The 129,261-nt window shown below is 35.9% G+C and overlaps 3 protein-coding genes across 5 annotated transcripts; 1 reads left to right on the forward strand and 2 right to left on the reverse strand.

The window, feature by feature from the left end:
* Positions 1–25,989: 25,989 nt before the first annotated feature.
* Positions 25,990–101,216, reverse strand: LOC117333233 (ATPase MORC2-like). The gene is given in 30 exon segments (XM_033892424.1): positions 25,990–29,129; positions 36,762–36,878; positions 37,421–37,553; positions 40,964–41,115; positions 41,509–41,542; positions 50,335–50,424; positions 55,881–55,923; positions 68,104–68,203; positions 70,048–70,299; positions 70,519–70,731; positions 70,994–71,170; positions 72,759–72,797; positions 79,718–79,811; positions 80,399–80,504; positions 82,470–82,573; positions 83,123–83,147; positions 83,842–83,996; positions 84,334–84,474; positions 86,426–86,511; positions 87,072–87,117; positions 88,209–88,454; positions 89,121–89,245; positions 89,247–89,339; positions 90,053–90,115; positions 90,384–90,492; positions 90,952–91,042; positions 91,316–91,384; positions 93,061–93,095; positions 95,811–95,864; positions 100,947–101,216. Coding segments are annotated over 30 exon segments (3,147 nt in total). The 5' UTR covers positions 101,012–101,216; the 3' UTR covers positions 25,990–29,039.
* Positions 101,217–104,544: 3,328 nt separating this feature from the next.
* On the reverse strand, positions 104,545–113,679 carry LOC117333234. Of its 2 annotated transcripts, XM_033892427.1 has the most exons (3): positions 113,571–113,679; positions 109,912–112,709; positions 104,545–109,026 (listed from the first exon to the last, which is right to left on the reverse strand). In XM_033892427.1, the coding sequence occupies exon 2, from the start codon at positions 112,563–112,565 to the stop codon at positions 109,959–109,961; it is 2,607 nt and encodes an 868-aa protein (XP_033748318.1). In that variant the 5' UTR covers positions 112,566–112,709; positions 113,571–113,679; the 3' UTR covers positions 104,545–109,026; positions 109,912–109,958. The 2 variants fall into 2 exon arrangements, with proteins under 2 accessions (XP_033748318.1, XP_033748317.1); XM_033892426.1 differs by having other exon boundaries at positions 104,545–112,709.
* Positions 113,680–113,719: 40 nt separating this feature from the next.
* On the forward strand, positions 113,720–121,675 carry LOC117333235 (protein CUSTOS-like). 2 transcript variants are annotated; one of them, XM_033892429.1, is made up of 6 exons: positions 113,720–113,886; positions 115,227–115,281; positions 115,731–115,829; positions 116,995–117,056; positions 120,765–120,882; positions 121,415–121,675. In XM_033892429.1, the coding sequence occupies exons 1-6, from the start codon at positions 113,763–113,765 to the stop codon at positions 121,668–121,670; spliced, it is 714 nt and encodes a 237-aa protein (XP_033748320.1). In that variant the 5' UTR covers positions 113,720–113,762; the 3' UTR covers positions 121,671–121,675. The 2 variants fall into 2 exon arrangements, with proteins under 2 accessions (XP_033748320.1, XP_033748319.1); XM_033892428.1 differs by lacking the exon at positions 113,720–113,886 and adding an exon at positions 113,939–115,039.
* The last annotated feature ends 7,586 nt before the right edge of the window (positions 121,676–129,261 follow it).

Genomic DNA, 129,261 nt, shown 5'->3' on the forward strand with positions numbered 1-129,261 from the left:
ATATATATTGTGTTAGAAAACATCGTAATTATAATATATTAAGTTCTAGCAGGGTCGACTATAATGCATAAAATTATTCATAAAAGTGACAGAAAAATTATACAAATCTAAAGCACCACGTCGAAGTTGATCGCTAATAAACGTTAATTATGATAATATATTGGATTGCATCATCTCAAGTTTGTTTTCGAAATTTGAGTAGCATTAACTCTGCTACTAAAATTAGTCAATTGAAACATATAAGAATGAATATTGCGTGTTAGAATTATAATTGACACCAACAGCTGTTTACAGTTACTCCTTGTCTAGTTTTATATTGTTTACTAAGCTATGAATGCATTAGATAGAAACTTGTGAAATAATATGTAAAAAAACAACTAAACAACATTCAATTTAAAAAGCAATAATGATGATAAAAACCAATCGCTGAAGCAAAAATTTCTGTACACCGTATCGCAACTTGAGAGCATTTCGGAAACAAGACGTGTTTATGAAATATACTCCAAACAACGTTAGGGTATCTGAAGTGGACAAGGTGACATAAAGCATAACTACAATACAGCAGACGCGAATACAAGTTTAGCATTAACAATATATATTTAGAGCGTGATATTTATGCTGACCACGAATCTAGATATTGTTTGCGACACACACGTATTTGGTGGCATACAGACATATGATATGAAATACAGAATAACGCTGGTATACACTATTACTTAATACTGATGATACTGTAAGGACACTTTGTCTAATAATAATTATTCATGATAAAAAGCATCATTCTATAACTTAACAAAATCTACTACTTCTTGGAATACATGTATACTGTACCATTTGACACCGTTTTGTGTTCTATACTAAAACTATCTTACGTTGCTGTACAATTGATCCATATTCTTTTTATTTGTTACGAGTTTAGTCGCCTCCTATACTCCCTTTAGCCCCTTAGCATCACTAACGAGTCCTAGAAGAACAGAACATCTGTATGATGATGTCTACTTCAGTTTTTGCTCTACCATAGCGAATTCTCAATTTGTGTTGAGAGGCACTAATCTCTTGTATGCCTTTTGTTTGTACAATCCCTTTGTGGTGTATGGATTTTTACTATTAGAGGACCGTGAAACACAAATATTTCTCATATAAGAATAAAAATTAAGGTAACGACCATTACAATGTATTTTTGTGAGACAACCGTCACAAAGATCTCTCATATCAAAGTACAATTTATGTAACGACCATTACAATGTATTTTTGTGAGACAACCGTCACAAATATCTCTTATATCAAAGTACAATTTATGTAACGACCATTACAATACAAGCTTGTGAAACGACAGTCAAAGATTATTAGAACAAAAATGTTTAGCAAGGAAGAGTAAAAGCTGCAGCACGTAGAATAAAACGAACCCATCTCTTACATTCTTCCAGTCTCCGTATCCAGCGTTTGATGGGGAGCTGTTCTCTCCTCAGTGATCCCTATATAAACGCTAGGTTGTGTGTATTTTTCACTTCAGTTTTGTTGCTCATAATAAGGTTACGTATTATAGATTAATAAAGCCTGTCAGATGTTGAAAATGATATATCGAATTGATAAAAGGAAACATTTTCCATCATAGAAATTCATTTGAATTTAAATATAGTGTAGTAATTGCATGTGTCTGCCAGGTTCCATAAAATTATACAAAACTATTTGATGTATTTAGACATACATGTATTATCAGATATGCCAAGCTTACAATTTATTTATCATAAAGAATATAAGTTATATTTATATACATATAAATTTTTTATCATAACATAGTGTATACGTTTGGACTATATATCGGAAGGCATGGAATATCTCTCATAACATAATTACAATATTTGGTCTCTAAGAATCACCTATCATATATCAGGTACAGGGAGAGAGAAACATCCCAAAGGAATCCAAAGAGAAAAATGTGTCATATTTAAATGAAAAATATGAATCGAATTCCATTTCGATTTATTCATTATAAAAGTAATTTAAATATCGCATAGTATTTCCCATATATAATAACACACCAAGTCAATTATAATTTCACTCTGCCAAACAGTAGACAGGAATAAGAACAGTGTGTATGGTATGAGACTTGTTAATTTAAATCCAAAGGATTGATCTTTGTTTTCTTTCTAAAGAAATTTTCAGATGTTCACACTTTACAGTAATTCAACGTCAGACAATGCTTGGGCTGCTTGAAAAATCAAGAACAAATTCAAAGCTGATATTATTTTGATAACTTAACACAGTTGCTGTATAAATGGAGTCCTATTCGTTACGGACATGACACCCGCTATAGGCCTGTATGATAGGCCTCCGATCGATATTAGCGTTTCACTACAGCCTATCGCAGCATACACTGTATAGCTATAGGGTGTAACAGTCGATCAGGCTGTAATCACCAGACGATGTACACATACTATCACATATAAGTGATCATCTATAATCATTCACATAATATCTAACATTTCGTAAACTCTGAATTATTAATGACGAATAATGACAGCCAAACCTTGATAATACAATTTGTCTTTGGCGGCCCCACGTCATCATTCATCTACATTTGATTTATAAAAAAATGTTTTGTTTTTAAAATAATGCTGCTGACTTGTAGGCTTGTGGAACAGATTTTTTCAGAGCAAGCCACATAGTTTGATGATGGCCCGATTGTAAATTTACATAAACTAGAAAACGTCAACATCAAACTGCAGAAAAATTCAGTAAAAATATCAATACATCATATTGTTTTTTAACAGTGATAACATGATTATTACCACATTGATTTTAACAATGATAATATAATTATTGTCACATTGTTTTTGATCAATTATAACCGATTCTTATCAAGTTGTTTTATAATAATGATAAAATTATTATGATCACGTTTTTTTAGCAATGATAACACATGCTTCTTATGACATGTTTTAAACTACCCTTATGATAAAATGATTATTACCATATTGTTTCATACCAATGAAAGCATCATCCGAAATGGTAAGACCTTTAACAATATAACAACCAAGTTATTATCAAGTGGCAAACTTCAAACGTGTACAAATGAGTCCATGTAGTCTGTTTTAACATGTTTGTCTCGGAATTCTGATTTGTTATGGCCATCATGATACTGTTATCAGCGGTTTTCGTAGCTAATTCGAAAGGTAACGCATACATACATATATCTTAACTACGGTTCATTGTGGAAGAACACAGGTTTTTGTGTGCGATAAGCTGTTGCTAACTTGTAGCAATGTTTAGAAGTATACAGCAAATCTTTCCACTGGTACAAATTCGTAATGTAACGAGTAGTAATCTATGCATATGTTTTTATTTTGTATATCGGCAAAAACTCTTTTCTTCTCTTCTATCCTTTTTTCACTATTCTTTCTCTATTTCAATCTCCTATTCCAATGACTGAAATCATATTGGTTTTATTTTGTTAAATCATTTTCCTTTGTTATCCATCGTAATTTCAGCTAGGGATACAAATTGATATAAGTTTAACAACTGGGTCCCTTTTTTCATTGTTTAATATCTTAATATGGTATCGGGCAAATACAAACGAGAACGTTTTGACTTGAAGCTGGCAATCACAAACAAAGCACACGAGAATCACAGCCTCTCCTCAAATGGCCTTGACACCTTAACATGCAATTTTAATGTTTTTCAGCACTTGGCATAGCAAATGTGATTATCAACGAGGTTTTTAAAATCGTGGCAAAGCCCGTGTTTAGGACAGGAAGGCAGCAGACATACCATGTCAATTAAGTGAAGGGTAGACAATGGTAAGGAAACGACCTATATCAATAAACCACTAGAGACAAATACACAAGTTACTGCTGCGATTTTGTTTTTGTCAGCGCAGTCTGTCAGTCACTATCAATATCTGCTTTTTTTCTGCTATCTTTCGTACTGACATAAAACTCGATTAAATGACTATATCGACATATGTTGTTATCGTTCCTGTAAGGAATCAATACAAATTTAATCGGTATAAATTGGTATATTATGGTGTCGGCAATTTTATTTTTGTTTTATTTTAGTATGTCTAAATTGGCGTTTCGTCAAACCTGTGTCGAATTCTGGCGTTTCCCGATCCATGGACTTAAAAGTATTATCATTTGAATTTTTGACCTTTTCCATTACTAAGAGACAATTAAACAGTTGCGTACAAATGACGTCATTGATGAAATTATAAGACCACAGTGCCAATATGAAATGACTCAAAATATTCGAAGTAACCAACATACCACGGTATTTCAGTAAAAAAAACAATATGGAATACGACTTAAAATAGCTTTATTCTCACGCAAAATATTAACAAAAAACTGGGAACAGCATTAGGAGAAAAAGACCAGACGTTCCAGAAGAGTTGGCGTATTCTGCCATACAAATCTTGGTCAAATCTGGGTTACGTCATGTCCTCAAAATGAGAAGTATAGTAGTGACTATGGCACCAATAGCCATTGCAACAGGTATCAGGTACGTCTGAGTCGTCATATCGCACAAAGAACAAAAATATTTCCAAATGGTATCATGATTTCGATCATTAAATGAGTTTAGGCTGTGGATGGTGAATACACCATCGACCGCACACGTCATTTAAAGTATATCTGTACTAAAGTACACGCAAGAGTATAGTAATTCTGGGTCATGTGACAAAGAAATTTAAAATATTAAGATTAAACATTGAAATTCCTAGAAATTACTATCGTGTTTACATAAAAACCAAGGCCACCACTTATCTGCTCTCAATGTTCTTCGAACAACTAAATACGGTGGGTATATTAAAATGGGAATTGAATTATTTTGAATTATCGGACAAGAACGTAGAATATCATAAAATAATCATCTTGAAATTGAATAACATTTTGATGTCCAATTGTATATGTATCTTTTACGACACAAACGTGTCTCTGTTCATCCTTTTAAGTTCAAAAAGTCAATGGTCCCTAAACAGTCGTCGGTAGACTGGTGTTGAAAGTCTAACCTCTGACATTACGGACGAAGCTGTTAGGTCTGTCTGTAGACTCTATCACGGCAACAAAGTATCTACCCGCGGTGATAAAACTGGGTTATTGTTATCATAAACACCTACTAATTTTAGATTTTTATATTGATGAGCAAATTCAGATAGAGTAACGTTAACGGAGTATAAGAGTTATAAGAAGGCTGTCTTTCCTCTTGTTACTCTGTCATAGCTACAATGGTATAGTAAATGAGTTTGTTTCTTTTATCATAATGCGATTCATTTATTTTTTTATGCAGTTGATTTGTATAAACGGGTAATGCATACATTCCATTTGTTTATAAGGTTATGGATGTAATTCGTTTGTATAGACCAGGCTAACAATGCAATTGATCTGTATGTATAAATACATTTCTAAATGTAATTGATTTGTATGTACAAATACATTTCTAAATGCAATTTATTTGTATAAATAGGTCATTCATGCATTTCATCTGTATTAATATTTTTTAGGCATTAGATCTGTATACATAAAATAAATCAGGTAATGAATGTGATTCATTTGTTTGATTAATGTTCTGATTGCATCATTTGTATGAATATCATCCTGAAATAGTTTGGACTTCAGAATAATACTTCTAAATAAATTACCTTTGTATAAGTATTTTTATGAATAACAAACTCCCAACGTAATTCCTAATAAATACATTCCCAGAAGCATTTTATTATTTTTTTTATATCGCTCTACATCCTTGAGTATTCATCTTCATAATCATAAAAATATTCCATTTGAAATGATATTGGAATTAAGACTATCCTGCATGCATTCATTTTTTATCCTTTATTTTCCCAAATGCATTTTATCATTAGTTAATAAGTAATAAAGAAACTTATCTTATACATTTTCCATAATGTATTTTTATTTAATTGAACCCTGATTATTTTTTTGTTCAAGTCTAATAATACAGTTCCGAATAATTACATTTGTAATAATCGAGTTCAGATTGCATTTGCTTATCAATATACACCAACATTGCTATAAGTTATGTTGATTTGAAAGGGTACTACATTCGTTTCGTAAGTTTTAAATCAATGTGTCTTATTTTTATTCTGAATCCATTTCATTCTCTTTTTTTTCGTTACGAAATTAACGTATTTATTCAGCTCGTTAAATATTCAATAAGTCTATAAGTGCGAACTATATATAGAGACTTCTCTCAGTTGATTAGTACATTTCATTCTAATTGATGTAATTATGAACTAATTTATGAATATACTTTTGAATGGATTTCTATTTATTTTAGGATAATCACAAATGCATTTCATTATCATTAGGTAAATCTTGAATTAATTTCATTTTCATTTTTATTTTAGCCTGAGTTTCCTACATTACCGAATGCTTTATTTATTAATATAGCTATAGTTATTCTAACATATTTCTGTTTATCTTTATGACGTTTTCTCTTCCAGTTTCAGAACCTTTATAAATTTGCCTTTTAAAAGACGCAAAACATCATTCATTCAGTCATATTTATCTGCATTGTTTTTCGTTTATACTTAAGCATACAATAAACCACAGTTCACTTTTTTGAGTTGGTTTCAACGTACGTGACGCCTATTTCATAAGAAGGAAACACTAGAAAGATAGTACAATAAAATAAAAAAAATATCGTATACAACTGTATTTAAAAACTAAATAATAACTAAATTACTAATGAATCGAACAGAAATCATTGAATCAGGGTAAATTAAGAGAACAATACGTTTCTATATCAACATATATATACAGTGTATGTATGCCTAAATCAAATCTGTATAATAAACACTATGTGATCCATCTTATTCCTACCTACGGAGGGTCTTAGTCTTTGAATTGACATTTATTGCATTGCAAACATCCACGTAATCCTTTTCGGCGAGGAAAATTACAAATGAGGACGTCTTTTAAAGCTCGTGTATCTCTATTCATCTGGAATCAAATATCATTTGAAACAGTATTACAAGGCGACTGTGTCTGGTTCAAGTAGCGCTGCATCACATTTCACTGGGAACGAACGGAGCAGACGACACCGAGGACTTAACTAGCAGACGAGCGTTCCGTAATCCTAAGACAGCAATGCTCTGCCACGTAACCTGTCCTATAAGACAGGAATTAAAGCATTTGTTTGGCCAAAAACTAACGCCGTCATCTAATTTCAAGGTTAAACAATTGTCTTTTCTATAGCTTCCTAATTTAGTTTTGTCATTCGTTCAGTTTCGTAAGGATAGTGCTAAGTTAACTAATCACTAGGGGACAGAACCGGGTAGTTAACTTAGAAGTGTTTCGGAGAAAGACAGGTAGTGAGCAATGGTTCAGTAGGGCTGCCCACTCAACCATGTAATTAAAATGAAATATTTCACACAATTCTTCTTATTTCAGTGGTGACTGTTAACTAGTGAAGACCACACACAACTCCCTACGATTTTATGTCGTCATCCAGGGTGACAAATGTAACACGATAGGTGCTTTCTCCTTTTGATGATAATACTTAGCCCCTGATTAAGTAATTACGGTCTCTCTTAAAAATGTAGAAGATGAAAACAAACGTCAGATTTCGGCTAAGGTATAAACACGGGGCACACGGATGACAATTTCCCTGCTGTGGTTATGTTTCAAAGTATAAAGGCCAGTCACATTACACAAGCATATGGTTAGCATGACTCGCCTGCGATCCGGTCCGCTGCCCATTCCTGAATTTACATCATCATCATCATCATCGTCCACCGATAGTGTGACAGCGCGCTGGGACCTACAAGTAAAGTACGTGGAACTAATGGTAGTGTAAAGAGATACAGGACTACTAACGGCTGAAAACGAGTATCGATCAATATACCACTATCACGTATATGATCACTGGAAACCTACATCAAATTTCTGAACTAATAGACAAGATGATATCCACAATACACATTGAATATTCTAGAAATCAAAGTAAAATCTGATTTCTTCTATGTAAAGAATCTCCAAAATTAGACAGATCGTAGTAACTCTACGAAAATGATATTTTGTTTGATTTTTTTTTTGAAATGTTGTCACATCATAGCTACACTAAAGTCGCTCTTTAGTCATGTTAACATTTGAAGAATGAGGATAATATTTTTCGATCTTCATTAATGCGACAAAAAGTTAAAAAGTAAAGAAACCACAAGAATATATGAGCCGGTTTATTTTGTTATTTTAAGCAAATTTAAGTATTTTTCAATACTTTATGAAAAGCAGCAAATGCTTTTAAACATTTAGGTTTCGTTCAAAAGTTGAAAATGAATTAAATATTTGTGTTGTGATTTTTGAGTATGAAAAAGGAAAAAGAAAAAAGATGTACCGGTATATGTATTTATCTCAGTCAGGCCATTAACATGAATGCGATATAATAAATTATGCTCTCTTCTTTTATGCGATGCAATTTACGTATGTTCTGTGCGTGAATGACATTCATTTGTTTAAATAAGGTTATGAATGCAATTAGTTTGTTTAAGTATGGTTATGAATGCAATTCATTTGTTTAAATTAGGTTATGAATGCAATTCATTTGTTTAAATAAAGTTACGAATACCTTTTTTTTGTATAAATATTATCCTGAATAAATTTTGATTTTTGAAACAAACTTCCAGATAAAATTCAGTTGCATAAATATATTTATTCATACAAAACTCTTGATGCAATTTTTAATAGAACCCAAGATACCTTTTATTGTTTAAACATAGATCCGAAAGCAGTTTTGTTTTACAAATATCGCCCTAAATGCTTTAGTATTCGTCTTCATGTTTATATGTAGAAGTAATATAAATGATCAGACTCTGTATTATCTACATACATTATATCTCAAAGCTTTCCCCCTTTTTATTTTCTTCCTTATGTATGAAATGTCCGTCACTTTTAAAATACTATTTAATCAGCCGTCTACAAACTGCCCTATACAGGATGGACAATCGATCTTTACAATATCAAACTCCATCGGTACACAGGCTACATCTCGAAAAAAAAGTGAAGAAAACAAACGTTTCAAAGATAAATATTTTGCAAATAATTTGGGCCGCATGTTAGATTTTTTATATACATGATATCAGTATATCAATGGTGCCATCACATACAATAAATACGCGCGGAAATATTAGATTAGCTCGATACTGGGATACCGTGTCACCCACATTAAGGTCGGAATTATATAGGTAAACAACAGGTGAGTGTTCAATACGTAGTGACCTGATACGTCATAAATATAGTACAGGGAATACCAAATGATAACAAAAAATAGCGGAAAGACACAGGAAGGATAAGTAAATTTTATGATTTACTGATGAACACGACACACAAGCATATACTTTTTTCATAATTGTAAGGACATTTTGAGATTAACTGATCATTAAGATAGACAAACATATACTTTTTGTTATACAATGTAGTTGTAAAGACATTTTGAGATTTATTGATCAACAAGATAGACACCCATATGTTTTTATAGTTGTAAGGACATTTTGAGATCTATTGATCAACAAGATAGACACCCATATGTTTTTATAGTTGTAAGGACATTTTGAGATTTATAGATTAACAAGACACACAAGCATACACTTTTTTTAAAGTTGTAAAGACATTTTGAGATTAACTGATAAATAAGATAGACACCCAGATTTTTGTTATAGTTGTAAGGACATTTTATGATTTACTGATCAACAAGACAAACAAACATATATATTGTTTGTGTTTATGTCAGATACAGAAAGTACATTGTTTCCATGAATTTGGAAATTGTTATCTACTTACGAACACGCATAAATGCTACTTAACATTTCTAAACCGCAATAAAGCAAATCAAAATCACTCACTTCTAAACAAAGGCCCAGATAATCAATATTTCTTAAATAAACATGACGATATACAGCGAAAAAATACCATTGATAGCTGAAGTCGGTTAGCTGGTCATCAATATTTGATTTGACCAGAAAATCAAAACGTATATGTGCGTCATCATACTGTTCGCCTTGTAAATAGTAACCTTTGGTGTTTGACACATTGAAACAGGCCATACTGTAACAATTGTCAAAAGTGGTCAACGTCCAACTAGAATTGTTCCGTACACCCAATACACAGATAACTGAATAACAGGGTCGACTTTGTAGTCCAACATGGCATGTTGTGTTAACAAAGACTAGCTGGCTTCTTAATAAACAGGCAACTGGTCAGGGAAACATGCGGGACCTTCGCAGTGTAAGTGGGCAGGCATGACCAGTCTTATTAAGATTAAAATAAATTTAAAAAAAAGAACATTCGTAAGCAAAAGATATAAACAAAAACAATTTTTAAACGCCGTCAACTTTTCGTCATGATGCGTCAAACATTAATGTATTTTAAAATATATAATAGTTATATATATAATACTCTACGCTTAGTGATACGATAGGACAATAATGCCAGCAAAAATAAACAACGTCAGAGAGAATATGACTTTACCAGGAGAGAAAAAATCCATTTAGTTCATAAGTGTGATGTTGTCTTTGTATATCAACATTTTGTTTAGACATATTTTCATCACCTCGCTTTCTTCCTACATTTTGACACTATTAGCCTCATGTATGACGGACGAGACTTTGAATGATGGAACAACTGAATAGCGAAGTATTACCATTAGGTATGTACTGTATCTAGTACGAGATTAACAATTAAAGGCCCTATACACAATGATATCTTTTAAATAATCCTTTGTCATTATATGTCATTAAAATACACCAAAATTAATTATGACATACTGTAAGACAAGTAGACTGATGTCTATACTTATATATATATATATAAAACGAAATAACAGCAGGTATGAATTGGTCGAAACCTCGTTTTTATAGTTAGATCTTATTTATCTGCACTTTTTAGGTAATGCTAGCTATTTAGCAATATTGATACTTATAAATAGGAGTTTATATTATTTTTATTTCTTATTCCACCCCCACTTACAGCTTTCGTCCTTTATTACGACGGAAAGCTGATATTTATTCTGACTGATTTGATATTACATGAAACTCCTAAGGTTTGACGCAAGTATTATAGGCAATGCGAATGTTATACAATTTTGTCTTAAATTTTCGCTCGCTGGACACAATAGTATCTGTGTAACAGTCTACTTTGAAAGCATCTTTAAATACATATTTTGGATTCATCAACATCATAATGACGCCATACGGAAATAATACTTTTGTTTCGATTTGAGATGAGATACAGTGATTGGTTTTTGAACCGGTGGTATACGTTTCAATAAATCAAGTAATGATTTCATTTAAGTTATCTTCGTGAATGTTGAAGTTTCATTAAGAATTTGTGTGATCCTTGTACAGAATTTCACTAGAACAGAGCAAAACCGGTAATATAACATACAAGGTAATTAAAGAGAATTTCGTTCCTTAAATGTTAATAAATTTATGTGCTGGTAATTAACTAATAGTTACAATACGACTAAAATATATTGTAATAATTTATGCTTTCGTATATATAACTACTGTCAAGTTAATATTGCTTTGTAATGCACTAGTGAACGTGAGTAAGAAAAAAAACGCCCGAAAAAAGGCTTCATGATAGAGTGTCCATACTCCACAATAACAATAGCAAACCAATAATAATAATGGTATTGGACCAAGTAGGACAAGATGATCAAACTACCTAAACTGATTAAATGTCTAGAAAGCAATTTTCGAAATGGTTTATAAAGAGATAGAGAAAACCTGAGAATCTGTACCTGTAGATTTAGTAAATCTTCGTGATGCTCGTTTGTTTTGCTGTTTGCTCTTGCTTTGCTGTTTGCTCACTGCTATTGTGCTTTCTTTATTCAATTTTTATTTCTATTTTTTTTCAATCACTAGCGCTATGATAGTTATTTATATAACTTCCATCTGAATATATATTAAGGCAATCGAAAAGAAACAAGAAGTGGATCTCCACGCTAACCCTTCCGGAACGTTTATCACTGTTTCTTCACACCATTCAATCTTTCTTTTGATTATATTTTGCTCTCGTTTCATCGTTCCGTTATTGTTTGCACGTCGTTGTGTGGCCTTGTTGTTATGACAATAACAATGATTTGTTTTACATGCCGCTATATCACAGCAACATAGCCGTCTCAAAGCGGCCCACAAAATTATTATCCGTTGTTATTGGGCCTTTACCAACCAGTCCATGTCTTTATCTTTGTCATTTAGGCGCCCACAGCTTACAGATGATGTTTCTTGGACTGCCCTACCAAGTACTCATTTACAGCTGAGTCGACTGGAACGCAACGGAGTAAAGACTATTGTTCAAGGATACAACACAGCACCCGTGCCAGGACTCGAACTAACGATCCTTCGGTCACATAGTCCTGGATCATATCACTAGACCACCGTGTCTCCCGACGATGATTTGAAGGTATTAGTTTTATTTCTTATTGTTTGCTTAACAAGAAATACATATAAAAGGAAAAGAGGGTAAAATGTGATAAAGATATAGATTTAATCCTTTACTGGAGACCTTTAAAAAGTATAAAAAAAAAAGTATGAAAGGTAAATGTCTTATATTAAGAGACGATATTATGTAAATCCATGTCGAATCCAGGTAATGCCGGGGTGGTGACAACAAAACAACCAGACATACCAATAAACATTCAACATCTGCAATTACTAGGATTGGGTTGTTTAGTTAGCGGTTTGTTATGACATGCATCTATTCTCCCACGAGACGAAAAAAGGAACACATATCAATTAGTCTTAATATTTTTATCGTTGATTGAAATTAACTACCATAAAAACAACTTACACAGATATCGAACGCGAAGTGTGTCCTGAAGATTTAGAGAATGGTATTGTTACATGTTTCTGATATTTATGATGACGTGTGTCTGGTATAACTGGATGGATAGGGTAAGACTTGCGCTCAGAACATAGACTAGACTATTGATTATGGTCGGGCATACTATCAGTGTTTTAGGTAACAAGGATGTTTGTTTGTAATGGTTAACTGTCTTTTTATCCGATAATGCAATGTCACAGATCAGCAATTGTTTACAAAAAATATCTTATTTCAATCAACGAAATGGGCAAAAAATCAGATCATAATAATTCAAAACGAAGCAGAATTTAAACATCTGAGATTGCAATATTTTCTAAAATACAAGATAATGTACGACAGGGTAAGAAAATCCAATGATTAATAACACAGTTTTGTGATCATAGCAAATCACTCTCAATAAAGTTAACCTGAACAAATCATTGCTTTCCCTAAAGTTAAGAAAGTCCTGTCGTACCACCTCAATGGCTATAAGGTTTAAATCTTATCACTTCAATAATTTCACAAACAATATTTATACACAAAGAGGATGGAAAAAATACAAATGTAACGACGTTAAATACACGTGCTTTACATGAACTTATTTCTAAAAATGTGTAACGAGCACAAGGTGAATGCAATTCTCTCCAAAGTAAAATTGTTACATAAATTGCCACGTCCTTCTATTTAATCATCCCCCCGGAAGTTCTTGGTTTTACTTCCGCCATTTCAATATCAGCATAATTAAGTAAAATTGCACCATAGTATCAACGGTTTCATAACAAATATTGAAAAAATACTGTTCGCTTACTTCTAATTTATGACATTAACATTCCCGAACAACAAAGCAAATTCATATATTACTTATAGTCAGTTTAATTATCACAAACAACGTTTTACCATTTATATTGTGAGGTTTGTACATCAACACTGTTTAGTAATACATACATATTTTTTGAAGTCGAATTTTGACATTTTTGCATATTCATCGTACATTTCCCCTAAAAGTAAATAAGCACTTTCAAATACCCGAATGAAGTCTTTCGACTGTTTTATTAAATATTCTAATATCAAAAACAACAATGAATACCGACATAACATCGAAACCATAATTACAAGACAAAACAATATTTGCATTTAGACCCTTTCAAAAGAACAAGGAGAATAAGACAAGGTGTTCCGGAATGGAAAGCGTCTGTTGCTTCATCAACAACCGCGATACAAATCTATAGACATCTATACTTATATGCACACCATGATAAACAAAGGACAGGTAATGACAATCAAACACCTGAGTTATAGACACACCATGATAAACAAAGGACAGGTAATGACAATCAAACACCTGAGTTATAGACACCATGATAAACAAAGGACAGGTAATGACAATCAAACACCTGAGTTATAGACACACCATGATATATTCTACCAATTTTAATATATTTGCGAATGCTACGTTTTAATTACGAGAAAGAGCTACTTTCCTACAAATATATCAGGATGAGAAGTTCGCCGGTACCTGTTCTTGACTTCGATGATCTGGTGTATCACTATAGTATTCATAGCCTGGCACCCTCTGTTTATTGTGTGGCCAAAGTCGTGGCCCTCCAATGAAACTCACAGTTATGTAATCACTTATTCATGTACCGCCACATCAAAAGAATAGCTTCACTTTGATAAAAAGTACATCTTAATCATGGAAAACTCGAAACGTATAATCCACTTTGTTAAAAACTCTACTGTATCGGTTAGAACCGTCGGTAGAGAATATACACAAGTAAAATTGATGTTATTTTGTCTAATCATACCAATGTTTACTTGATTAATTAAATTATACCAATGTTTAGTTGATTAATTAAATTATACCAATTTTTACTTGATAAATTAAATTATACAAATGTTTCCTTGATAAATTAAATTATGCCAATTTTTACTTGATCAATCTAATACCAATGTTTACTTGATAAATTGAATTATACAAATGTTTAGTTGATAAATTAAATAATACCAATGTTTACTTGATAAATCTAATAATACCAATGTTTACTTGATAAATTAAATTATACAAATGTTTAGTCGATAAATTAAATAATACCAATGTTTACTTGATATATTCAATTATACCAATGCTTACTTGATAAATTAAATAATGCCACTGCTTACTTGATCAATTAAATTATATCAATGTTTACTTGATAAATCAAATTAATGAATAAATACTGTACATCTATCTATTAACAAACTTCCCTTCCCTTCCCTTTGTCTCGTTTAGGCACTAAAGTCACTTTAGAACATGCAGTTTGAGTCATTATTTGACAACATGTAATGCATGTGTTGCCTTGTCCATATCAAATTGTATTTCGTCTGTATATTACATCATGAATTGTGATTACTGCTTGGTTTATTGTCAGGAAGCTGAGAAACGGTCCGGTCTGTGCACTCGTGGTTATGTCCTTGGGCAAGACACTTTATCCTAATTGCCCAGAATGGCATGCGACGGGCATCTCGTATGTTGTTCAGTGAGGTAGTCACCAACTACTACAAGGAGATCACGTCTAAAATGACCCTGGCTGTTCACGGGCAACCCAGCAAACACACCGGTCGGTCTGTGCTATTCAACTTAAATATTACCACTCCGAGTCCTGATTTTGTTCTTGCATTGAAACTGATAGCATTTTTGACTTCCGCTCTGAAAGATTAATAAGTATCATTAATAGTATTATTAAATATGAACTAATTCTTGATGTTTAAGCAGATGATATAAATGAAAACTGCGTGCAACTTTTGGTAGTCAAAGTCGATCTATTATTATTTTATCCCGAGTACATATTACCGCCAACGTTCCACATTTTCATGATTATTTTCTTCATTCATCCTAGAATCATAATGCATTCAATGGCCGAGTTATTGATGAAAACGCTGTATGATAACTCGCTTAGAAATAATCTAAATCAACAGTATCATTTTGTAATTTGTTCTACTAAATTAGCAGTTCATATTAATGTGAATTTAGATTTGATAGTACAATTTGTATACACTAAGGTTAGAAATCACTGATGATCGTACTGTAACGCACTTTGTTCAAAAACAAATTTTGGCCGATATTTTCCAGCTTGGGAAAACATTAACAACATACAAAATGCGTATCAAACGGTTAATGGCAAAATATGAATAAATCTGTATTAAAATGTCGTGGGAAAAAGATAGTTGAAATTCAAAATCTTCACTTTAGTGTGGCGTCGCTAAGCGTAATGTTTAGTTGAAGCCGTAGATGACTGTAGTCAGCAACTGCTCGCTAACAAGCCATGGGTTATAGTAATTGATTTAATGATTGGTAGTTTGACGTGTTGGAAGGCATATCGAGTAAACATGTTCACTTTGATCTGTACCGATCAACTCTAAACATAAACGTTTTCATTTTATAGGGAATTTAAATGAAAAGGACTTTTAAGTAATGGCAACTGGTATTTGAGTAAAACCACTCGAAGGAAGACGAAACCAAGTATTTTAAGTGACATTTTTTACTTAAGACATTTCAAATTTTGATAAAGACTTTCTATAATTAGCGATTGTTTTTCATTTGATAAAAAGAAAAAATGTTCAGAGAACATACCTCATATGGTGCATTTTAATGTAGATTCCTAACAAAAAACAACCCTGATCTTTTTAATATGTAAACGAAGAATGCGCCCTCGTGACCTTATACAGAGACCAGTGGTCGCTCCATTAGTCACTGAGCTACCCGAATACAGTAAACCAATTTCAATTTCCCGACCAGTAACGTTTTCAGTGTTACTTCTTCACATTTTGATTTCGTTGTCACTTCGTAACTGCTTACATTGAAACGAAAAATAAAATTTTGGTTTGACATTTCGATGAATTAGAAGACGATTATCTGATTCACCCCTTCGCTTATCACATCGACCTCTAATTGCAAGTTTGTTTTCATCTACCTTTTTTTGTTGAATGAATGGCGTTTCTCTCTCTCCACGTTTAATGAAAAAATATAATATCAAAAACGTTATCTTTGTTACGGGTCATCGAATCGAGCTCTTCTGTTTGGCTTAGAAGCCTTTTGGTTGTCTTCTCTATTCATTTCTAGTTCTGCATTACAGCGTGTTTGGCAAGGTTTGTTTTCACGTATACTACAACCAATTGCTCAAAAAGGATAAATGGTATTTTAAAGTTATATTCTATTCTGCAAAATCCGGTTTAAATTAGATGTTCCCGGCAGCGAAAATTGTGCAGTTTGAATGAAGTTCGATACTTGTTGACATAACCTGGAATTTGCGTTGTCTCTGGTATTCAAATTGAGACATAACCTGGGGTCCATCAAGATGAATTGCTGGTGCCACAGGAATAAGACGCTTGCCTTCTGTAACACACGGTCCACAGGCTAGTAGGGTTCGTTTAAACGCCGGTATTTTTACTTGTTTATATTAGTACCCTCGACGAGTCCTAAACGACACAGACTGTCTTTACATCTGCCCATTGCACCACTTAATTTATAGAATCCAGACGGAATCGGAGCTCAGAACAATGCATGGTTATATTCTTCGCTATCCTGTGTCAATTCAAATATAAAGGTGATTTATTTTAACTTCCTGTGTAACATTGTTGCTGTATGATTTCCCTAAATTACTCAGGGGTCTATAAAAATAAAAGTACGGTAATATTACCTAGTTGTTTGAGAAACAAAAGCAAAGAAAGAATGCGGGGGCTAAGGATTTCTGGTTTCTGTTCGGAGACCGAGAAACAATACGAACCAAAGTCGACAAATTGGTAATTATCGCTCTCCGCTTGACATTTGCCGTTATATTTGCGGTAAAAGGTCGTCAGTATGTGACCAGGTGGATTGCTATGCTACCATGAACAGATAGGACATTTCTGTGTAATGCCACTATAAAAAGAGATGTCCCATCACCACGGGACACAGTCATCACATGACCTCATTACAAGGACTAATACTACAATTTGGTTTGTTTGGTTTGTTTTTGTTTAACGTCCTATTAACAGCCAGGGTCATTTAAGAACGTGCCAGGTTTTGAAGGTGGAGGAATGCCGGAGTACCCGGAGAAAAACCTCCGACCTACGGTCAGTACCTGGCAACTGCCCCACCTAGGTTTTCGAACTGGCAATCCAGAAGGTGGAGGGCTAGTGTTAAAGTGTCGAGACACCTTAACCACTCGGCCACCGCGGCCCCGCTACACATCTTAATGGTAATGTACCTTATAGTAATATCGTCATCAATTGTGGACGTTGTGTTATGCTTTTAAAGTATAAATATTTATTTTAGCTGGAACATTTTGCAAAATACATGAAAGAAATTTAAACGAGTGATTAAGTGGATTTTCACATGTGTCATAATCATCTAGGTATTGATTTCTATGCACTATTTATATAACAATACTTACGCGTCTGAGCCGTTATCTTCCTTTCTTGACCCCAAGCATCACTGGCTGGTCATAAACTTCCAAAATCCCGAATTATACAAAATAATCAAATGACAGCTTTCTCATTTTGACAATGTAACCGAACCCAATTTTACTTAGATTTACATGACGGGCGTCGTCGATGAAGCAAAAGACGCTTACTCTCCAGGAACACATATTCTTCACATTTATCCTTGTAGTTTTCAAAGGACCCTAATGAAAATATATTTAAGTTCCCATTCTGCCCGCTTATGTTGGTTTTTGATTTCCCCAATTCTCGCGACTTTCACACTTTTGTTCAATAGCAACTCACTAACGAGTCCTCGGGAAGAAATAATGCAATTACAAAATGTATATATATATTATATATATTATGTTCAGTATTTACTCGGCTACTTAATTAATATTTAAATGTGATATTCACCTAGAATTTGTGTCTATTGCAGAATAAACAAGAGATCCCAGAGGGATCTTGGCGCCCACCATTGAATGATCTTCATAAGTTCCATGTCAGATTGATCTTTTCTCTACTTTTCCCTTCATTTTACTAATCTGTGCAAATTGAGACATCCCTCCAGTACTTTTCAAACAAGGGAATCCTAGCTATATAAGAAATTTGAGATTTAACGATAATGGCTGTTTGTTTGCCAGGTTGTTTTCAGGACAGACTGGTCCAAAAATGCAATACAAGGGACCAGGGGGAACCTACTTATGAAATTTGAGCAAGATCCATTCAGTACTTTGAGAAATAGAGATAACAAACTTCAATTGTCAAAATCCAAGATGGCGGTCTGTCGGCCATATTGTTTTCCAATTGATCTCAAAATGCAATAAGCATAAAGAGGCACCAAGGGGAACCTCCATATGAAATTTGAGAAAGATCCATGCAGTACTTTCTCAGAAATAGCGATAACAAACTTCAATTGTCAGATCCAAGATGGCTGCCTGTCGGCCATGTTATTTTCAGATTGATCTCAAAATGCAATAAGCATAAAGAGGCACCAAGGGGAACCTCCATATGAAATTTGAGAAAGATCCCTTCAGTACTTTCTGAGAAATAGCGATAACAAACTTCAATTGTCAAAATCCAAGATGGCTGCCTGTCGGCCATGTTATTTTCAGATTGGTCTCAAAACGCAATATGCATAACTAGGCCCCAAGGGAAACTTACATATGAAATTTCAGAAAGATCCATTCAGTACTTTCTCAGAAATAGTGATAACAAACTTCAATTGTCAAAATCCAAGATGGCTGCCTGTTGGCCATGTTGTTTTCTGATTGGTCTCAAAACGCAAAATGCATAACTAGGCACCAAGGGAAACCTACATATGAAATTTGAGAAAGATCCATTCAGTACTTTCTTAGAAATAGTGATAACAAACTTCAATTGTCAAAATCAAAGATGGCTGCCTGTCGGCCATGTTGTTTTCCAATTGGTCTCAAATCGCAATATGCATAACTAGGCACCAAGGGGAACCTACATATGAAATTTGAGCAAGATTCCTTCAGTACTTTCTCAGAAATAGCGATAACAAACTTCAATTGTCAAAATCCAAGATGGCTGTCTGTCGGCCATGTTGTTTTCCGATTGGTCTCAAAACGCAATATGCATAAATAGGCACCAAGGGAAACTTACATATAAAATTTGAGAAAGATCCCTTCAGTACTTTCTCAGAAATAGCGATAACAAACTTCAATTGTCAAAATCCAAGATGGCAGCCTGACGGACGGAGGGACGGACGGACGGACGGACGGACGACGGACCACGGACGCAGGGCGATTTGAAAAGCCCACCATCTGATGATGGTGGGCTAAAAATATGATGGGTTTTTGTATTCAAACATCAGATTAAATGTATATTAATGTGATGTTGTTTGAATTCTGCCATATTGAGGATTGTCATCATAGGACTGTTGCCGGATGACAAACGCGAGAACATGTTTAGCTTAACTGAGTGAAAAACAACACGATCTCCTGACTTAGAGTTTAATAGACATACAAGTTACAAACACAAAAACGGATCTTCAAAAATGAATTGTTTTATGATAAAAATGATATACACAATGTTTCCATATAATAAAGGTAATTGCTATGATAATGATTTGGACGATTATCAATGTTTAACGAGATACAGTAAGATTCATCGCATCAGATACATAGCCCGTCATTACGAGATAGAAACGACAACTACCTACGCACGGAATTAATACACTAGATAGTGTACGGATTGTTAATCAATCTACAAACAAGAGAAAATAGTCCCCGTGAGAATCTACAGACTGGAGAAAATAATTTCCCGTACGAATATACAGACATAATATATCCAACAGTATACAACGTATCAGTCAGAATATTCATTCGTGAGAACATAGTCCCCGCCAGAATCTAGACAGGAGAAAACAGTCCCTGTTAGGATCTACTGACTGGAGAAAACAGCCCCGCTGAAATCTCTAGATAGAGGATATATTCCGTTAGAATCAATCTACTCACAGGAGAAAATAGCCCTGCTAGAATCTTTACATGAAAAAATCGTCCCTATGACAATCTACAGACAGGAGAAAGCATTCCCCTTTAGAATTTACAGGCAGGAAAAAGAAGTTCTCGTTAGAATCTACAGACGGGAAAAATGTAGTCCCCGTCAGAATCTACAGACGGGAAAAATGTAGTCCCCGTCAGAATCTAGAGACGGTAAAAATAGTCCCCGTTAGAATCTACAGACGGGAAAAATAGTCCCCGTTAGACTCTACAGACGGGAAAAATAGTCCCCGTTAGAATCTACAGACGGGGATATTAGTTCCCGTCAGAATTTACAGACAGAAAAAGAAGTCCTCGTTAGAATCTACGGACGGGGGAAAGTAGTTCCATTAGAATCTACAGACGGGACAAATAGTCCCCGTTAGGATTTACAGACGGGAAAAAGTAGTTCCCGTTAGAATGTACAGTCGGGAAAAATAGTCCCCGTTAGAATCTACAGACGGAGAAATTAGTTCCCGTCAGAATTTACAGACAGAAAAAGAAGTCCTCGTTAGAATCTACGGACGGGGGAAAGTAGTTCCGTTAGAATCAACAGACGGGAAAAATGTAGTCCCCGTCAGAATCTAGAGACGGTAAAAATAGTCCCCGTTAGAATCTACAGACAGGAAAAATTAGTCCCTGTTAGAATCTAGACAGAAGGAAATTGTCCCCATCACAATCTATAGACAAAAGGGAAAAAATGCCTATTAGAATGTAAAGTAAAGAGAAGAGTCAGATGATACAAAACAGGTCTGTCAAACAGTCTATACATACGACATGTAAAAAAAATCCTGCTAAATAATGCAGGCATTAAAAACATTTCAAAGTAGCGTACGTAGGTAGTAGTTGAACACTACTTAGGATAGGTTCTGAACTGCTTTTGAAGCAATGATAGATGATTTAGACTCGCAAGACGTCAAGCTGATAAGGAAACTTAAAAGATAACTGTGTTCACTCAATTTGCTACAAGGTGATAATACCATCTGAAATACTGGTTGGTAATTTGAATGTTCAAAATCTTAAAACAAATAAATCCAAACCTGATAAACGGTATGAAAAGCAAATAAATAAGTAATGATTATAAAATTATTCTGACAGTTTTGCAATTAGCTTTGCGATAAAGAAAAGTAAGAATCTGAATTTGTTATCTACAATTAACATTAGTACACAAGCCATTTTTACCTCCAGGCCTCAACAACTCAACAAAACCACTTTCCAATGAAACATTTGAATTTTCAAAATTACCAATTGTTGTGGATGTATTCGTTCAACGAACTGCAGAGGAACAAAACATTACAGCTTCGTTACAAAGGGCAAACATACCGTGAGATAAAACAATACATTTTTTGTTTAAATAGTTATTTGTTAAAATTTGCTAAATTCTTTAAAATACAGGTAATTAAAACTTAACATTAATATGTTAAAATTTAAAAAGTTGTTCCAGTTTTCTCAAATGCTCATAAAATATTATCATCATGTAAGGTTTGCAAAGAAAAAAAAATCATCAGATATGTAAATTTAGACGCAGATTGTCTTATAGTGATCTGTTTAAAAAAACTGTGGTTCAATATCAAGAAATCAATCAATATAAAACATTCTAAAAGTAACTTTTTTGCAGTTTCCAAGACAAACTTAAACAATCTTGCACTAATGTGTTTGTTTCATAACAATACAATGCTCCTGGGAAGTGCATGAAAACAATCATGAAAAAAAAAGTTTCAGATGATCAGGATCACCCCATGGAAGTGATCAAACAGTTTTTTCTTCGCCAATATGATCATGCATTTCATTATTATCTATGGTTAAGGCAGCTAATTACTGGTACTCATAACTGCTTCTACCTTGGCACGCAAGTGGTCTGGAACAAAATCCTGTCAAAATGGAACATAAGAATTCAAAATTATCTACTGTGAATTAAAAAAAGTTATTCATACAGCAAGACAAAGGTATTGATAAAATTAATGCAATACACAAGTTTGAACTTTAAAAGTTCAAAAAATAATCTTAACAATCTGGATACATGATCATCATGCATATGGCGAAATAAAAAAAAGTCACCAGATATGAGTTTATATTGTTTTTCTAGTTTTAGTAAAATCTTTAATTTTGTAGGGCTTTTATTTTCGTTGATTTTGTGGGTACTTTCAGGTAGAGTTAGTTTTAGGTGTTATAGAACGGACATGAAAGAAATTCCCAAACTTGTTGTACATAAGTTTGAACATTGGTATTGTACGTAGTAAGGTATTTAACCAGTAATTTATAAATCGTCCCACAGCAGGAAAACTGATGTTAACCATGTTATTCCTATACACCCAGAGAACAGAGAAATCATGTACCCAAGATATGATCATTTTTTTCATACACAAATTTGACCCCTACTTTAATGTACTTTACAGCATTAAATAGCAAAATTAAACAGTACAGAAGATATCAGAAGTAGAACTTTAATGACTAACAAAAATAGAAGAATCTTCGGAAATCATGTCAAAGCAAGAACATTTCTCAATGAATACTTAGTTTGACTTTATTTCCTACTTAGATGAAAATAACTGTGAACAGTCTAGTAGTCATGGTAACCAGTATTGTATAATAATATAACAATAGTGAATCATGGTTCATACAGACTTTAAAGAACCTTTAAACTCTAGGAATTTTCCACACAGACTTTAGGTGAGGCAGTTATACATGTAACACAAAGTTGATATACAGCCATATCTCCTGTCAAATTAACATTGAATGTATTGCAGATTCGTTTTTGTAAATACTTTAGGAAAACAAATTATTATCTTTTAACAAATTCAAGGACTTTTTCAAGACAATTATGCCAAATTCCAAGACTGTCATGGCATGTTACTAAATTCCAAGACTTTTCCAGACCAGGACTGAAATTCAAGGACTTTTCATATCCGTATGAACCATGTGAACATGTCATGAACTGAACAAACTATACTTTCCATTAAGTCATGATAAACTAATCAATGATTTGGTAAAAATAAATTGAAACAGGATGTATACATAAACAAGAGGCCCATGGGCCTTAACAGTCACCCGAGACTTAAACATATAACCATCTTCTATGTACTTATAATGTATTTCTAAACATTTCTTAAATAAATAGTAGTACAGTTTTGCCCTCATAATTCTAAAAATTTTGAATCATTCCATTAAAATGTGACTTCCCTGCATAAAATATAGTATAGTTTAGCACCTCTTCAGGGAGAAACATGAAACCTATGGCCCATGAAATTTTGATAAATCACCTTAAGACCTTTCCATCCATGAAGAGTATTTGACCTAAAACATGGGATTATAACCATCAAGGAAATGATCTAAGATATGTTATTGATTGGTCGCATTCAAATGCTACAATGTATACCTTAACCAGTCATTTGATTACTGTAACCTCGAACTTTGTTGGTCAAGGTCAACTATTTGCATAACTATTGCAGCCAGCAACTTGTGCTGTGCTAATTATCAAGTGTATATGTTTCACAGTTATGAAAAAAAAAAATATTTATTTGAATTGCATTTAAGGATAATTTTGAAGCGAAAACTTTCAGTGCCATATCTGCGATATTGTTGATTACTTGATCTTGAAACATTGCACACACCTTCATAAGAACAGCTTCTTTAAAATGTGACCCAAATAAATAATTTTAAAAGAATTTTTATTTTTTTTTATTTTTTCATTATTTGACCCCTATGACCTTGAATGAAGGTCAAGGTCAAAAATAAGAATAACATTTGTAGCCAGCCATACATGCTATCAAACATTTGTAGCCAGCCATACATGCTATCAATGTGCCAAACATCAAGCCTTCAAGGTATAGATAAAGAGCAGAAACCTTTTATCTGCAATTTTGTATGATTTTTTAATTTTGGCGGGAAAAAATTGCTTTAATTTTTTCACAGTGTCATATCTCTGTCATTTTTCATCTGATGATCATAAAACTTACACATTCTGTTTCAGTGGATCATGTTCTTTCATATGAGATGAAAACAATTACCAAATTTGAGATTTTCATTTTGACCTCCTTTTGACCCCCATAACAAGGCCTTGACCTTGACATTCTCTGATAACATGTCACTGAGAAAAGTAAGCCCTGACCAAATGCTAACTGATTTCCAATGAGTACATTCATGCTAAAATATGTGAGTTTCCTATATAAACTATAATCAAATTTACCCCCTCCCCAGGGGGAATGTGACACCCAGGGGCCATGAAATTTACAATTTTGATCAATCACCTTAAGAACCTTCTATCCATGAGAGTATACGATGCTTCCATATCTGGGTCTTAAGAAGATTTTTGAAATATCAGACAATTTGACCACTTTTGGCTCTGCCCCTCAGGCCCCTAGGGGTAGGGATCATATAATTTACACTTTTGGTAAACCTTTAGATTTCATCAAAAATAGTTCAGGAGTTTTTGAGAAGTCGAAAATGTGAAATGTTAACTAACGATGGACGACGGACGAGGACCGGTGGACGACGCACGACGACAGACGAAAGGGATTGGAAAAGGTCACTGAGCTTTGCTCAGGTGACCTAAAAATCATAGCATAAATAGAGAGCACAAAAACAGTGAAATGGACGACATGTTGGAGTAGGTCAGAAGTAAGCTTCGTACTTAGGTGACATACATACACAGGAGTCTATCCTCAGTCAAAATACAAGAGGCCCATGGGCCTTAACGGTTACCCGAGATTTGAAATATTTCAGTTGATTTAATTGACCATTTTTGGCCCCACCATTCAGTCCCTAAGGGTCAGTCAGGGCCAACATGTGCATACCATTAAGCTGTCATCCCAAGCTAATAATGTTAACAAAGTTAGAATTAATTCCAATAGAAATCAAACAAATAAAAGTCAAAAATGTGATTTCCCTCTATAAACTATAGTAAAGTTTACCCCCTCCCCAGGGGCAAGTGTGAGACCCTAGGGTCACGAAATTCTCAATTTGGTAAAGCACCTTAAGACCCTTCCATCTATGAAGAGTGTTTGATTCCACCATATCTGAGAGTAGAGAAGAAGATTTTTGAAATTTCAGTCAATTTGACCCTTTTTAGCCCCGCCCCTTAGGCCCCTTGGGGGTGAGGACCATATAATTCAAAATATTGGTTGACATTTAGCAATAGAAGCTTCCTACCAACTTTCATTGAATTTGGTTAAGGGGTTTTGGAGAAGAAGTCGAATGTAAATTGTTTACGGACGGACGACGACGGACAAAAGGCGATTAGAATAGGTCACTTGAGACTTTGTCTCAGCTGATGACCTAAAATTTTATTATCAAATCTGAATAACAAATCATAAACATTTTAGAATTCTAACAGCGTTACATGATGCGACATATTTTTGGCTTATAAATAACTCTCATCTTTAAAATGTATTAAAACCAAAAGCTTGACACAAGTGGACATAGAGAGATAGTCATATTAAAACTCTAAACAGGCTAGATTATTATTATTATTGTTATGTAGATAAACAGCTGTCCTGTGCTATTTACAGTGAAATGTTAGGAACTCCCTGCAACATGACTCTTCACACGATACTTTGGTACATGTCGATGTGTGGTTTAATTACTGTACACTATACTTCTGATACAGATCTTGTTGTAAATGTCTCCTAACCTGTGAATAAACTTCTTTCTTTTTAAATGGATTTGTTAAAAACCTGCATTTGTGACAACAAAATATTTTTAGGAAACTGCGAGACATAAATGATCTACAAATTTAAATACAAAATATATTCAACTGAAGTCTTTGATATCAAATAATTTGACCACAGTAATGTACTTGTTCACATCATTCTGTATCAAACTCACGAAATGAAAAGTTTTTAAAATACATTTGAAGTGGAAATGTGACATTTAACTTGTATTAACAAAGCATTAAAGGATATGAGAACACACTAATCACTAATACAACACAAGAATATCTCTACATGGTGAAATGCTGATGAACAACAACACAGCACGCTATGCTGCCTAATACACTCAATATGAGGAGAGAAATAATAAAGATGTCCTCTCCCACTTACAACACATCAAATATAGAGAGAAAATAAAAAATAAAAATGTTCACTCATGTATACACAGTCGTATTAGCATTCAACCTATTTAGAATGACATTATCATGAACTAAGTAATGTCAAACAACATTATTTATGTTGTATACATGTATATGGTTTTGGTCTTTGACTTGATTACTAATGAGATGGGTAAGGCATCAAATATGCCTTTTACAATTTCTCACCAGACCTATTTTGCTGATAAGACATGGAAATTCAAATAATACTTTCGTCATGTTTTATATAAAAGCAAAATGAACACATTTTTAAAATTTTATTCAACAATTTAACAGTTCTGAGAAAGAAAGAAAGAAAGGTGTATCTTTTAGGGTTTGATTACTCTCGATATAAAATTCTTTTTATTCTACTTGCACAATAATTCTGGTGTATTGTTCTGTTCTAAAAGTTTCGTCTACTGTTGAAGAAATGTCAGTTTCCCCCCATTATCATCATATACAAGTTTCCTGTGGTGGTAGTGATTTTTTTAATTGGGTAAAAGTTTCGACCTTTCACAATCCGATATATGTGTTTTATAGATACCAGCAATGCACCAACAAGTGTAAATATTCCACAGGAAGTCTCTTATTATTATGCACATAACAATTTTCCTTGTCAAAGTAAGTGACAAATGTTCATATATATATTTCTGCAAATATCTGCTTTCCAAGCTTTTACATGTTTAACAAACCAGTGTAAAACAAGATAGCATTCATCAGAATTAAAAAAACATACAACCACAATTTAGGTTTTACTGACGGTAAACATATGTACTTTACTTTAAGGAGCTAAAGAGAAGCGCTGTAAGTTTGAGAAAACAGTTAAAATGATTGTATGTTTGATATATAATAATGATATATATGGTTTATGTAGTATATACAACAGCCTAAGTATGTACACGCAATATTTACATATGTACAATCTCTTGGTCAGGTGATCTAATGATATGATGAGGCTATATGACATCAGAGGTTTTGTCACCTGGAAGTGTTGGTTGTGTCCGCTTTCTTACATATATGACTTCTCCATAGCAAACACATTTCTGTCATATTTACACAAGTGCTCTATGATTTTAAATAAACTAAATGTTAATTATGTTGGAAGTTGAGGACAAAATGTTTTTTAGAACAGTATATTCCTTAAGGTAACAGTTAAAGAAGGGTTTAAAGTCCCTATTAGCGACAATATGTACAGAGAAGTATAGGTTGGTAGTGCTAATAATAAGTATCCACTGCTATCCACCTGTACATAACCATTCTAAATCTGTTTACATAGACAAACTATGTGGTGGGACATTTCTTTCTCTTACCCTGGACCATTGTATCCACACTGTTGGAATTCCCTTATAAAGTTATGGTTGAGTTATAAAGGTATGGTTGAGACTAAGGGATTCCTCATTCAGGACAATCACAAGATGACAACAACAAATCATGTCTCATCAACAATATTTTGCAGGTATGTGACAGCTTATATAATTACGTTCTTAGTTTTATGCTTCGATACTGTCATTTTCTGTACAGAAGTTTAGAAAGCATGAAATAGTGAGAGCATGAATGATTCGCAATTACTTAATGATCAAAGTAATAAATTATGGCAAATAACCAACAGTTAAACTTGTAGTTCAACTTCACATGGGTCACGTGAAGATGTTGCTTTGAAGAAAATGTTTAAAATATACATGTTCATATGATGCTGAAAATTATAATTACACCATCACAATACTCCTGGCCAGTTATCATATCAACACAGCTCAAGTTGAAACTAATGTTACTGCTGTAGTTTTCGGTCCAATTGCATTTGAAATATCTTTACAGCTCACAACACCTGTTTCACTTTCAATACAAAATGGAAGAATCCAAGTCAAGTGGAGTTCAATACAGAAAGTTTGGGAGAACAGGTTAATTCTATTACGCAAACTTCTGCTTTGTACAGATCTTTACAATCAATTCTAAACCCTATGTACCATCACTTTTATTCATATATTGTCTTGAAAATCAAAGTCTTCAGGTACAGAATCTAGATCCCCTCTTCAGTCCATAAGCTCCATTTATTGGCTTATATTTTTTTCCCAAGATCATATCAGATCAATGGTCTAATTCCCAATCCAGGAAAATATTGTCAATTAAACTAAATCTGGAATTTTAAACTTTAAAACATCTGAGAGACTTGGAGTTTGATGTCCAAAGCCTCTGTGTGATCCAGATCCAGATTCCAAAATCTCAGGGCTGTGATTGCACAGCCTGTTTCACACATGCTGCCAAGAGTTCATCCACCTGTTCACCGTCAGCTTCTGGATCAATATCGAATTCCTGAAATATCAAAACAAAAACATTTCAAACGAATTACACATATATGCTGCTTCACTATAAAATCATGTGTGTACAATTTTCATGGTAAACATATTTTGCCAAAAATAAAAGAACATAGGCCTTAGACATAATTTATCTAAACCAAAATCTCTCAATTATAAACTGCTCCTTAGAGCCATTAATTTTTACTTTATTTGATAAACTTCATGTAAATCACTGACATTTTGTGTAAACTTACAAAGTGTCTCATCATTATAAAATATCATCTACTTCTACCTAATTGTTCCAATAAATCAAATATCAAAACAATGTGTATATTTCCTCTGACACCTGTGCTAATGATAAATCTCAATATACAGTGAAATGGCAGCGCTTCCACTGTCTCCTGACTCACAGACTTTGTTACTTTTTCTCATTGTGTTGATTAATTATGATACCTTCACACCAATATTTTTTTATTCTATGATAATAAATTATATGTTTAATGAAACTTCTCCCCTCTTTTATCTTTTACGAACACAATTCCATCATAAATAACACTTGATGGTGCCTATAGAGTTTGCTTATAACCTTTTTATTAATTGCTTTGTTATTCTTTATAATGTACTTTAATCGAGATCAATAAATCACCCATTGTTTTTGTTGTGTGTGTGAGTTATTATGTAAGACGGTAGCGAGGTGGCCCCAAGCCTCCTACTGTTTTCTCCTCATTATCTACCTGCTGACTACCATCTCCAAAGGCTCATTCCTGTAATTATAGCCCGACCATTAAAGCGGGGATCACTTTAGTGTTTGACAGTGGAGGTATAACAGGGTCAGAGCTGATAAACCTACCTACGGGCATGCACAGGTAAACCATTAATTAAATGTTTGGGTGGCCCCCTAAACTTTCTGCAAAGTGGCAAACATTGCTTTCGCTCATCAGTGACAAAAAAGTTTTCTTCCGAAAGTCAAATTTAAATAATCACCTCAAACAAGTCATTCATTTTTTTCACAATTCCTTGTTGCACCATGAAATTTCTTTCATGTTACGATAGGCTGTGGTTCTATACAGTTTTATGACTTTTAAAACTTGAGAAAAATACTAAATTTCGTTTTATAGCAAGTAAGATTTCACAAATATGACTTGAATCTTCCTCACAGCACGGTGTCCACTGTCTGCGACAGAGATGGAGGAATTCACACCCCAAGTCACAGCTATTCAAAAAATCTATTTAAAGTCAATGAAAAAGCTAGAGCTACATGATAGAAGGGTACCTTAGCCCTTACACACAAGCGTATTAAACTCACTACAAATGTAGCCTCTCTAATCTGCAATTCAATGTTTATGTTTTATGAGGGAGATGATCCATAAATTGGACACATGATAAGACTGAGTGTTGTGTCCATGGCGTAGTGATACAAGACTGATAGAGATGTGATTACACACAACCAACCACAAATGAACAGCTGTCTGTCCAATCTGGCCGTTTGATCTTGCCACCCCGACAGGACAATCTCGCACCTATTACTGGGCTTCGGGTACTTTAGAGTCAGAAGCTACATCCCAACCTGTCACTCAAGTCTGGACAGCATTGTTTAAGTCTTATTCAAGCTATATAGCTTCATATTCACACATACATAAAACTAAGTCTGGTCATCAATTAAACCTTGCTGGAATTTATTACCTGCTAGTGACAGCATATTTATACACACAAATGGAAATGTCAAGTCTATTAAGAACTAGGACAACTCATTTTTTTTTTAATAAATATCATTGATTTTCAGTTGAGACTTACAAGTCTGTTGTGTTTATCATCAAACCCTATGCTGCAACACATCAAAAATTGCAGAGGGCAGATAAACAAGAGTTATCTAAGAAAATCAGAGGGCAGATAAACAAGAGTTATCTAAGAAAATCAGAGGGCAGATAAACAAGAGCTATCTAAGAAAATCAGAGGGCAGATAAACAAGAGTTATCTAAGAAAATCAGAGGGCAGATAAACAAGAGCTATCTAAGAAAATCAGAGGGCAGATAAACAAGAGCTATCTAAGAAAATCAGAGGACAGATAAGCAAGAGTTATCTAAGAAAATCAGAGGACAGATAAGCAAGATAGCATATATTCTTTAAGGAAATACTTTTAAAAAGAACTATGAGGATTATTGGAAAATACGAATGGGAGAGAAAAAAGACCAAGGTGACCATCCTGAGATGGAGACATGACTGGGACCAACAAAAGACCAAGGTGACTAACACCAGGTGTAGATGTGACAAAGACTGACGAAAGAACCAGGTGACTAATGCCAGATATAGATGTGACACGGACTGACAAAAGAACCAGGTGACTACCACCAGATGTAAATGTGACAAGGACTTACGAAAGATCCAGGTGACTAACGCCAGATGTAGATGTGACACAGATTTACGAAAGACCCAGGTGACTAATGCCAGGTATAGATGTGACACGGACTGACAAAAGATCCTGGTGACTAACGCCAGATGTAAATGTGACAAGGACTTACGAAAGATCCAGGTGACTAACGCCAGATGTAGATGTGACACAGATTTACGAAAGACCCAGGTGACTTGTGCCAGATATAGATGTGACACGGACTGACAAAAGACCCAGGTGACAATTGTGAGATGTGACTAGAAGAGACAAAAGGCCGTGGTGACAATTGTGAGATGTGACTAGAAGAGACAAAAGGCCGAGGTGACAATTGTGAGATGTGACTAGAAGGGACAAAAGGCTGAGGTGACAATTGTGAGATGTGACTAGAATGGACAAAAGGCCGAGGTGACAATTGTGAGATGTGACTAGAAGTGACAAAAGGCCGAGGTGACAATTGTGAGATGTCACCAAGACATACAAAAGACAGGTGACAATTATGAGATGTAACTTAAGAGAAACAGAAGATCAAGGTGACCAGTGTGGAAGAGTTGATGAAGTCAAAAGACTGAGTGAGAGAAAGTTGTGACCGAGTGAGAGAAAAGAGGTTACCCACAATTTGATATGACTGAGAGAAAAGATGTTACCCACCATGAGAGATGTGAATGCATGAGTGAGAGGTTACCCATTATGAGAGATATAACTGAATGAGAGAAAAGAGATTACCCAACATGAGAGATATGACTGAGTGAGAGAAAAGAGGTTACCCACAATGAGATATGACTGAGTGAGAGAAAGAGGTTACCCATCATGAGAGATATGACTGAGTGAGAGAAAAGAGGTTACCACAATGAGATATGACTGAGTGAGAGAAAAGCGGTTACCCATCATGAGATGTAACTGAATGAGAGAAAAGAGGTTACCCCTCATGAGAGATGTGACTGAGTGAGAGAAAAAAGGTTACCCATCATGAGAGATGTGGCTGATTGAGAGAAGAGGTTACCCATCATGAGATTTAACTGAATGAGAGAAAAGAGGTTAGCCATCATGATATGTGACTACAAGTGAGAGAAAAGGTTTCTTAGCGCAACAGATGAGACTATGAGTGAGTGAAAAGGTTTCCTAGTGTGAGAGATGAGATTACGAGTGAGAAAAAAAGAGGTTCCCTAGCATGAGATGTGACTAAGAGAATTAGAACTGGTGTGATCTTTACAAGAGATGCAGCATCATTTATCCAGGATGGCCATTACTCCCCACCAGGAAATTCTTCATTCTGTCCGGTCCGTTATCAGCTGTAGGAGAGGTGTGAACATTTGTCAACACTTAGCCATATGTATGCCAATTAATTCCTGGAGGCCGAGATCGATGCAAATACTGGGCATTTCCTTATCGGTCGTGACGTCCCATAATGAATATTGATGACAAGATGTATGGCTTGCTTTCAGAGATGCCACTCAGCCTCTGATACCACACACTATCTGATGAGGACACAATTGTTTTTGTATGTACTGTGACGTTTTATCGTGTGCCCCTATTAATGATGTGCCCTTTGATTTACTCCGATGCTTTGCCAGTCCCATCATAGATACCATGCTGGCTTTGGTCTCTGCAGATGTGTGTAGTCTAAAAAAGTTATGAGTAGGATAATGTTCCTTCCAATACAAGCTTTAGACAATAAACCAATAACGCTATCCTGTATTGAACTCTACTAGATTTAAACCAAGTTCTAAAACAACAAAGCTAACTTGGAAAATCATTTCGAGTAGTACACTAGTAATCAACCTTTTAAATACAGAATGATATATAAAGATAATGTTTCACTGCCATCCTTATACTACACGAAAGCAATTGATTTTACCAGATTTAAGTTTCAATTCTTCAAAAAGCTTATTTCAGATTCCATTTTAAATCCATCACAGGTGCTAAAGTTATCTATTTCTGAAATTTATTTCCTGTCAAATATATTAATCAATGAAAATTTCTACTTCCTCTTTTATGAGAAATTAGCAATAAATTGCAGCATATGTGTTAATAATCCTTGGTGAGATGGTCAGCAGGACTTAGTCAATGGGTGTTAGTAGGCCTTGGTCAATGGGTGTCAGTAGGCCTTGGTCAATGGGTGTCAGCAGGACTAAGTCAATGGGTGTCAGTAAGCCTTAGTCAATGGGTGTTAGTAGGCCTTGGTCAATGGGTGTCAGTAAGCCTTGGTCAATTGGTGTCAGTAGGCCTTGGTCAATGGGTGTCAGTAGGCCTTGGTCAATGGGTGTCAGTAGGCCTTGGTCAATGGGTGTCAGCAGGACTAAGTCAATGGGTGTCAGTAGGCCTTGGTCAATGGGTGTCAGTAAGCCTTGGTCAATGGGTGTTAGTAGGCCTTGGTCAATGGGTGTCAGTAGGCCTTGGTCTATGGGTGTCAGTAGGCCTTGGTCAATGGGTGTCAGTAGGCCTTGGTCAATGGGTGTCAGTAGGCCTTGGTCAATGGGTGTCAGTAGGCCTTGGTCAATGGGTGTCAGCAGGACTGAGTCAATGGGTGTCAGTAGGCCTTGGTCAAGGGGTGTCAGTAGGCCTTGGTCAATGGGTGTCAGTAGGCCTTGGTCAATGGGTGTCAGTAAGCCTTGGTCAATGGGTGTCGGTAAGCTTGGGATTGTAGGTGTTCATGGACCTGGGTTGGTAAGGTTAATAGGCCTCAGTAGGTGGGTGTTCATGGCCTGGGAGTTTAGGGTTAATAGGCCTCTGTAGGTGGGTGTTCATGGACCTGGGTTTGTAAGGTTAATATGCCTCAGTAGGTGGGTGTTCATGGACCTGGGATTTTAGGGTTAATAGGCCTTAGTAGGTGGGTGTTCATGGACCTGGGTTTGTAAGGTTAATAGGCCTCTGTAGGTGGGTGTTCATGGACCTGGGTTTGTAAGGTTAATAGGCCTTAGTAGGTGGGTGTTCATGGACCTGGGTTTGTAAGGTTAATAGGCCTCAGTAGGTGGGTGTTCATGGACCTGGGTTTGTAAGGTTAATAGGCCTCTGTAGGTGGGTGTTCATGGACCTGGGTTTGTAAGGTTAATAGGCCTCTGTAGGTGGATGTTCATGGACCTGGGTTTGTAAGGTTAATAGGCCTCTGTAGGTGGGTGTTCATGGACCTGGGTTTGTAAGGTTAATAGGCCTCTGTAGGTGGGTGTTCATGGACCTGGGTTTGTAAGGTTAATAGGCCTCTGTAGGTGGATGTTCATGGACCTGGGTTTGTAAGGTTAATAGGCCTCTGTAGGTGGGTGTTCATGGACCTGGGTTTGTAAGGTTAATAGGCCTCTGTAGGTGGGTGTTCATGGAGTGTTCGTGGAGTTGATCCTGGGTAAGAGGGTGAGACCAGTTAAGGTGTTATTAGGCCTAAGTCTGGGTGTCAGTAGGCAAGGGTCATAGGTATGGCGGGTCTTACCAGACTTTGTTAAAGGGTCTAATAGTGTTGTGTCACTGGGTGTTAGTCGTCTAATAGTGTTGTGTCACTGGGTGTTAGTCGTCTAATAGTGTTGTGTCACTGGGTGTTAGTCATCTGTGCAAGTAAGAGGTTAAGGAATGGTAGGTGGGTGTCAGTAGGCCTAGATTACAGATTCCTTAGCCTCGTGTCTAGGTATGGGCTGTTGCAGTATATGTCTTTGATATACAATGATAGCGAGCACTGTGTATTTATAATTTACAAAATGAAGTCATTGAGCTGAAGACTACTACAGTGTATATCTGGTATGTAGTACCATTGACAACAGATAATGCACACAATTCTCCACATTAGGAGGAGAAATAAGAAACATGCTTTCAACTTTCACAAGACCTGTACATGGTTTACTAGTGATGTGGTGGACCAATACCATCACAGAACACACTAGTGATGTGGTGGACCAATACCATCACAGAACACTAATCTGTATGTACCAGTTATACGCCCTCTGTTGCTAATCAGCAAATTTACTTTTAAATCTTGATAAATTTTCCAATCTTTTCCATTTAAATCAGTTCTGTGTACAAGTCTGTGTAGTCTAGACCGCATTCTCTTTGTGTGTTCCCCCAAATGTGCTGCTTCTGTAAGCATACTGCATCAAAAGCCAAAAATATTGACTTAAATATTTGTGGCAACGGTTGCTAATGAGTGTTCGTCAGAGCACGGCCACTCACTGATGCAACTTTCATTAAAGCTGGCGGTAAAGAGATGGAATCTGGATCCAAAATGTTACACAAAAATTATCAACTGCGTGTAACAAAGGTGCCAGCCTACTTTTAAACCAAGTAAATTCACATCAAAGTCATATGCACAAATTCAAGCCTCTTCAACTTCTGCTTTTACAGTCATATAGCTTTTATCTTGTCGCCACACAATATACATGGTTTGTCCTTCATTAGATTTCTGACGGTCTTCGTCTTGGTTACCGGACTCCGAGAATTTTATTTCAATTAGACCTCTAGCCATTTCCATTAATAATGTCTTCTTTTAATACGATTATATATACATCTGTATCAACTTGGCATAAAGCAAAGTCATTAGTCAATGTTTAGCTAATACATCGCTAATATAGGTCCATTAAGTTCCACAGAATAGTAGTCGGAGATTTAAAGTTTAATTTTGTCAGTGATTTCTTTCCAAATTGATATCCATGATACAGCCATGTTCACTAATGAAAAGAATCAAGTCAGTAACTCTTAATTTCATTTTCGAGCCAAAATCATTTTGAAAACACTTTTATCGAGACAATTTCCAGAAAGCCAATCAAATCACATGTTAGCATTAACATATCATTAAAGCAAAACTGATTTTTCTCCAAGGTGAAGAATCTCAAAGCTAAGACTTTACTAAGATTGTCTGCTAATAAGCCAAATTTTCTCAAACATTTAAGTAGAACTGAACATTATATGGGAATTCGAGAATATGTTTTTTTTTTGTTTTTTTTAATCAAAGACAGGTTTTAATGTCTCAATATTTCATATATACAATCATATATTCACCATTTATCATATCTTAGTCCATTCTCATTAAATCTGATGTGCTAAATTATGACGATCACAACATAAAACAATAATACATTTCTGTGCATCACAGAAAGCTGAAGCACTAAATCATATAACTCAAAAATTGTCACTGACAAATGGAGGATTGTAGCGATGTAAGCATGTAATAACCACGCTTACAAGGAGAATGAGATTTTCCTTTTGGAAACTTCTGCAGTCTGAAACTAAACACTTGCCCCACATTCCCACCTGACTGCTGACTCACATACTGTCACGACTTACCTCATTGATAGACTTGAGAAGTTTAGCAATAAGTTTGCGAACAGCAGAAAGTTTCGCCATGGATGCTTCACATTCCTGTTTTCGTTGTGTTGCCTCTGTTTGGAAATTTCCAACCAACTGCAACAAATGAAATTAAACCTGTTAGTGACAGACTAACACTACCAATTGAACATACAAACAGGACAGAAAGATGACGAAGTTTCATGAAGCTATGTGAAACTAAATGTATATATCACAATTAAATTCAGGTACCAAAACAAAATAAAATGATGGTAATGTGCATTCATTAGACTATCTTTGATATTTTTTGTTTATATAGAATTAGATATTGACGGGAATATCTTGTGTTTTTAGATTGGTATTGTTATGTACAATATATCTAGACCTTTTAGAATCATGCGATTGCTTGTAATGTCATTAAAAAATTATTGAATGACTTGTCAAGTATTGCCATTGACACAATAAACAATCACCATCAAGTCCTCAGGACAAATCTGCAGACATTATATCACAGTTAAAAAATTCACAAATTATTTTGACTAAAAAATACTGTTTTCCAAAACAAATCAATTACAATACATACTTATTATTCATTACACCTGTGATTTGTGATACTATTTTCTTTGCCAAGCATACTGATGGAAGTTCCAAAAGCTTACCTTCCGGAGTCCTTTTTCATAATGGTCGAAGAAGTCATCAAGAGGGAAGGCAGCCAGCTCTTCTAGAGACATGGTTGATATGGCATCTTTGTCCATCACCCACTGAGGCGGTAAAAAGTACCGAAGACTTGTCCTGTACATAAACATGATTAAAATATTTACTTTGTCCATCACCCACTGAGGCGGTAAAAAGTACCGAAGACTTGTCCTGTACATAAACATGATTAAAATATTTACAAGTATATATTTATATTTGTCTGGCATTGTCACTATATAGTCTGTTTGAGAGCACAGGCATTGATGTTCGTTTAAATGCCATCCATCATGCGCTACACTTATCAGCGTATTAATACAACACAAACCGGAACTACAATATCCAGGATAATTAAGTTTAACGACTAATTAATTTGTCTACATTATTTGTTATAAAAAATATGCCATTTGCGCATTACGTTGATAATAAAATGATTAACAAAATTGAGCTTTTTTTTTTTTGATTTTCAATATACTATTTTGTTTGCCAAAAAGCATGCGACCATGTTCCGGTTGTTCAAACAACTGACAAAAAAATCTGCTGACTGTCGGTAAGGCGGGAATTATGAATTTTAAATATGAATTATAGCATTTAAAAAATAAAACAAGCAAAAGGAATGTATATATAAGCGTTGAACTGTTTTTGTATGGTATTAGATAAAAAAAATACCATACATGTAAGTATAAACATACTGGTAGCAATATGGAAACCACAATGGAGCATTTTTCATTGGCGGCACCATTTTTTATTGGCTGCACCATTTTTTTATTGGCTGCACCATTTTTTCATTGGCTGTACCATTTTTTTATTGGCTGCACCATTTTTTCATTGGCTGCACCATTTTTTCATTGGCTGTACCATTTTTTCATTGGCTGCACCATTTTTTTTATTGGCTGCACCATTTTTTCATTGGTTGCACCATTTTCATTGGCTGTACCATTTTTTCATTGGCTGTACCATTTGTTCATTGGCTGCACCATTTTTTCATTGGCTGTACCATTTTTTCATTGGTTGCACCATTTTCATTGGCTGTACCATTTTTTCATTGGCTGTACCATTTTTTCATTGGCTGCACCATTTTTTTATTGGCTGCACCATTTTTATTGGCTGCACCATTTTTTATTGACTGCACCATTTTTTTATTGGCTGCACCATTTCTTCATTGGCTGCACCATTTTTTCATTGGCTGTACCATTTCTTCATTGGCTGCACTATTTCTTCATTGGGTGCACCATTTTTTATTGGCTGCACCATTTTTTTTATTGGCTGCACCTTTTTTTCATTGGCTGCACCATTTATTCATTGGCTGCACCATTTTTTATTGGCTGCACCATTTTTTTTATTGGCTGCTCCATTTTTTCATTGGCTGCACCATTTTTTTTTTTATTGGCTGCACCATTTTTTCATTGGCCGCACCATTTTTTTTATTGGCTGTACCATTTTTATTGGCTGCACCAGTTTTTATTGGCTGCACCATTTTTTTTATTGGCTGCTCCATTTTTTCATTGGCTGCACCATTTTTTTTTTATTGGCTGCACCATTTTTTCATTGGCCGCACCATTTTTTCATTGGCTGCACCATTTGTTATTGGCTGCACCATTTTCATTGGCTGTACCATGTTTTCATTGACTGCACCATTTTTTCATTGGCTGCACCATTTTTTCATTGGCTGCACTATTTTTTATTGGCTGTACCATTGTTTTATTGGCTGCACCATTTTTTCATTGGCTGCACCATTAAACGATTGGTAAGATAATTTAATATAAGTAACAATATAAACATACTAGAAAAGATTGCTAAGATAGTTTAATGTAAGTAACAATATAAACATACTAGAAACGATTGCCAAGATAATTTAATATAAGTAACAATATAAACATACTAGAAACGATTGCTAAGATAGTTTAATGTAAGTAACAATATAAACATACTAGAAACGATTGCCAAGATAATTTAATATAAGTAACAATATAAACATACTAGAAAAGATTGCCAAGATAGTTTAATGTAAGTAATTATAACTATATAAACATACTAGAAAAGATTACTAAGATAGTTTAATGTAAGTAACAATATAAACATACTAGAAACGATTGCCAAGATAATTTAATATAAGTAACAATATAAACATACTAGAAACGATTGCTAAGATAGTTTAATGTAAGTAACAATATAAACATACTAGAAACGATCGCTAAGATAATTTAATGTCAGTAACTATATAAACATACTAGAAACGATCGCTAAGATAGTTTAATGTAAGTAACTTATATAAACATACTAGAAAAGATTACTAAGATAGTTCAATGAAGATTTAAGCCTTTTTTTTAAGAACACTCCACCTATACACTTTGAATTGTTTTAACCTCAAAAGACCCGAGATCAAAAGGACAGGCCGGACAGACAGAGGGTTGATTGTACTTTAAGTCATTCTGTTTGTCAGGGACGTCATTAGATATATGTATGATGGATGATTATGTAGACTTGCTTACAGAATAGCAGGGATTACTGTGTAGAAATTACCGACCACTAATCACTGCCGTTCCTGTCTAATTAGCAATCTTCTTTACCTGAAATTGAAAGTCACACCTGTAGGTGACAAATAAACACATTTGGTTCGACCCATGTCTATTCCAGGTGTAGTAATCAGGTTTGGCTCTGCTATAACACAGAATCCACTATCATCTACTGCACTAACTAAACACACTGTTCTTTATTGATGTGAAAATACAAGGGATCATCATCCTTCCCTGATTACAGGCAAACGTAATCGGAGACACTCCGACTGCTTTTATGATTTGTATGCTGAATGTTAATTTCATCACGCAAGTGATTTCTTCTCACTTTCTTCAATTTTCATTATACCAGTACATTACTTAGAAGTGTTGTTGCAAGTGAGATATGTACTTTCCACAATGTCATTCACTTCAAAATACAATCAAAGTTTTATTATTTTCACAAATATCAAAAAACAAATTATCAAATGGAACAAACACCATGGTTCTGTATCTCTGTTACTTTTAGCTGTATTTCATTTCTTAGAGGAGGTTTCTACCGATTCGCTAGGGAATGCAATTAACTTTTAATACGTTCTCCAAATATGTGTGTACAAAAGGAATATAGTCTCATCGTTTGGAAGGTCTCTGTAACTTATGATGATTTCTTTATCAAATCTTTCTAGGGAGAGATCTCAAGATAAAATCTCACCCCAGAACTTTCTGTACCTGGTAACAAAGTAGTTTTCTCTTTGTCTTACCTTTGGTCTGTAACTTTTGACAATTGTATTATCAAATCTATTTAGGGCTATCTTTGAGACAAAATCTCACACAAGAACTTTCTACAGCTGTTAACTCAAGGTAGTAGGTGGTAGAGTTGCAGTGGATAAAAACATTACCAAGAGGGCCAGGATTTGATTCCCAGGCGAGACACAAACACGAGTGGGGTTATCATATGGGTTTTATTTTTTGTAAACTTGTTTTTAAAACCCTCTTAAAATGAAAAAGTCGCACCTGTAACCGTTAGCGATCTCTTCAGTGATCTGGCTGGAGGGGGCAGTTCCAGTGGTGGTAGTTGTGGTGGAGGAGGATGGTGCCTCAGCTGCGGTATCCTGAGAGGAGGCTGGGGATGATGGGGGCTGGGACTCCGGAATTGGTTGGCCACTCTGATACATAAAAACAAACATTTTCGTCAGGTTGTATGTGAACAGATTTTCATACATCTATAAATATAACTTCCAGGTTGTGACATAGATAATAATCTATTCACAAATCAACATTTTCCAAATCTTCCGATTTTTTAAAATTAATTTACCTAAATTAATTTATTTGTTTTTAAATTGCAATTCAATAAGGAATACATATAAAAGATAAATGGAAAAGTTCTATAAATAACCAGAGTTAAATCCAAATGACAAGTAACTTACTGTAAGAAATCTGCATATTTGTACTAAACAATGTAACATGTACGGTATATTTAAAATGTTTGCAAACTTCTTTCAAAACAAATTAAAGATGAATAAAACCCTGATATTTTACAGTTGAGCTTGTATACTGACCTTCAGTCTGATATCAGAGCTGCTCTTATCAAACCTGAAATTAGGCAAAACGTTACGTTGTTATTATATTTTGGCAGTGAAATTTCATTTTTCTCACATATATATACACTGTATATACGATTCATATCAGCAGTTAAGTTCTAGAATCTGGAATAATATACATTTTAATTCTGGATTATTAAACTTAATTACTTTTTCAAACAAGGTTCAACAGAATGTTTTGGTTACCAATTTAATTAATGCTTATTTATCAAAATCAAGGTAAAATTTCAATTCTTTTTTTTTTCTTCCAATATTTTGATTTTAACTACAGAATTCAATAATGTATCTAGATTCAGTAAAATCAAAATATTCCACCCATTAGTGTTTAAAAATTATGGCATTCAGATCAGATTGTATGTTGCCATTTGAAATCTGGTCTAATTGAGTGATAATTTAGCAAGAGGAGAACGTATGTAACATCAGTGTTGTTTGACTCCTACGCGTGTGGCCGCGTGCCAAGACTTCAATCAGCAGATCAACCACTATTTTTCCCTTTGTCATTCTAAACTCAAAATAGAATCCCAAATTTGTCATCATTTATCTGTAAGCATAGTTACAAAATAGCTGATGGGATTTTGATAACACTGCCAACATTACAGGTTCTATGAAGAGTTTGATCCCTGGACTGAACATTCACATTTAAAGGGAAACATAACAGAGATTTTGCCTCCCAATATGCTTGGGGTTTATCCCGAGTTAATTTGCAGCAATTAATGGTGGTGGCCGTGTGCCTCACCGCTGGACGTACGTTGGGTAATGATAGACCAGGTATTGTTATCATTGGGTGTTGTATATGGGGCATCACCACAAGTAGGGAGCTCCCTTTCAGGGACTGTGAATGACTTCCCTATAGGGACTCCACGGCACACGCCATCATGTCAACACTCGACATAATTAAGGATCATTAAACTGGTTTAGCATAGTGTTTGTTAAAAGTTTAAACCCCATTCAATTTGATGAGATGATACAAGTGTTACAACTATTTACAACAACAGACCATCTTGTTTTTCATGTCAAGTGTCAGTGCCCACTGTTTCCACACAGCAACCTGGGACTCGTATTCTGCCGCAGACCATGATTTGTGGCCGTTTCTACTGGTCAGACAAGTGAATCATGCTGGACATACGCAAGACTTAGTGGAAAATTTCTCACCAAATACAGCTGGTGCCAGACTGACCACAAGCCTCCCCAGGCACACGCCCAAAGATGGACATTTTACCAAATTACCTGACCACTGCTGTGCCATACTTCATTCAATCAGCCTGAGTCGAATGACCACCAAGAACTGTAAATGCCTGATGTATTGATAGCACCTTTTATAGTCTACTGATACATTCAACAATGCTCAAAATAGCCTATATCCTGTATGTTTTATACCTTACAATTCAAACTAAAGGCTAATCCTAGCTCCTTATAGACTTTCACTAGTAAAACTTACTTCTTATAATTTAGTAAATCTTTAAAAAAAAATGTAGAAACAAATAAAATAATCAAAACTTCTGATGTGAAATACCAACATTTTTACCACGGATATATTAAATCAGTTATGGTATTTTCACTGCATTTTAGTTCAACATCTCCAAACAAAACCAAAAAAAAAAAGAAAAAAAAATATAAAAATTTGATTAACATATTAAGTAAATAATTGAACCATCAATCTTTTTTTTTTTTTTTTTTTTAATTTTCCACAATGTAATGCTGATCATTATTTCTAATAACAACCCTTCCATTAAGCAGTAAATGGAAAATATTCAGCGAAATCATGATTAATTTTCTTGAGAAATGCTTATTTATGTAATTTTGTAATTCACTATTTGTAGGCGATCCATTGACTACTTTGTAATGTTTATTTCTGCATTAAATCACTTAACAAATGCCATTCTCATAGCTGTAACATACACCCTATCAAATGTTCCATCCAAAGATGTGTTTAGATTTATTACAGACAACAAGAAGTTGAGGAGTTGAACCGTCAAAGGAACTTGCTTTACTGATGTCGAAATCTGTTGCCAATTAAGAATAGTTCCTAATTGATCTTTATTTTGCCATTGTTTGAAGGACCATATATAAAACACTGTCTCTCCTAAACTACAGTGTCTCTTTAATTTTCCAATTCCATTTGTACAATAATCATGGATAATGCGGAGTCAAGTCGTCATAAAACATATCTGCTCCACCCCCTAGTGAGAAGGTGGGGCAGTCTCTATTATAAACGAGAGTCTCCTTCTGTCCACCATAATTCCCTCTATGACCCCCACTCACAAAAGCCCAAAGAAATCAGAGAGATCGCGACTTGAAAAGTGCATGGGAGCATTCCTCCCATTCATGTATAATTCAATCAAGACTTAATTTGTAGTTCCACCTTTCCTGATAAAATTATCACCTTATGTGTGCATTCTGATGAGTTTACACAGAAAATTAGATTATCTTATCAACTAACATAACCTAATGTTCATTTTTTCTAAAGTTGAAATTTTTATGAGACAGTACGAAATTTATTTCACTTCCACAGTTCACCTAGTTCGACTCCACTGGTAACAATTTATGGTAGCCTTTGGGAAGTACAATTGACTTCACACATTCAAAGCTTTGCTACTCTTTTCTACATGTTTCAATAATGCAATGGTGACATTTCCATTGCTGTTGAAAGTCAATAAACAGTTGAAATAGGAGTAAAATATATCAGGTAATATGCCGGAAATTTTGACATGAGTTTATAGCAATTATACTGATTGTATCAGATATTTAAAAAGAAAAAAAATTTACATCTTTTGTTTTTATTTTTTATTTTTCATTTCCTTTCTTGCCTAACAATTCAATGAGTTTATAATCAATTTGTTTTTATTCCAAAATGATTTTTTTTCATCTCTTGTCTGATTGTTCCCACTTTCATTGTTTCTTCCCCCCCCACCCCCCCACCATCTATATATACCTAAAACAATGTAATACAATGTTTTCAAAAGGAAACATTAAAATTTTCTTTTGCTCTACTAAATCTTGAATTGGTCATTTTTAAATGAAATAATTTTTTCCTATTTAAAGGATTATTGAAAATCAGTTGTACCAGTTTATATTATAATAGACCATAATTCAGAGATGGAAACAAAAAAATATTGTCCTGGCTATCAGGTTGTATATGATAGCGGCAGAAATACATGTGCCATTTTATGTCACACCCTCACAAAAAGCTTTTGTGTAAGGAATATTACACAGCAGATATGACTGTGTGGTTGTCAATAAGAGTACTATCTGTAGGGGGCTGCCCGAGAAGAATGTATCCAAGGGACACACAAGCATACTAATTAAAATTTCATCAGTGTCAATGGCGCATATAATTTCCTTTGACAAATGGATAAGTGGTCCAGCCCCCAAGTCAAGCGATACTCCCTAAGGTTTCCCTTTAATTTGCTTCTTAAATACTTGAAGGGCTAAGCAATTATGACCATTAGATTTAAATACTCTCATTGTGTAAATAAAAGCTTGCTTTCCATTAGGTGGCAAAGAAGACTGTCTTCAGAGACCTGACTTATGCACTGAAGCATAAATTAATCTAAGTTCTTCTACACATTATAAGTGTCTTGGCCTGTCTTCTTGCACATTTACAGTTGGGGAAGAGGTCGCAAGGGTGGGTCTGAGTACAATGCTCTGTCTTCACCACTTCCCGTGAGGTTGCCCGAAGTATATTTCAGCTATTATTGGTCGAGCACCATATACAAGTCACATGACTGGGCACAATATCTGGCAGAGAAACCTTCTCCTTAATACATACAATAAGATGTAGAAGGACTTAAAACAACGGATTCCGAACACGAACTGGAAGTAGTGGTGTCAAAAGGCAATATCTGTATTTCTCCTCCTGTTTATGGGTATTTTATATACAGTGTCCATGTAACACAAAACAATGCAATTCCTATTGTTTTTTCTTACCCCTATAAACAAGGTCATTAACAGTGTAATAAAGCAACTTGGATATAAACCTTCTAACCTCGTTGTACTTTGTACTAAATAGAAATATTAACGATTCACCCTAAATCACAGAGTATACCAATATCTATTTTTTTCACTTGTGGTTTTCACTTCAAAAAAATAGAAGCATATTTTGCTTACAAGAAAAATTGTCTATTTCTTGTACATAAATTGTAAATTTTTTCCTCTTCATTTTTTGACGATTCTTAATCATTGAGATATACATATTTTCTACAATGATTTCTTCAGGACATATATCTTTTCAAATATTTTCTTCCTTCAAAACATACTCTATATTTTTTTTTATTTCTTTGAGAAACCTTTTACAGAATCTCTATTTCTTGAGACAAATTTTCCATAATTTTTTTATTTTGTTACACACTTCCAATCTTCCACACTTCGATTCCTGATACCTTATTTTTTGTGCCTTTTTTTTTAAAATTTCATTTCTTTGAAACATATTATCTGGATTGCTTTTAAAGACTTATTTTTCTGATTTTTTTTTCTCCGAGACATATTTTCTGAAATATTTTATTTCTAACAGACATACATCTATAATCTTTCTTTCATGATATTTTCTGTAAGAATTTATTTCTTTTATACATATTTTCTATAAATCAATATGTTACTCAAGGTTCATGAAAATATTTATCAAAAGATTTAAACATATTTAGTGGAATCTTAGTCGCACAACTTAAACCTGCATATCCTATCTGGGACCTTATGTAAACTAGAACAATGGTGGATTGGACCCCCGATATATGTCTGACCATGCATAACCCCAATACCAGGAAGCTGAACTTCAGTATCTTCTATCTCCAGATTGCAGATATCTTCAACCCAACTCTAAGCGATTCCACAAATTTTACAAATATCATATTTTCAAATACAAGGATCATACTTCACTTCAGACATGTTTATTTATTAAACATTCATTAGAGCTGAGGAATACAGGCCTGCATCCATTTTGATTAAGTAGATAAAGTTTATTTTTATATCTATTTTGTTCATGTTTAGCCATCAAATTACATTGTGATTATGAAAGTGCTAATAAAGTTGATTTAGATTTATAGCCAATCACTAATGATCATAGTGAAGAACATAGGTCCAGATAAATGTGAAGAAAAGGACGAAAGGACATCAGTTTTAGCTTCTTATTGGAATTCAATGAAACATGAAATTAGGGGTAAAATTACATAATCGAAGGAGATTGAATAGTAATGTTGAAATTTATATGGAAACAAACAGACTTTAGAATTCATGTGGAAAAAGATCAGAAAAGACAAGCCAACTGAGTGAACACTACTGGATTTTTTTATGTGTGGCCCTAACTACAAATATATCATTTTTTACTGATAGTCAGGAGGAAAACAAACTCAAATTAAATTGATGCAAGGTGTAAGAAACCTCTAAAATAACTTCCTCCTTTTTCTTAACTGGTCACTAACCATTTTATTATGAAACATGCTCAAATTGTATTGTTTATGGACCACAGACCACTAAATATGATACTAATGTGTCTGACGCTATACACAAAGTGTGCCTTTAATCATCGTCATCAATAAACCCCATGTTGACATCTCATCAATTTCCAAAAAACAGTATATAAAATGTATATATAATGAAATTGTTAAGTATGATCCCTACGGGTAAAATTATACATAAAGAAAAAGAAAAACTCGATAATCCCTCTTCGGTACTTTTGTCACATCTTGGCACCTGGATACAACAGTACTTTAGTCACGTCAGATTTTTCTTTTTATACATATATATAGAAAAAAGAGGACCAGCTAAAGAAAATATTAAAACCTAGTCTCAATAGACCATAGTAAAAATGGCTCAACTTTATAAACTTGTTTTGTGAACGAATGTACAGTGTGACGTAATTATCAAGTTGTCCTTTCAAAATTAAACTTTCCTGAAGAGCAGCAAGAGCTGTGAATGCGCTAGAAAGTTTTTTTTTTATATATCCAACTCTAAATGGACACAAACTTTTTTCTTGATATATATAAATATATATACATATACAAAAGCTGTTATTTTTTTCTATTATTAAATACATTTGATACAGAAACAAGTCCACAAGGAACCACCTCACTACTTTGTGCTGAGAGTGTTACTACAAAATCAACCACAGCATGAATTAGCAGATATTATAAACTTCAAGCTGAATTTATTATCACGGAGATGCAGAGATTGATAACAATCCAAAAATGTTTGCACTTTTGATCAACTGAAACCTCTTTTTTTTTTGTAATTAGCATTGCCGACCATGTTTGTTGACTGTGGTTTGTGATGGAGCACATCAGCAATACTCTGTAGGACGTGGCACGTATGTAAGCAAGTCCATTCTCAACAATAGATGGTAATTTTAACAAATGCAACAACTTTTATGACTGTGAGTCTGAGAGAAACCATAAAATGTTCCATCTTCTTCCAGAAGTTGTAAAGCTGCAAGGCTCCGACTGCGAGATGTTCAGACTAGGAAGATGTATGCTTCCCTAGTATCGCTTTATACAATAAACGGTGCAAAAATAATCAAATATTTACAGCACCATCACAAATTTGTGGAACCATTTTGAGCTGACCAATAAAATGGTAGGACCAAAAGTCATTTGGATTGCCAGAGATGGAGATATTGAAACTGACTGGTATGTAGAGTTGATGGAAGCCCACTAGAACCAGATAATTTCCTAGTCCTCAATGATAGCCCTTCAGGGACTACAGTAATTTTACAAGTAAGACAGAGAATTGTGTTGAGTACCAGAGCTTCAATTTCTCTGTTCAACCCTAGCAACACTGCTCATAAATACTTAATCACTTAACAAGAAATAAATTTGTAATTCCCTGCTGTGTTGTTATACTGTAAGAACACACAACAAGAAAAGCCCTGCCTGACATATCTACTCGATTCCATTATAGCCAAACACTTCCGTGATATGGCGCGGGAGAAAATTAGCAGGCCAGGTGTGATTTCTCTGAATAGCACAGGTTCCTGACAAGCTTTTCCTTACTACAATAATGTGTGGACAAGAGCAAGGCCATGTGACTAAAACATAGGTAGTTAAACAGTAAAACTGTAGGCTACACACCATCTAAACAGCTACAACAGCCAATGACAATCATAGTGAACTTCTTAATTGATAAAGACAAAGCGCTTTGTGGCCAAAACCTGTGTAGTTAAATTGAAAGCTATATGGGCACTGTTCAGATAAAGAACTTCAACAGCCAATGAAATCATGTCTAATATTTCTTTACCGACAATGATAACTTTGGGGATCATAAAGAAAGTATTAAATTGTCAAAACTGGAGACTTTCCTGAAAATTCAGCCCTCATAACCAATAGTGCTATCTGACCTATAGATGGTAGTGATTACAATAAATATTTATTGGCCTATGACAAAGTTCTGGAAAAGAAAGCTATGACAGTCTGAACAAAACATTTCTGGCATTGATCAGGATTTGAGGTTTTACAAATGGGGTCATTTTAAGATTAACTTGTGTTCCTATGTATTGTTTACATTGATTTATTGAAAAGAAGTTTTAGTTTGGTTTATTAGTTTGGTTTAGTATTGCTAAACAGCTAAGGTCATTTACGGACAGCCTCCCTTGTGGGCAAGGTGCATGCGTGAGGTGTATGGGTGTGTATTTTGGGAGGCTGTGGTATGTTTGTCTCCTTGTAATAACTTGGAACTGATGCTGACTTTATAGTGCTACCTCACTGAAGCATACTACTGAAAACATCAAATAATACACCCCACCCGGTCACATTATACTGACAACGGGCGAACCAATCGTTCCAGTTCTAAAATGCTGAGCGTTAATTATAAGCAGGAGCAGAAACTACCTTTTTTTATACTCTGGTATGTCTCGGCCAGGGGACAACAACCAAAGCCTTCCTCACGGAGGCAAATGCTCAACTAAAGGTCAAAAGTGAGGTAGTGTCAAGGGAGACATTAGGAAGAAGAAAGTTGTTTAGAAAGAGAAAAGATAAGATCTCAAATTCAGTTGCCTCTTATAATCATGCAATGGGTGCCACCAGTAGGTACAACTCTTAGTCCCTACCTGCAGGGTATTTTGAAATAAGGGGCATCCTTTTAATTTCTCAACGGCTTCAACACTAACCCTGATACTATTGATATCTTTTGTAATGTTCTTTTACCTAATTCAGTCTTATTGTTGAAATTGGAGATGTTTTTCTCCTTTTAATGCTATCTGAATGTATTCCAGTCATATAAATGGAGTCACTGACTAAACATTCTGGAGATCTTGAAGATGAAAAATCTATACTCAATAGTAGTAGCTATAAATTGATGTACTCAAGGAAAGTTATTGAAGCCGATAGAAAATCAAGAGAAATACTTTGTTATAATTTGGTTTGCCATTTGATTAAGTGGAATACTATTCCAGGAATGTTCAAAACCTTACTTTCATTTCCCTAGTTATCAGATTTCGGAGTATGAATCTACAAATCCTGATTCGTATCACTTTGGACCAAAGTGACCCCTAATTTATCCTTGAATCGGATATGTTGACAAAATTTATGATTGAGATGACCTCTTAAAAAACACTGTAACTATTGCTCAAGATGAAGGTGACACCTAATTCAATATCAAACCGGATAGAATTTGGTCGGGATCAAGATGACCCCTTATTTACCTGTAAAACCTGATGCATCCCATTTCTGTATTCATCATTAACACAGTCCTATCAATTTGTACTGGGACATCCTGTTTATCACAATGGTTTGTTTTTAAACTGAATTCTATTTAAGATCTATCTACGATTGCAGATAATGTGAAACTATTAACACTCACCATTTATCATACTTGTCCTTGGGATTATTGTCAAACTTGACCTTCCACTTGCCATCAGTAGAGTTGACCTTGACCACTACTCCAGGATACCTGTTATAATAAACAAATTGTTTAGGTCAAACAATTCAGATGTTGTCAACAAGATTATGTTTAGCATGAATTTTAATAGTGTAATCAGTTTTAACAAAATCAAAAATAATATTTTGAACTGGATTTTCACTTGTTCAGATCATCTAACAGGAGGCCAATGGGCCTTAAGGGTTATTTGACTTTAAAGACTTTAGTACATGTACAAAAGCAGTATACATACTCAGTGGCAATCATAATGGTGCTATTGACTAAGTGGTGGCCATCCTGGATTTTGGACCGACCCAAAAAGTAATGTTAACAACACTTGGTCAAGACCATGTCAGGATCATTTCATACAAGTATGAGCTGAACTTCACAGATGGACTTTGAGAAGAAGTTTGAAATGCGTTTTTCAAGGTTGTGGCCATGGTGGCCATCTTAAGATTTCAAAATAACTCCAAAAGTAACATTAACAACACTTTGTCAGGATCATGTCAGATAATTACAGAAAAGTTTGAGATGAAGTTAAAAATGTGTTTTTCAAGATGGCTGCTATGGTGGCCAATTTGGATTTTGGATCAACCAAAAAATAACAACAATTGGTCAAAACCATCTAGGAATCACTTCAGGAGAGTTAAGAACTGAATTCCACTGGTGAAACTTGGAAAATTTAAAATAAGTGCTGTTAATGAAAACCACGATTGCGCAATCATGTTGCAAAATGGCCACCATGGCTACCATGTGAAATATTTTATGCGGTTGATAAATAACAACAATTTATTGAATTCCTTTCCTTAAGATCCTCACCAATTTTCAGCCATCTTGGATTTTGGACTGTCCCAAAAAATTACCATGAGCATTTCAGGCAAGTTAGATCTGAATACCACTGGTGTAACTTGAGAAGTTTGAAATGTGAAAAGTTGGATGGTGCATGTCGGAAGACGACGGATGACGACGGATGAAGCAAGATGCCAATAGAAAGGTTTTTACAGCAAAAGGTCATAAAGCCTTAATACTGATTGTTCGCATAAAAAACTTTTATTCCTACTGAGTCTAGAGATATTCTGACATATTTTAGTTTTCCCCCCCCTAAAATCATTGGAAATCTTCCGGAAGCCATCAAGACTTTGAACATAAAGTCAATCTGCAGTGTTACACTATGACATATGTAGTTAAATGTCAACTATGTAAATTGAGTTAAAGGAAATGGTTTTCAAGTTTAGAATTGTTATTTTTGAAAAAAAAGAAAAACATTCCTATTATACATATCACTAAACTTCCAATTATTTCAAAGAAAGAATAGGGTGACACTAAAATTCTACTGTCGTATCCGAGACGAGAAAGCTAGAATATACACCAATAAAGAGGTTTTATTATCATATCTAAGCTTCTCGTTTGACAAACATTGGCTCTGGTTGATAACATATAAAACTGTTTCTGGCAGCTGTACTTTAAAATGTCTGTTTTAATTTTACAGGTTTCATATATCAGACTTAACCCCCCTAAATGGTCGTTACATATTCAGTTATGAAACAGACTTGCATTCAATAGTTCTTCCAGCCCAAATAAGATGAATTAAACTTTGTATTGTAACATCTTAAAAGATAAGTGCTATTTTTTATACATGCAGTACCAAAACAGGATTGGGGCTAAAAATGCTACAAAAAAAAAGCCTCAAACCCAGTGTATGAAAGTATATATGAAAATTCCTTAGACAATATGTCCACAGAAAATTGAAATCCCATAGCCCAAGTTATTTTTCCATAGACCCATTTTGTAAACATATTGTTGAAAGTAGCATAACTGTCATGCAAACACTTGCAACATCAAGCAAATTATCATATGGGTAAAACAAACTCTATTGTAAGCTCTGATTTCATAGGATCATTTGTTAGAAAATATTGGAATGTTGTTTACATGAATTGTAATGTATGTCAGGACTCAAACTTTGCATAGCCAATGGGGCCAAAACTTTGAAATTTTACATAGACCTACCAGGTTTTCAATAGCCTCTGGCCATTGGACCATCTTCACTTTCGAACACTGCAAACCTTATATTTTGCACATCAAAATTATCCATCAGTTACTTCAACCAAATACATGGTACAGCTGTACATGTATACTGCTGGTCATACGACCAAACACAGACATATACTGCTGGTCATATATGATCACATATGTATACTGCTGGTCATTACAATTTTTCTTTTTTGTATTAAGCCCACTCCCTATTTTAAATTAGAGGTGTCATGGGTCTGTTACAGAAGGAATAAAAGTGTATGTTATTTAACTATTTCCTTTCATGATGAAATATGTTGAAACTCTATTTTAATAATACTCAAATGTTGAAACTACATATATACTAGTTCCTTGGGTTTTCTTTATTAATGAAAGATTTCATTAATAATTTCATGATTTTTACCAGATATGCTTAACTAACCATTCCAACTTTAAGAATCGAAACAAAACTGGAGAAATCCAGTCATGTTCTAAAGGCATGAGTCTGCAAAACTTAGGTGCCTCATATATCACTTCCCAAATCTATACCCCAAGGTCAAGGCTAACCGTGTGAAGCATACAGCTACAATTTATCAGACTGACAATTTTGAATATTTCAACAACTGTGTTATCTGAGTTTTACAATCAATACTGTTACGTATCTGACCACAAGAGAAAGGCTTGCTAGGGATTTTCTCCTTGTCTTCAGTGTCTCGGTAACTAGTAAACTTTCCACTGCTAATGACTCGAGGACTCAAATTAAAATGGGCCCTGTGTTATTTGTAAAATTGAATTTGTCTAATTTTGACTTGGCGGCCATCCTAGGCGGCCTTATCCTTGACTTGGTTCTGCCTGCAGTAGTGATATTAGTAGGGCACCACACTCATCTAGTTTTCATGACAAGCAACACTCCTCAAGTCTAGTCGTCACAAATCCATACATAACGCTACACACTGTTTGAAGGAAGAGACCTCAGAAATTTCACACTGCATAGAAAAAGATCATCTGTTTTACTTGTTTATTAAAGGTTTATTCTAAGTTTACAAAGTGTTAAATTTTGATGAAGTTTGTTTGATTTGTCAAATTTCTCTAGATCAATATAATCAAATAAAATACTAAATCTGTTTGGGCATTTATACCAAGTACCAGGTATGTCAGTTTCAGTCACTGTGAATGTAATGATCTACTGAACTATGTAGTTTTTTTTATCCCCCCTCATTGTCAAATTATTTTAGAAATACATATAAATAAATATATATGTACGGCAATTATGCAGTTGTGTTGGTAGAACATATTTTTCAGGAAATAGCAGAACGAATTAAGATGGAGGGATATATTCCCATTAATACACTTACCACATTTACCAAATATTTTAGAACAGTTTACTAAAATGAAGATATAAGTCACATTTTAGAATAGATTACTAAATTTAGTTTATAGGTCACTGTTTGTGTTTAAAATTAAACATATTTCCAAACAATAATAGTACCAACTTGATGAATGTTATCCTGAAGACTACTGAAAATCTTGTATGTAATTTTACTGTTTCATTGAATGTTTGTCCTGTTTTCAAACTGATATATTTTCATAATGAAAAAAAATCATTACTTTCCATACTTGAAACCAACATTGTCCAATACTTCATTGACACTTGATTATTTCAATATAACAAAATGTTAACCAATTAGAAATTTTGAACTTGTGATGAATTTACACTGATGAAAGGGTATTTAAAAAAACCTCCACAGTAACCATTTTCTGTTTTAATTATTTCAGAATATAACATGTACCCCTGGTGACATAGAAACTACAATTAAGATATCATGTCACTTACTATGGAGTTAAGATATCATGTCACTTACTATGGAGTTAAGATATCATGTCAATTACTATGGAGTTAAAATAACATGTCAATTACTATGGAGTTAAGATACCATGTCAATTACTATGGAGTTAAGATACCATGTCAATTACTATAGAGATAAGATATCATGTCAATTACTATGGAGTTAAGATACCATGTCAATTACTATGGAGTTAAGATATCATGTCAATTACTATAGAGATAAGATATCATGTCAATTACTATGGAGTTAAGATATCATGCCAATTACTATGGAGTTAAAATATCATGTCAATTACTATGGAGTTAAGATATCATGCCAATTACTATGGAGTTAAGATATCATGTCAATTACTATGGAGTTAAGATATGTCAATTACTATGGAGTTAAGATACCATGTCAATTACTATGGAGTTAAGATACCATGCCAATTACTATGGAGTTAAGATACCATGTCAATTACTATGGAGATAAGATACCATGTCAATTACTATGGAGATAAGATACCATGTCAATTACTATGGAGTTAAGATACCATGTCAATTACTATGGAGTTAAGATACCATGTCAATTACTATGGAGTTAAGATACCATGTCAATTACTATGGAGTTAAGATACCATGTCAATTACTATGGAGTTAAGATACCATGTCAATTACTATGGAGTTAAGATACCATGTCAATTACTATGGAGTTAAGATATCATGTCAATTACTATGGAGTTAAGATACCATGTCAATTACTATGGAGTTAAGATATCATGTCAATTACTATGGAGTTAAGATACCATGTCAATTACTATGGAGTTAAGATATCCATGTCAATTACTATGGAGTTAAGATACCATGTCAATTACTATGGAGTTAAGATATCATGTCAATTACTATGGAGTTAAGATACCATGTCAATTACTATGGAGTTAAGATATCATGTCAATTACTATGGAGATAAGATACCATGTCAATTACTATGGAGTTAAGATACCATGTCAATTACTATGGAGATAAGATACCATGTCAATTACTATGGAGATAAGATACCATGTCAATTACTATGGAGTTAAGATATCATGTCAATTACTATCGAGTTAAGATATCAAGTCAATTACTATGGAGTTAAGATATCATGTCAATTACTATGGAGTTAAGATACCATGTCAATTACTATGGAATTAAGATATCATATCAATACCTATAAGATATCATATCAATACCTATAAGATATCATGTCAATACCTATAAGATATCATGTCAATTACTATTGGGTTAAGATATCAAGTCAATAACTCTCCAGTTAAGCAATATTGTGGAGACATTTAAAACGTACCACGAAAAATAGCAAAAGAAAATTTGTAGCTGTGAATTTTATGTGCTGGTCTCCCCTGCACCCCGATGTTTTGATGGACTGTAAAATCAATAGGCTCCAGGATTTGAGGTCCCGTACTAACCTACAGAGGGCAGAGTTGGTTACGTACAGACACATAACTCCCAGGGAGCCAACTCAGTACACGAGCCCCATGGTCCATACGGGCACCATGTCAGCAACTATCAGGAACCGACAACATAAAGGTGTGAGATGTCTATGTAACAGGACACATGTAGGTCAGGACACGTCTGTAATGGGGCATGTACTTACCATTTACCACTCACTAGCGCCTCAACCTTGGTCCCAATCTCAGCTGTAACAGAAATGTGCGAAAAAGAATTATTTAACAAAACATTGCTGTGATCATGGTCAACCTTGCTCCCAATTTCAGTTGTAACAGAAAAGTAAGGAAAAGGATCATTTAACAAGACCCTGCTGTGACAAATTCAACCTTGATGTTGGAAACTGTCAATGTCATTAGAAAAGTCTGTGTTGCAATATTAATAGGTTAATTTACCTAGTAAGACAATGTATTTTTAAATGAATTAAGACTACATGTCTAAAGACAGTGAAATGCTTCAGGGAAGGAAAAATAATTTCAGCATCACTGGTCATTCAGGCAAGCTTGGGATCAAAAGTATTTGCCCAAAAGTGAAACAGTGGTTCAGTTTTGCACATGTCAATCAGGCAGGTAATCATCAATATTTACTTGCCCACAGACCAAATTTTTTAGCACTGGGCCATTGGACACGAGTTATTTCTCAGCTGGCTCTCCGAGTTAATTTATAATAATTTTAAAACAATTTGGATGTTCTATTCAAAGTCCTGTGTTTTGCATGATAATGATTATTTTACAAAAAAAAACCAGTACATCGTAAAGATGTTGATGTAATCAGCAAAAAAAACCCCAAGAGATCCCAGAAGGATCTTGGCGCCCACCATTGAATGATCTTTATAGGTTCCATGTCAGATCGATCTTTTCTCTATTTTTCCCTTCCTCTTACTAATCTGTGTAAATTGAGAAACATACCTCCATTACTTTTCAAACAAGGGGAACTTATATATGAAATTTGAGATTTAGCGATAATGGCTGTCTATCGACAATGTTTTCAGATTGGTCCAAAAATGCAATACAACGGACCAAGGGGAACCTACATATGAAATTTGAGAAAGATCCCTTCAGTACCTTCTGATAAATAGCGATAACAAACTTCAGTTGTCAAAATCCAAGATGGCTGTCTGTTGGCCATGTTGTTATCCGACTGGTCCCAAAATAAAATATGCATAACTAGGGACCAAGGGCAACCTATATATCAAATTTGAGAAAGATCAATTCAGTTCTTTCTGAGAATTAGCGATAACAAACTCAAGTTGTCAAAATCCAAGATGGCTGCAAGCCTCGAATTTAAGGCTTTATTACTCGCTATTTGCGAGCTGAATTCCGAGATTAGCAAGTAGAAATAATATGCACTGGCTTTTATCAGTGAGTGGATTCACCTGTGCACATTCACATAAACGTTTGAAACTTACTGGACTTAGCCCTAATGTTACAAGCGTCTGTCAGAGTGGTCTAGTCATGGCAAAAAATACGTCTGCTAGAAAAATTAGGACTTTTTTAAAAGGCAAACTAGTGACACATGCAATAGTGATGAAGTGACACCTGACAAAAAAAGGCAAGAATAATGATTCAATCTCAAAATCAATTTCAACGTGAAAAACACGAAATTTGTGTTTATATTAACTGACCAAGAGTTTTGACACGCATCTCATATCATAATGAGGTAAACACAAAGAATTTACACTGTACGTTCGGTAGCATATGATTGCACCTATAATTGAGATCGCTACACATTATTCAGGTTAGGTAATAACCTAGATCGAAGGTCGTCATCCTGCATGATCGGCTTGTTTTAATTATCGGAAAGAGATTTCTTCAGAAAATCTATGATTTTTTTTATTTATTTACAATTCAAATGTTCACTATTTGATGTATATGAATACCAGACATTCTGTAACGGAACGACGAGTTACCGAACCGACAGCGACTAGACTGTTCAACAGATCGGCATGATTTACATGGTATGACAGATGTTCATAAAAATCAAACAGAAATCATGATCAAATAAATAAATAATAACTATCACTTATTAAAGAATTTGCTCACACTAAGTGATAACTTCTTGTTCATTTTAATTTTTCAGGATAAGTTCTTCAAAGTTAAAAAGTGCATAAAATGCAAATAAAACAATAGGATAATGGATGCCAGAAACACATTTAGGTGTATTGGGCCTTTCATAATATATATACTATAAATTCATTAAAAATTTTCAATACATTGTAGTTCAATTTTCAATGTTTAAACTAGTATATATTATATATTCTCTTCTTAATCATCAACTTTATCATAGAAGTTTCTTGACTCTTCAATTTACAAACTGCTTGTATCTGAGACTGTATTACCATAGTTAAGTAATGCATGATACCATTAATAAATTGATTTACGAAAATATGTGGTTAGCTATTACTATAATGTTTATACTACAGTAACATGTACATTTATATTGATATACATCTTTACATACAAACTAAGGCTTAATAGCAAGAAAAAAATGTATTTTAGCAAGTAGAAATTTTGGGCACTTGCTGTTTTTAGCAAGTGACAAAAAACGTTAAATTTGAGGCCTGGGCTGCCTGTCGACCATGTTGTTATCTGACTGGTCCCAAAATGAAATATGCACAACTAGGGACCAAGGGCAACCTATATATCAAATTTCAGAAAGATCCCTTCAGTTCTTTCTGAGAAATAGCGATAACAAACTTCAATTGTCAAAATGCAAGATGGCTGCCTGTCGGACCAAGGGCAACCTACATATGAAATTTCAGAAAGATCCCTTCAGTACTTTCTGAGAAATAGCGATAACAAACTTCAATTGTCAAAATCCAAGATGGCTGCCTGTCGGCCATGTTGTTGTCTGACTGGTCCCAAAATGCAATATGCATAACTACATACCAAGGGTAACTTACATATGAAATTTGAAAAAGGTCCCTTCAGTACTTTCTTAGAAATAGCGATAACAAGAATTGTTTACGGACGGACGGCAGACCACGGATGCAAGGCGATTTGAATAGCCCACCATCTGATGATGGTGAGCTAAAAAAACAAAATCAAAAATTAAGAAATTAGCAGATCAGTATTTAAAAGACGTTTACAACCTAAACAAAACCAGAAAAGGTCAAACCCTTTCAGAAGGACCTTAAAAAAGATTTCCAATATTATCGTGAATAAGAGTAAACAGCACAGGTCAATAAAGCAATGCAAGATTTGAAGGAATAAAATAGGTCAAAGGTGCAATAAAGAGTTGAAGTAATAAAATAGGTCAAAGGAGCATTAAATAATTGAAGGATTAACACAAGTCAAAGGAGCATTAAAGAGTTGAAGGATTAACACAAGTCAAAGGAGCATTAAAGAGTTGAAGGATTAACACAAGTCAAAGGAGCATTAAAGAGTTGAAGGATTAACACAAGTCAAAGGAGCATGACAGAGTTGAATGATTAACACAAGTCAAAGGAGCATTAAAGAGTTGAAGGATTAACACAAGTCAAAGGAGCATTAAAGAGTTGAAGGATTAACACAAGTCAAAGGAGCATTAAAGAGTTGAAGGATTAACACAAGTCAAAGGAGCATTAGAGAGTTGAAGCATTAACACAAGTCAAAGAAGTGTTAAAGAGTTGAAGGATTAACACAAGTCAAAGGAGCATTAAAGAGTTGAAGGATTACCACAAGTCAAAGGAGCATTAAAGAGTTGAAGGATTAACACAAGTCAAAGGAGGATTAGAGAGTTGAAGGATTAACACAAGTCAAAGGAGTGTTAAAGAGTTGAAGGATTAACACAAGTCAAAGAAGTGTTAAAGAGTTGAAGGATTAACACAAGTCAAAGGAGCATTAAAGAGTTGAAGGATTAACACAAGTCAAAGGAGGATTAAAAAGTTGAAGGAATACCACAAGTCAAAGGAGTGTTAAAGAGTTGAAGGATTAACACAAGTCAAAGGAGCATTAAAGAGTTGAAGGATTAACACAAGTCAAAGGAGGATTAGAGAGTTGAAGGATTAACACAAGTCAAAGGAGCATTAGAGAGTGTAAGGTTGAGGTCAATGCTTCCCATCATGTAATTTAATCAGTACTGGAAATGTTGAGAAATTAAGTGTATTTTCACAAATGGACTATCGACTGGGATTTTTCAATTAATTAAATTTGGAACTTCTTTTTATCAAATACTAGATCAAATGTTATGTCATTTGCACTGACATATAAATATTTATCCTTACAAAGACAATTACATCTGAAACATACAGGAGATTTTGATGATACTTATTAGGCAAAGTTTTAATTTACACAATCCCTATAACATTAAATTATACTATGCATTAAAACTTCACTCAAAATAATAAATATTATTTTTCAAATATATCTTTTTAATTTAATAACAAGAATGAACGGTACGTTTTTGTCTGTGTACCTTGATTTCAATTCTTCAACACTTTCTCATCTACATTGTAAACCTAACAGATTCTCGTTAGCAGGGTATTAGCTTTGCTTTAAGAGCATACCACTAACATAATGCACACAATATATAGCTACATGCCATCAAGCTGTGGTGTGACTTTTCTGGTTAACAGTATGCATGCAACCGCTAATTTGCTGTTGAACACATTTGCATGCTATTAGATAAACGTAGGAATCCATACAGTAATACCGACAGCATTCGTTCTCTTGTCAAATTACACCCATAAAAATGTTTCTCTTTAAAGCTTTTACCAAAATGAGTCAATACACTTAAAATACAAACATAAAATTTCAAATGGCTGATCCGCAAGGAATATAGCCGCAATCTGACGGCAAAGCACAAGAAAGAGCAACGGGAAATCGATTATTTTTACCGAACCACGTTTTTCAATTTTTGACAGTAAATTTTTGGAAGTTGTAAACGGCATAGATTCCAGAACTACAGTGTTGTTGGAGGCAGTTGTCAGTATTTTATCTTGATGACCTGCATGGGTAACAGATGGAATCACGAGGGAAAGTGCGTAGGAAATTAGCGAGCACAAGGAAAAAAAAAAACTTTCTTCACACTCCTAATGGAGTTACGTCTTTGTTGTTATGTTACGAAGATTTCCAACTTAAAATTGATTGACCACAATATACGATTCCATTTGTACATACTAAAATTTACATTTATCTTCTGAAATAAAATTTTAAAACATTAAGACAATAGAGTTACAGGTGTAAATTGATGAATATAAATGCTTTCCAACAAAACATTGGCAAATTCACAAGTATCTGATATTTTTAGACACACTCTGCTTTTTGGCAACATCTACTTTCATGATTTTGATGAGAGAAGCAAGCCCATTTAATGTGATTTGTTAAAGGAACACAGACTTGCTAAATGCTGTTAAAGGCACACTAGACATAGAGTATAAAAACAGGTCCGATTACACATGGATATTTATGGTTGGTCAACATCTACAGCTGGACAGCATATAAACGAACATTTACAGATGGCCTGCCCATAAAACATTTAATTCTGCTGATCACAGATAAGAAACATTGTGATAAGTTACAATACTGATATCTGTACAACATGTTTTCAGTCCTTATTTTCCCACAAACAAATGTACTTTAAGGAATTTATTATTTGTTTCAACTACAGACTACTCATATTCTGCACAGGTAACTTTTCCTTGATATGGCTGACTTTTTCTGGAAAATTTCTGGTCAATGATGTTTTTAATAAATTCATAGATATTGTTATTAGATATCATTTCTGATATATCTTTTGTGATTTGCAAATTATTAATGCTGAAAAACAATTAAGCTAATTTGATTCCTTTTGATTCCACCTCTCTGCCCCTAGGAGCATCAGCCTCATATTATATATAACCATTTATCATTATCTTCATTAGAGGCTATCAGTAGTTCAGATTATGATACAAAATTATGACCAGTTCCTAATTTCAACCTAAAGGCAGGATAGACTTTGTACAACTTTTTTCTCAGTGGAATACGGATGCTGCTACCAAAACTTAGTTGAAATCCGAAAAGAAATCTGGGTGAAGAAGTTATTTAAATCCAATTTTTCATTTTTAACCCCTTCCCCAGCCCCCAGGGGGTCAGTCCCTATAACTTTAGATCCTCAATGGGGTAGGCATGTTAACAACACAATTTGGTTAAAATGTACACAGTAATGTAGCATGAATTTTTTGTTAAAATTAGATCTGCCAATTTTAAATGTCTGTACCCTCCCTTTTAGCATTAACTCCTCATAGACAAAATGCTGCTTTCCACTATTTCATCGAAGCATGCCCAGTAGTTTGTTCCAAGACATGACATCTTATTCTTAATTCTAAAGTAAATCAAGAAATCTGACCGTTTTGACTACATCAATTGGAATTCTTCTTGGTCATTTTTTTTTCCTTTTTTTTTTTTTTTTTTTTACAAAATCTATAAAAACTTCCAATGTAACAACTCATTGAAAATTAAGTTAAAAAGACCAGAAAAGTAGATAAGAAGATAAAGTTTCTGTGACCTATAGTTGATATATTTAATATGTAATAACATATAAATAGAAAGAAATGGAGCCTGAAAGTAAATTGGAAGACACAAGTCAGAGTGATCTGTAGTTGATGGGTATTGTATGTAAAACTTCACAGAATTTATCCATACAATACAAAGCTTGATATTGGTTACAAAATATTACTGCTTTGTTTCCTGTTAAAACTACCAGCCAAAACTGTTGTGCCTTTCTTATTTTTATGACAATTTATTAACACTGTTTGAAGTCATAATTCTCCTCCTATACAACTCTTGAACAAATTTTTCTTCAAAGACATTTTTCTAACCCACCTGAAACACACCTGTTGGCTTGGCCTTGTACAAATAATAACATCACTGACATCACTTCACACAGGAAGTTGTCAGAAGACAACATAGCTCACTGAGCGAGTTGAAATTTGCAAGCAGTTTTTAAAAAGTAGTTCAAAGGTCATGGACAAGGTCAGCAAATGTAGTACCAATGGAAGGTCTTGTCACAAGGAACAAGTGAAGCTAAGCTTCATCCTCTGTAGTTTTGACACAACAATGTTTTATAAAAGCTTTAACCTAGCTGTCTATATAGCTACAAACAAGGGGCCACGGTGGCAGAGTGGTTAAGGTGTCCCGACACTTTATCACTAGCCCTCCACCTCTTGGTCATGAGTTTGAAACCCTCATGGGGTAGTTGCCTGGTACTGACCACAGGCCGGTGTTTTTTTCTCTTGGTACTCCGGCTTTCCTCCACCTCCAAAACCAGGCATGTCCTTAAATGACCTTAAATGACCTTAAAGGATGTTAAACAAAACAAACCAAGTCTATAGACGATACCGACACTGACACCAATGCAGGGGTATAGCAATAGCTCCCAGGACTTTGTTCCGGCAATCTAAAAACCCGACATCTAACAGGAAACAAACCTATTTTTTGTTTGGCCTTGTGTATGAATAAGCTACAAACTCCCATAACGTATAATCATATCAGTGACAAGTTAACATTGCCTCTGTAAATGATAAGAGTTGTTATATTTTTAAGCCTTAAGCAAGTACATGATTAAGATACTATCTGTTTTATATAGGAGAGCTCTTGGCCGAAGGGAAGTAACTCTTACTTCTTTTATGTAAAATATAATCTTCAATGTTTTTAGGGCCTGTAGATTAATACCGACATTTTTTTTTTTTTTTATTCCTCACAAACAAATATAAATTTTACCCAGGAGGAGTGGTACTATACATATAAACCATTACAGTTATTAAATACATGTTCATAACCAACTGATGTGTTACTGTTTAGTGTTATTAATGTAATGCTAGAGTGGATTTGAGAGAATCATCAATCCCCACTTTTGTAAAATCATTATAAATGAAGATATACCCAAAACTGGTAGGTTTGTTATTTTACATAAAGACATCAATTGAACCCTCAAGTCAAGTACAACATTTTTTTTTAAAGATTTAAACAAGTACATATATCATTTTTTAGTTTTTTTAAAAGATTTAAATAAGTAAATCATTTTTTTATCTTGTATGCTTGGCATTTCGAAATAGTATAAGATATAACATGAAAAAGAATTATATCAATGGCGATTTCAAAAGCATATGTATACAAGAAATATGCATGATTACGTCAAATAATCCACTTTGTCATTATGGTTATTTTTTTTTTTTTTAATTAATCTCTAAAAAAAAAGTACCAAACAAGCTTCCTTTTACATACATGAATGAAACTAATATTAATGCAAATTATGCAAAATCATTCTATCTCAAAATTCATATGAAAATTGTTTTTGTCCCAAAATATCAATCACTAAATCTTCTGAAAAGTGATCTGCATAAAATAGGTTTTAACAATTACAGAACTTGTTTCAATTTGATTATACACTAATTTTCAGGTCAGTTGGAGAAGATCTTTTTTCTAAATATGAGATTTTTACCCTAAAATACAGCAAAGAAAAATAGAATTCCTGTTATCTATATAATAGGTTGAGATGTCCATACTTCCAGGGTGCGAAAAAAAGCACTCGACGAGTAAAATTTGGCTGGGGACGAGTGAATGTCGTGCACTCGTCCCCAGCCGAGTGAATGTCGTCGTGCACTCGTCCCTGGTGACGAGTAAAGTTCAAAAGAAAATAATAAATAAATCAAGTTTATACATATCGTCTTTGGCGTTTATTCCACGAATTCTATAGAATTTTCTAAACAAATTACAATTAAATCATACTTTAAGTAAGTTTCATCGAGCAGTGACCCTCTCTCCGCGATTGCTCTGCAGAAGCGTCTACGTAATACTGATGCATTTATGTGATCAAGAAGGGCGAGACTAATACAGGTAAATGATGGAAATAAATCCGGACCCGGTATCATAGCAAATACGACAATTTTTAATGACACTCAGAACTAGAACTGTCGCCAGGATGGCTGACTAATACCCCCGCAATCTGCACGAGTCAATGGTGAATTGGAACTGTTAATTAGAGGCTAACTAAGATAACCCAGTAATATAGTGACCAGTTGCCATAGCAACCATAATTTTGAAAAAAAAGAAAGTGGCATGCACATCTACACATGGTCCTCTATATTTGTGTGAAGTTTCATTGAAATTGGCCATTTAGTTCAGGAGGAGTTGTCCGAACAAACTTAAAGTTATGGTTCTTATCGGAAAACTTGTTTATAGTGACCAGTTGCCATAGCAACCATAATTTTGAGAAGAATAAAGTGGCATGCACATCTACACATGATCCTCTATATTTGTGTGAAGTTTCATTGAACTCGGCCCTTCGGTTTAGGAGGAGTTGTCCGGACAAACTTAAAGTTATGGTTCTTATCAGAAAACCTGTTTATAGTGACCAGTTGCCATAGCAACCATAATTTTGAAAGAAAAGAAAGTGGCATGCACATCTACACATGGTCCTCTATATTTGTGTGAAGTTTCATTGAAATCGGCCCTTCGGTTTAGGAGGAGTTGTCCGGACAAACTTAAAGTTATGATTCTTATCAGAAAACCTGTTTATAGTGACCAGTTGCCATAGCAACCATAATTTTGAGAAAAATAAAGTGGCATGCACATCTACACATGATTATTAATATTTGTGTGAAGTTTCATCGGAATTGGCCTATCGGTTTAGGAGGAGTTGTCCGGACAAAATGCGTCTACAGACAGATGGACGGACGGACGGACAGACAACTTGATTCCAGTATACCCCCCCTAACTTCGTTGCGGGGGTATAATGACAATATTTAAACACAAGGGAGTCACACTGCTGAACACTTTTGTATCGCGTTTTTGTATATTCTAATACCTAATATTAAAAAGTATCACAGGCGAATACATTATTGAACTTTATTTAAAACAAAATCTGGAAAAAGGTTTTACTTTTTAGAACCGACTTGTTAGTTCCTGTTAGGCCATGGCGAAGTGAACTTGGTCGTTTTTTTTTATGAAATGTTCACAAAACTGCAGTTCAAATTGTATAATTACAACTAGTAATGATCAAAACATTTTTTGAAAACATTTTCACAGGTTTTGTGTGGTTTTTTTTCAATTGAAAATAAATTTTAAGACAGAGGGACGAGTGATTCTAGTTCAGGGACAAGTGGTTCTCATGAAGCAGATATTTTTCTCACCCCGACTTCAATGTGACTAAATTTCTGTTTTGGTTGGAATAACACTGAATGTTTCTGGAAAACTGAGATGAAACAAAATATTGCACTTCCAGTTTCCCAACATCCCAAATTTCCAGTCAATAGAACACTATATTAGATATGTCCTGGGCAGGAGAGGCAGACGCTAAGTGACAATGTGTAAACCTTTACACTTTGTAGTTCCATCTAGTGGTATTGTGGATGGACTCACCATATAAAATGAACATTAGAGCAATCAAGAGTACACATACCGACCTCAGGTATGAAGTAGGAGGGGAGGGGGAGGGGAGATATGGCAAACAGAGTGTTTCCTACTTTGACGGTACCTAGGCACACTTTTTTAAACTGGATTCTGGTCAAACTTGACCCTTGTCTGAGTACTTGCCCACAGAAACTCTAATGAACATAATACATGTACTTCTATAACTTTAACTGTATCTACTTTAAAAAGAATATCAACATCAAAGCAAACTTTCAGGGATTTGACACACCAAATACAGAATCTCTTCAAACTGTAAACAGGAAAAGACAGTGGCCATCATCTACTAACACTTGTGTAGCAAGGTAAGGCATTATAGACTGACTTATAACACTGGTTACAATCATATGACAGTATGACTGCAAAGTCACAATACATCTAGTTACGACACACAGCAGTATGATAGCAATATACACCGTTACAGGGAAAAGCCATTTATTATCATGTAGGTGGACTGGCTAATGCATACTGCCTAATGGAATCTTGAAATATATATTGTTATCATTATTACTATCGGACTGGCTAATGCATACTGCCTAATGGAATCTTGAAATATGTATTGTCATCTTTATTACTATCGGACTGGCTAATGCATACTGCCTAATGGAATCTTGAAATATGTATTGTCATCATTATTACTATGTCCTAATTAGGGTAAAACATCTACGCCATCCCCGGACTCCAGGCTGGGTTAAGGGCTACCACTTATACAGAATTTATTCAATAAATTACATAGAGGTAGTTGGAAGGCAATTCAACCATTTATAGAAGTGATTTATTGTGGAGTCCTGGGGTCAGGTAGATATTTTAATGGACTAGCCCTTATTGGTCAACTTGTGATATACTTTCATGAAGGATGTACATCTATAATTCACCTATGTGACTGACCAGGACACCTAGGAATCTTATCACAAAACAAAACCTAGTATGCATACATATGTTATGACAGAACACAGAACAGGTAAAACATCAAACCCTCTAACATAATGCACGGTCAAACAAATTAAAATTTATACATACCGTATTTATTCTAATAAACGCCCCCACCCTAATAAACGCCCCCCCACCCTTTTTTTGGAAAGAAAATTCCTCAATTCGAGAAAAAGAACTTACCGTGGCACATCCACGTGTGTCCAGAGGTAATTATTTAAAGGATATCCAACATAAAACTAACACAAACCACAAAACAAAGTTTCAGTAACTATATACACAGTACCACTATATCGTATCAACAAACGTTAATGTCCCGGGCTGTCATACGCGCCACTGACCTCGCTGTCATCATCACTTCCGGTGGATTCACTTTCGCTTTCACCGAGTTCAACTGCACCTACCATTAAATTTTCCAGTGCATCCTCAGCTTCCTGGACGTCAATATTTTGGAATTTTACTGACCTTCCTCCTCCCTTACAGCGTTTTGATGTTTTAGAAATGTTTTTTAGTTTTTGTTTGTTTTGGCACCAGTCCCGCACTCGTTTCCGGTCAACCTAAACACAGTAGCTGCCGCATGTTTTCCCTTTTGCTCGGCATAGTTTACAACTTTCACTTTGAAACTTACTTCATATAACTTCACTTCAAACCCGACATGATTGATAGCAGATATAATAAACTACAAGTGATGAGAGTAAACTGGATCGTGACCGGTTTATGACGCAATTTAACACACTCGACCCCGTGTTTCAAACAATGTATATGTTGTACGTAATGTACAACTACCGTAAGTATAAATAACAAAGTTTATGTTTCTTGCAATTTCATACACAAAATGTTTGTCACTTAGTTTTACAATGTTTTGGATACATATACACATGTTTCATGGTGTGAAATGGGTACATACAACATATCTCACAACTTACCGACTCTGAAATTTTGATCTCCATTTAACGCCCCCCCTTGGAAAAATTTCACGCCCCCGGGGCGTTTATTAGAATAAATACGGTAATTACTACAATTTAATACATTACAATCTAAAAATGACCCTGTCACAAATACAGAATTACTCACCATTACTATCAGCATCATTGTACGACACCTGGTTAGTGTCCTCCACATCAGTTTTAACTTCTGTGGTAGTTTCTGACACCTCCATTTCATCACTGGAAGACTGGCAGAGAGATGATGGTTATTTATTAGTTTCAATATCAATTAAAAGCAATATGAGTGGTTTATACTCATGTGTACAAGTTGTAGTTATAGATACAGCTGATTAACTCCAGCAGTTAAGGCCAAGTTACTACAGAAAGAATAATACAACTCTAGTATAAAAGATATGTAATCTTTTATTAAGGGGATCAGATGAACAAAATAAGGACGTAAAGCATAAAACATTTAGCTAATGAGGTTAAATGGTTTACCGTGGTGTAATTGAACTGCAATACTTTTCTTTTGGTTTGGTACACGCTATAGCAACGGCAAATTAAGGTACATGCACCGTGAGCAGTAAATTTTTATATGGGTGTCTATCTCACTATACGCCAGCGGAAGGTAGACCGACAAAATATACGAAAGCTGGTTTCTGATTTGTCAAGCAAATTTGATAAGCCCCAATCGGAAGAGGCCTTACATTAAATTATTTTGACAGGAAAATGGCACTAGTGCCGAGAGATTCCCCGGCTTCCTATCGATCTTCCGTATAAAAACATTTTGGTTTCCGATAAAGGATGCAACGGCAGCTACTTGCCGAATTTGTTGCCGAATTTGTTTAACATATATTCAGTGTCAGCTATTCATCTATTTGTATTTTGTTTACGTTCTTAAAATAAACCAAACCCGAAAAACGAAACTGTCAACACTATACCACAATGCGTTACGAACAGTGCTGAAAGTGTACCGTTTTACCCCTAATAGCTAAGAATGAAGTATGATATAAAAAGAACCAATAAGATTCTTAAACACATAATAAAAGTAAAGATCAAGAATACCTTGGAAGTATATTTACATTCAACAAGTGTAATAAATTGATCACGACATCATGACAAACATATTACGAAAATCTATCTATAGTAAGAGTAACCTCCATTTGGATCCCACGAGTTTGAAATACAATTTTATAAAAGAGATAATGACTGTGAGTACGTGTATGAAGTTTGAGGACAACTGTAGTACAACTGAAGTCAGCAGAGTGAGGACGGCATCATTTGGTAGCATACATACAGGTCTATCTCTGTATCCTATTACAGACTTGTCACGAGGGGAATTTAAAGGGGTTAAGTGTGATCCTTGACAACTAACCCTTCACAAATATCAATTAAACCTTCACAAATATCAATTAAACCTTCACAAATATCAAACCTTCACAAATATCAATTAAACCTTCACAAATATCAATTTAACCTTCACAAATATCAATTAAACCTTCACAAATATCAATTTAACCTTCACAAATTTGCATCACAAATCATTAGAACTTGATGTTATAATGATAGAGTGATAGTATGGCCAAATCTGTTGAAAGGTTCAAGAAATACCTTGTACACAATCTTTCATTTCAAATGATCAAGTGTGATCTTTTGTGATGAAATTCTTCCAATGACCACCATAATCTTGATGTTATGATGCTAGGTAGTGAATTAAATTAATCTGTTTGGGTGCTAAGGCTGGACATGCACACTCAATCACACATGTACAGAGGGGTTAATTTACCCCTTACCTATCCCCCTGTTCACTTAATTGGAGATAAAATTAATATTAGAATGTCCATTAGGTACCAACAGAATGATTCCAGACGACACAGAATATTCTAAATATAACTTTCTTATGAGCTTATTATTTAACACAATTAATTGTTTAAAAGTAGTCTACTCCTCATGATTGTGTTTAGCTATATATCATCTTGTACACTCGTTAAAAATATCAAAATATTAGCCACACTCGTGAAATATATTCGGTATTACTGAAGACACTGTTAGATATCCTCTATTTATTTTCACAGATAGCATCTAATCTTACCTCTTCTTTTTCAACCTTTGTTCCTCGTCCTCTCTTCTTTGTTGTAATTGGTTCTGAGTCAGACTCTGTAAAAATGCCAGCAATAGGTTTGGTCCTTGTACTTGTGGCTGAACTGTCAGAATCTGACTCTGAAGAGAAGGCCTTCGCTCGCTTGGCAGGCACAATTTGTTCCTCGTCTGTGTCTACTGATGAAACAGCTGTTGACCTTCGTTTTGTTGTCAAAGCCTCAGACTCAGCAGCATCTGTTGAATTCTGTTATGGAACAAAAATTCTTAAGAATTGTGGTATTTTATTTTAGCCATTTCAAAGTGCTATCATTGAGCTCTAGCGCTCTTTACATATGTGTCAAGAACTCAGTATTGATGGTTAAATGGGAAAATATTATAATTAACAGGCACTTATCTCAATACATGTGATGTTTTTTCGTGGAGTTAGGTTGATTTACTTAAAAGTTAAATGTTTGATACTCACCCGTGACGTTCTTGGTGTGGGTTTTGCAGGGCTGGGTTTGGTAGTGGACACCTTTGGTTCTGGTTTGGACTTTGGTTCAATTCTGGATTTCTGTGTTGAAGTGACCCTGGGCGTTGAGGTCACCGTAGGGGATCTAATGGGAGGTCGGGACTTGGAAGCACTTATCGCTTTCTTGGGAGGAGGAGGGGATGGGGGTGCTCTTCTTGCCGCTGCCTAAAATCATTAAATATACTGTCCATGTAATGTTCTTAATTTAACAAAGGACCATAACTTTGTGTGTTGGGAGCACAAGAGTAAATTTCTGTAAACAACATTCTTTAGTCCGCTCATGCATACAGAATTGACAAATTGGCAGGTGAGCTAAAAATCCTACAGCATGGTATCATTTAAGTCTGAAAAGTTGATGAAAATTGATATCCTGACCATCTCACATCAATCTATAACATTTAATACTGATTATCTGATAGATTTGTACCTTTTTGGCTGCTGCCTCTCTTGCTGCCTTAAGTTGAGCTAATCTTTCTTCTTCCTGTCGCTCACGCTCTTCTTCTTTCCTTTTTCTGTCTTCTTCACGTCGTTTCCTGTCTTCCTCCTCTTTCCTCTTTCTATCCATTTCTGCTAGTTGCCTTGATGACATAACCGGTTTGTGTTTCTACAAATAGAGATAAGTCACACTGATGTTATAGTACTGTAGATATGCATCAGTATTACACAGATTTGTGGGGTGGAGGAACAGCACAAATACCACTCACCCTCTCTTCTCCAAGACAGGGTTATGTAATGTATCGTTTACCATATATCTTAATTTGATAACTCAGAAATTACCTGCAGTTGTTTTACTATTTTGATCACATATTAAACAAATAGGGAAAAAATCATAAAAGCAACTTTAATATTTACAAGAGGCCCATGGGCCTTAACGGTCACCTGAGATTTGAAATATTTCAATTAATTTAAATGACCCTTTTTGGCCCCGCCCATCAGCCCCTTGGGGTCAGTCAGGACCAAAATGTGCATACCATTAAGCTGTCATCCCACTCTGATTATGTTAACAAAGTTAGAATTAATTCCAATAGAAATACAACAAATTATAGTCAAAAATGTGATTTCCCTATATAAACTATAGTATAGTTTACCCCCTCCCCAGGGGCAAACTTGAGACCCCTGGGTCATGAAATTCACAATTTTGGTAAAGCACCTTAAGACCCTTCCATCTATGAAGAGTGTTTGATTCCATCATGTCTGAGAGTAGAGAAGAAGATTTTTGAAAGTTAAGTCAATTTGACCCTTTTTAGCCCCGCCTATCAGCCCCTGGGGGTCGTCAGGTCCAACATGTGCATACCATCAAACTGCCATCGCAAGCTGATAATGTGAACTAAGTTAGAATTAATTCCAATAGAAATCCAACAAATGAAAGTCAAAAATTTGATTTCCCTATATAAACTATGGTAAAGTTTACCCCCTCCCCAGGGGCAAACGCGAGACCCCAGGGTCATGAAATTCACAATTTTGGTAAAGCACCTTAAGACCCTTCCATCTATGAAGAGTGTTTGATTCCACCATATCTGAGAGTAGAGAAGAAGATTTTTGAAATTTAAGTCAATTTGACCCTTTTTAGCCCCGCCAATCAGCCCCTGGGGGTCGTCAGGTCCAACATGTGCATGCCATCAAACTGCCATCACAAGCTGATAATGTGAACTAAGTTAGAATTAATTCCAATAGAAATCCAACAAATAAAAGTCAAAAATTTGATTTCCCTATATAAACCATGGTAAAGTTTACCCCCTCCCCAGGGGCAAACGTGAGACCCCAGGGTCATGAAATTCACAATTTTGGTAAAGCACCTTAAGACCCTTCCATCTATGAAGAGTGTTTGATTCCACCATATCTGAGAGTAGAGAAGAAGATTTTTGAAGTTTTAGTCAATTTGACCCTTTTTAGCCCCGCCCCTCAGGCCCCTGGGGGGTGGGGACCATATAATTCACAATTTTGGTTGACCTTTAGCTATAGAAGCTTTCTGCCAAATTTCCTTAAATTTGATTTAGGGGTTTTGGAGAAGAAGTCGAAAATGTATATTGTTTTTCGGACGGACGACGCACGACGACGGATAAAAGGGGATTAGAATAGGTCACTTGAGACTTTGTCTCAGGTGACCTAAAAATATGAAAGTTTGCCACTTTTCAGCATTAAAATGTCGCTATAGAAATCAAAGTTATAGGTATGTCGCACATAAAACTTACCTGCATTTTCTCCAGTTCTTTTGACTTTTTCTTTATAGCCTGCAAAACAAATCAGAATTAATGAATATGAAATAACAATAACACAGCATTATTTTTGTGTTTGTCCTGAGATTGCTTTTAACAATCATTCAACTTAACATTGTGGACAATTATTAAATCTAAGTAATATATTTTTACTTTCATAATATTTTTTTTTTTTTTGGGGGGGGGGGGGGGGGGGGGTAATTTCGCGATTTCGATATGTAAACTATACTCCTCGGGGTAATTTTTGCGATCAATCCACCTTAGTTTGTAGTTCGAGATTATGCAAATTAATATCAAAATAATATGCGCGTAAATCTTCCCCTTGCGTTTTCCACGTTTACAGTATCAGACTGTTCATACAAGAACTTCTTGCAAACAATTTCATCCTCATTTCATTATATGTATGAAGTAGAATTCAGAAAATCCAATATCTCTTCACAGGAGATTTTCATCTTGGGTGAGCTATGTAAAGACCATCGCGAAACTCTTCTCAAGAGATTTTTATCTTGGTGAGCTATATTAAGACCAAGGAGAAACTTTTCACAAGAAATTTTTATCTCGGGTAATATAATTCTTAATCCACATCTCTAGTAAAGTACTCCATGTAATCATTGTTAGATAAACAGTAAAGCCAAAAAGAATGACTTGGTTCTAAGGCCAAATTTTTCAAAGGAGATGCAGCAGGGAGGCATTTTTTTGGGTTTTTTTGTTAAATCAACAAATATCTTGTTAATAAAACATGACTAGTTATTCGTTAACAAGTACAATCAATGATTGCGAAAGCTCACCGGCGGCAGCAATCACACTATGCATTCATTTTTTATGTATGTATAAGCATGTCATTTTGAAATTGTATATCACATAATATTGCTCCTAGACCTCTAATGGATGTATAAACCAAAGTAGAAGGGTGTGGACTTACAAGCTTTCCAAAACTAACCCACAAAAATCTTTAAAGTGGGTTTTTGTGCCAAAAAAAGTCCACTAAATGGTAAAATGACCCAAAAAAATCACAAATTTTTTCTGCATGATTTTGCCACAGCATCACCCCTGGATCTCTAATGAATGTACAAACCAAATTAGAAGGGTGATAGGTGTATACTTTTGGACTTACCCCCAAAACTTTAAAGTGAGTTTTGGTGCCAAAAAAGTTACTTTAAAGTGAGTTTTGGTGCCAAAAAAGTTAAGTCCACAAAATGGTAAAATGCGAAAAAGTCACAATTTTTTTCTGCATGATTTTGCCACAACATCACTCCTAGACCTCTAATGAATGTATAAACCATATTAGAAGGACATGAGGTGTATACCTTTGGACTTACAAGCTTTCCAAAAACTTACCCCAAAAACTTTAAAGTGAGTTTTGGGGTGGGACGCCAGGGTGACAGCATTAGGTCTTGGTTACTCGTAACCGGTGAGCTAAAAACAAACATTTGTTTTTGGTGTCTTCTGCCCAAATGAGTGCTATTCTTTGTGCGATCTTCTGCCATAACATCAGGTAAATAAATCATTATCATTTAAATGCTTGCCTTCATTTGTCCTACATTAAAATGTTTTCATGACTTGGCGACTAACTAGTAAAACCGACCTGCGGGCTGATTTTCAGATTTTAACAGATGGCTGCCGATGTGTTCCCAATTGTTTTATTATCATTTTTAGCATAAATCAGCATCAATGCACCATTTAATGAGGTGTGCGCTTGGCTGAGAACCAATTTTTTTAGCCAAATGTAAACTCTGCAAAGTCACACTGGCTCTCAAGTCATCTTTAGCCAAATGTAAACTCTGCAAAGTCACACTGGCTCTCAGTCATCTTTAGCCAAATGTAAACTCTGTAAAGTCACACTGGCTCTCAGTCATCTTTAGCCAAATGTAAACTGCAAAGTCACACTGGCTCTCAGTCATCTTTAGCCAAATGTAAACTCTGCAAAGTCACACTGGCTCTCGGTCATCTTTAGCCAAATGTAAACTCTGCAAAGTCACACTGGCTCTCGGTCATCTTTAGCCAAATGTAAACTACAAAGTCACACTGGCTCTCTGTCATCTTTAGCCAAATGTAAACTCTGCAAAGTCACACTGGCTCTCAGTCATCTTTAGCCAAATGTAAACTACAAAGTCACACTGGCTCTCGGTCATCTTTAGCCAAATGTAAACTCTGCAATGTCACACTGGCTCTCAGTCATCTTTAGCCAAATGTAAACTACAAAGTCACACTGGCTCTCAGTCATCTTTAGCCAAATGTAAACTACAAAGTCACACTGGCTCTCAGTCATCTTTAGCCAAATGTAAACTACAAAGTCACACTGGCTCTCAGTCATCTTTAGCCAAATGTAAACTCTGCAAAGTCACACTGGCTCTCAGTCATCTTTAGCCAAATGTAAACTACAAAGTCACACTGGCTCTGTCATCTTTAGCCAAATGTAAACTCTGTAAAGTCACACTGGCTCTCAGTCATCTTTAGCCAAATGTAAACTACAAAGTCACACTGGCTCTCAGTCATCTTTAGCCAAATGTAAACTACAAAGTCACACTGGCTCTCAGTCATCTTTAGCCAAATGTAAACTCTGCAAAGTCACACTGGCTCTCAGTCATCTTTAGCCAAATGTAAACTGCAAAGTCACACTGGCTCTCAGTCATCTTTAGCCAAATGTAAACTACAAAGTCACACTGGCTCTCAGTCATCTTTAGCCAAATGTAAACTCTGCAAAGTCACACTGGCTCTCAGTCATCTTTAGCCAAATCTTTAGCCAAATGTAAACTGCAAAGTCACACTGGCTCTCAGTCATCTTTAGCCAAATGTAAACTCTGCAAAGTCACACTGGCTCTCAGTCATCTTTAGCCAAATGTAAACTGCAAAGTCACACTGGCTCTCAGTCATCTTTAGCCAAATGTAAACTCTGCAAAGTCACACTGGCTCTCGGTCATCTTTAGCCAAATGTAAACTACAAAGTCACACTGGCTCTCAGTCATCTTTAGCCAAATGTAAACTCTGTAAAGTCACACTGGCTCTCAGTCATCTTTAGCCAAATGTAAACTGCAAAGTCACACTGGCTCTCAGTCATCTTTAGCCAAATGTAAACTCTGCAAAGTCACACTGGCTCTCAGTCATCTTTAGCCAAATGTAAACTACAAAGTCACACTGGCTCTCAGTCATCTTTAGCCAAATGTAAACTCTGCAAAGTCACACTGGCTCTCAGTCATCTTTAGCCAAATGTAAACTGCAAAGTCACACTGGCTCTCAGTCATCTTTAGCCAAATGTAAACTACAAAGTCACACTGGCTCTCAGTCATCTTTAGCCAAATGTAAACTCTGCAAAGTCACACTGGCTCTCAGTCATCTTTAGCCAAATCTTTAGCCAAATGTAAACTGCAAAGTCACACTGGCTCTCAGTCATCTTTAGCCAAATGTAAACTCTGCAAAGTCACACTGGCTCTCAGTCATCTTTAGCCAAATGTAAACTGCAAAGTCACACTGGCTCTCAGTCATCTTTAGCCAAATGTAAACTCTGCAAAGTCACACTGGCTCTCGGTCATCTTTAGCCAAATGTAAACTACAAAGTCACACTGGCTCTCAGTCATCTTTAGCCAAATGTAAACTCTGTAAAGTCACACTGGCTCTCAGTCATCTTTAGCCAAATGTAAACTCTGCAAAGTCACACTGGCTCTCAGTCATCTTTAGCCAAATGTAAACTCTGCAAAGTCACACTGGCTCTCAGTCATCTTTAGCCAAATGTAAACTGCAAAGTCACACTGGCTCTCAGTCATCTTTAGCCAAATGTAAACTGCAAAGTCACACTGGCTCTCAGTCATCTTTAGCCAAATGTAAACTCTGCAAAGTCACACTGGCTCTCAGTCATCTTTAGCCAAATGTAAACTCTGCAAAGTCACACTGGCTCTCAGTCATCTCTAGCCAAATGTAAACTACAAAGTCACACTGGCTCTGTCATCTTTAGCCAAATGTAAACTCTGCAAAGTCACACTGGCTCTCAGTCATCTTTAGCCAAATGTAAACTCTGCAAAGTCACACTGGCTCTCAGTCATCTTTAGCCAAATGTAAACTCTGCAAAGTCACACTGGCTCTCAGTCATCTTTAGCCAAATGTAAACTCTAAAGTCACACTGGCTCTCAGTCATCTTTAGCCAAATGTAAACTGCAAAGTCACACTGGCTCTCAGTCATCTTTAGCCAAATGTAAACTCTGCAAAGTCACACTGGCTCTGTCATCTTTAGCCAAATGTAAACTCTGCAAAGTCACACTGGCTCTCAGTCATCTTTAGCCAAATGTAAACTACAAAGTCACACTGGCTCTCAGTCATCTTTAGCCAAATGTAAACTCTGCAAAGTCACACTGGCTCTGTCATCTTTAGCCAAATGTAAACTGCAAAGTCACACTGGCTCTCAGTCATCTTTAGCCAAATGTAAACTACAAAGTCACACTGGCTCTCAGTCATCTTTAGCCAAATGTAAACTCTGTAAAGTCACACTGGCTCTCAGTCATCTTTAGCCAAATGTAAACTACAAAGTCACACTGGCTCTCAGTCATCTTTAGCCAAATGTAAACTACAAAGTCACACTGGCTCTCAGTCATCTTTAGCCAAATGTAAACTACAAAGTCACACTGGCTCTCAGTCATCTTTAGCCAAATGTAAACTCTGCAAAGTCACACTGGCTCTCAGTCATCTTTAGCCAAATGTAAACTGCAAAGTCACACTGGCTCTCAGTCATCTTTAGCCAAATGTAAACTCTGCAAAGTCACACTGGCTCTCAGTCATCTCTAGCCAAATGTAAACTACAAAGTCACACTGGCTCTGTCATCTTTAGCCAAATGTAAACTCTGCAAAGTCACACTGGCTCTCAGTCATCTTTAGCCAAATGTAAACTCTGCAAAGTCACACTGGCTCTCAGTCATCTTTAGCCAAATGTAAACTCTGCAAAGTCACACTGGCTCTCAGTCATCTTTAGCCAAATGTAAACTCTAAAGTCACACTGGCTCTCAGTCATCTTTAGCCAAATGTAAACTGCAAAGTCACACTGGCTCTCAGTCATCTTTAGCCAAATGTAAACTCTGCAAAGTCACACTGGCTCTGTCATCTTTAGCCAAATGTAAACTCTGCAAAGTCACACTGGCTCTCAGTCATCTTTAGCCAAATGTAAACTACAAAGTCACACTGGCTCTCAGTCATCTTTAGCCAAATGTAAACTCTGCAAAGTCACACTGGCTCTGTCATCTTTAGCCAAATGTAAACTGCAAAGTCACACTGGCTCTCAGTCATCTTTAGCCAAATGTAAACTACAAAGTCACACTGGCTCTCGGTCATCTTTAGCCAAATGTAAACTCTGCAATGTCACACTGGCTCTCAGTCATCTTTAGCCAAATGTAAACTACAAAGTCACACTGGCTCTCAGTCATCTTTAGCCAAATGTAAACTACAAAGTCACACTGGCTCTCAGTCATCTTTAGCCAAATGTAAACTACAAAGTCACACTGGCTCTCAGTCATCTTTAGCCAAATGTAAACTACAAAGTCACACTGGCTCTCAGTCATCTTTAGCCAAATGTAAACTACAAAGTCACACTGGCTCTCAGTCATCTTTAGCCAAATGTAAACTCTGCAAAGTCACACTGGCTCTCAGTCATCTTTAGCCAAATGTAAACTACAAAGTCACACTGGCTCTCAGTCATCTTTAGCCAAATGTAAACTCTGTAAAGTCACACTGGCTCTCAGTCATCTTTAGCCAAATGTAAACTACAAAGTCACACTGGCTCTCAGTCATCTTTAGCCAAATGTAAACTACAAAGTCACACTGGCTCTCAGTCATCTTTAGCCAAATGTAAACTCTGTAAAGTCACACTGGCTCTCAGTCATCTTTAGCCAAATGTAAACTACAAAGTCACACTGGCTCTCAGTCATCTTTAGCCAAATGTAAACTACAAAGTCACACTGGCTCTCAGTCATCTTTAGCCAAATGTAAACTCTGCAAAGTCACACTGGCTCTCAGTCATCTTTAGCCAAATGTAAACTGCAAAGTCACACTGGCTCTCAGTCATCTTTAGCCAAATGTAAACTACAAAGTCACACTGGCTCTCAGTCATCTTTAGCCAAATGTAAACTCTGCAAAGTCACACTGGCTCTCAGTCATCTTTAGCCAAATGTAAACTCTGCAAAGTCACACTGGCTCTCAGTCATCTTTAGCCAAATGTAAACTGCAAAGTCACACTGGCTCTCAGTCATCTTTAGCCAAATGTAAACTCTGCAAAGTCACACTGGCTCTCAGTCATCTTTAGCCAAATGTAAACTGCAAAGTCACACTGGCTCTCAGTCATCTTTAGCCAAATGTAAACTCTGCAAAGTCACACTGGCTCTCGGTCATCTTTAGCCAAATGTAAACTACAAAGTCACACTGGCTCTCAGTCATCTTTAGCCAAATGTAAACTCTGTAAAGTCACACTGGCTCTCAGTCATCTTTAGCCAAATGTAAACTGCAAAGTCACACTGGCTCTCAGTCATCTTTAGCCAAATGTAAACTACAAAGTCACACTGGCTCTCAGTCATCTTTAGCCAAATGTAAACTCTGTAAAGTCACACTGGCTCTCAGTCATCTTTAGCCAAATGTAAACTGCAAAGTCACACTGGCTCTCAGTCATCTTTAGCCAAATGTAAACTCTGCAAAGTCACACTGGCTCTCAGTCATCTTTAGCCAAATGTAAACTGCAAAGTCACACTGGCTCTCAGTCATCTTTAGCCAAATGTAAACTCTGTAAAGTCACACTGGCTCTCAGTCATCTTTAGCCAAATGTAAACTCTGCAAAGTCACACTGGCTCTCAGTCATCTTTAGCCAAATGTAAACTCTGCAAAGTCACACTGGCTCTCAGTCATCTTTAGCCAAATGTAAACTCTGCAAAGTCACACTGGCTCTCAGTCATCTTTAGCCATTTTACCTCTTCTATGTCCTTCTGTCTCTGGTCCTGAGATTTGACAGGTTTCTTGAATACGCCTTCAGATATATTCATTTTCTGTTCTGCTGATGAACATCTGCAGTATAAACATAATTCTTACATAGTATCTTCAACATCTAACAAAATTTCCTACAGAGAATTCTAAAAGAGTATATTGGGATAACATTCAGAACCTCTAAAACAGACAATGTAAGAATTTTTCATTCATATTTTCATTTAATAATGATGAGCTTGGATACAGATCTTTAAAACTGTGATAGTTTGTCAACATATTTGGAACTCATCACTATTTATTCAAAAACTATTCAATGTTTATCTGATTTTTTTAACAAGAAAAGATGTTCCTTGGAATGGTGTCTTTAACAGCACCAGATATCTAACTTCATTCAAAACTGATCTTGAATTGATGGGACCATGATAATGAAGCAGGCATTCAAATATTAAAAAAAAAAGATATACAAGGGAGATATCATTTAGTGTTAGACAATTTGAGTAATATTAGTTCACAATTTAACCAGGAAAGACTATTTCTACATGTCTAAAACCAAATATTTTACATGGATTAGGAAGGCTAAGTCTAGGTATGGGTCGACGTCATTTATAAACCCTGATTTTTAATGAACAAAGTCTAATTGGTGTGAGGTCATGTCTTCTGTGACCTACCTGTTGTGGGCTACATCTGGGTTGATAGCACACACCCAGTCATCAGGGAAATCCTTTCCGATGTTGTTAGAGGAGAATGGTAATGTACGCCACTTCAGACATAAGTCTGGAACATCAAAACACCTCATATACATCAAACATTACCTTACACAATGACTAACACAACAAGTAAATCTCAATATTTAATAGCTCTACCAACAAAACTTTTTTTTAAATTATGAAAAAACAACATTTTCATTAACTATAGTCAAACCTGTCTATAAAGACCGCCCAAGGGGAGTCAGAAAAACGATCACTATAGACAGGTTGCCTTTATAGACAGGTCAAAATGATTGCACCAATCAGTTTACGTGAAACTGCCATAAATAACTTATCCTTGAACAAGGCATTTAGTAGACCAGTCAGTTTTAACATTTTCAGAAGTAAAATCAATGTATACATTATATATGTATTTTTTAAATATAAATCTGAAGGGTTAAATCTTTATTAAAAAGACTTTTCCACTAAAAACCCAAGAATAAAACATGATTGTGGAGTCCTAGACAAAATATAACTCAAAATTGTCAAATGGATACAAAAGAAACTTTAAAAAAAGATTTTTTCTGAAATATTACTGAATGTATTAATCAAATTATCTCCAATTCTTTCTTAAATTAAAAAAGAAATACACAATAAATAATTAATTTATTATGTTTGTGTTACAACTACGTTAATTATTTTGCGACATAAACTAACTTCTTTAAACCAAAAGATTTTTTTTCTGACCCAAATTCTGACCTGGATATTTGTGGCAGTTTACAACTTTTTATTACCGTAAAAACTTGTGTAATTTGCACAGTTTTTTTGTACTGAAATAAAGTTTAAAGTTGGGGGTGCACAAATTATACAGGAAGAGATGTTTCCAAGTTTTTTTACAGAAAAAAGATAGTCAATTCAAGCGGACATTTATTTCTGTCGTCAATTATCGTATTAAGCTGTATTGGACTAAATAATTAGATTAATTGGACACTTGTGGCGATATATGCAAAAGTGATTACTTAATTTTACTTTTCTTTGAAAGTGTGTGCAAGTTTGAGCTGATAAATGTTCATAATGCTGTGTGCACTGTGGTTACCGTACGTAGCTTTTATACGGTCGATTTAAGAAAAAAATAAACAAGACTTAATTTTGCTATTTCCTCATTACAAATACAAAATAATCAGATTATTTTAATTATCAAGTATTTAATACAATGATTGTAAGCAAAGTTTTGTACTAATCTGTGTTATTGTCATTTTCATACATCATTTTCGGAACCACCTGTACATCGTTTTTGGTCAAAATTTTTCATGTGCAAAATATACGCATAGAAGTTTTTTTTCATTATTTTCAGCCCCAAAAAGTACCTGCCCAAATTACACTGGTGCGCAAACTACACAGGTTTTTACGGTAGTATTGACTTATTAAAGATGGCGGCAGTACAAACGCTAGTGCCGACAGCTACGATTAATAAAGACATGATTGGCTTTCATGTGAGTAAATCTTGTTGACAGATATGACCAGTGATTGTTATAAGTGATGCATCCTAGTTGTAATCACAAAATTAGCTGACCGTGTCAAATGAAGCCACCTATGCACAGTTGTAATGTAATACCGACACGCATGGTGACCCTGACTCCTCTCTCACCGAGCCCCAGGCCAGAGCAGCTACAGTAATTATAGGCTAACAGGTGGTAGGGGTCTTTTGTTTATATAATCAGGCCAGGGTTGTGGTGGTCCTTTGTTATATAATCAGGCCAGGGTCGATGTGTCTGAATTTTCCGGGGATTTTATGAGGGATGACTGCCGAGGGCAGAAGAAGTTTGACTGTATTCAGGAAAGTTTATTTCAAGGATGTTTCGAAAATGGAATCATATAACTAGTGTTACAGACTTTAGCCTCTTGTGTGCATAAACATTTCTATTCCATATCTAATGATTTCCTCATATACTTTGATTAACTTCCAATAAATCTGATAATTTTTGTTTTGAACTCGCCCAAATGGGATTTCTTGTCACTAAGCTTGAGCTCCACTCATAAGGGAATAACCTACCACACTGCAAAGTAACATTGATCTGCATGGCCCTTTTTCTTGCGTACTTGTTGTCTTCAGAGGGAGGATCCTTCCATCTTTGACTGACATATCCAAAGTTCTCCCTGAATATCAAAAGAATATTAGCTATTACCCAGGTGACTCCATACACATTCAGAGAAATAAGATTTCCTTGCAAGTCTTGAACGAATTGCAATTTCTTAAAATCATTCTAGTTTTATGTCTAGAAGTTATCTCCCTTTATTCCTATTTTTTCTTTCTGTTTCATAATTAGACATTCTGTCAGAGTGTATGTATAGAACTAAATTAAACATGAAAATAAAACAGCATTAAGTTTAAAAGAATTCAATATCAATTCATCAATTTTCAGCATTCATTAACTTGATTACAGCAGCTTTGGATGAAACAGAAAAAATTAAATTCTAAATCAGGAAATCTTTGACAAAATGAAAAAGAGACTTTCACTAATAAGTCTGTTAGGAATAATCAATATCCTTAATCTGACTGTGGAAAAAAGGGCCAAAGGTCAGAGTGACAGTTTGTACTGCAAATTAATATAATTAGAAAACGTCTAATCAAGTTTAAGTGTTGCTGGCTTTATAAGGATACAACCTAATGTAGGCAAGGAATTTTGATTAATCAATACAACTTACCAAAACTTTGTTACACCTTGTTGCGCTATACAAAACAAAGTGTTAAAACATTCAATGAATTGAACATACACAGCAAACCAGGATGGATCATCTAAAAATATTTTCCCTCTTTCAATTTAAAATGTTGTTTTTTTTTTTTATAGAATAATTCATGGTATTTTCTTAACTTGTGATAACCGAATGTAATGGAGTAGCTTCTGGCTCCATTGACCTTAATCAAGGAAAAAGTCATTTGCAGCAATGCTATATGTAAATCACTGCAAGATTTCAATTAGAAGCATGTGCAATATGCAATGAAAGAAAAGTCCAAAAAAGTCCCGTATCAAATATATGTATATATTTCTTATGTTCAGAGATGTTGTTACAATTTTTTATCACTTGTTTAAATATTTTTAAATGATCCAATAATAACATATATATCAAACTTTTCACACATATATTTTTTTAGTTTCACAAGTATTATTGTATCTTACCAACGAAATCTACTTCCTGCAAAGAAATATGTTAACAATATGTAAATTGTTAAATTCACAAAAAAGGCAGTAACGGCAGAGTATCTCCTACTGAAGGAATCCACTTATATTTACAATTCTACAAAAGTTTAAGTTGTAGAAAACAAAGGTATTAGTGTTGATTTCTAATAAAGAATATATGAAATTCTGATCTCTTAATCATCCCGTGTCTGATGACTTTTGAAAAAGTCTATCTGCTTGTCATACCTATTCCTATGTCCTTCCAATACTGGGTCATGTGTTCACCCATCGCTTTCATCATATGTCGATACTCCTTGGCGTCAGCGAAGTCCTGTTTGTTATGCGTAGGTTCTAACACCAAATAGGGAATATCTACAACTCCTACTACACCACTGCAGAACCTGTTTACAAAAAGGTATCTAAACTTTAAATATATCCCGGACCTTAATTAATGCTACCTGTTTGATCAATATGGACTTAAGTACAATTTACAGGTAATACTTCCATTAAGTTAAAGATACAATGAATGTTCGTTCTAAGCTTGCTATTGAATTTCTTATTTAGAAGCATTATTTTTGTAATAAATGTGGAATAATTTCAACTGTTTTGCTGCTTTTTAATATTTAAAGAATCAGATATTTTCAATTTTTATGTGTTGGAGACTGATCAAGGCGACACAATTAGTCAGAATCCTGCATCCAATATATTAATGTCTAGACAGACAACCAGAGTACTTACACCCCTCCATCTGTCTGAGGACCAACTTTTTCATACATTTTGATAAGTCGACTGCAGTTGTACACAAATATACCATCATGATTGCGATTTTCAAGGTTGATCCCAAACACAAAATTCAATATCTTCGGATCCTTTAGTGACCTGAAAGTAAGTAAGAATTTTAACACAAGATGTTTATTTATATTAAGTAGATAATCATTTTCAAGTCTAAAAGAAAATACTGTATCAGACAAGAGATCCCAGAGGGATCTTGGCGCCCACCATTGAATGATCTTTATAGGTTCCATGTCAGATTGATCTCTTCTCTACTTTTCCCTTCCTCTAAGTCTTACTAATCTGTGTAAATTCAGAAACAGCCCTCTAGTACTTTTCAAACAAGGGGAACCTATATATAAAATTAAGATTATAGCGGATAATCGCTGTCTGTCGGCCATTTGTTTTCGGATTGGTCCCAAAATGCAACACCAGGGACCAAGGGGACCTACATATGAAATTGAGAAAGATCCCTTCAGTACTTTCTGAGAAATAGCGATAAAAAAATTCAATTGTCAAAATCCAAGATGGCTGCCTGTCGGCCATGTTGTTTTGTGATTGGTCTCAAAATGCGATATGCATAACTAGGCACCAAGGGGAACCTACATATGAAATTTGAGAAAGATCCCTTCAGTAATTTCTGAGAAATAGCGATAACAAACTTCAATTGTCAAAATCCAAGATGGCTGCCTGTCGGCCATGTTGTTTTCCGATTGGTCTTAAAATGCAATATGCATAACTAGGCACCAAGGGGAACCTACATATGAAATTTGAGAAAGTTCCATTCAGTACTTTCTCAGAAATAGCGATAACAAACTTCAATTGTCAAAATCCAAGATGGCTGCCTGTCGGCCATGTTGTTTTCCGATAGGTCTCAAAATGCTTTATGCATAACTAGGCACCAAGGGGAACCTACATATGAAATTTGAGAAAGATCTCTTCAGTACATTCTGAGAAATAGCGATAACAAACTTCAATTGTCAAAATCCAAGATGGCTGCCTGTCGGCCATGTTGTTTTCCGATTGGTCTCAAAACGCAATATGCATAACAAGGCACCAAGGGGAACCTACATATGAAATTTCAGAAAGATCCCTTCAGTACTTTCTGAGAAATAGCGATAACAAACTTCAATTGTCAAAATCCAAGATGGCTGCCTGTCGGCCATGTTGTTTTGCGATTGGTCTCAAAATGCGATATGCATAACTAGGCACCAAGGGGAACCTACCTATGAAATTTCAGAAAGATCCCTTCAGTACTTTCTGAGAAATAGCGATAACAAACTTCAATTGTCAAAATCCAAGATGGCTGCCTATCGGCCATGTTGTTTTGCGATTGGTCTCAAAACACAATATGCATAACTAGGCACCAAGGGGAACCTACATATGAAATTTGAGAAAGATCCCTTCAGCACTTTCTCAGAAATAGCGATAACAAACTTCAATTGTCAAAATCCAAGATGGCTGCCTGTCGGCCATGTTGTTTTCCGATAGGTCTCAAAATGCGATATGCATAACTAGGCATCAAGGGGAACCTACATATGAAATTTGAGAAAGATCCCTTCAGTACTTTCTGAGAAATAGCGATAACAAGAATTGTTTACGGACGGAGGGACGGACGGACGGACGGAGGGACGGACGGACGGACGGACGACGGACCACGGACGCAGGGCGATTTGAATAGCCCACCATCTGATGATGGTGGGCTAAAAATATGTAAAGGGAGGCAACTTCCAATATGAAGTTAAATTAGCTCCTTGCTGCAGATGTGAAATTATACTGCTATTTCGTTAAGCTAAAAAGTAAATTCCACATTGTCTTGTGTCTTTGTTTAATGCAAAAATCATCAAGGCACTAAAACTGTATAATGAACACCTTCAGCAGTTTACATTTTGTACTTAACTTCTTGCAAAAAAAAATCATTATATTTAATCTGGTTGACAGACTGCAGATAAATCTATAACCGAAAAATAGGTTAAATCTGTCAAATAAATGGACCACAATAATCATATATACATGTCCATGTTACTACAATGAAGTTCTTTTACCCAGTTTTACATACTTTGCTTTCCTGTCAGCCATCTGTTTCTTGTATTCTGTGATTCGTCTGTATTCTGCTGCCTGCTGCTGTGCCTTCCGAAGTTCTGTCTATTATACACACATTAACAAATTAATTACCTTGTTTAAAACATTGGTCTTTCAAACTATTTCACAATCAAATTCACACTTATTTACTATAAATTGGGAACCACCAAACTTTATCAATTTTGTTCACCTAATAGTCTAGCTAGTAATTGCTTGTTTACAGTGTTTAGCAAACTTATTAAAATCAGTTCAGAAATATTCATGGTAATATTGAGCATCTTACAAAGTCTGAATTTAATTAATCAATTATTATTTAAGATGTTGTGTTACTGCACACAGAAATCCCACTCACACTGACCTGCTTTTATCCCCTATTTGAGCATCATATGAAAACCATACTTTGTTTAACCTTAATAATCGGTCCTGTTAGCCAAGATAGATGTACAAACAGTATGAATAAACTGATGAGGGAGGTCGTGGTTCATGTCTGATCAGAGGTTTCAAACTCTGATTACCTTATAAGGCGAGTGAATCATCCAGATTACCTTATAAGGCGAGTGAATCATCCAATGTTCCACCTGCCCACCCATACAAAAATTCACTATTTTATGTTTAAAACTTACTCTTTGATCTTTTGATATAGACCCACTTTGTTTATTCTCTAAATGCCTGAAAGGAAATGATTGTAAGAAAATTACTCACAAAATTTATGCACCACAGCTTAACACTTGTTAAAATAAGAATATGTTTTTGAATGTTAAAAAACGTACATGAGCAGTACAATAAACATCGAGTATTAATAGTAAGTACATTATACAATGTCAGCATACTGTAAACCAACTTATTATTTTGAGCAATTAATTTTCTCGTATTTCACAAACGAAATCCTCGAAAATGAATTGTCAAATAGTTTCAATCTCAGACACAGTAGGTTTTTCATGACAGTATATTACAAAATTAAATTGCCACAAAAAAGTTATTAGGCATGAAATTGTGAAATTAAGTTGTCATGCAAAAGTTATTAGGCACGAAAATGTAAAATAAAGTTGCTGTGAAAAAGACATTAGGTATGAAAATGTGAAATTAAGTTGCCGTGAAAATAAATTGGTTGACAGTATCAACAAAGCTGAAAAGATATATTTTCAGATTTAAAAAGTTGTCTATTATCAGTCAACTGTGGTAGATCCAGGATTTTATCCGAGTCATGTTTAATAAATTTGTATGTGTTAATTAAGTCATGCTGTAACTTGCATTTAAATTCATATGCCTATACCTATACATAATAGCCTAGATCCAGGACAGGTATTTCTTTCTTAAACGTTTTAAGGTACCACTAGCATATAAGATCAGGTGTAAAGAAGTGTATCATGGATCGAAATGAACATGTACTGTAGACAAAAGTTAAAGCAAAACTTACATACTGTGTCATGGGAATTATATTACATTAAAACTAAGAAATTATATTGTATTACTCAACGAGTCCTAGAGGTTCATTTCAATTGTATGGCATCTTTCTTCTCCAAATATAAATAAATTATGAACAATCTTTAGTATGTAGACAAAAATAAAATATGGCCAAATATAAACCAATGACAAATGTGAGAACAATTCAGGATGAAATGAATAAATAAAACATGTGTGAAACTGGTGATTTGGAACATTGAAAATGAGAATAAAATACATTTTAAGATATAGATTAACTGGCTCGCTCTAATTTTCAATCACAGGACTCCATTCCTTAACAGTAGCCAACCACTCACTTAGCTTTACTCTCAAGTTCCTTCACTTTATGCTCCGCCTGCTTAGCTTCCTCCTTGGCCCGCTGAACTTCATTTTCTGACCGCGTCTTGAAACGATTAGATGAATATTTGTATAACTTAGGTTTGTAGAGACTACACATTAACTTTTTAGTCCGCACTTTTTTGCCCTGAATATATATTTTCATCCTTGGGTCCACATATAGAATAGATGCATAAGCTCTGAAAGATTTTCTCTCTGGCATCAACCTGAAAGTAAAACACAAACTGATAAAACATGGTAATGATGGCAATACATGTTTGAGCTACCCCGAACCCATTTCACAAACATCGACTTAATTCTGTAGCAATAAATGGGTCTTGCTACTTTTTCCCTTTTTCTTTTTTTTATTTATGAAGTAATAAATTATCTCACTACATTTTTCCATGTATGTTTTATTAAGTGCACTATAGGTGCTTAGCTATTCTATTTAACAGCTATACAAATGCATCTTTTAATCATATAGATGTGACTGGTGAAGGTTAGTTTGCTAATTCTCAATTTATTTACTCTAGGGTTAATGGGCGAGAAATGTATCTAGACATTTTGACAACTGACTTTACACTTCCATCCCATCGCCGAATAGTGAGTGGTCTCCAACATTCCCTCATTCTCTTGACACAAAATAGACACTTTTGAAAGCTCTCTAACAGAGTTTTCAATTACTAATTGTGTTTAAGATATTTATTTTTTCCAGTTAGATTTATGCTAAACTGACGAATCTTATTCCAAACATATTCAATTTTGTTTTCCTCCGATCTTTATAATAGTTCCGATAATCATAAAATAATCCACAAACTATGTCAATGTCCCAATTGAAATCATACAATTAATAAGAATAAACCGAATTATCTCCCTTGATTTTCCTAACGTACCCTTCATCAGAGTCAAAGTCCTGTGTCGGGTTTGCCAAGAGGATATCTTCACTATCTGCTGTTATATCTAACTCGGGTTCACCATTGTCTAACAATTTCATATTATACACTATCACAAGCGTTCCCTGAACTGCCCTCAATCTTGTCAAACTGCGCAAAGAATTCCTCCTCCGTTGTGAATGGTGAATACTTAAGTATGAGTTCCATCTCCATGTCGTGCTGAAATTACACAATTTTAAACAATAATTATATTCAGAACTTAAATTCTTAAAATCCAGAAATTCCAAATAAAAGGATTCATTTTTAAATACAGAGTATCGGTTCACTAATGATGCTATTGTAAGAAACACATGACATTTATATTTTGGTATGTTATGATCATCAAAAAAACCTTTATAAAAAGTTAAAATGTAAAAAAATGAAGGTAAACTATTTAACGCTTTAAATAGCAAAATAAAAAGAAGAGTGCCAACTCCTGAATCCAGGTATCGAAATGGTGTATTGAAAAGGAATGCTGGTTGCCGATATGTTTCGAAACATGTCGGCAACCAGCATTCCTTTTCAATACAACATTTAGATACCTGGATTCAAGAGTTGGCACTCTTCTTTTTATTTTGTTATTTACCTGGATCGTTTAAGAGGCCTCTGTATCTACTATGGATCCTCCTGGAACCAAGCGTTGAAACAAAGCATCTTTTTGAACTCTGCAGGACATTGGTTCTTGGAGAATTTCTCCTTAGGGAGAATTTTCTCGTCTGATTTTATGTAACGCTTTGCGCAGGTTACAAAATTAACAATGAATCTACTTACACAATCAACCATGAATCTGCTACGTATATTTGGACTAATGAAATCAACATCTAAAACAATACCTACTAGGTAGAATAAGATTCTTTGTTAGTACATGAAAGTTACATTCAGAGTTAATATACCTTTGGTCCAGGTGCTGTGGCATTCCTTGTATTGACATCAAATGATGGTAGAGGCACAATTACCTACAACACAGGTTTATAGTTAGTCAAAGTCTTGAACCACAGTCATAACCCTGCCTTGCTGTGTGACCAGCAGGAATATAAAACTGGTTTACAAAAGTACAGATAGATAAGGAAAATGGTATAATAGATACCTTTTTAACACTGCAGATCAGTGTTCAAATGAGTTAGTTAGTTATTATTTTCTGAAGACAATTCCCCTAAACTGCACAAAATGTATGGGGTTTCTGAAATAACCTGAACAGTTGCTCTGGTTTACAGATTGACTTACTTCATCGATGCCTTCCTCCTCGTGGAAGGTCCTGGAGAGAAAGAGGCAGGACATGGTCACACCCTTTTTGGTAAATAACATTAGATCATTGCCAATCCTCATGGATCCACTACAACCAAACAGTTCAATTTACAGTAAAGACACCAATAACTGCAGTACCTCATATTACTACATATAAAACCTCCAGCAGTTCAATACCATGACTTACGTTTATAACTTGATTGCTGACATGCTAAACTTTATAAGCCAATGCAAATATATTCTCAGACAATTGTAATGATTTCAGACAACCGATGAAATAGAACTTCTGATTTCAGAAAACTTCTTTGATAGAACTTCTAGATCTATACACTACACATATGCAGCAATACTGAATTCAAACATTTGCTGTAATAGTCTTAATGAGAATTAACTTCAGGAAACTGTCGTAACAGTACCTATGATTTCAGATAAATGTCATGATAGCATTTATGATTTCAGGCAACTGATGTAATAACAGTATGTACGAATTCAGATAACTGTCGTAATAGTACTTAGAATTTCAGACGACTGTTATAGAAGTACTTACGATTTCAGACCGTTGCCGTACATTCCAATAAGTGGACTATCAAGTGACCTCTTTGTTGAACGCCCAAAGGTTACAATATCTGCAGTGTCATCTGGAAACCAAAAAAATATATAAAATATTATTGAAATTTTCATCACAGTTGATTTTCATATAGAGAATGATTTCCATGGATGTGTTCATAGTTTTCAGGGTATATGTGAAGTTCAAATCCAGAAAACTAATTAACCTTCCTTGGAAATTTACAATATTTTTTCTAAGACGACAATTTCAGCACAAGTTTACTGATGATTTGGGAACATGTTCATAATTGTAAGTATTTCTCGAGGATGATTTCTGGATATCAACACAGCTTTGATATACATACTTGGATCCATTCCTTCCCCATCGTCTAGAAAGCACAGCATGTATTCACCCCGCAATTCCTCATCTTGAACTGAAGTACAGTAAAATAATTCACAATTAGTTACCTTGTTGGTTTTAGCACAGATCTAGACCTACAGAAGACATAATTTAATGCTGATTGTGTGAAAGAGATCGAACCAGAAGACTTTACTAGTATCAACTGATCTCACAACTTCACGTGTTTTTCTTCCTGCCCTAGTACCGAGCTCAAGTCACCACAGACAGGAGCCTGGGATACAGAACAGGATATGACAGGAGTCTGGGGTACAGAACAGGACATGACAGGAATCTGGGATACAGAACAGGAATCGACAGGAGTCTGGGATACAGAACAGGAATCGACAGGAGTCTGGGGTACAGAACAGGATACGACAGGAGTATGGGATACAGAACAGGATATGACAGGAGTATGGGATACAGAACAGGATATGACAGGAGTCTGGGATACAGAACAGGATACGACAGGAGTCTGGGGTACAGAACAGGATACGACAGGAGTCTGGGGTACAGAACAGGATATGACAGGAATCTGGGATACAGAACAGGATATGACAGGAGTCTGGGATACAGAACAGGATATGACAAGAGTCTGGGATTACAGAACAGGATATGACAGGAGTCTGGGATACAGAACAGGATATGACAGGAGTCTGGGATACAGAACAGGATATGACAGGAGTCTGGGGTACAGAACAGGACATGACAGGAGTCTGGGGATACAGAACGGGATACGACAGGAGTCTGGGGTACAGAACGGGATACGACAGGAGTCTGGGGTACAGAACAGGATACGACAGGAGTCTGGGATACAGAACAGGATATGACAGGAGTCTGGGATACAGAACAGGACACGACAGGAGTCTGGGATACAGAACAGGATACGACAGGAGTCTGGGATACAGAACAGGACACGACAGGAGTCTGGGGTACAGAACAGGATATGACATGAGCCTGGGATACAGAACAGGATATGACATGAGCCTGGGATACAGAACAGGACACGACAGGAGTCTGGGATACAGAACATGACACGACAGAAGTCTGGGATACAGAACATGACACGACAGGAGTCTAGGGTACAGAACAGGATATGACAGGATTCTGGGATACAGAACAGGATACGACAGGAGTCTGGGGTACAGAACAGGATTCTGGGATACAGAACAGGATATGACAGGAGTCTGGGATACAGAACAGGATACGACAGGAGTCTGGGGTACACGACAGGAGTCTGGGGTACAGAACAGGATATGACAGGAGTCTGGGGTACAGAACAGGATACGACAGGATTCTGGGATACAGAACAGGATAGACCTGAAGTTGTGTTCATAGAGAAAGACAATTATGTTCCATACACTTGAGACTTCTCAGGTGACCTAAAAATGAAGTCAGTAGAGTAGAGGTAATATAAGGTTACATGCATGTACTTATAATTACCACACACAGACAGATTCATATCATCCCCATGTTGATGACCATCATTAGGGGATAATTAGATCTGTCATGATTACATACCTTTGTCTCTTTATCAATTAATTAATTTAAAATTTAAAATAAACAAATCATTACAAATCACATACCGTATATATGTCTACACTGAGTTTGCCAGTTCTTAGAAAGTACATCAATTATGCACAAAATCAATGAAAAGAAATTATATTTCATTACACAGGGATGTATGACAAAACGGAGCAGATCAATACTCACTGGTAAATATGTCCATTCTAGTTGCCGAGGCATCTCTGTAAAACACAATTACATGTACATTGTATACGAGTTCTATAATGTAAAACACAATTACATGTACATTGTACAAGTTCTATAACAAGGTGGTAACAAAGTCAATTGGTAGCATTCTACACAATACATAATATATATGTATCCATAAATTATGGAGCCACAAAACACTGTAAGGAGATGTACCACTTTATGTTCTGTCTAGTGGTCATGGGGCCTGACAACAGCTAATTAATAAGGTCATGTGACAATTGGACACCGCTGTTTATTGTTAAAAGGCTCACATCACACATTGATATAACATATTTTTACTTTTTAACAAGAGATCCCTGAAGGATATCGGTGTTCACGATTGAATTATCTTTATCAGGTCTAGATCTGTGTGCAAGACTATGATCTTTCTATGATTGCATTCCCTTCTTTCCTTTTAATCATATGCTAACAGGGGGAACATACATTTGAATCTTTATAGAGATCAAAAAACTTTCTGTGAACATAAAAAATTGATAAAAAAACTCAACTGTTAAAATATTCTCCCTGATCAAACCTTAAAATTGAACAGATACATCAAGGGACCAAGGGAAACAGCTAAACTTTGAAGCCTGAGAAGTATATCTAAAGGGCACAGTTAAGTATCAAAGGGAATCTAGATATGAAGTTTCAGAAATATCCTTCAGGTGTTTCTCAAGAAATTGCAATAAAATCTGCCTGTCAGGCATTTTGTTTTCCGTTCAAACTCAAAAGTGGATAAGAAAACAACTAGCGACCAAGGGTAACCCACATAGGAAGTTTCAGAAATATCCTTCCAGTATTTCTCACACTCTGCATGAGAGGAAGGTGCTAATTTGAAGATAATCAGGGTAAGACAATTGAAAGTGTCCAAATGGTAGCCATACTTGATGACAACTATGCGCAAATATAGAGTATCATGAACAATGTCCAACAAAATCTTGTTTTCCAAGTCACAATGAAGTTTAATGCTAAAGTACGTGCAATGGAAATTGTCATTACTGCATGCCTGAGCATCCTCAGGATTGATCCCTGCCCCCTAACATTCCACGAGTTGTAAGTGTTTACCAGAGTTACATGTGATCAATGTAAGTACACAATTGTACAACAAAAAGTAAACTCAACAAAAACAAAACAAAAACGAGAGAAAAATGCATAGCCTGTGATGAAAAATAAAATAATTGGTCAGGTAATACAGTATGTACCATCTTCTTTCTCAACATACTAGTACCCTTATATCAGCCAAGCATTACAGAGACATTGTCAGGCTTTATATAAGCACCAAATCACTTGAATAAACAACAATCATTCCAATGAAGACAGCAGGTTTAGCCACATTTTCCATGCAGAGATTTTTTATTTCAGGGAGCAGTCTACCGCACAAGACAGGGCATTTTATTGGTGCATCCAATATCTTTGGCACTCGCAGTATACTAATAAGTGCTCAAACTGCTAGTAAATGCTTGCATGCTGAAAAAAATCATTGTGTGCTGACCTTATGTTGGCCCTACTTCTGACACCACAAAGATGGCAAGTGTGTCTTTGTTGGATGCAGACATGACCCGAATAAGTTTGAGATGCATTGGTGGAGGAGTGCGATGTACATTGATAAATCTAGATTTTCTCTGCATTGCTCAGACAGGAGAAAAAGTTGCATCTCGAATGTAGTGAACATTTTGCCAATGCAAGCATGGTTGAACGGGATAGATTCAGTCAGGGCTCTTTCTCACTAGTTTGGGATGGGGCCTATTTGTCTCCTTTTGCTAAGATTTTTGCAGGAGTAAATTGCAAATTTTGGGAATTTGGCTTTAAAATGAAATAATTCAAATTGGGAATGGGGCCCATTAATGGCCCCAAAAAGCCCTAACAGTGGAACTGCTGTAATGGTTTGGAGAGGCATCTCTCTCATAGAGTGGAAGGTACATCACATCCTCTAACCACGTGTCCTTCCACTTATTGGACGTCATAACCCTCATGTTTTAGCAAGACAATGCACGGCGGTATGTTGCCAGAGCATGTCGCGATTTTCAGCAAACAATATGCAGCTTCTAAAAAGGCCCTCCATATAGCCTCAACATGTCTCCCATTAAGTATGTTTGGGATGAGATTGCTAGGCATATCGAAATCATCAGAACTGCACCCTGTTGATTGCAGCATTGACATAAGAATGGAACATTCCCTTGAGGTGAATTAACATTCTAATGAAGAAAATTTGTGCAGGAATTACGCAAGAGTTGATTACACCAGATACTGAAGTGTAACTTTTCTATGCAAGGGATATCCAACTTGGAGAGACTATATTTATCTATCGACAACATCAGCGACATCACACATTTTTACAGTATTTTATAAACGTAGACTTGTACAAACATTCCAAATGATCATAACTTATAAAATTGCTTAATTCAATTATGCATTTCTTTTTGTTGAATTAAAGAACTATACCATATACACCAATTAAATGTATACCAGTAATAGCCGTCCTACTTTTCATTAACGATATAATATTATAACCCCAATACTCCATACTCCACTACACAATATCATAACCTACACATGAAGTGTTAAAATGAAATATTTATTCATTGATGGCGATTTCAACATTAACAAATTACAAAATAAGTTTACTAGTAATTTTCTGGAGTGTTAAGATCTAGCACGGAAGTTTTCGTATCATTTATAAATCAGAAACTTCTTATTAAGCCACTTACCTGGCATTGTCCACCAATTCTGCAAGTGCACCAAACAGAAATTCATGGGTAGTTCTGAAAACAGGAAGGGAGCGATTAATCCTCAGTTTTTATTTACTTTCCACTAATAATTACAATATCTTTTATTTATCCAGGGTTACTTAGACAAGTCTAATTTACAATATGGCTCTGCAATGTAGCAATATACTACTACCATGTAAATTTTATAGACAACAGTTGTTGCTTGAAGTCTGGTAAATGTGCAGCAATGTAGCTATTCTGCAGTTTACTCAGTACAACACTTACATCTTCTTTTGTAGAACTGGTGTAAAATACAACTAAATATGAATTGAATTAACTGGAATATCTACCATTAGAACTCGACTCTAATATCAAATACACATGGACATTAATTTATAAAATTAAGATCTGGTTATCAACCTCCTAGTATTTTACCATTGTTACTGCACACTATCTTTTCTGGTAATATTTTCAGGGCAGTCTCACCTCTAATAACTGAAGTAGTAACTTTTTTATTTGATTACTTACCTGTACAGTAATTAAACTAGCTTTTAAATTTTGTTCCACAAAGAATTATTATATTGCCTAGCCTGTATTTCTGATTTGTCTGTTGTAAATATTCTATTAACCTTTAGTTAAAGTGATGAATTAATTGTATATATTCTTATTAACTAATCTAATTATTATATCCAAATACAGTTCTAGTGTTGTCCAATAAAAAGTATTTTCTAATATTCTTTTTCCTGGCTTGTAACCTATAAACTGAAAATACTTGACTGTAAATAGTTCATCTTGAAATTCTAGCATTCTATCGACTTACTCTGGAGACTCACTTGTATATTTTCCATCAACACATTAATTTCTTATAAACCGTAGATATCCCATTGACTAGCTTTTAAGAAATTGACTAACAAGTATGTGTCCATTGACTAACCAGCGTTTCATTGACTATCCTGCAATTCCATTGAGTAACCAGTACATATTCCATTGACTAACAAGTGTGTATTACATTGACTATCTTATTGAATATCAAGTAGTTAATCTGCACATATTCTATCAATTAACCAGGTATTCTATTAACCAACTAGTAGGTGCCCAACTAACAAGTGTCTATTTTATGGGCTAACCAGTAGCTATCCTACCGACTAATCAGTTGTATCCTACCGACTAATCAGTTGTATCCTACTGACTAGCCTGGTATCCTATTAATTATCCAGATATTCTTTTAACTAACGAGGTATTCTATTAACTAACCAGATATTCTTTTAACTAACCAGGTATTCTATTAACTAACCAGATATTCTTTTAACTAACCAGGTATTCTATTAACTAACCAGGTATTCATACTGACTAAGGAGAAGGTTGTCTATTGACTTACCAACACACAATTATTAAATTACATTCATACCAACTACTGGTTAGCATGTAGCAAGATCTACTTACTGTGAATATTCTGCTAGAAAATATTAAAGAGATAATATGTTAGTTCTGTGCATTTATACCCATGTATCAATGATAACAAACACAGATCACTTTCCCTCTTTATTGAAAACAATGCACAAAATTTACATACAAATACCAGGTTCTATACACCAACATCCATATCTAGTAATCATTACCTTGGTACACACACAAACATATTTATATATACATACAAATACCAGGTATATACACCAACATCCATATCTAGTAATCATTACCTTGGTACACACATATTTATATATACATACAAATATCAGGCTATATACACCAACATCCATATCTAGTAATCATTACCTTGGTACACACACAAACATATTTATATATACATACAAATACCAGGTATATACACCAACATCCATATCTAGTAATCATTACCTTGGTACACACACAAACATATTTATATATACATACAAATACCAGGTATATACACCAACATCCATATCTAGTAATCATTACCTTGGTACACACACAAACATATTTATATATACATACAAATACCAGGTATATACACCAACATCCATATCTAGTAATCATTACCTTGGTACACACACAAACATATTTATACATACATACACGTGAAATACAATTTTACAACACATACAACAGCTTTTAATTAAGCCCTAGATTAATTACAGGTACAGTTTAGTCAATACTCAGAAGTAGGTAGTTGTTTGAACTTCTTTGTACAATTGTGCAATAGACAATGGAGATAAAGATTTAACAACAATAATTTTAATATACATTTAAAAAGGCAGTTAAACTCATTCTGTATGTCCTTATTGAAAACTAGACATCAACAACATATATTTAAGGGATGGTAGGGAGTCAGGGACCATGATATTGTCATCTAAATGACAAAGATGAAATTTACATCTAAATGACAAAGATGAAATTTACATCTAAATGACAAAGATGGAATTTACATAACAAAATAATCACTTTTTTTTTCACTATGATTCATGCTATTGAGCTTAAACTATTTCTAATGTATCATTTTGGATTCTAATCAATAGTGAATATCTATATGAAAGACAATACTTTTAACAAGATCATGCAAATTAATAATGAGCCTTCAAACCCAGTCAGCACTAGCCTAAATAATCCCTGCCTACAAGTGTTGGAAGTACAACATGCCTTCCCATTTATCGGTCAGGTGTATGTTAGCCGCAGGCCGGAAGATCTTTTATGATGTATAAACATAAGACTTTCAATTTTAATCTTAAAGGTGATCATGATCTTCAAAGTGTTGAATTGAAGCTATACAAACTACCTAGTGTTTTGGCAAAAATTCTGTTGTTTTTTCTATCAGGGTCTCTCTTCATTAATTCTATTAACTTCACTTAGGAAATGGAAACAACTCTTAAAATAGCTTGCCAAGTCAAAATGTTATATTTGATCAAAAGTCCATGTTTTATTCCAATTGCTCAAATAAAAGTCATAGTGATAATAACTGGAAAATGAAAAGAAATTAAAAAAAAAAAATAACAGCACACTGAATAATCAATATCACATTTTCACAGAGTATACAATGTATGTATTGCTAAATTGGATTCTTTTTTTCGATCAAGGAGATATCTCATTTTGCTAAGTTACAATTTCCTTTTAATTTGATCTTTGATTTACTAACTTCGACTTGCATAAAATTATATTCCAGATCTGGACCATGAACAAATCAATAAATCCATCTATTTAACAAATCAATGAATCGTCTATTTAACAAATCAATTAATCCATCTATTTAACAAATCAATTAATCATCTATTTAACAAATCAACGAATCGTCTATTTAACAAATCAATGAATCGTCTATTTAACAAATCAATGAATCGTCTATTTCATAATCTATCTTAGAAGGTCCCGATTTTAAAATCAATGCAAATTATATGAGAGATGCATCTACAAAAGGGCAAACTACTACCGACACTAATTTGTCTTCCTTAAGCAGTGTATGAAAGTATATATTAAAATTCTTTAGACAATTGGTCTACAGAAAATTGAAATCCCATAGCCAAAGTCATTCTTCCATAGACCAATTTACTGTCACGCAAACGCTTGCATATATATTATATATCATCCAGTTCAAACTCCCTCAAATGTTTGAAACCAATGGCACCCTATTAGACATAAAAAGACCTCGATTGTAAGCTCTGATTTCATATGATTGTTTTTCAGAAAATATAGAAACGTTGTTTACATGAATTGTAATGTATGTCAGGACTCAAACTTTTCATAGCCAATCGGGCCAACACTTAGAAATTTTACATAGACTGACCAGGTTTTCTATAGCATCGGGCCATAGGACCACCATTACTTTTGAACACTACTTAAGACAGGTGGTTGATTTTACAAAAAAGATGAGTGAGTGTAATGTTGTTACAAAATTAGACTACATATATCCTGAAAAAATAGCTGGTTTAAAGTCAAAGAATACCAGGATGTTTTTGCTGACAACCTGATTTTAATGAGAACTCTCGATTTCTATAATAAATGACATATACATGTTACATGTATATCAAATTATCAATGTTCATTTATATATACCTATTATATTGAGTCCGCCTGAAGAAGCCTGAGAGGGCAGAAAGGCCTAGTGGCAAAGTCTTGTTTTCACATACAGGGCCAGACAAACTATTTTACCCATCCATCTGACTTTTTCAGAATAATAATTAACAAGACCAGAAAATTAAAAAAACCTTTAATATGCCATAAGCATATATTATAACCGTAAGTTACCTTCATACATGTACTAATGTAAAGTTCAATGAAGGGAATTATTTGCATATTTGTTGCCCATCCTTTACACTATAGCTAGTATACTTGAATTGTGATGAACAGAAGAATGATTTTGCTTGGCCCTGCTAACTTAGATATGTACATGCACTAGACAACATTTCACATTATAATTTACCATAAATGCATATAAGAAACACCTAGCAACATTCATTTAAATAATTTTACACTACAACAAAGTTATAACAAGCCATTATGATGAACTATATGTATAGACATCAGGCAAAGCATTGGTACAATAACTTGGGATAAAAATGTAAATTAATCATGCTTATACATGTACTTTTGTCCTGGCTCTATATATCAAAAACTTCTTGATGGCTCATATAAAAACAATCTTCCTGGGATGAATAACAATAACATCTACTATCTAAACAATCATATAACAGCAAACTTTATAATTACATTCAAAATGGTCCATACCTCAGAATATATCATAATTTACAGTGTACTTATATTGGGATTTATCGTTATTATATACAATAAAATATACAGTATAGTCTTATAGATTGTCAGACTGTGTTATCCTATCATGAGGTCACCCTGACATAACACCAGCATAAAATCAACAAAAGGTGTTATTAAGAAACTGTAAATCGTATTACATTATTGTCAGCATTACCATTATACAACCTGCCAGTTAGGAATTGATTCAAGTAAGTATGATATACATTTATACAATATTTGTGAATCCTCAGACTCCTGTCCCTGTTGCTGTAGTTGGTAAATTGCATATCCACAAAGCAGCTTGGGGAATGGACATCTGTGGTCTTTCAGATGAATGCACGAAGAACCTTCAACAGAACCATGGAATCCATTAATAAACCAAATTAGCGTGATATTCTATAGATAGGGCATACTTACGAATTGGTATGAAGATAATCAAAGCTCAACTGAGCCCGGCTCAAGTTGCTGTAATGTTGAGCCATGTTGAAAGTGATAAGAATTAGCTTGGATGCAACTTCGCCGATAATTTTGACGCAGGCTAGGTTTTAGTAGCCCAACCGATGATCACAGTCGTCGTTTCCATTATTTGCATTGGTATGTAGCTTCCTACATTCAAATTTCAGCTGCAGACGCCAAAACGATAGAATTATCTCCTTCGAGACGTACTCGTGAACCTCATGCAGAAAGTACCGCCTGTGCACCACTTCCTGTCCAATATGCAAATGAGTCAAATCAATGCGCCTAAATAACAAATGATAATGTCATCGTTATTGTATGTGAGTAATTGTAATTTTTATTTGACCAACAATAATTTTTTAACTGTAGATATGACCATTGACTTTATTTTGCATCAGGATGCTCCATTTAATCTTGAGAGTTGTCGATGATTTTAAGCATAAAGCGTGAAATAAAGGTTGACCGAAAATAATAAATTTTAAGAAAGCGGAACGCAATCTGACGCAAGTTTTAAAATTACTGCAATACCCCGCCTCGATAAATATTATTGAAGTCAGGTTGAAATAGGCCTAATGTTGGCATGAATGAAAAGTTGATAAAATTACGAAAAATTTTTCTTTTCTTTTTAATCCTTTATACCAGTCAAATATCAGAAACTGTCAGCTCGGTAAAAAAAAATGAATTGCAGTCAGCTTAAATAAGCCTTTTTGTCACAGTGATGATATAGCCTAAATTCAGCCAAAGGTTTCGGTGATATATGATAAAGTAGTATTCATTGTGATCACATTATGCTATTTCTCAATTGATATATTATGTATTGTAAGGAGGCCTTACAAATGTTGTAATAACTTGTGCCTGATCCTTTATATGCTTTTGAAGCAAATAAAATATGTTTAAATCAAAATCTTTTACTTTATCCTTGTGATGACAGGCCATATCTTTTGTTTTTTGGCCAATCAAAGCAGTGCTTTCTATTCATCGCCTTGAAATCCGTCTATTTTTGAGCGAAGGTAGAATTTAACTTTTTATTAATATTATCATTATTATTTATTTATTTTCCTTTTTTTTTCTGCAATATATACACAACACTCGTGAAAAATATCGATATTATGTCACACTAATGAAATGTATGTTATATTAAATGGGAAACAATTCAGTATCGTCTATATAATTATAATTCAATATGACTTCAGTGTTCCCGAACTTAAGAATTCCCTTAACTTAAAATTTTACATAGGTTCCATAGCTAAATTTTTGTCTTTAAATCCAATAATGCTTTCCTATGGGCGAATTTTAACACACCGTAAACACATTGATAATGGGCATGTTTACTCGACAATTTATACATCTGTATTTAATAAAAGACATCTGATTTAAAAAGAAGAAGAAAATGTCTCCATTTAAATGGAAATGTCTTTAATTCATACAGGGATATAATTCTGTGATTATAACGTCAGAAATAGAGTTATCTAGCTTAAATTAAATGGGTAAAAACTCACACGGCTATTCGAAATCAAAGTAATTGTCCATCAGATTTTAAAAGGACCAATTATTGTATTTACAGCTAGATAGGTACTGGCTATCAGTTACTACGACACACTTACAATATGATTTAACTATGATCGAAATTAAAATAACAAACGTATAGCATGATCTTCATTTTGTTGAAGGTGATTTTTAATATGAAGTAGAAGTAAACAGTACATGTCAGACGTAGATAAGAACATAATGGAACAAAGAATTATACTTATAATAAATTACCTTATTGTTATATAATCACTAAATTACTGGAAGTTTTGCTCTTTATTCATTAATTCGATTAAAAATTCGATTTTCCCCCAGAATTTTTTTATTTAAATTATTATGAGCACTTTTATATCAAAAAAGAATTCTCAGACATAAAAAAAAAAAATAGCGGATAAAGAGTAAAACGGCGCCTCATTTAACAGGTATATTCTTTCCCCGCTCCCACACGCGTTGATTTACGTGTATAAAATCTCAAAACACATACATGTATACCACCTGTCGAAATCTTAAACGAGAGGATTAACCCGACAGGCACCTCCTGCTAGACTACATAAGGACAGAATGGACATTCTTTCTGACTCCATCAATGCCAACATATTGGAAACATAATGTGATCACTTTTCAACTGACCATTCACATTGTTAGCATATAAAAGGTTGTTGCTAGTATTATATCATATACAATTGATATTTGTTTAATTAACACGTACCTAACCTGGGGGATACATGTGGGTCTATTTGTGTAAAGTTATTGCTTTCACGTTTCGGCGGTTGTGTTTTTTTTCTTTACTAAAATTAGCAATGTAATTTAAATTCAGTTGGTAATAGAACCCGCAGACAGTTGTGTTTTTAGAGCTTACTGGTATTGAGCCCTGCATTCCTTGTTACGTGTAGTTTTGACCACATTTGAATGTTCTAGATTTACAGTCACGTGAGCAATGAACTTTGAACCAGGATGTTGTGCATACATAATACATCTCGGTTACACAGACTTGGTTTAATTAAGTACCATCCGTCAGACAGGGAGTGACAGCAGCAAAGTAGACGTCCATAACGTTACCAGTCTATTGAAGTATTTCAACCTGATATAATATGAACGTGTCAACATATCACAGTAAATACAGCGAGCACATATAATTTCTAATATTAGCACTTTTGTTGTTGTTGTTTTGGTTTTATTTTGTAAATTTTTCTTTGTTTGTTTTGTTTGTGTTTTTTCGTGTACTGCTAATGCTAATTAAGTACAGTAACTAAATACATAACCTCTTATGAAATTGAAGTGCACAGTAGCAAATATTCCATTGTGACTTTATATTCAATCGGCGGTAATGATACCAATGCTCCTTACGCAAATCGAACCGTACATGCGAAAAGGAGGTAATCATTTAACTAACATGTCGTAACAGACAAGCGGCACCACCGAGATACGACAGTCTTTACTTAGGGGACATGGTGCAATATCTAAAGGGATTATTTCTATTTAATATATAATTCGAGACATATTTCAACACCAAACAAGAATAGGGAAGCTGGGGATGCAAATCTGTATGGATCAACAAGAGATCCAAAAGGGCCCATCACTGAATGATCTTTATTGGTTCTATGTCAGACTGCTCTTCTCTCTACTTTTTCCTTCTTTCTTTTTTTCCCTCTCAATAATCTGGTAACCTACATGCGAAGTTTGAGAAACATCCCTCCAGTACTTTTCAAGAATTAGCGATAACAAATTCAACTCTCAGAATCCAAGATGGTCGCCTGTCGGCCATTTTATTTTTCTGATAGAAAATTTTAAAAACAACTAAAGTTGATTGGCACACCTATGGGCCAGGATGAACCTATACATGAAGTTTGAGGAAGATCCCTCCAGTATTTTTCAAGAAATAACAAGGATTGTTTACGGACGGATGGACGACAGACGGACCACGGGCGCAGGGCGATTTGAATAGCCCACCATCTGATGATGATGTGCTAATAACAGACCGCAACCTTGTAAACGTAATCTTAAAGTTAGAATATAAAAAACGAACAAAATGTAAATTTGAATTGAGTTCATTGAACAAAAATATCAAGCGGTGCTGAACAATATATACCAGTCAAGTCCATATAATGTAATTCACTATAAAAATAGTCGAATCAAAATGCTTCTAAGGGAAACACAAATAGGCATGATTATAACGCCTCCTGAGTCTCAAAAAATCGATTGAAAAATGTAGGAGATCTCATGACAAACAAAGGTTTACACTGGATGGATGACGTCATAACACAATACTCCCATCAAATGACGTCGATATCAAAACAAAAGGAAACAAAAATATCGAGTAAACAGTCTGTAAATGAGTCACATCGAGTAAACAGTCTAGTCGAGTCATATCGAGTAAACAGTCTGTAGTCGAGTCATATATCGAGTAAACAGTCTGTAGTCGAGTCATATCGAGTAAACAGTCTGTAGTCGAGTCATATCGAGTAAACAATCTGTAGTCGAGTCATATCGAGTAAAGTCTGTAGTCGAGTCATATCGAGTAAACAGTCTGTAGTCGAGTCATATCGAGTAAACAGTATGTAAATGAGTCATATCGAGTAAACAGTCTGTAGTCGAGTCACATCGAGTAAACAGTCTGTAGTCGAGTCATATCGAGTAAACAGTCTGTAGTCGAGTCATATCGATTAACCAGTCTGTAGTCGAGTCTTATCGAGTAAACAGTCTGTAGTCGAGTCATATCGAGTAAACAGTCTGTAGTCGAGTCATATCGAGTAAACAGTCTGTAGTCGAGTCATATCGAGTAAAGTCTGTAGTCGAGTCATATCGAGTAAACAGTCTGTAGTCGAGTCATATCAAGCACATGGGTTGATGAGTCACGTTGATGAGTTCTCTTATCCGGATCTGTATAAATATAACTTTTACCTGATTGAAATAATACTTCGCGACTAGCCTGTGCTGAGCGTAGGTGTAGTTCAAATGGTTTGAGCGTCCGTCTAGAGTTTGGAAGTCCGGGTCTGGTCGTTAATTTTGTCCTCTCCTGTTACAATACTGAAAATGTCAATGTTTCTAGCTATACACAACATGAACCGTTGCGCTTCGTCTTTGATACCGGAAGGCGACTCGGAATAAATAGCTGGTTCAAAACAAGCTAACATTACGTGACCATCTCCATGTCTTACCAAAGACAAAGAAAGGTCCCGAAGGAGTTTCGATTGACTGGAAATAATGCCAATGAAACGTGTGAAGACGCACTGCTTGGACAGGTGTGCTACTAGGAATAACGTCACGGAAAGATGTGCTACTAGAAAACATCATGGAAAAGTGTTGCTAGTAGGAATAACGTCATGGAAAGGTGTGCTACTAGGAGTAAAGTTATGGAAAGGTGTCCAAATAGGAGTAACGTCATGGAAAGGTGTGATACAAAGAATATGGTCATGGAAAGGTATGCTACTAAAAATAACGTCATGGAAAGGGATGCTAAAAGGAATAACGTCATGGAAAGGTGTGCTACTAAAAATAACGTCATGGGCAGGTGTGTTACTAGAAATAACGTCATTGATAAGTATGCTACTAGGAATAAAATCATTGATTGGTGTGCTACTAGGAATAACGTCACGGAAAGGTGTGCTACAAGAAATAACGTAATGGAAAGGTGTGCTACAAGAAATAATGTAATGGAAAGGTGTGTTACAAGAAATAACGTCATGAAAAGATGTGCTACTAGATAACGTCATGAAAAGGTGTGCTACTAGATAACGTCATGGAAAGATGTGCTACTAGATAACGTCATGGAAAGATGTGCTACTAGATAACGTCATGGAAAGATGTGCTACTAGATAACGTCATGGAAAGGTGTGCTACTAGATAACGTCATATAAAGGTGTGCTACTAGATAACGTCATGGAAAGGTGTGCTACTAGGAGTAACGTCATGTGCTAATTGGAGACGACACCATATTTAAGTCTATAACTCGGTACGTTCTTGATATTTAAAAAAAAATTAATTTAAGGAAGTGGTTGCAGCAAACTAAAAAACAACAATTTTAATATAGCTAGTTTTCATTTCTATCATCTGGGGTTGGAGAATTTTTAATTCATGAAACAGCTCATGAAGTCTGCGACTTCATTATTCCATTCACATCTAGCTTTCTCTCCACTATTTTTTTCTCAGAGAATTAATCAATGAATACAATCCGGATGAAGCTATCCGAAACTTTATATCGTCAATGCTTTTCAAGATCCGTCAATTCAACATGTTACTGCAAAAACTTACTTGCAATGTACATTTTCCTTGTTTCGGACCCTTCACACCAGAAAAGTAGTGGCACCGGTTCAGAATGCATACATTAGGTATCTTCTGTTCTTTTCATTTTTATATCATACAATACCCAAATTTACTAATTTTATCAAACTATGGAATTAATCAATGCGCCCCTGCTAATTTCTCCGTCTTCCCTCCTCTGGACTTCCGTACGTTTCGCCCTGACATCACTGACAAATCATACAACCAAACAGTTGAATGAGGAAACTTTATAATTAGTATTCTTAATCACGTCGTGTATCTATTGCGTAATTTCTGTCTCAACTTGTGTGTCTTTTATTGATCCTTCAGTCATCCACGAACTGTACAATAAACTGTTCAGTCATCCACGAACTGTACAATAAACTGCTCAGTCATCCATGAACTATACAATAAACTGTTCAGTCATCCATGAACTATACAATAAACTGTTCAGTCATCCATGAACTATACAATAAACTGTTCAGTCATCAATGAACGATACAATAAACTGCTCAGCCATCCACGAACTGTACAATAAACTACTCAGTCATCCACGAACTATACAATAAACTACTCAGTCATACACGAACTGTACAATAAACTACTCAGTCATCCACGAACTGTACAATCAGTCATCCACGAACTGTACAATCAGTCATACACGAACTATACAATAAACTACTGTCATCCACGAACTGTACAATAAACTACTCAGTCATCCACGAACTGTACAATAAACTACTCAGTCATCCACGAACTGTACAATAAACTACTCAGTCATACACGAACTGTACAATAAACTATTCAGTCATCCACGAACTGTACAATAAACTACTCAGTCATCCACGAACTATACAATAAACTGCTCAGTCATCCACGAACTGTACAATAAACTACTCAGTCATACACGAACTGTACAATAAACTACTCAGTCATCCACAGTCATCCACGAACTGTACAATATCAGTCATCCACGAACTGTACAATAAACTGCTCAGTCATCCACGAACTGTACAATAAACTGCTCAGTCATCCACGAACTGTACAATAAACTACTCAGTCATCCACGAACTGTACAATAAACTACTCAGTCATATACGTCTGCTCAGTCATACACGAACTGTACAATAAACTGCTCAGTCATCCACGAACTGTACAATAAACTACTCAGTCATCCACGAACTGTAGGATTTATCTTGCATGTCTCTTCATGTTAACTTTTGTATCAAGTAATTAGTTTAAGTTTGATCCTGCGAAATCATTTATCACTTTCCAGACTATGCGTTTACGGTTTGGTTACTTCCGCAATCGTATAACATTTGTGTCGGCTAATTTCTATTTTTCTTACTTCCTCTCCGGATATCAACACTTTTGTTTCGTACCATTAGAGCTGTATGGTGCAGTGGTATATCATTTGCTTGGCTTACACTAACTGTATCTATTGCCGCGCACACGCCTTCCTATGGTACCTAGGATTTTTTACCAGACCTGTTCCTACTGTACCTAGTACTAAGTATTTGTCTCCAGACGCGTTCCTACTGTACCTAGTATTTGTCTCCAGACGCGTTCCTACTGTACCTAGGATTTTTACCAGACACGTTCCTACTGTACCTAGTATTTTTTACCAGACCTGTTCCTACTGTACCTAGTATTTGTCTCCAGTCACGTTCCTACTGTACCTAGTATTTTTTACCAGACGCGTTCCTACTGTACCTAGTATTTTTTATCAGACGCGTTCCTACTGTACCTAGTATTAACTCCAGACACGTTCCTACTGTACCTAGTATTTGTCTCCAGACGCGTTCCTACTGTACCTAGTATTTTTTACCAGACCTGTTCCTACTGTACCTAGGATTTTTTACCAGACACGTTCCTACTGTACCTAGTATTTTTTACCAGACGCGTTCCTACTGTACCTAGTATTAACTCCAGACGCGTTCCTACTGTACCTAGTATTTTTTACCATACACGTTCCTACTGTACCTAGTATTTTTTACCAGACGCGTTCCTACTGTACCTAGTATTTTTTACCAGACGCGTTCCTACTGTACCTAGTATTAACTCCAGACACGTTCCTACTGTACCTAGTATTTGTCTCCAGACGCGTTCCTACTGTACCTAGTATTTTTTACCAGACACGTTCCTACTGTACCTAGTATTTTTTACCAGACACGTTCCTACTGTACCTAGTATTTTTTACCAGACGCGTTCCTACTGTACCTAGTATTTTTTACCAGACGCGTTCCTACTGTACCTAGTATTTTTTACCAGACGCGTTCCTACTGTACCTAGTATTCGTCTCCAGACCTGTTCCTACTGTACCTAGTATTTGGCTCCAGACCTGTTCCTACTGTACCTAGTATTTGTCTCCAGACACGTTCCTACTGTACCTAGTATTTGTCTCCAGACGCGTTCCTACTGTACCTAGTATTTTTTACCAGACGCGTTCCTACTGTACCTAGGATTTTTTTACCAGACACGTTCCTACTGTACCTAGTATTTGTCTCCAGACCTGTTCCTACTGTACCTAGTATTTGTCTCCAGACACGTTCCTACTGTACCTAGTATTTGTCTCCAGACGCGTTCCTACTGTACCTAGTATTTTTTACCAGACGCGTTCCTACTGTACCTAGGATTTTTTTACCAGACACGTTCCTACTGTACCTAGTATTTGTCTCCAGACACGTTCCTACTGTACCTAGTATTTGTCTCCAGACACGTTCCTACTGTACCTAGTATTTGTCTCCAGACGCGTTCCTACTGTACCTAGTATTTTTTACCAGACACGTTCCTACTGTACCTAGTATTAACTCCAGACACGTTCCTACTGTACCTAGTATTTGTCTCCAGACGCGTTCCTACTGTACCTAGTTTTTTTTACCAGACGCGTTCCTACTGTACCTAGGATTTTTTACCAGACACGTTCCTACTGTACCTAGTATTTGTCTCCAGACGCGTTCCTACTGTACCTAGTATTTTTTACCAGACGCGTTCCTACTGTACCTAGTATTTTTTACCAGACACGTTCCTACTGTACCTAGTATTTGTCTCCAGACGCGTTCCTACTGTACCTAGTATTTTTTACCAGACGCGTTCCTACTGTACCTAGTATTTTTTACCAGACGCGTTCCTACTGTACCTAGCATTTTTTACCAGACGCGTTCCTACTGTACCTATTATTTTTCACTACACACGTTCCTGCGGTCCATATAACAGCCGTTTGAGCAGCTTCATTTTGCCATCCATCTTCATCTCCCTGTTTCCAGGTTCTCGTTGAGTGTACTCTCCACGGGTGATTGTCGTAGGAACACTTTCCTTGACAATGCTATGGTTGACTAACTGAAACAGGATGTGACGAATCCTGTTAGTGCTAGGGTCAGGTTTATAGGTGTGCAATAGATTTTGACTCGGCATGAAAGCACTTGGGAGATTCCCATTTTCGTACGACATGTGGATAGTTTTGAAAATCGTTCGAACCCATCTCGTAGTCAGAGATCGTTCTTCTTCTTCTGAGCATGGCAGAGACACAGGGTAGTCATCCATTACCTTTTTCAACAAGCATTGTTTTACAAAATAAGAATTGATATTGTGTTTACCAATAATTGTTGTCTTGCTCTTGTGTAGATCGCCGATGTCGAACAATATATGGAGAGGAATGCGCGCGTTTCTTTTGACAAGATGTTTTGCAATCATATAGCTCTTTCTGATGTAATCGGGGACGGAATTGAAGAGCACTGTTTCAGCCCTCGAAAACGTAATGCGAAGGAAGTGACGCGGCATTCCAAACTGCGCATGCTGATAATACGGCACGTCCGCTGGTTTGATGATCATGTGACACCCTATATTTCTCACGTCGTTATCTTGACGCTCCATGTCGTCTCGCATCCAACAAGGCCGCCAGTTCTTGAAATACAACGCCGGGAGGAAATCAATAGACAACATTGTTACCTTACCAGGACGTCGCTGTGTACACGAGATCGTTAATGCAGGGCGACCCTTCCATTTTATATAAAGAGGTAAGTAATCAAGTCCACTAGATTCCCAGATACGCGGATCGTGCATGATTTCCACAAGTATCTGGCTGAAGCGGGACATGATCTTTTCGCATTTTATAACTCCCTCGGAGTCAAAAAGGTCCTCATATTTGCCTAGATCTGCGCGGGGAATACGCGCTACCTTGGCGTATCCGGGTGGGTCACTTCCTGTCTCAATGGGTCGGCAAATAGTGCTGAGATCATCGAGCTGTAAGAGGAAGTCGTACTCATCAGCATTCCCAATCTTGGTTCCTTCATACGAACTGCCATTCCCAATCAAGGTCCCAGAAAACCTGTCATCCTTTTCTCTCATCAAACTTACTACTTTGTTCATAAACGTTTCCACAACAGCTTTTGACTCACTGAAAAGTTTGGCATTCTTTGTTGGTGAAGACCCAGCATCCCAAATATCCATCAAAAACACATCTGCGTCTTGTATTGGTCGTAACGTTTCGGGAAGCACATAATCAAACGTTTCCACAACAATTGGGGAAAGCAAACGATCGAGTGTTTCTTCATTGCCGACAACATGACTATCTGCAGCACCATCAGCAGCTGGCAGTGTTGTGGTATCGCTGTATGTTTTGAATAATTCAATCGCCTCCACGTGACCTTTATTCACTGCATAGTCGAAAGCTGTAAACCCAAATGTGTCCGTTGCACTAAGTTTATTGAAGGTCTCCAGTTTGAGAATATTTTCGATTTGCGAAACCTCCTTTTTGAGTAGGGCGTTGTAATGTAAAACAGTTCTGCCCAGACAATCTACTTCATTTGCAAGAACAGGGTATTTCGACATGATGACGTCCTCTTCCTCTTTTCCATACATACAACACAAGTGTAGCAGGTTCCTACCCATAGAATCACGGGCGTGTACATCAGCCCCCAGGTTGATCATATGACGCACTAGGTACTCGTCACCATCCACACATCTACGACACGCTAAATGGATAGGATGTTCGCCGTATTTGTTACAACTGGTCAGGATTTCAGGAGCAATTTTGACAAGTCTGTCAACAACTTCCGGTGGTGTTGTACCTAACCCCAGCTCATCTCCCTGTAGGAGGGCGTGTAATGCTGTGTTGCCATCGATGTCAGTGATACTTGGGTCCGCCCCATGATTTAGTAGTATATTTACACCAGGTTCGCCTACACCAAGACATTGCTGTGCGCATGCTAGTAACAGCGGTGTTTTCAGGAAGGCAGTTTGTCTGTTTACGTCAGCTCCGGCTTGTAGTAATCTTTCAATAATCTGAAACGGTTCCTCAGATTTATCCCAAACACTACACGCATAATGTAAAGGAGTGGTGCGGTCTTCGTCTTCAGTATTTATCAAGGAGTTTCGCTTAAGTAAACTATTCACGCGGTCTAACGGTCCATGCAAAACAGCTTCATGCAATGGCGTCCTTCCTTCTTTAGTTCGCATATTGACTATGTCGTCATTTCCGTCTTGAAAACTTGCCTGACATAAAATCAGCTCACCTACTTCAGCCGATTGAGTCAGATGCAGTGCGCTATACCCACCGACATCGCGATGTCTGATGTCCGAACCTTTCTCAAGGAGCAGACGGCACGAATCTACATTGTTGGCAAGGGATGCAGACAAGAGTGCGGTCTGCCCAACCTCGTTCTGGGCATTAACGTCTGTCCCAGCGTTCAGCAATGTACATAACTGTGAGGTGTCGGGCAAAGTCGCTGCCAGCAGTAACTGGTCAACAGAGGATGATTGGTCATACCGACCCTCGATCATTCCCGCCAACATTCTGAAGATTTTAAGCTGGCCAACAACAAAGTTTTAGTCGCATCAACAATTAGTCGTCCACATTCTGTTACGTTTATCGTAACGACTTTTTGTCCTTTTTCGTTTCTGGGATGATTAAAGAACTTGGCAACCATTCCTTTCGATCTGAAATACAGAGTATAATGTTTACTCCTTATGTCTATATCCCAGGAAAGTGAAAGTTTTGTGGGGGTAAAAAATCATGTTACTTTTAAATCAAACTTTAAACAACTTCGTATACCTAGATATTGGTTTAAATGGAAATATGCAGTGAACGTGATCTTCTAATAAGAGGATAATGCAGGACACGATTGACTTGATGACCCAATCGCAACACTATACGATTTTGTTTTATCTTTTTTTCTTTCTTTCCTGCCTATACTCTTTCTATTGAACTGTGATTTTTTCCCTCTGTCCAGTGCCTCACTCTACACCCTATAGATGTTTTAAGGACATTGAAACACACAACAAAATAACTGCTATTCGCTGAGTCTCAATGTATCTGAACCCTTAACTTGAATCTGTAGTTAGATAGCATACATATTGATTCAGGTAACAGCTAGGAGTTCCATTTTTTTTTTTGCATCTTGTATGACCATCGTCCCTTCTATTCATTATATTTGGAAGCGCTTTTATTATACATTAGAAATTGGCATTTACAACTTATATATTCCTAAATGTGCTCTCCATCTCCATTCGTAAATTTCTTTTAAAATATCTTTTACTGTTTTTTACAGAAATACTTAGCTGTGCCGCACATTGAGATCTACCGCGCTGTGCGTTAAACTGGTGGTAGTATGGTGTCACAATGCTTTCATGAAATCATACTGACATTAAATCAACCATTGGAACGGAGCATAATGAAATGCGCTATTTTTAGGTTCTGCATGAACCCTATAAATTCTCAGACGCTCGATCATGATCAACCTGTCGCTAGACTACTATAGCAGAAAATAATATAATTTACCATACACAAGTTTTACTTACATGTATTATGGATCTGGTGTGAAAATAACCGTATATTAATAGAATCGATGGCAAGAAACAAGTAGCGTAGCATGAAACTGGCATAGCGTTAGTTATAAATATGTCATCGTTTGTCGACCGAATTTTTATTTTTCGTTTCGTTGTATAGTAGACCGGAAGTTTAATCCGAAAATTTTATGAATCATCGACAACATGGCCTCCGATTCAGATTCCGACAGCTCTGTTGAAGATGAAACTCAGCGCCAACGCTTGTTGGATGCTGCTATAGACATAAATAGCATCGTTAAGCCAAAAGACTCGAAAGAGAGATTTACCGGTATTGTATTGTAAACTGTCATAGCATAATATTTTTTAACAGAAGATAATGTCAGACAGCATGCATTTTTCACCCTCTCGCAGCGATATTAGAAATATCTGTGTAACGACATAACCAACAGGCACAAAATATCACATACTTAATGTGAATTAATGGGTTTTTTTATGAACCACGTATATTGAATATACTTATTTGATTTTTTTATATGTGTAGTTGTCTTTATCTACATACAGGTTGTCTCCCTTCGAACATCGGAGGTTCTTCAAGTTTTGGGTCTTGGTTACATCGCCAGTGTCAGTCCATATTTTCTTAGGATATATATTTCGTAGAAGCTACCATATCAAATAGCAACTATCGCATTTTATCCTGTAAAAACACACTTTAAAAATGTTTTTCAGTTGTTGTTTTTTTAAGTTTTGACGTACAAATGTACTGTACACAAGTCTTAGAAGACACAATTGGGCTTATTCAAGCATTTGCATTTTTTCTTGTTACTGGATAAATACACAATAGTCATATGCTGTCATACCTATATTTACATTTGCCTGTGTGTTCTGTTTTTATGTCGAGACATGGCATGTCATCGTAGAAAGAAAGAGGTGTAAATTAATATTAACTAGAACTGTCGCCCAGATGGCTGACTAATACCCCCCGCAATATGCAGGGGTCAATGGTGAATTGGAACTGTTAATTAGAGGCTATCTAAGATAACCCAGTAATATAGTGACCAGTTGCCAAAGTAACCATAATTTTGAGAAAAAGAAAGTGGCATGTACATCTACACATGGTCATCTATATTTGTGTGAAGTTTCATTGAAATCGGACTTTCGATTTAGGAGGAGTTGTCCAGACAACCTTGAAGTTATGGTTCTAATCGGAAAACCTGTTTATAGTTTATTAATCATTTAATGAAATTAATTACTAATGATTCAATTCATTTTGATATTAATAATATAATTAGCAATATTACCCCCTTTTTCCGACAAAAGCTTTCCATTGAGACTCGGACTCATGCATGCATGCTCTATCAAGAGTAAATTAAAAAATAAAGGAAATTCAAAATTCAACATAACAATAGGAAAGTACTTTTTACATGAATTGACAACATTTCCAGGAATAAAAAAAAACTTGAACTTACAGCATTTTATGAAAGGTAATGATTTTTTTCAAAATTCATTTATGTTTAAAATAACACTGGGTCCATTGTTTATTAGACAATTAAAATCTATTAGTATTTCTATAACTTACTTCATGTAGTGCTATTATATACCTGGAACAATAATCTTTCCGAGCTATATAATTATGTCAAACTGGAGTCAGATTGAAATGTCTTTTTTCAGGCAATCAGTCAGCTGTTTCCAGGAATCGGCCAATACCAAATAAACCATCAAAAAGGTATTTACTTAATTAATCTAACTGCATTTACTGAAACTTGTCTTTTTACTTTAAGGGGAGAGTTAGATTTTATAGCTTGAACATGAAGAGAAGAACAACCTAAACATAACTAAACTCAGTGATTTAGGGTGACAACTTATACCGGCATGGACAAATTGGAAGTAGGATAATAAATCTCAAATGTCAATGTGAACAAATTGTGTACTATCTAATCTTCTGAAACATTGAAATAGCAAAAATATAAAATGTGAAAATGACAAATGGTAAATTTTTAAGGTTTACTTCATTTATAAACCAATATTCTAGTATCTTGACGTTCAATATAGCAGCAACTTGATGTTCAATATAGCAGTATCATGATGTAAATATACAGGTACATGTATCTTGATGTACAATTGTATATTTATGACTGATAGATCATTGACATATCATATAAATTTTTGTTGTAGACCATCTCATACCACTAAACATGAAGAGAAAAATGACCTGGACACAACTCCAGAGTTTAAGGCATTTGTAGCAAAGAAATTATCACAGATGCTGGATCAGTATGTATCATCAGTTTTTATTAGGTCACTTGAGACGAAGTGTCTAAGCCTTTGTCCGTCGTCGTGTGTCGTCCGTCCGTAAACAATTTACATTTTCAACTTCTTCTCCAAAATCACTGGACCAAATTCAATGAAATTTGGCAGGGAGCTTCTATGGCTAAAGGTCAACTAAAAGAGTGAATAATATGGTCCCAACTCCCCAGGGGCCTGAGGGGCGGGGCCAAAAAGGGTCAAATTGACTAAAATTTCAAAAATCTTCTTCTCTACTCTCAGATATATTGGAATCTAACACTCTTCATAGATAGAAGGGTCTTAAGGTGCTTTACCATAATTATGAATTTCATGACCCTGGGGTCTCACATTTGCCCCTGGGGTGGGGGTAAACTTTACTATAGTTTATATTGGGAAATCATATTTTTGACTATTATTTGTTGGATTTCTATTGGAATTCATTCTAACTTGGTTTATATTATCAGTATAGGATGACAGTTTGATGATATGCACATTTTGGCCCTGATTGACCCCCAGGGGCTGATGGGTGGGGCTAAAAAGGGTCAAATTGACTAAAATTTCAAACATCTTCTTCTCTACTGTCAGATTTAGTGGAATCAAACACTCTTCATAGATGGAAGGGTCTTAAGGTGCTTTACCAAAATAGTGAATTCCATGACCCTGGGGTCTCACGTTTGCCCCTGGGGTGGAGGTAAACTTTACTATAGTTTATATTGGGAAATCATATTTTTGACTATTATTTGTTGGACTTCTATTGGAATTCATTCTAACTTGGTTTATATTATCAGCATAGGATGACAGTTTGATGATATGCACATTTTGGCCCTGATTGAATTTCATGACCCTGGGGTCTCACATTTGCCCCTGGGGTGGGGGTAAACTTTACTATAGTTTTTATAGGGAAATCACATTTTTGACTATTATTTGTTGGATTTCTATTGGAATTCATTCTAATTTAGTCAACATTATCAGCATGGGATGACAGTTTGATGGTATGCACATGTTGGCCCTGATTGACCCCAGGGGCTGATGGGCGGGGCCAAAAAGGGTCAATTAAACTAACTGAAATATTTCAAATCTCAGGTGACCGTTAAGGCCCATGAGCCTCTTGTTTTAAAATTGCTTCAACTTGTTTTACACTTTTTTTTTGTAGAGAGGTGAAAGAATATGTAATGGAAAATAAAAGTTTGAAAACTGATGGATATGAGGACACAGGTAAATATAATCTCTGCACTCCTCAACACTGCTGGCTATGAGGACATGTACAGTAAATATAATCTCTTCACTCCTCAACACTGCTGGCTATGAGGACACATACAGTAAATATAATCTCTTCACTCCTCAACACTGGTGGCTATGAGGACATGTACAGTAAATATAATCTCTTCACTTCTCAACACTGCTGGCTATGAGGACAGTAAATACAATCTCTTTACTCCTCAACACTGCTGGCTATGAGGACACAGTAAATATAATCTCTTCACTCCTCAACACTGCTGGCTATGAGGACAGTAAATATAATCTCTTTACTCCTCAACACTGCTGGCTATGAGGACACGTACTGTAAATATAATCTCTTCACTCCTCAACACTGCTGGCTACGAGGACACAGTAAATATAATCTCTTCACTCCTCAACACTGCTGGCTACGAGGACACAGTAAATATAATCTCTGCACTCCTCAACACTGCTGGCTATGAGGACACAGTAAATATAATCTCTTCACTCCTCAACACTGCTGGCTACGAGGACAGCAAGTATAATCTCTTCACTCCTCAACACTGCTGGCTATGAGGACACGTACAGTAAATATAATCTCTTCACTCCTCAACACTGCTGGCTACGAGGACAGTAAATATAATCTCTTCACTCCTCAACACTGCTGGCTACGAGGACAGTAAATATAATCTCTTCACTCCTCAACACTGCTGGCTATGAGGACACAGTAAATATAATCTCTTCACTCCTCAACACTGCTGGCTACGAGGACAGTAAATATATTCTCTTTACTCCTCAACACTGCTGGCTATGAGGACACGTACAGTAAATATAATCTCTTCACTCCTCAACACTGCTGGCTATGGGGACAGTAAAAATAATCTCTTCACTCCTCAACACTACTGGCTATGGAGACAGTAAATATAATCTCTTCACTCCTCTACACTGCTGGCTATGAGGACAGTAAAATAATCTCTTCACTCCTCAGCACTGCTGTCTATGAGGACACAGTAAATATAATCTCTTCACTCCTCAACACTGCTGGCTATGAGGACAGTAAATATAATCTCTTCACTCCTCAACACTGCTGGCTATGAGGACACAGTAAATATAATCTCTTCACTCCTCAACACTGCTGGCTATGAGGACACGTACAGTAAATATAATCTCTTCACTCCTCAACACTACTGGCTATGGGGACAGTAAATATAATCTCTTCACTCCTCAACACTGCTGGCTATGAGGACAGTAAATATAATCTCTTCACTCCTCAACACTGCTGGCTATGAGGACAGTAAATTTAATCTCTTCACTCCTCAGCACTGCTGTCTATGAGGACACAGTAAATATAATCTCTTCACTCCTCAACACTGCTGGCTATGAGGACAGTAAATATAATCTCTTCACTCCTCAACACTGCTGGCTATGAGGACAGTAAATATAATATCTTCACTCCTCAACACTACTGGCTATGAGGACATGTACAGTAAATATAATCTCTTCACTCATCAACACTGCTGGCTATGAGGACAGTAAATATAATCTCTTCACTCCTCAACACTGCTGGCTATGAGGACAGTAAATATAATCTCTTCACTCCTCAACACTGCTGGCTATGAGGACAGTAAATATAATCTCTTCACTCCTCAACACTGCTGGCTATGAGGACACAGTAAATATAATCTCTTCACTCCTCAACACTGCTGGCTATGAGGACAGTAAATATAATCTCTTCACTCCTCAACACTGCTGGCTATGAGGACACAGTAAATATAATCTCTTCACTCCTCAACACTGCTGGCTATGAGGACACAGTAAATATAATATCTGCACTCCTCAACACTGCTGGCTATGAGGACACAGTAAATATAATCTCTGCACTCCTCAACACTGCTGGCTACGAGGACAAGTACAGTAGATATAATATCTTCACTCCTCAACACTGCTGGCTATGGAGACAGTAAAAATAATCTCTTCACTCCTCAACACTACTGGCTATGGGGACAGTAAAAATAATCTCTTCACTCCTCAACACTACTGGCTATGGAGACAGTAAATATAATCTCTTCACTCCTCTACACTGCTGGCTATGAGGACAGTAAATTTAATCTCTTCACTCCTCAGCACTGCTGTCTATGAGGACACAGTAAATATAATCTCTTCACTCCTCAACACTGCTGGCTATGAGGACAGTAAATATAATCTCTTCACTCCTCAACACTGCTGGCTATGAGGACACAGTAAATATAATCTCTTCACTCCTCAACACTGCTGGCTATGAGGACACGTACAGTAAATATAATCTCTTCACTCCTCAACACTGCTGGCTATGAGGACAGTAAATATAATATCTTCACTCCTCAACACTGCTGGCTATGAGGACACAGTAAATATAATCTCTTCACTCCTCAACACTGCTGGCTATGAGGACAGTAAATATAATCTCTTCACTCCTCAACACTACTGGCTACGAGGACACAGTAAATATAATCTCTTCACTCCTCAACACTGCTGGCTACGAGGACACAGTAAATATAATCTCTTCACTCCTCAACACTGCTGGCTATGAGGACAGTAAAATAATCTCTTCACTCCTCAACACTACTGGCTATGGGGACAGTAAATATAATCTCTTCACTCCTCAACACTGCTGGCTATGAGGACAGTAAATATAATCTCTTCACTCCTCAACACTGCTGGCTATGAGGACAGTAAATATAATATCTTCACTCCTCAACACTGCTGGCTATGAAGACATGTACAGTAAATATAATCTCTTCACTCCTCAACACTGCTGGCTACGAGGACACAGTAAATATAATCTCTTCACTCCTCAACACTGCTGGCTATGAGTACAGTAAATATAATCTCTTCACTCATCAACACTGCTGGCTATGAGGACAGTAAATATAATCTCTTCACTCCTCAACACTGCTGGCTATGAGGACAGTAAATATAATCTCTTCACTCCTCAACACTGCTGGCTATGAGGACACAGTAAATATAATCTCTTCACTCCTCAGCACTGCTGGCTATGAGGACACAGTAAATATAATCTCTGCACTCCTCAACACTGCTGGCTATGAGGACAGTAAATATAATCTCTTCACTCCTCAACACTGCTGGCTACGAGGACACGTACAGTAAATATAATCTCTTCACTCATCAACACTGCTGGCTATGAGGACAGTAAATATAATCTCTTCACTCATCAACACTGCTGGCTATGAGGACAGTAAATATAATATCTTCACTCCTCAACACTGCTGGCTATGAGGACAGTAAATATAATATCTTCACTCCTCAACACTGCTGGCTATGAGGACACAGTAAATACAATCTCTTCACTCCTCAACACTGTTGGCTATGAGGACAGTAAATATAATCTCTTCACTCCTCAACACTGCTGGCTATGAGGACAGTAAATATAATCTCTTCACTCATCCTTATTGTATCACGTAGATACAATCTCTTCACTAATCCACACTGTAGGTTATGATGACACAATTAAATGTAAATTGATAGTTTGTGGCTAATTCTTAGAAAATATTAGAAAAAAATGTAAAATGAACATGATAAAAAGTAGTATACTCTTTACATGTATCAAACTTATAAGAAGAAAAATGTATCACATTTGAACAATTTAAAGTTTGTGAAAGGTGCCATAAGTTATCACTGCATGTAACTCTGTTAATGTATTGACAGGTATACGGTTGTGTGTTGGATCGAGCCATCACTTAAAAACTGATTGTAATCCAGAAGACATACCAATACAGAGGATGCCAGTCCGTAGGAAAAGAGTCCAGGATAGCAGCAGTGATAGGTAAGGGATGTTCCAGGAAAACATATCTGGGCACTTTAATAAATTTCATGGGATGGGGTGGGTTCAATTAAAATCACAGGATGGGTTGGTGGGGTTTAACATTAATTGATTCTGATTCTGTTGTTGGATGTATGTGATGTGTTTGTACCATTTTTTCCATTAAAATTGCTTCTTTACGTGGGTACCGTTTACAAAAAAGTGGATATGTGGGAGGGTCATCACTGTCTTATTTCTTGTTTCTACATTGTGTAAATGTTCTTAATTGTAGCGATGATCTTATCTTAGCACCTTTGATAGTGATACATTATATTTGTATAGTGCTAAATTATATTTGTACTACTTGCAGTTTCTATACATGTACATTGTCTTATATGACATGTCTAATTGGTGTGCCAGTTCATTAAGGCATTGACCTGGTAAATTTGATGATGCTCTATGAATGGTAACTCATCTTGCCATGAAATGATAATACATCAGAATGGCTATTATACATAAAACACTGTAACTTAACTGTAAACATTTTTCACTCTAGTTCATCAGAAAACGAGAGATTGGCTGCAGCTGCCGTGTCACATGACTTTATAATTAAACAAAGCAAGGTTTCCATTGGTTCTCAAGATGACCAATCAGCTGTTATAAAAGCCACAGAAGCAAAGAGTCTACACAATGGAAATGATTTTGTGTCAAGTTTAAAAGCTACAGACTGTATGGAGGAGGACCCATCAAAAATTATAAAACAAAAGAAAAAGAAGAAAAAGAAAAAACAAAAAATTAAAGAAAACTGCTAAAGTAAGCCTGGTTGTTCTTTGTCATTATTCTGCCATGAATTAAAACAGCAATGCTGGTATTTCCGTTAAAGCACTTTTTATTTCTTATAACGAATAAGACGAACGTAATGACGAACCACACCCAAAATACGTCGAATAAAGAAAGAATAATTTAGCTTTCTCAAACCGAAAAATACATAATTCTGTAAAGGTTATTGATAGCATATACCTTTACATAATTTATAACTCTTATTACAATGTACTTACTTTATAATATTGCTGCACTTAATACTGTAGGTAGTCGTATATGTCGCATGTATAATGTGCGTCAGCTACCTCTGATATCGAGTGCGGGAGTGACAAATAAAACTCACAGGTACACGTACGAACACGCAGTCACATGACAAGACATTACCATGACAATACAATACAGGTGAAATATACTCAGGTGGACATGTGAACTGGACAAACAGGTTTGACGGCTACATGTATTAAAATACATAGTGATACATGTAATAAAATAATTCTGAAGTACAAAATAATTAATACTTATATTACCACTCTGGTAATATACAGAAAGTATACTTTATTTACTCACTGCCACATACTCCCCCCCCCCCCCCCCCCCCCCCTCTGATGATGAAATGACGGCCTCGTCAGTCTTTATCAACACGTGTGGCGGAAGTTTCAAAAACTCAGAGTTTGCCAGTCTCATCAGGTAACGTACCCTACGCTGCCAATCGGGCGCCTGATTCGACATGATATAGTCACCAGTAGTGAATCTTACAGGTGGTTGTCTACTGCGTTGGTACCTCCTACTAAGCTCCCCATCTGGTGTCTGAGGTTGTACTTCCTTAACGTCTTGAGGTGGACCGTCATCCTCAACCTCAACATCCGTGTCAGTTTTGTCCGAATCGTCATCCTCCTGAGCTGGAATACCTAGAACTGGTAAATCTGGTGCAGAAATGTGAAAATCAACTGACGAGGTATCACTCTGATGCTCTGGTTCCATTTCCACATGAACTATAGCAGCTGGTTTGTCTGGTTCTGTTATCTTCCTCTTTCTTGGCATGGGCTTTGGTCATTTCGGAACCTGGGTGCTTCCAGTAGTTGGTAACAAATATCCTATCGGGAGTAGATGATTCCGATGTATGGTACGCTTTCTTCCAGTAACGTCTTCCCGTTGAATAACGAACACTGGAATATCGGCATTAGGCTGGCATTCGACAACGTATACATCCTCCTCCCAAGGATCAGCAATCTTATGCCGTCCCTGGAATGCTGAGACTTTTACAAGAACTCGATCGCCTGGTTCCAGAGTGGCACCGCGTATTCTCAAATCATAATTCTTCTGTTTGCCCTGGGCTTGACCAGCATTAGACGAAGCTTAATGATAAGATTGCCGTAGGCGCTTCCGCAACTCCTCCACATAAGCATTGCTTGGAGGTGAAGTAGATTTCTCGTCGGAATATGTAACGCCAAAAGCAACATCCGCTGGTAACCTGGGCTGACGACCAAACAGGAAATATGGCAAGTATCCAGTGGTTTCATGTCTTGTACAATTGTATGCGTGGGTAAAAGGACCAATGCACGTTTTCCAATTGCTCTTTTCCTCAGGATCAAGAGTGCGAAGCATGTCTATCAAAGTCCTGTTAAATCTCTTGCACATTCCGTTTCCTTGAGGATTGTACGGGGTGGTTCTCGACTTCTTTATTCCAAGTAAAGAGCACAGTTCCCTTATGACCTCTCCTTCAAAATTTGCACCTTGATTAGAGTGGATCCGTCTTGGAATACCATAATGTACAAAGAAATTGTTGAAAAAGGCATCCGCAGTAGTATGGGCAGACATATTCCGCGTAGGTACAGCTTGTGCATATCTTGTAAAATGGTCGGTGATGACCAAAAGATACTGGAAATTTCCTTTCAATGGTTCTAAGGTGAGGTAATCAATGCACACAAGTTCCATCGGCTGCGAGGTCTTTATGCTGACTAACGGAGCACGCGCTCTGGCGGGTGTCTTTGCTCGAGTACAGCGATCACACAACTTGACCCATTCCTCAATATCCTTGCGCATCCCTGGCCAATATAATCTATCCAGTATACTTGATGTAGTCCTATCACGTCCATGATGACCTTTAGGCTTGCAGGTCACTGTCGATTCCTTACATAAGGTAATATGGCAGCTATATCTTCATCTTCCTGCTGTAGTTTCCTCATCTGAGAAGGTGTATATCCCCCTACATCTTGTCCCGCGTCCATGTCATCCAGTATGTCAGTAGATAAACACACGGTCTCAAAATACGATGAACCCTCAAATATTGCGTTACATACAGCATCCACGCATTCTCTGGTGATGTGTTGAATGTCTGTAGTATGATTGACTTCAAGGCCTGGGTACTTGGACAAGGCATCCGCGTCAAGATTCGACTTTCCAGGTTTATAGCGGATATCGAAATTAAATGCTGCTAACGCCGAAAGCAACCGATGTCCTGTAGCATCAAGTTTAGCCTTCGAAAGAAAATATGTTAATGGGTTGTTATCCGTATAGACTGTAAAGTGATTTCCGTACAAGTAATCGTGGAACTTGTCGGTGATTGACCACTTCAAAGCTAGAAATTCTAGCTTATGAGCCGGATATCTCCTTTCTGCTTTGGTAAGTCGGCGACTGGCAATGGCGATATGACGACATTCTCCCTCATGCTCCTGGTACAGAACTGCACCTAAACCCATTGCACTGGCATCTGTATGAAGTTCAAATGGCTTAGTGTAGTCGGCAAATCCTAAAACCGGAGGTGATGATAAAGCATCCTTTAACTCCTGGAATGATCTTCTTTCCTCAGAACCCCATTTCCATTGAACTTTTTCCAGCTTCTTAGACTTCTGTTTCTTTTGGGTAGATGACAGCAAATTAGTAAGGGGGCGCGCAATCCTAGCAAAGTTCTGTACGAACTTACGATAATACTCTGCAAAGCCGAGGAATTTCCTAGCATCTTCAGGAGTTGAAGGTTCTGGACAATCCCTGATCTTCGCTACCTTATCTGGATCCGCTTCCACACCTGTTTCCGAAACAATGTGCCATACATACTTGACTCTGTTTCTAAAGAAGCAACACTTCTTCGGGGAAAGCTTCAAGTTACAATCTCTAAGACGTTGGAATACCTGATCCAGTCGATGAAGATGTTCTTGATAAGTATCTGAAAATATGATGAGGTCGTCGCGATATATAAGGCATATCCTCAAATGCAAGTCTCCGAGACATTTCTCCATTAGCCGTTGGTACGTGGCTGGGGCATTTGATAACCCGAATGGCATCCGATTGAATTCAAAGAAGCCTAATGGTCCAACAGTCTATGCAGTTCTCTCCTTGTGTTTCTCATCGATCTCCACCTGGTGATAACCACTTTTCATATCCATCACACTGAAGAATTTACTGCCACCCAAGCAGTCAAAGATCTCTTCAATTCTCGGTAAGGCATAGACGTCCTTCACAGTATGACTGTTGAGCTGTCGATAATCCACACACATCCTTAAATTCCCATCTGTTTTCCTTACAAGGACCACATTCGATGACCATGGAGAGTGTGATTTCCTTATAATGCCTGCTGAGAGAAGTTGTGAAGGTGTCCACGAACCTCATCTAACATGGAAGGTGGGATTCTTCTATGTCGTTGCTTAAAAGGAGTGTTGTTGCCCAGCTCAATCCGATGTTGTACCCTAGAATTTGGTTTGTTTGGTTTGTTTTTGTTTAACGTCCTATTAACAGCCAGGGTCATTTAAGGACGTGCCAGGTTTTGGAGGTGAAGGAAAGCCGGAGTACCCGAAGAAAAACCACCGGCCAACGGTCAGTACCTGGCCACTGCCCCACGTAGGTTTCGAACTCGCAACCCAGAGGTGGAGGGCTAATGATAAAGTGTCAGTACACCTTAACCACCCGGCCACCGCGGCCCCTTTGTATCTTTGTACCCTAGAAGAATGGCCGATATCCTCATCGTGCTTTGAAAATACTATAGCATCTTCATACTTACGTATAAGGTCCATTCCAAGGATGTCATGAATACTTGGACTCTTTTCCTGGATATCAGCAGAATGTGGTAGTTGCTCCATAATAACTGGTTGAAGCTCACAAATCACAGCTTTTGGATGAATTGCCAAAGTCCTACTTGTGACATTGATAGGTGTGAAACTGATTTGTTGTTACCACTATATTCCATAACTCCATGGTGTCAGATCCAACAACGATGAAATAGTGGCCAATTTGGAAGGTTGCAGCATAGCACATGTCTGATGATAATTAATTCCCTTGTCCACATATCCCTTAACAGTTACATAACTGTTAGGCTTCATTACAATACTGTTGGTTTCTGCACATCGAATAAGTCAAAGTCTGTTCTCATTTCTAGCCAACTCACGTTCCCGTATGGATAAGCATCTAAATGCGAGGTACCAGGGTGCATGTAGATCCGCTTGCTGTAGAAATCTTGCTCCGTGTTCTTTCCTACAGGCATACATGTACATCATGGGGGGAAAAGTACATTAGTACCAAGCAGCAAAGGAACTATAGAGTTATAACTACTGTCTTGTACGACCAATAATAAACAGGCCAGTGTCTCGCCACAAAGACCAGGTATAGCTACTTCCGTCTCTATATAGCCAGAGTACTACAAGAGGTTTCCGTCCGCACACTCTACATTTAGGAAATCTGTCACAGGCATGAGTTCACAGGTATCTGATAAGAATCTTCGGTAATACTGTCGAAACTGTGGATCCTGTGTCCAGAACAGCCTGAATATTACTCTTGGCAAGACATTTGGTGAACCCACCAACTCTCCAGGTACCTGTCTTCTGTTCTGAGCTTGAAAGTTCTGGGCTCTCGTCTCATAGCCTACGAACTGCCCTTCTTCATAGGCTTCTGTGCGTTTAAATGATCGATCCTGACACGACATCCAAGCTTGATATGACCTCTCTGTCCACAGCGCCAACACAGCGGGCCATCTTTATGGGTCTGAGTTGATTCAGACTGGTGACTGTTAAACTGCTGTCGCTGTTAAGGATGTTGTTCCTGTTGGCTCGACCAAGACTTAGTAGCTCCAGACTTTGAGTTGAACTTCTGAAACTGTTTCGTAGTCTTCTTCATCTTAGCCATGTCAGTAGTCAGCTGTTTGATCATACCTTTCATCTCCTTGATATCATCTTGTGCTTTAACACTGCCAGTTATCATGCAAGATGGATTGGGCTTCTTCAATGCTTCTGTTTGAGGAGCCTTCTGGGTTTCCTCTTCTCTTTTCTTGAGGTCTTCTCTACCTGGCGTACTGCTATCACCAGCTGATCAAAGTCCTGTATGGCATCATACTTGTGTCCGGTTATGTCTTTCAAATCCCTCCTCAAACCCGTCCAGAACACGGTCCGTCAGCATATCTCCTGTATGTGCTACTTCTCTCCTCTTCACAGCCTTGTTCAAAATATTTTTCTTTCTGCAACTCCAGGATGCAACGTCCTCACCCTCCTTCTTGCGTGCACTATAAAATTGGGTCAACAGTGCCTCTCCCTTCTCAACGGTGTCGAAGATGCTGTCCATCTTAGTAAGAATATCCCTCACAGAAACTGTCAACCCAAAATGCATTACCACTGTTCCAGCTCTTCCCTTCAGTGATCTTCTAAGTGTGTGAGCCACAACATCTTCCCCGTGAGAGAGCAGTAAGGACTCAACTTCGTGTTTCCAAAAATCGTAGGACATGTCTTTTTCCTCCCCAGAGAAGGTAGAAATCTTAACGGGTGGAGTGACTGTAACCTTGGGAATTGGCAGAGCACAAACTCCATCTTCTTGCTCATGCTTCATATCAGAGTTGGAGGTTCTGTACCATCCCCTTAGGACTTTATCCATGAACGAATTTCTTCAGACTTCAGATGACCCTCCTGAGATATCGTGTTACCCATGTCCGTCCCATCCCATCACATCCCATCCCGATGTAATGATCTCAATATCTTGGTTTGAAAACGACTTACCCGGACATTTTCTAGTTTGCTCATGAAACCCCATAAGCAATATTTTTTTTATATGCAACTTTAAACAGCAAAATTACATCATAATTATTTGATTGTTCAATGAAAAGAATTTGTGATTCAACAATTTTGGTAGAGTTATGGCCCTAGACTCTTGACTCCAGAGCCTCATAGTTTAAAACTACTACTTCGTATTGCTGCTAGTATTGGGAATCGCTATAAGTTTCATGATCCATGATCAGCATTTCTTAAATGATCAATTATAAACAGAAAGGGAAATATCTGCAAAACATTAACCAAGATAAGGGAATGTAGTGGATATGATTTAAGGTATCTTGTTTTTTAATTGTTTTTTAATGCATTTTTATTTCAATTTACTAGTGATATTGTTCATTTATTAATTGTTGAAGTTGGCTGTAAATCGTTAAAATGTTCATGTTATGTCATGATCGATCACAGTATATGATAGATTAGTTATAGTCAGAGGTCATTACAACACTTGTTATTGCTGCAGCTAAACAGCAGTACTAGGTAACACAAGAGAGGTTTATTAGACACCTCAGTTTACCAAAGTCAGCAGTACTCAAGATGTTTATTAGACACCTCAGTTTACCAAGGTTAGCAGTACTCGAGATGTTTATTAGACACCTCAGTTTGTCAAGGTCATCAGTACTTGAGATGTTTATTAGACACCTGTTTACCAAGGTCATCAGTACTTGAGATGTTTATTAGACACCTGTTTACCAAGGTCATCAGTACTTGAGATGTTTATTAGACACCTGTTTACCAAGGTCAGCAGTACTCGAGATGTTTATTAGACACCTCAGTTTACCAAGGTCAGCAGTACTCGAGATGTTTATTAGACACCTCAGTTTGTCAAGGTCATCAGTACTTGAGATGTTTATTAGACACCTGTTTACCAAGGTCATCAGTACTTGAGATGTTTATTAGACACCTCAGTTTGTCAAGGTCAGCAGTACTCGAGATGTTTATTAGACACCTCAGTTTACCAAGGTCAGCAGTACTCGAGAGGGTTATTAGACACTTCAGTTTACCAAGGTCAGCAGTACTCGAAATGTTTATTAGACACCTCAGTTAACCAAGGTCAGCAGTACTCGAGAGGGTTATTAGACACCTCAGTTTACCAAGGTCAGCAGTACTCGAGATGTTTATTAGACACCTCAGTTTACCAAGGTCAGCAGTACTCCGTAACACTAGAGAGGTTTGTTGGACACCTCAGTATACCAAGGTCAGCAGTACTCGAGATGTTTATTAGACACCTCAGTTTACCAAGGTCAGCAGTACTCGAGATGTTTATTAGACACCTCAGTATACCAAGGTCAGCAGTACTCGAGATGTTTATTAGACACCTCAGTTTTTCAAGGTCAGCAGTACTGGAGAGATTTATTAGACACCTCAGTATACCAAAGTCAGCAGTACTTGAGATGTTTATTAGACACCTCAGTTTACCAAAGTCATCAGTACTTGAGAGGTTTACTAGACACCTGTTTACCAAGGTCAGCAGTACTCGAGATGTTTATTAGACACCTCAGTTTACCAAGGTCAGCAGTACTCGAGATGTTTATTAGACACCTGTTTACCAAGGTCAGCA

Source organism: Pecten maximus, chromosome 8 (genome assembly GCF_902652985.1).
Source record: "Pecten maximus chromosome 8, xPecMax1.1, whole genome shotgun sequence".
NCBI classification, from domain to species: domain Eukaryota; kingdom Metazoa; phylum Mollusca; class Bivalvia; order Pectinida; family Pectinidae; genus Pecten; species Pecten maximus.

Bases quoted from the DNA above. Each gene is read 5' to 3' on its own strand.
- LOC117333234 (XM_033892427.1), bottom strand. From the start codon at position 112,565: ATGTTGGCGGGAATGATCGAGGGTCGGTATGACCAATCATCCTCTGTT.
- LOC117333235 (XM_033892428.1), top strand. From the start codon at position 114,898: ATGCATGCATGCTCTATCAAGAGTAAATTAAAAAATAAAGGAAATTCA. The intron at 115,830-116,994 runs GTATGTATCATC...TTTTTTTTGTAG, and splicing joins TTATCACAGATGCTGGATCA to AGAGGTGAAAGAATATGTAA. The intron at 117,057-120,764 runs GTAAATATAATC...ATGTATTGACAG, and splicing joins TGATGGATATGAGGACACAG to GTATACGGTTGTGTGTTGGA.